General features: G+C 45.0%; 2 protein-coding genes across 2 annotated transcripts; both read right to left on the reverse strand.

Annotated features, from left to right (window-relative positions):
- Positions 1-1869: 1869 nt before the first annotated feature.
- NOD1 (nucleotide binding oligomerization domain containing 1) lies at positions 1870-58851 on the reverse strand. Its single transcript, XM_066585641.1, has 12 exons — positions 58112-58851; positions 31707-31970; positions 29485-29659; positions 24188-25976; positions 22082-22165; positions 19899-19982; positions 19563-19646; positions 12840-12923; positions 11530-11613; positions 6712-6795; positions 4167-4250; positions 1870-3451 (listed from the first exon to the last, which is right to left on the reverse strand). The coding sequence occupies exons 2-12, from the start codon at positions 31881-31883 to the stop codon at positions 3382-3384; spliced, it is 2799 nt and encodes a 932-aa protein (XP_066441738.1). The 5' UTR covers positions 31884-31970; positions 58112-58851; the 3' UTR covers positions 1870-3381.
- A 9929-nt stretch (positions 58852-68780) lies between these two features.
- GGCT (gamma-glutamylcyclotransferase) lies at positions 68781-76173 on the reverse strand. Its single transcript, XM_066584735.1, has 4 exons — positions 75895-76173; positions 71493-71638; positions 69861-69993; positions 68781-69067 (listed from the first exon to the last, which is right to left on the reverse strand). Exons 1-4 carry the CDS (start codon positions 76030-76032, stop codon positions 68921-68923), a joined length of 564 nt encoding a protein of 187 aa, XP_066440832.1. The 5' UTR covers positions 76033-76173; the 3' UTR covers positions 68781-68920.
- Positions 76174-124787: the final 48614 nt, after the last annotated feature.

A 124787-nucleotide genomic window follows, 5' to 3' on the forward strand; every position in this document is an offset into this window, starting at 1 on the left:
AATTCACCTCCTTTTGCATAACCATTATAGGATGAAGCACGGTCTCATTAGAACACACCCTCTATCATTGCATTGGGGGATGGCAATTACCGTAGTAGTATTATTTAAGGCTGGAGCGTTCCACAGCACACCATGCTATGACTAAGAATCCCAACCTTTGGGTATGAAATGTGTAAGCATATGGTCCTTTCAATATGTCCTGAATAAACCACAGTTAAAGAGTTAAAATTAGTTAAATGAGTTAAAATTGCTCCAAAGCCCCTTTGTCCTTCCTGGTTGCTGTTGACCAGGACATGTGACTGCTGCAGCCAATCACTAACCACAGCAGTGGCCTTTTATAGCCACTGATTGGCTGCAGCAGTCACATGTCCTGGTCAGCACCAACCAGGAAGGACAGAGCGATTGTGAAGCAATTTTAAGTTGTGGGAAACCCCTTTAACAAAGGGCTGAACCTATTAATGTTAGCTTCATAAATACAAAAGTAAAGTATTTTCTCTTTCCACTGCTTGAGTGAAGGAACATTACCAGATAATCATAACTGAGGAATTAAAATCTGGGTCATATATAGAGAGCCCGCTGAGTAGACTTCTTTATGCCATCCATGTATAATAATGGTAATAGCGCTCCCTTCGTGCCAATAATAAAAAACTAAAACCCACTTCTACTGTTCCCATGATGAACGGCTGGGTCTCTTCTTTCTGTAGCCCTGTGACCGACACAGGCATTACAATGCAGTGATGTCATTGCACCGCTTGATGATCTCTGCATGACCCATAGATAGGGTAGACTACAAGTCTAAGGCCCGATGTTCACAGGTGGATTTGATTTGCGGAGATCCATAAATCAAGCCGCCCATAGGGTGACATGGGCGCCCGCAAAGCAGCTAGAAGCATGCGAATCACACGTGCGGGAAGAAATCGCAGCATGCTCCATTTTTCTGCGGATCCCGCAGGGACAGCTTCCATTGAAGTCAATAGAAGCCTTCGATCTGCGGCACACCCGCAGCTGACACTGCGGACGTGCCGCGGATCCACCCGAAAGCAGGAGATTCAAAAAAGAAGAAAAGGCATTGGACATGCGCTGGGCGCGTCAGCCGGCAGGCATGCCCAGACACATCCGCCGTGCTGAAGAAAGAAGATCCGGCCGGCACGAGGAGGCCCGCGCTGGATCCGGAGAGGTAAGAAACTGTCTTGTTATGTCCATGGCTGCGGGCACACACGGATACCACTGCGGGATTCAGCAGTGGAATCCTGAGGCCTAAGAGTATGTTCCCACAGGGCGGAAATGCAGCTGAATTTCCGCTGCAAATTCTGCCGCATTTTCGCATCCAAAACAGAAGCAGAACCCGATCAGCGGCGCTGCGCTCACTAGAGGCTGCTGAGTACCGGGTGAAAGGCTGTGCTGATAGTGCGAAGAATTGGGAGGTGATGGGAGCGCCATATATGCCAAAGTGAGTTGTGGATGCACAGCTCATTTCGGGTGAAAATACACGCCAATGGCGACTCTGCATTTTCACCCCGTGGGAATGTAACCTAAAGAAATATAAGAGCGGGGAGCCAACGTCTCTCTATTCCACCACAGTGTTCAAGTGGATCCACGTCCTGCGGATCGGGAGTACGGGCGGCCCCTTCCACTCTGGGCCGGTCGCATTCCCTGCCACCATGCACATCACACCTGTCTATACAACCAATAGGAGGTTTCCTTCCATTCTTTGACCTTCTAGACAAAATCTAAATGCCTAGACATTACCATTTATACATAAAAACATTAACTTCCTAATCCTAGTTTTTGTCCAAAACATATCCTGTGATGTATGTAGTAGGTTTAATGTAATATTCTCTGGAATGAAGGATTTAGTCGTTTTTCATGTTTAAGTATCAAATTTATTGAAAATTTCACAGTATAGAGAATGCAAGATCATCCAGCTTCATGCTCATTGCATAGTGCCATGGTCAGTAGGGTGTACCGGGAGCTCCTGCAGGCTCCTCCGCACCCTTCATGCTCATTGCATAGTGCCATGGTCAGTAGGGTGTACCGGGAGCTCCTGCAGGCTCCTCCGCACCCTTCATGCTCATTGCATAGTGCCATGGTCAGTAGGGTGTACCGGGAGCTCCTGCAGGCTCCTCCGCACCCTTCATGCTCATTGCATAGTGCCATGGTCAGTAGGGTGTACCGGGAGCTCCTGCAGCCTCCTCCGCACCCTTCATGCTCATTGCATAGTGCCATGGTCAGTAGGGTGTACCGGGAGCTCCTGCAGGCTCCTCCGCACCCTTCATGCTCATTGCATAGTGCCATGGTCAGTAGGGTGTACCGGGAGCTCCTGCAGGCTCCTCCGCACCCTTCATGCTCATTGCATAGTGCCATGGTCAGTAGGGTGTACCGGGAGCTCCTGCAGGCTCCTCCGCACCCTTCATGCTCATTGCATAGTGCCATGGTCAGTAGGGTGTACCGGGAGCTCCTGCAGGCTCCTCCGCACCCTTCATGCTCATTGCATAGTGCCATGGTCAGTAGGGTGTACCGGGAGCTCCTGCAGCCTCCTCCGCACCCTTCATGCTCATTGCATAGTGCCATGGTCAGTAGGGTGTACCGGGAGCTCCTGCAGGCTCCTCCGCACCCTTCATGCTCATTGCATAGTGCCATGGTCAGTAGGGTGTACCGGGAGCTCCTGCAGGCTCCTCCGCACCCTTCATGCTCATTGCATAGTGCCATGGTCAGTAGGGTGTACCGGGAGCTCCTGCAGGCTCCTCCGCACCCTTCATGCTCATTGCATAGTGCCATGGTCAGTAGGGTGTACCGGGAGCTCCTGCAGGCTCCTCCGCACCCTTCATGCTCATTGCATAGTGCCATGGTCAGTAGGGTGTACCGGGAGCTCCTGCAGCCTCCTCCGCACCCTTCATGCTCATTGCATAGTGCCATGGTCAGTAGGGTGTACCGGGAGCTCCTGCAGGCTCCTCCGCACCCTTCATGCTCATTGCATAGTGCCATGGTCAGTAGGGTGTACCGGGAGCTCCTGCAGGCTCCTCCGCACCCTTCATGCTCATTGCATAGTGCCATGGTCAGTAGGGTGTACCGGGAGCTCCTGCAGGCTCCTCTGCACCCTTCATGCTCATTGCATAGTGCCATGGTCAGTAGGGTGTACCGGAAGCTCCTGCAGGCTCCTCCGCCCCTTCATGCTCATTGCATAGTGCCATGGTCAGTAGGGTGTACCGGGAGCTCCTGCAGCCTCCTCCGCCCCTTCATGCTCATTGCATAGTGCCAAGGTCAGTAGGGTGTATCGGTAGCTCCTGCAGGCTCCTCCGCACCTTTCATGCTCATTGCATAGTGCCATGGTCAGTAGGGTGTATCGGGAGCTCCTGCAGGCTCCTCCGCTCCCTTCCATCTTCAGGTTTTAATCCTTGAGTTCATCTGAAAAGGTTCCTTCTCGTCGGGGGTGAGAGGGTTGTTATGTAAACTGAAAGAAATGGTATTTTATAAGAAATTCATTGTAGTTAACCCCCCCTCCCCCACGCCCCGAAAGATATTCAACAACAAAGATTGTATATTGCTGCGAAGTCTGCCAACAAAGAAGTGTTTCTTGGGTAAAGATCCAGGCCTTTTTCCAGATCCTGGAGAACCCTTTTAATCTGTTTGCACTAGAGCTGTCCTTGCTCAAATCAGCAAAGACCAGCAGGAGAATTAAAGTGGTGAGTAGAACTTAGTTTGTTACTTTTAACCATTGTTTTCGGTACGGTTTTTCAAGAACTCGGAGAACTGGTTTAAAGGGTTATGCCAAGATCCTAATAGGGCATATGAATGTCATAGAGTGGGAGTCCACCGCTTTGGACTCCCCTCTATGTCCTAGAATGGAGAGCCACTCAATAAAAGTGCTTCTGTCTTGGTGGAGCTTCTTCTCTCCTGATGACCAGTCATGACCGCTATGCTACACTTCCTCTACAACGATGGCTGTAACTTCCTCTGCCAAAACCAGCTGTTTGCCATGGATCCCACTCTCTGCACTCAGCTGATTGTCCCGCATTCTTAAAGTGGTTTTGCATCTTGTCACAACCCCTTTAAATTTGTGCTTGTGTTTGTATCTATTCTACAACAGGAGGACAACTATCACAAAGGTAGAAGAAAACTAATGGTTCAACACTCGTTTAGGACAGTTTTGACTTTTTAATACTTACCAAAGTTCTTCCAAATTAGTATTATGGCCCAGGGCTTCTGCCAGTATGTTGGCTCCATGGTTAGTGATGCGGTTTTTAATTATCCTGCAGTAAATAAAAATGGGGAAGACAATGAGAGAAAGACATTTCTTTGGCTTAAGCCCCATTTACACGCAAAGATGATCGCTCAGAGTTCGTCAGAAACTGACAGTTTTGAGCAATCATTCTGCATTAGCTACTAATGGGCTAATCAGCCCATTAGTAGCTAACGCTCTTTATTTGCATGTATTTAGAGAATAGTGGGCGGTCTGTTCTCTAAATACATCTGCTTTGTTCTGCCACGGGCAGCTGGCTGCATACAATACTATCAGCACTGCCCATGGAGAACACAGTATGCCGTCCCTGTTATCAGGGATGAGGATTTTATGCTGACTTGAGGTCAGCGATGGACGAACAGTGCTCGGTAAGTGCACGATGGGCACGCATTTACGCGCAACAGCTATCACTCAAAAGCCGTAATTTGGACAAATTTTGAGCAATAATCATTGTGTGTAAATGGGGTGCTCTCCCTAAGGAGAAAGGATGGCGTTTCTGACCTCTGTAGACAGCACATTGACACGTACTATTCTCGTCCAAAAATTGGACATGCTACAGTTTTTTTTTTATTATTTGGACTATTAATCCGACTAGTGAAAATCCTATGTGCATGAACTCATTGAAATAAATGGGTGCCACTTCCGTTCAAATTTTAATACCGATTTTTCAGTCCGAAAATTGGACGGAACAAAAGCCCATCCGCAAGTACTGTGAATTGTGCGCTTTCTGTTGCTTTCTTGGTCGCGCTAAAATCCAAATGTACCAAGTCACCTGTCCAAGGTGATAAATATTGTCCAAATATTCTATATAATATTTGTGGTATTTATAGGGGGCCATCATTATAATAAATCATGTGCAGAAAAGAAAACTGAGTGGGAACATGAAGTGTGCGTAATACATACAGAAGGAAGTGCTGGGGAGATCCTGAGGGTTACATTCATACATTGGTTTCAGCTATGATGTAATACGGGCTGCCAACATAAATTGTTCTTATCCAAAAATTCACAGCTGGACAACATTTTTTACGGACACATTGAAAAACTATGTTGAAGAATAAAGAATATAAGTGATGCAGGTTTATAGGTCAGAAACTGATATGATCTCATTACCAGCATTTACTGTGAGCTCTAGAATGATAAGGATTACAGTCATAATAACCTACTCAACTACCACCAGGCTCAAAAAAATCACGGTTGGATCGATTTTTTTTTTTTTTAAAGATGAGCGAGTAGTGCCTTAGCCGAGTATCTCCCCGCTCGTCTCTAAAGATTCAGGGGCTGGCGGGGGGAGAGCGGGGAGGAACGGAGGGGAGATCTCTCTCTCCCTCTCTTCCCCCCGCTCTCCCCTGCTCCCCGCCGCAACTCACCAGTCACCGGCGCCAGCCCCCGAATCTTTAGAGACGGGCTGGGAGATACTCTGCTAAGGCACTACTCGCTCACGTAATGTGCCTTAGCGAGTATACTCGCTCATCTCTAATTTTTTTTCATGGGCAATAGAAAAAAGTGCCTTTTTTTTTTTTACAGACTATCTTGGAGTTTCTGGAAGATTGGTGACCCTGGTTGTAACTACTGTGCAGCAATGTCCAAATTCATCAATGTGTTATAAACTTAAAAAATTATTTCCATAGCAAAATTTTTATCTTGACTTAAAAAAAAAAAGATAATGAAGAATGTATTGTGGGGCCCGGTCCCACTCTACTTTTCTTTTAATGTACTTTTAAAATGGTCTTTGTAACTTTTTTTTGTAAAATTGGCTAAACATGGTCAGATGTAATGGGTTCTCAGTGCCAAATGTGATTTTATTCTATTGAGCAAGCCACTAAATAGGCAAACACTTAAAGGGGTTGTCCAGTTACCTAGACACCATGCCCCCTTTAGTGCCCCATGTGCTAAAATAAGAAAAGGAGCAGTAATTACCTGTTACCTGCCACCAGAATCCAGCACTGCAGCCCCGCTGTGGTCCTGGCATTTGTTGTGACAGATGATGTCACTGGGAGATCACTGCAGCCAATCAGAGGTTGCATAATCACCGTTCGTTCTACTGGCATCAGCACTCATATCCTGAGCGCCATGATGCCGGGAGTTCAGGAACATGATTGGTAGTAGTCACCTGACTTCCTGTGACATCATCTGTCACAACAAACGCCGGGACCACAGCGGGGTTGTAGTGCTGGATCGCTGCGGCAGGGAATAGGTAAGTACTGCTCTTCAAGGAGCATTGAAGCGGGTATGTAACCAGACAATGTAGAAGTGATTTCCAAAACCATCAGAGTATTTTCAAGGGCCATGAAATATGGGGCATTGCGCAAAACATCTCATATCTAAATAGTATGGACCTGGGTAGATGAGGATGGTTCTGGCAGACATGCTATGGAGATGTACGGCTTGTATGTCTATGCATGTGTTGCTTTTAGAAGAATAGGGATGCTAAATAGTGGAAACCTCTCGGTGATTACTATATATGACCTCACCACAGGTTTTGAAGAGTCTGGTTCACTTTCAGCATTTCAGCGAAGCTCTTGGCTGCCTCATCCGTGATGTTGTTTTCAGTCAACCTATAAAAATATCATTGAACGTGTCAACAAAACTCAAAAGACAAAACATATAATTCAACAAAAAAATCTCTATTCAGGTATAAAGTCGTTGCGGAAACTGCTGCCCATTAACCTACATTCATCCGGATGCAGCTGCCCAACCTGGCAACGGTCAGGGGACATTTGGGTGGATTTTATCTTTAATGTCTTATTATAGTACACAATTAAGTGATGCCGTTTCTCTCATATTACGCACTTGTACTCTTATAGGGACCTGTCATCAGGATTTTCATTATTAGACTGCCACCATAATGCTTACAGTCAGGTTTGATGAACCCCAGACATATGCCTGCATAGAAGAATGCTGGTTAGCCCGCAAACTTAAAATTATAATTTGGCGCCATGTATGCAAATTTAAAGTTTTAAGTTACGGGAGCAGAACGTCTTAGCTCTGTCTTATTGGCTAATGCATGTCCCCCCTGCTTTAAGCTTTTCTCCCCCGGCCAATGATATCAGCACAAGTCAATGTGAAATCCCATGATTGACCCTCTGCCTCCATTAGAAATGCACATGCCCACTGGGTCTAGATGTCTACTCCTTGACTTCACTGGTGCATTGCACATGCGTCGGGAGACAGCTTTTTGTGCCCGATGGCACTGCGCTGAGCTCAGCTTCACGGGAACAGATCCCTTTAATAGGTAATCCCACAAGGCTTATTTTATTACATTATAAATGTGCTACCAAGTATAAATCAGAGCCCTTCACAGTAACAAACAAACTAATATTTAACTTTTATTAGAAATATCCTAAAATAAGGACCTGGGCTAAAACAAACAAGACATACAAGGAGACAGAGAACATACTAATCAGAGTGGGTGAAGTAATGAGATTACCCAACTTGGATTTAGATTCAATTGAGACCAGAAAGGTTGCTAATGATGCACAGGATAGCTAGAATCTATCTATGATATTGCGGATAGAAAAAGGTACCCAGTATAAATCTATCAGCACTCAAATTGATGTAACATATGCTATCTTGCATCTAGCAACTGACTACAATTTCTCGATAATGATAGTCACACTCAAGATAGAAAGTAATTATTAGAGTGTATTGAGACTATTCACGACTCAGAAACTCATATCGATTAGGGAGACAATATCATTGCCTCAATAGAGTGGTTTTCAGCTCAAAGATGTCGAAACTCGTTCCACTCGAGAAAGAAAGAAACTTTTACTCGTTGGAGAGATTAGTGCTCAACGCGTTTCCCTACTAACATCAGTAGTAGTTCATCAGGAGCGATTGTGTGAGTTGCGGCAGTAATAGCGCACCGGGAGCGATTTTATGAGTTAATGATTGAAGATTTTCAACATTATCAGAAATGAATTGCCACAATCTTATTTTTGGGCAAAAAATTCTTTTGAAGCCTCAAAAATGCCGCAATATTGTCTATAGGGCAATAAAGTATTTTGAAGCCTCTGTCAATTTATTTGTGTGTGGTGAAGTAGAGGGGATCTCATAACGGTGCAGAACAATCAATGACTGTTTAATATGAACTGCAGCCACGTTAGTAGAGATAAGAATTCAGGTTAGAGATCAAAGTAAGAGAATTAATAGAGTACCAAACTACACCTCTGGGACGAGAGATATTGAACAAGGTCGCATGATAGCGAGTAATCTCTAAACAAAGCCCAGAGGTGCAGTTGGATCAGGTGAGATCAAAGGTAGAGTAAGGCCGCCTGCACACGAGCGGAAATCCCGCCGCGGGATTTCCCGCGGGATTTCCGCCGCTGAAAGTTTGCATAGGAGTGCATTAACATACGCACTCCTATGCAGACGGCCGCGGTTTGGCCGCGCGAAATCTCGCGCGGCAAACAAACCGCGGCATGTCCTAATTTTCTGCGGGGCACGCACTCACCCGGCCGCCGGCTCCGGTCTGCGCATGCGCCGGCTGCGCGGCAGCCGGCACATGAAAGAGCCGGGGCCGCCAGGCGCGGGTGAGTACGCGCTCGTCCCTGCAGGCGCTCGGGTCGGATCGCGCGGCGAGAATTCTCGCTGCCGGATCCGACCCGCTCGTCTGCAGGCGGCCTAACTCTGGAACAGATATAGTTCCCAGGCTCAACGGAATATTTAGATCTCATTCATTCAGTACTTAGCTATAATAAACTATAATAATCTCAGATGATGCTGCTCTGAACAGAATATAATTCCCAGGCTAACCAGAATGCTTAGGTCTCATTCGTTCAGCAATAAGCTATAATCATTGCTGAGGCACTGCATAAGGTCAGGAGCAGAGCGATATCTTAGCTATCTGAAGCTGGAGTGCTAATCATTCATTCAGCAATAAGCTATAATCATTGCTGAGGCACTGCATAAAGTCAGGAGCAGAGCGATATCCTAACTACCTGAGGCTAGAGTGCAAACTCTCACACACAAACATACAGATAAAATAACAAAGTGGTAGAGCCTAGAACTCTGATGCTGAACTCTGATGCTGAGATTATTATAGCTTATTATAGCTAAGTACTGAATGAATGAGATCTAAATATTCCGTTGAGCCTGGGAACTATATCTGTTCCAGAGTTACTCTACCTTTGATCTCACCTGATCCAACTGCACCTCTGGGCTTTGTTTAGAGATTACTCGCTATCATGCGACCTTGTTCAATATCTCTCGTCCCAGAGGTGTAGTTTGGTACTCTATTAATTCTCTTACTTTGATCTCTAACCTGAATTCTTATCTCTACTAACGTGGCTGCAGTTCATATTAAACAGTCATTGATTGTTCTGCACCGTTATGAGATCCCCTCTACTTCACCACACACAAATAAATTGACAGAGGCTTCAAAATACTTTATTGCCCTATAGACAATATTGCGGCATTTTTGAGGCTTCAAAAGAATTTTTTGCCCAAAAATAAGATTGTGGCAATTCATTTCTGATAATGTTGAAAATCTTCAATCATTAACTCATAAAATCGCTCCCGGTGCGCTATTACTGCCGCAACTCACACAATCGCTCCTGATGAACTACTACTGATGTTAGTAGGGAAACGCGTTGAGCACTAATCTCTCCAACGAGTAAAAGTTTCTTTCTTTCTCGAGTGGAACGAGTTTCGACATCTTTGAGCTGAAAACCACTCTATTGAGGCAATGATATTGTCTCCCTAATCGATATGAGTTTCTGAGTCGTGAATAGTCTCAATACACTCTAATAATTACTTTCTATCTTGAGTGTGACTATCATTATCGAGAAATTGTAGTCAGTTGCTAGATGCAAGATAGCATATGTTACATCAATTTGAGTGCTGATAGATTTATACTGGGTACCTTTTTCTATCCGCAATATCATAGATAGATTCTAGCTATCCTGTGCATCATTAGCAACCTTTCTGGTCTCAATTGAATCTAAATCCAAGTTGGGTAATCTCATTACTTCACCCACTCTGATTAGTATGTTCTCTGTCTCCTTGTATGTCTTGTTTGTTTTAGCCCAGGTCCTTATTTTAGGATATTTCTAATAAAAGTTAAATTTTAGTTTGTTTGTTACTGTGAAGGGCTCTAAATTGAATAGTTGGACAAGTGCTGCCTCTGTGATTCTCAAGTATAAATCAGGCTTTAATGTTTGTGGGAAAACATCTTTTAAGGTAGCCAGTGTCCACAGCTAGAAGGAGGCATGCTCAAAGGACTATTACCATCTTACAAAAGGGATGGCATCACTCTGTGATCATTGGGTGCCCAACCTATGGGACCCCGCTGATCCTAAGAATGAAGGTGCTGCAGTACTGATTGAGACATGGACAGAGCTCGCCTTTAAGGTCACCGAGAATGGGAGAATATAAGATATAACACATGTCCTGAGCAGTAATGATTATTCTCAGTTTAGAGAGCTGACAGGTACTGTCTAAGACCAGATGTATGACTCAGTGCGTACCTGTCATTTCGGTTGACTTTTCAGAATAAGCCGTCATATGTTTACCTGAGGAATAACACTATTTTTGGTCATTATATAATATATATGCTGTATTTATCCCTATTTACTTTTCTGTAGGTTCTATCTCTAATTGTCAGTTTTCCCTGAGCACAGCCCCAGAGTGGATAAACCAGATACTATAACATCTCCCGCAGAGAAGAGGAGATTTTGCTCCCCTGTCTCTCTGTACCACACACTTAGAAGCAGCAGCAGCATAGAGGACATTATACAGCAGTACTGAGCAGTGCAGCTGTGATTTCAGCTCTGGGCTGAGCTACAAAACTTATACAGCCAGCAGCAACATATCTGTGTCCCTTTACCTTTCTCTCTGACACTGCTTCCTCCTCCCGCTCCTCCTCTCCATAAACTTCTATGGCTAGCATGAAACCTAATAATAAGCTGATCTGTCTCGAGATGGATTTTTAGCGATATTCCAGAGAGAATGGTCAGTGCAGAGAGGAGTGGAAGTGGAGAAAGAAATAAGCGGAGAAACATTTTTTCTGCAATGGAATATATTACAAACTTTTCTTTTTTTATATTCTTTGTACTTCTGATCTATTCAAAGTTGGTTGGAATGACGGTGCCGCTTTAAATAGTTGGGGGGGGCTAAATATTCGAGCAGCATACTAACTTTTTTTTTTACTGGTTATTTTAGGAATCATAATAGATTCAACTAGTTACAAACTATATAGTGTGATATGAGCCGGGCGTGACTACAGGAGGTCCGGGTGCAGGCAAAGTTATTGTACTGTAACCATGCAAAACTCTGGGTGTCGCTATATTTACCATAATGTTATGATAGATGCGTTGTGCTGTAGAGCATCAGCGATGTATATGCCTCCAACGGAGGTTATCTCATTGCAGGCCAGACTGCGGAGGCAAATACAGGAGGTCAATTATATGACAAAACTACAACAGAAGTTAACATTCTATAGTACGCTTTATAAAGTAATTTACAGAAAGCTTGTCATGTCTTCTGATCAGGGTGCCGGCTGGACGCCTTTACGGCTGCTTGCCTACTGACTCCAGCACCTTTTCTCTTTTTAGTTTTAACCCCCAATTTCCCCACAACATCTGCAATTATAAATGGAGCTCTGAACTAGTATTTTATCCAGCATTGGGGTCAACAGGTTGTAAAGACATGCAGCCCGCCTCGCTAATCAGTGAATGTTGTAATGCATTTCACTGTATCCTGCAAAGGATGGACTCTGCAGTGGAACTCCGCAGCGTGCTCTGATTTTTCCAGTTCTTGTGGATGGCGTTCTAATAGCACCACCTACATCTGCACCACCTTAAATCTGCACTACAAATCTGCAGGAAATTTATTGTGTCTAGCCGTAGCATTAAATCATTCTTCCCACTACAAACATTTGCAGCATATCACTGGGAAATGCCATGTTTGATTTGTAGGTGTCTGACCACTTAGACTAGAGGTACACACTTTTTCTGGTCTGAGGGCCACATTGCCATACTGAACCACTTCCAAGGCCCACAAGGATATTCCCATCTCAGACATTTATGGTATATCTTAAGTATATGCCATAATAAATTGAAGTTCCACTTCTAGGACTCCCACCTATTGGGGGTCACCTTTCCCCCCATTCAGCGCTCTAGAGAGAAGGAAACAATACATATGGCTCTCTCCATTGTGGATGATGGATGTCAAGGTAGCGGCTCAGCATTTCATAAGTCCTACATGCATATACGATGCCTCTAACTGGAGTGCCAATTGGGGCAAGAGACTTTATTCTGCTAATATATAAGGGACTCAAGTAAAGGGAGGTTTGCCGAGACTTACAGAACCTTAAGTTGTATATTAAAAAAAAAACATCAATAATTTCCTAATGTACTCCTGTTATCCGAACAGAAGCCTTGATGAAAAGAACTAATCTGATGATGGAGAAGGTTTGAGTCCTTTCAGTCTGTTAACACAATACAGGCTGCCATCTGAAACAGCTTACATTCTGCATATGGCACAACATCTCTCTTCTTCACTGAAAGAAAGCTGAGGAGAATCTGATTTCCAAAAGTGAGCCTTTAAATACAAATAGGTGATAACAATATTACTAGCTTGTTATATAAACCTTAAAGCAAACCTTAGACATTTCAGGCGGGGATGATTCCGTATGGCGTCCGCAAATGCCTGTGCCCCTTCATCACCAATCCGATTGCCCCACATTCTGCAAATAGATATATTCAATGTTTTCTTGTAAAATAGCAGATTATCAAGGAGTATCAAATAAAAAAAGTACTGCGGAGGACTAACACTAACAATACATATCAGAAATGTGTCTGCAGATCCTGCTAAAGTCCACCGACAAGCTAAAGTTTGTATGGGGACAGTCTCAATATTCCCGATGTCTGTTGTTGGGGGAAGAAGGGTCTTGCATATTGGATTTTAACCTGTCCAATATTTAGTTTCCCCTAAAGATAAATGATGCCAGAGGTGTCTGGCAACCACTTATCACCTATAAACTTGACAAACGCCCAATGAACGTGGCTCTGCTCTACTTCCTGCACTGCCACAGACTCAGCGCAAGAGGCCACACTGTAGTGACATCATCATACCGCCTGCCCCGGGACTGTGGTAGTAAAGGAAGTGATTGCAGCCATTGCCTATGGGTGTCAGCTGTAATAAACAGCTGGCGCCCGCGCTGTTTGAAGAGAGGTCGCCTCACAATCTCTCTTCATACATTCCCCCTGACCATGCAGGATGTAACTGTATGTCCTATAGCAGGAAGGGGTTAAAAAAGTAACTTATTTAGAAATTGATGGCAGCAGCACATGTCACAAAAGTTGGGACAGGGTTAACAAAAGGCTGGAAAAGTAAGTGGTTATAATTAGAGATGAGCGAGCATACTCGTCCGAGCTTGATGCTCGTTCGAGTATTAGGGTGCTCGAGATGCTCGTTACTCGAGACGAGCACCACGCGGTGCTCGTCTCGATTAAACGAGCACTGACCATTGAATTCAATGGAGCCGGCAATACAGCCGGCAGCATTGAAAGCAATGGGCTGCCAGCTAGCGCGGGATGAATTTTCGGGAAGGGCTTAAAAATATAAGCCCTTACCTGAAAATCATCCTAAAATGTGTAAAAAGTAAAAAAAAAATATATACTCACCTTGTCCCGGCAGAACGATGTTAGCCCATTGAATTCAATGGAGCCGGCAATACAGCCGGTTCCATTGAAAGCAATGGGCTGCCGGCGATCGCACAATGAATTTTCGGGAAGGGCTTAAATATATAAGCCCTTCCCTGCAATTCATCCAGAAATGTGTAAAAATAAAAAATATATATATATACTCACCTGGTCCCGGCAGACGGAGTTCAGCTGCGGCAAGCTGGCAGTTTTCCCGAACTGCTCTGAACAGCTGTGAGTATTATTCAGCAGCCGGGGATTTAAAATCCCCGCCTGCTGAATGAGCTGCCTCTAATTGGTCACAGCCTGACCAATCAGAGGCAGATCTCACTCACACCCATTCATGAATTCATGAATAGGTGAGTGAATGCTGCCTCTGATTGGCTCAGCGCAGCTCTCAGCTGAATGACAGCAGTTCAGCACCACAGTGCAGGGGACAGCAGCAGAAGACGCGGCTGTGCCCTGGCAGCTGAAGGGAGGTGAGTATCTATTTTTTTTGTTTTTTAAATCACTTTTAATTCATTTCCAGGGAATGGCTTATATGTAAAGCCCTTCCCTGAAAAAGAATTCAGGTGTGCCAGCGGACCATTGTCTTCAATGGAGTCGCCGGCAGCAGCAGCGGCTCCATTGAAGAGAATGCCTGCATTTTTATTCTTTTTTACACTAAAATCTTTCTTTTTCAGGTGAGGGCTTATATTTTTAAGCCCTTCCTGAAAATTCATCCCGCGCTTGCTGGCAGCCCATTGCTTTCAATGGAGCCAGCTGTATTGCCGGCTCCATTGAATTCAATGGGCTAACATCGTTCTTCTCTGCCACAGCTGTTACAGCTGTGGCAGAGGAGAACAATCGTTATGCTGACAGGGGGGGGGTCTCACTCTTGCCACTATTGTGGCTTAATAGTGAGACCTCGGAGCCCAAAATGCAGCCCTGCATGTTGCTCCTCGCCTGCCCTATCCATTTCTGTGTTTTTTACATGACTTTGGTGATTTGCTAAGATTTTCACAAATGAAAACCTTAGCGGAGCACCAGTCATATACAAAAATGCTCGAGTCGCTCATTGACTTCAATGGGGTTCGTTACTCGAAACGAACTCTCGAGCATCACTGAAAGTTCGACTAGAGTAATGAGCACCCGAGCATTTTGGTGCTCGCTCATCTCTAGTTATAATGAAAAACAGCTGGAGGGTCAATTTTCTACTAAGTCACATGGCTGTGTATAAAAAGAGCATGTTAGAGAGGTAGAGTCTCTCAGAAGCAAAGATGGTCAGAGGTTTACCAATCTGTGAAAAACTGCATCTAAAAATTGTGGAACAATTTCAGAAAAATGTTCTTTTGAATACTTTGAATATCCCACCATCTACAGTACGCAATATCATCAAAAGATTCATAGAAGCTAGAGAAATTCATGTGCACAAGGGACAAGGCTTTACTGCATTAAAAGAAGGTGCGATTCTGTAATGCTAATCACTGCGTGGGCTCAGGAGTGCTTCCAGAAATCATCGTCTGTGAACACAGTTCATCCCGAAACTACAAATGCAAGTTAAAGCTGAATCATGCAAATATGATGGCATATATCAACACAATCCAGAAACACCGGCGTCTTCTCTGGGCCAAGGCTTATTTAAAATGGACTGAAGCAAAATGAAAAACTATTCTGTGGTCAGATGAATCAAAATTTGAAATTCTAGTTGGGAACCACATAAACCATGTCTTGCGGAGCCAAGAGGAGAGGGACCAATCAGTTTGCTATCAGCGCGCAGTTCAAGAGCCTGCATCTCTGCTGGTACAGGGCTGCATTAGTGCATATGGCATGGGCAGCTTCCACATCCTGAAAGGCACTATCAATGCTGGGCAGTATATAGAGGTTTTAGAACAACCTATGGTCCATCCAGACAACGTCTCTTTCAGGGAAGGCCTTACAATATTTCAACAAGACAATGCTAAACCACATATTGCATCCATCAGAACAGTACGGCTTTGCAGAAGAAGAGTCCAAGTACTCAACTGGCCTCCTGCAGTGCAGACCTTTCACCGATAGGAAACATTTGGTGCATTATGAAAGGAAAAATCCAGCAAAGACAACCCAGAACTGTTAAGCAGCTAGGATTACGCATAACAGAAGCAGGTAAATCATGGTGTTGGCCACTTATGGGGCTCTGTTGGGGGCATATCATTAATGCCAGGACCCCTGTTCTTTATGCTGAATATAGTTCTTAATGACATTGGCAAGATGTCTGGGGTTGTTGTCTTGCTGCAGAATAAATTTAGAGCTAATCAGATGTCTCCATGATGGTACTACACGATGGAGGAGTATCTGCCTGTATTTCTCAGCATTGAGGAAAATATTAATTCTTACCAAATCCCCGCCTCATTTGCTGAAATACAGCCCCAAACCTACAAGTAACCTGCATCATGCTTCACTATGGCCTGCAGCCACTCATTATTGTACCGCTCTTAACCATGCTTCACTGCTGCCTGCAGACACTCGTTCTTGTACCGCTCTTCACCATGCTTCACTGCTGCCTGCAGACAATCATTATTGTACTGCTCTCCACCATGCCTTACTGCTGCCTGCAAACAATCATTATTGTACTGCTCTCCACTATGCTTCACTGCTGCCTGCAGATGCTCATTATTGTACTGCTTTCCACTATGCTTCACTGTTGCCTGCAGACACTCATTGTACTGCTCTCAACCATGCTTCACTACTGCCTGCAGACACTCGTTCTTGTACCGCTCTCCACAATGCTTCACTGCTGCCTGCAGACAATCATTATTGTACCAAACTCCACAATGCCTTACTGCTGCCTGCAGACACTCATTATTGTACTGCTCTCACCATGCTTCACTGCTGCCTGCAGACACTCATTATTGTACCACACTCTGCCATGCTTCACTGCTGCCTGCAGACACTCATTATTGTACTACACTCCGCCATGCTTCACTGCTGCCTGCAGACACTCATTATTGTACCACACTCCGCCATGCTTCACTGCTGCCTGCAGACAATCATTATTGCACCGATTTCCACTATGCTTTACTGCTGCCTGCAGACACTCATTATTGTACAACTCTCCACCATGGTTTACTGTTGCCTGCAGACACTCATTATTGTACAGCTCTCCACCATGCTTCACTGCTGCCTGCAGACACTCATTGTACCACTCTCCGCCATGCTTCACTGCTGCCTGCTGATACTCATTATTGTACCACACTCCACCATGCTTCACTGCTGCCTGCAGGCACTCACTATGGTACGCCACTCCACCATGCTTTACTGTTGCCTACAGACACTCATTATTGTACTGTTCTCCACCATGCTTCACTGTTGCCTGCAGACAATCATTATTGCACTGCTCTCGACCATGCTTCACTGCTGCCTGCAGACACTCATTATTGTAGCGCTCCCCACCATGTTTCACTGCTGCCTGCAGACACTCATTATTGTACGCCACTCCACCATGCTATACTGCTGCCCGCAGACACTCATTATTGTAGCGCTCTTCACTATGCTTCACTGCTGCCTGCAGACAATCATTATTACACCACTCTCCAGCATGCTTCACTGCTGCCTGCAGACACTTATTATTGCACCGCTTTCCACCATGCTTCACTGCTGCCTGCAGACACTCATTATTGCACCGCTCTCCACCATGCTTCGCTGTTGCCTGCAGACAATCATTATTGCACCGATTTCCACCATTCTTCACTGCTGCGTGCAGACACTCATTATTGTACAACTCTCCACCATGCTTTACTGCTGCCTGCAGACACTCATTGTTGTTCCGCTCTCCGCCATGCTTCACTGTTGCCTGCAGACAATCATTATTGCACCGCTCTCCACCATGCCTTACTGCTGCCTGCAGACACTCATTGTAGCGCTCCCCACCATGCTTCACTGCTGCCTGCAGACACTCATTACTGTAGTGCTCCCCACCACGCTTCACTGCTGCCTGCAGACACTCATTATTGTAGTGCTCCCCACCATGCTTCACTGCTGCCTGCAGACACTCATTACTGTACCACTCTCCAGTCTTTTGGCAAACAAACAGCTTTCTGTTACAGCCAAATAATTCAAAATTTGACTCATCTGTCCAGAGTTTCTGCTGCCATTTTGTCTGCACTCCACTTACCATGTTTTTATGCAGAATTGAGACGCTTGGCCTTTTTTCTATGTCAAAGGTATGGCTTTTTGGCCACAATTCTTCAAGAGGACCACTTCTGGCCAAACATTTCCAAATTAGATAGATGTACCTGGATCACACTGGTATCTGCAGTTCTCAGCTGGTGGCACTGCTGGACATCCTTTGTTAAATCTTTCATATGCTGCACAAAGGTTTTTCGGCCAACCACTGCATTTACAACCCTCAATCTTGCCCGTTTCTCTGTGCTTCTTCAAGAGAGCTTGAATAGCATATCTTGAAATCCCAGTCTGCTTTAAAATCTTTGGCTGGGAGAGAGCTTACTGATGCAGTATAACTACCTTGTGTGTTGCCATGGGGTATGACCTGTAGCATGAAACTGTCTTCCACAACCTCACGTTTGTAACAGTTTGGCTGTACACCTGACTATAATCCTACAAAATCCTTGGGGTGCCTAGGAGAATTGATGCTGTTTTGTAGACAAAGAGTGGTCACACCCAATATTGGTATGATTTAGATTTTTTTTTTTTCAAAGACTTTGCATTTTGTTAATTAATTAAAATAAACTATTAATAACACTTCTTATATTTTTGAAACCGATGTTGTACTTTGCAGCATTTTCTCCACATCTGCATAAACATTTTGCACAGAGGTAGTTATATATATATATATATATCTGTCCTTTGATGGATCTGTTTCCTGTACAGTGCGGGCCTATGCCTACAGGACCATGCACCATTCTACTTGATTGCCTTTCTTTTTTACCTGGTTAAAAAACAAGACGATTCAACATAGAGAAAAAAGCATGATGTGACAATCTGCATAGAAAGTTGCCACTCTCTAACCCATCCTCCTAAAAATCTTTAGACTACTTTCACACACAGCAAAAAACCCCCGCAGTATTCCTGCACAAAAAAAATCTTCACCAGAATCCGCACTCAAATTCGCACATGATTTTGGTGCATATTTAGCTGCGCTATTTCACTTATTGCATTGAAATGAATGAAATCTGCAGTGAATTTTCTGCAGCAAATAGAAGACTGCAAATTTGAAAATTTTCAACCCGACTCAAATCGGCAGCGGAATTTTTCTGCCTTTAGCGGACACAGTTTGTTAAAACCACACTTACTATCATGTACTATCATGTAGTTCACAATTAGAGATGAGCGAGCATACTCGCTAAGGACAATTGCTCAATTGAGTTGCGGCAGTGATCAGGAAGGAGCGGGGGGGGGGGGGGAGGGGGGAGATCTCCCCTCCATTTCTCCCCGCTCTCCCTCGCCGCTCCCTGCCGGCAGCCGAATCTTTGCTCCCGAGCGGGCAGGTACTCGCTAAGGACAATGCTCGATCGAACAATTGCCCTTGGCGAGTATGCTCACTCATCTCTATTCACAATGTATGAAACCATCCTAACACAAGTAAATGCACTTTATAGGCTCTAAAATGTAAAGATGCACAAAAGGCTCACATTTTTCAAAAATATTGGCTTTATGAAATAAAGTTTCTTTCTTTTTTTTTCAATTTATAGTATTCTATTTACCCCATATCAGAAATGCTGGTGTTCTTTTGTAAAGCTTGTGCAATATGTCTTCCACCCACAGCGGTAATCTGATTGCATCCCAACCTGTATAATATCAAAAAATAAGACTGATGATGATAGAAATTCCCGGACAGAGAGAAAGTTCAAGACCCTCGATGGGGACTAGTTTACAGGACAAGATAAAAAAGTGATATCCAGAAAATGACCACCTTTTTTAATTACATAGAGCTAAATACTTAAAAAAGAATTATTTTATAGAAGTGCCCCATTGAGATTCGTGCTCATGACCATAAAAGTATCAACTAATACATAAGTAGGATTATTCTGCATACTCACATCAACTTCTCTAACAAGGGACATTCTAGAATGATTCGTGCCACATGTCTGGCTCCAAGGTCTGTTATTAGATTTTTGTACAAGCTATGAAATACACAAAAATATTTACTATTTTAGTGCATCTAAATATAACATAAACCACAAATATATATATATATATATATATATATATATATATATATATATATACACACGCACACACATACAAACACATGTGCACACTCAACCATAACATTAAAACCTGCCTAATGTTGAGTATGTCCCCTCATGACACTAAAATAGCTCTAACCCATCAAGGTAAAGACTCATGAAGACCTCTGAAAGTGTCCTGTGATAACAGGTTCCAAAATGTTAAAGAAGCACTACCGTGAAAGTACATTTTTCCATCCCTGTTCCCCTCACACTGGATATCTCTTATGTCTATTGCAGTTACTTCCATGCAGTGCAGCCTCCCTTCTGATGCTTATCAGGCACCATCTTGATGTTGCTTTCACTTTCACTGTGCTCTGTGCTATCAATCCCATAATCCATCAGCACAGCAATATATAAACAGCTACAGACTGCACCATCTTTGTATGCTGGGAGGACACTGTAACCATCATTAACCTCTACATTCACTTAAATAAGCTAAAGACCATAAGGGAATACAGTCGTGGAGGCTGAACTATCATCTTTTCCTTATAACTGATCATTAGCAGTAACGTGATAGGAGTTACTGTTCCCCCCCGAGAACAGCATGTGTGGTACAGTCCATGTAATCTCATCACACATAGTTCTGGGGACTGGGCTCTGAGGAGCCCTTGAGAGAACAGAAAGGCAAGCAGTTCACAGGGGTCACCATGATATTGCATAAACCAACTGAAGGGAATTTTTCGGATAGAAATGAATACCTAAACAAGGTAATACTAGATGATTCCTTTATATACTGGGAGGCTGGTTACTCAATAAATGAACAAAACATTCACAGGAGTGGCTCTTTAACAACAGATCCTTGAAGTTGGGCGGTGGGCCTTCCACGAATGAGAATTATTTTTTCCAACACATCCTATAGATGTTTGAGATCTGGGAAACATGAATATTAAGTCATCACCTTTGCTCCACCAAAACATTCCTGAAGAGTTTTTTCATGTGGCAAGGTACATTATCCTGTTGAAAGATGCCATTGCCATTCGGAAATAACATTACCATAAAGAGGCATACTTAGTCTGCAACCACGTTTAGGTAGGTGATACGTGTCAAAGTAACAGCCACGTGATGCCAGGATCCAAGGTTTCCAAAGACCAAAGGTTTCACAGTAGAGCATTGTTCGGAGCATGACTTTGCCTCTATCGGCTTGCCTTCTTCTTTCAAGACATCCCGATGCAACGTCCGATGCAAGCTCTGATGCTCTGTGTGTTCTAATACCTTTATATGACAGCCAGCGGTAACTTTATAGAAAATTATGCTACGGTAGCTCTTATATGGCCTGTGATCAGACAGGCTAACATTTGCACGCCATGCACATTAATAAGCATTGGGTGCCTCTTTTAATGGGTGTCCTTCTTTGGACCACTTTTAGTGGGTATTAACTACTAATCGGGAACGCCACACAAGACTTGTCATTTTGGAGATGCCCTGACCCATCTAGCCATCACATTATAGTCCCTATCGAACACACTCAGATCCCTAAACTTGTCAATTTTTTCTTTTCCCAAAACATCAAGTTTGAGAACGGACTATTCACTTGTTGCCTAATCCACCCCATGCCTTGACAGATGCCAATGAGATAATGTTATTCACCTCACCAATTAGTGATTTTAATGGCTAATTAGTGTATAATGATACATAACTTGTTAAACCAACATATTTAAAGGGGTTGCCCAAGTTGGTATTTTATGTTACTCCACTCCCGGTATTTGTTTACAGGACGCCACAGGCTGCTGCAGCCAATGACAGAGCTCAATCAATCAAGGCAGCCTGTAAACATGACGTCAGAGTGCAGACCTGGAGTGGTGCCACGGTAGAGGTAAGTATATGCTGTTTAGTTATGTTACTGCATGGAGAATGGGGTTATAACATAAAAAAACAATTGGAACAACCCCTTTAAGTATAAACCTGTAAATTGATACTAAAGCATATACTATTTATTTTTAACCAATCTACTATATGTTACATTACAGGATAGAATTTGAAATGATACTTGCCCAATAGACATGATGACCTTGTGTTTGGTTAACTCGTCAGCCAAAACTCGGACACCTTCATCTGTGATTTGGTTTACACTTAATCTGTAATCCAAGTAATATGGAATAGTTTAAACCTACTTTTAAAAATACAGATATTGTAAAAAAAATAGAAGCAAAAAAAAAATTTAATTTACGCGATATTAAAAGATTTATTCTGAGTCCAGAGGTCGCGCCACCTCCACTTCCAGCCCGATTTCGACAAGTGGTCACATGGTAAAATTCTTCTTTCCTCTATGATTTTCGGTGATGTCTATGCAAGGGACTGGCCGACTTTAGTAAAGCAGCCCAGTTCTCTGTCACGGTCAATGCAGAAACAGAAGAGGTCTAGCTTAGTTATTGAAATGAGCCAGTCAGCGAGCCCCCTGCAGTGACCTCACTAACAAAAGGGAGAGAAAGAATCCTTTCAATGCGGCTAAAGACTATATTCACCTTTGTAACCATTTTTTTTAATGTCTCAATGCATCTAAATTGAGACATGAAGTAACTTTGTAATTGGGACGTTGGCATTGATGGCCTATCTTTGGGATAGACCATCAATATCAAATCTACGGGGGTCCAGCTTCCACCCCTTACATTGATCAGCTTATTGAAGGGGCTACAGCGCTCTGGTGGAGCTTTATTGCTTATAAAGTACAGCTCCATACATTTTAGAGTGGTTGTGACTAGTTTTGCAGCCTGGTCCTCTAGCAATAAGCTACAATTCTACGTGCAGCCGCTGGAAAATGTGCCTGGTAAAGAATAGGGCATTGATTGAAAAGTCCTATAAAAATCTTTAAATTCACAGCATTTTATCATTTTATGTCTACAGTTCCTATGAAGACCTAAGCATCTCCATGGTAACAAACTACAAACAATTCCTGTAGTCTGATCCTGCAGTCAAATTCCCTCCCATCTATCCAGTACTTCGTGCTAACATATATTCAGTAGATGTGTTTGCCAAGGTGTACATAGTCTTTGAGAAAAAGGTATAGCAACCAAACGTATGTCAAAAGAGCAACTGAAGTGAATGAGTAAATGACCTATGGATGCTCATGAGTGCTCTTTCTTATATGCTGAGTAAACGTCACAAATGTGATGTCAACAAAATTGTGTGAATAAACTCTTTTGAGGAAAAATCAAAAGTAGTATTTATTTCCATATATTAATACTTAGTGATTCCTGCATTGAGCAGGGGGTTGGACCAGTTGACCCTGGAGGTCCCTTCCATCTCTACCATTCTATGATTCTCCTTTGACCCTCATGACATTAGAGTGTCTTCATGGCATAATTTCTAATAATGTATGATCCACTTCAAAGATGATACATTGGCTCATCTATAATGGTGCAAGGAGCATAATTAGACAATTGAGCAATGGAAGAACGTTCTTTGGAGTCACAAATCATAGTACTCCATCTTCAAATCAGATGGACGTACCTGGGTGTGGAAGATCCTGGGGAACGCCTTTTGCCAACAGTTAAGTACGATGGTAGTTCTCTTATGGTCTGGGGATGTTTTACATGGCATGGCCTTGGTCCATTGGTTGTAGTGACAAGAGCCATGAATGTGGAGGTGTACCTGCACATTCTAGAATATAATGTGCTGATAACAATATGGCAATACTCTGGGAATGGTCAGCCATACTTCCAACAAGACAACACGCCTCGTCACAAATCCAACACTGTTTTACATTTTTTGAGGATATGGATGTTCCTCGACTGGCCAGTACAGAGTCCCGACCTGAACCCTACTGAACATCTTTGGGACAAACTGGAACATCGGGTCAGGAAATATGAACAGCGTTCATATTCTTTGAGAGAACTCATCCGACGGTTGCCGGATGAATGGAGGGAAATACCAGCTGAAGTGTATCAGATGTTAGTGGAAATTATGCCACGAGGAGTATCTGATGTCATAAGGCCTGAATAAGGTCCAACTAAATATTAGACATATGGAAATAAATACTACTTTTGATTCTTACTCTGGTGTCCAATTTTTTTTAGGAGGATAACTGTATGGACAAACATATAGCGCCTTATTGGAATTCCTACCCCAAATTTTAAACAATAGAAGGTAAGGCTTCCTACCTAACCACAGTGAGCTTTCTGAAGCATGGTATAAGCTCTTTCACTCCATAATCATTTATATTGTTATTGTCCAAATCCAAAGCAATCCGTTTCTGGTAATGATTGAGAAGAAAGTTGATGGCACCACAGTCAGAAGAGGAAGCCCCACAGAAGCTTAACTTAATGTAATCTGCACATATTCCTTTGGCTACAAGTTTTCCCACCTTCTCACATTGAGTCTCACATACGCATCGTGCCATCCAGATAAAGTGAGTCAATGCATGGACACAGTTGAGTCCCATAGAACGATACCGAGGTAAGTTTTTTAAGTGGCGTTTGACACTTCTGAAAAGTTGTTGCTCGAGCGCTTTTCTCTTTACTTTCAATACTGAAGGCGACACTAGATGCCTAAGGAGAACGTGTTTTGGTTTCGAAAGTAGCCCACAGAGAAAGAGATTGATGAACTGTAAATGATCATTATTTGCAAAAGGATCACCCTGCTTGTGCTTTTTGGCACAAACACATGCCATGAGGTTGGGTTGAAGCTCCTCTTGTTGGGAATGTGCACAGTGGTTGAAATACTTCAATAGCTGTGTAGTGCCAGTTCCACCATCGATCACAAGAAATAAGGCAGTAAAGAAAGACTGAAGTGTTACATGAAAGAATTCAAAAGAGCTATTTTCCCCACATCCATTGTAGTTTTTCACAGTCCTGAGGAAACCCAACTTGAGATCTTGCTCTGGGATGTTTTTCGATGTGATAGTATCATGGTCAAAAACAAAGACTGAATTGTCCATTCCACTATAGGCAAGCTTACCTATCAACAGTAAGGTCTCCTTACCCTTCTTGTAAGTTTCAACCTGACTTCTGGTAGTTCCTCTGGCAGATAAGTTCAAGTAAACTTCAATTATGAGTAAAAATATATCTGTAAGTGTTATAGAACTGCTCGAAAACTCATGACTGTCATTCATGGAGTGAAAATGTTCATAAGACTTAAATATTATCCAGCAAAACAAGGGGATGGAACATAAACTGCTAAAATTATAATTGGCATTCAGGTGGTTTAATACACGCATCTGAATACTGGGTTCCTTGAAGAATAAATTAGTATATTCCATCAGGTTATCCGTCCCAAAGCCACGTAGCATGATTCTCTTCCGGACATATTTCCCTGAGACCTGACAACCCGTTCTTGCTGTTAAGACTTTCCTTGATCCCTTCAACAATTTTCCACTCAGTAGATGCATGAACAATGCTGCAGGGTGGGCCGTGTCTGTAGGTAGGGAGACTTCTGGAATATTGTTTAGGTCAAAACTGGAATGCATTTCATCAAAACCATCAAAAGTGAACATGACTGTTTCTGGAAATGTCAAAATATATCGAAACACCTCTTCAGGATCATGGTCCGGATGGCAGTTGTATCGGAAGAGCAAGTCCTTCAGAGAGAGCTCAGCGTTAGCATTAAAAAAGACAAACGCCCGACAGCGAAACCTAAAAAAGAATTTTATATCAGGGTAATATTCTCCTTTCGCCCACATATTTTGAAGTTTTTGGAGCAAAAGTGTCTTTCCCATGCCAGCATCACCATAGATGAACGTATTTTCTCCTTCTTCATTGATTACTCCTGTGTCCTGAAACAAGGAAATTAGATCCTTTATCCGCCCCATAGTTTCGTTTTTGTCATTAATCAGTTCCATAACTCCATTAACATAAGTTTCCTGCAGCATCATCTCCTCCTTCTGAGTGTACGACTTTACAAATTTGGAATCGCAGCATAACTCTTGTTTGAGCTTCTTGCTATATAAAGTAACTGAAATATATAAGAAAAGACATATTACTTATGTTGACATGGACTCTTCTTCGTGTTATCACCCTACCATCAATCAGAGAGCATATTTGCTCTCTTATTGTCAAATATGGGGTCTTCTTTACCCAGAAAAGAAGTTAAAACATTAAAGGGGTTTTCCAGTGAAATACTGTTGATGACTATCATCAAGGATAAGTCATCAATAGTTGATTGGCTGGGGTCCGTTACTCAGAACCTTGACTGGTCAGCTGAGCAGGCGCATGCTGTCAGCGCCGCAAATACACAGAGGTCAGAGATGAAGCAGCAGAAGACTCTGCGTTGACCTCGGTGTAGTGGCCAGTGCTTGTAACTGCAGGCACAGCTCCCATTCATTTCAATGAGATCTGTGTCTGCAGTTACAAGCACTGGCCACTACACAGAGGTCAGTGCGGAGGCTTCCGCTCTGACCTCTGTGTATTTGCGGCGCTGACACCATGCGCCTGCTCAGATGATCGGTCGGGGTCCCTGATGATTTCCATGGAAAATCCATTTAGGATTTGCTTATCTAATCACTCCTCTACACCATTTAACCCTGAAAATGCTGTAGTCATTGCTGACTGTGGCAGATAAATGTTTTTACAGAAAATTTTAAAAAGTTTTTTTTCCCACTTACAAAAGGCTTTAAATATTGAAACAATAAAAAGAAAAAAAATGCACATAATTAACCCCTTAAGGACCAAGGACCAGACACTTTATGGATTTACCCATGTGATGGTTTTACTGTCCTACTTTTTTTTTGCAATTATTTTTGCTGCGTTTTTTTCCATGACATATAGGGATATTTTTTTAGATCATTTTCACTGCTTTTTTTCACGTTTTTCTAATTTTATTGGGGGCAAAAAGCTAAAACATAAAAGATATTTTTGTTTAATTTATAGTTGCTTATTTTTAAAATTAGGATATTTATGCTAAAATAAAGTATGGGAACGGGTTCCTTATGACGTCATATAAGACCTCTGGGGGTCATTCACATTGTATTTCTTTTTTTTAAAATTTCATACCTTTCCACTGTAGCTGGGGCATCCATAGGAGCCCCAGTTACATGAGAAAACAATCCTAAGAAAGTCAGAGTTATCCTATGCATTTACAGTCTTTGAAGGAGTTGCCATTTTGCTGCAAAACTCATGTAGATATGCAAATGATGGGAGTTGTGGTGATTAGATGAACGGTCTTGTTACCGCAGGCCCTAAAAGTGGTTCCCCCCTTGGCCTATAAGAGGCTCTCGGAGGTTCCTTGTGTGTAGTGATCTCTTCTTCAGCTTGTGTAGAGCTTGTTGGCCACTAGACGCCTCTATGACACAGAGAAGAGATTTCACCTTGTTACCTGAGGGGGTGCATTATTGGAATACGAGAAGCTGGATAGTCTTATCAATGAATTGCCTGTCATCTGAGCCATTCTGATCAGCCTGTTAGGGGGTCTTGGGACCAGTGGATGTGTGAGGGCTCCGGATGCCCTCAACAGACCATCAGTAGAGAGGATCATCTGATCATCTGAAAAGCATGAGCAGCTCCATCTCTTTCGTTGTCCACCAGAGAAAGGGGCATGATTGTTGCAGTCCTCTGTGTCTGTCGGAACCATTTCCAGATACTTGGCTGAAGGACATTTGGTTTCACAGCACCCATTACATGTACTGCCTCTGCCACCTACCGTCGCCTCCATTTGCAGTGGTGTCATGAATAATGAAACTGGACTGTTCTGACAAATCCAGGTTTAGTTTGGGCACTGACAACAGCCGTGTTTGTGTCTGGAGACCTTGGGGTGAGTGCCTCAACCCTGCCTTTGCTGTGGAGCAGCACACTGCCTCCTGCTGTTGTGATGGTCTGAGGGGCTTTTGCACACGAAGGACAATGACAGCTCAGCAATATATTCAGAACATCCTGCAGCCACATGTGTTCCTCCTAACGCTCGCCCGCACACACAAGGAGGTCACAGGAAGCCTCCACAATATTGTCACACCTCCATGGTCTGCCCGGTCGCCAGATTTATCATCAATAGAACATGCATGGGACCATCTGAGATGCCAACTTCAACAGCCTTCAAGTTTGCACGATCTATAGGCTCAGTCATGGCAAATGAGAACCAATATGTGGCAGGATACCATACGGAACCTGTATGCCCATATCACATCCAAGCTAGAGGCAGACCAACAGGGTATTAAAGCCTCCATGCCCACCCGTATCACATCTTGTATCCAAGCTAGAGGCAGTACAAGAGGCTACTAGAGCCTCCATGCCCACTCATATCCCATCCTGCATCCAAGCTAGAGGCAGTACAACAGGATACAAAAGCCTCCATGCCTGCTTTTATCACATCTTGTATCCAAGCTAGAGACGGTACAACAGGGTACTAGAGCCTCCATGCCCATCTGTATCACATCTTGTATCCAAGCTAGAGATGGTACAACAGGATACTAGAGCCTCCATGCCCCCCGTATCACATCTTGTATTCAAGCTAGAGATGGTACAACAGGGTACTAGAGCCTCCATGCCCGCCCGTATCCCATCTTGTATCCAAGCTAGTGTCGATACAGCAGGGTACTAGAGCCTCCATGCCCGCCCGTATCCCATCTTGTATCCAAGCTAGTGTCGGTACAACAGGGTACTAGAGCCTCCATGCCCGCCCGTATCCCATCTTGTATCCAAGCTAGTGTTGGTACAACAGGGTACTAGAGCCTCCATGCCCGCCCATATCCCATCTTGTATCCAAGCTAGTGTCGGTACAACAGGGTACTAGAGCCTCCATGCCCGCCCGTATCCCATCTTGTATCCAAGCTAGTGTCGGTACAACAGGGTACTAGAGCCTCTATACCCACCCGTATCACATTTTGTATCCAAGCTAGAGGCAGTATAACAGGGTAATAGAGCCTCTCTACAAGTTTTCAGTTTTACACAATAATTGATCCTAATCACTTTCTTATATCAATGTTACAATCACACAGAGAAATTTTCATTTGATTCCAACAACTCTTTCTATGGGAGGGATTGTTTTTGACAATGTTTCATTCTTACCAAATGGCCATTGTCTTTGGATCTCTAGTTGAGGGGCTATATTTTTTCAGCTCCGTTATCTCCTTTATATACTGTATTTATGATGTCTTGTTGGATATGGCTCTATATTTAGACTTGCTTACTAATAAAGATTGATATCTATTTTTACATATGTTGTGAGTATATGTCATGGTTTCTGTCCACACAGTAAGGCCTCCCACATGCATTGCAGAAAGCGCCGTGATTTATATTTCGGCACTTTGCCACGTTTTACTTTCAGTTTTGGTTGCAGGAATACTGCGGCCAACGCCGGCATTTAGCGTTCCTCATCATTGATTAGAAGAGCTAAACGCTCAAAAATAGGACAGACTCCATCGCGGTGCATTCGAGCTGCTGTGTGAGAGGCTCCATTGAAAACGCTGTAAAAAGCGGTGTGTGTGAGGGAGGCCTAACCCACTGATTTTAGAGGAAGTAGAAGTTCATACCAGGGTCATTGTTCGTAATGTGTAAACTCTTTATTTGTTCTGAGGATTGAAAATCAATTTCTGTTAACCAAGAGTTCAGGTCAAAGTAGGCTTCAGGCACGTTCTGAAGGACATAGATGAAAAACTCAGCCACTTCCTCCCCCTTACTTTGTACCAGATCAAGAATCTGACGAACCTGAAAAATGGAAAAAAATTTTGTCATTTTAGAATATAACATTTCATGTAATTTACAGTATGTGGTTCATGTGTGTAGCACTAGCTCATGGGAAGTCATTGAACCACACACGACCTTAAATGTCTAGACTACAGCTTTTAGTCATCAAAAACACATGGGCAATGCCATTCATGCATCTCCTTGGAGGAATACTGCAACTTGTACTACTTCCGATATTAAAAACAGTACATTTATCGTCTAATGTGCCATTTTAAAGTGGTAAATAAGGGACATGGAATAATACTCTTTATACAAGCTCTTAATACTCTTTATACAAGCTCTGTAACAATGACTGGGAATTAAGAGTCTAACTTTGGCTTGAAGGAATGCTGCCTTCCAATAGGTGGTACTGTGGAGGTATTATTCTATCTCCCTTATTTGCATATTACCCAGAGGAGCATGAATGGCCTTTTGAGTCTCCTCACGCACCATCTAGGTGCTCTCCCTAAGGAGAAAAGATCATGTTAAAGTGGTAACATGTCATCCATAAAGATGACATGTTACATGACCAGGGGTGACAACCGCAGACTGTCGGTATGACATCACTATAAGCAACACATCAAAACCTCAGACTAAGAATTAATGGATGAGGATATATTAAGGTTTAGGCTGCTAACACTGGAAAGGCTGAGAAAGGTGAGTATATTAGAAAGTCTCATATTTTTGCATTTTGGAGCATTAAAAAATATATTTTCCAAAATCAGAACACGTACACAATGTATTCCTCATTGGACATAAATTTTATTTAAATGTATTTTGAAGTATATTATATGAGGGATTTCCCATGACAGAAATCCCACAACAAATCTTAAATTCTTCATTTGGGGAATATAATCAAAAGGTGATGAAGAAGCAACAATCCTCTTTATTTGGGAATGGGAAGATGGAACAATACTTGCAGGAATGCTGCCTTCCAATAGGTGGCGCTGCAGAAGTATTGTTCCATCTCCCTTATTTGCATATTATCCAGAGTAGCATGGATGGCCTTATAAGTCTTCTCACTCACCTTCAAGGTGCTCTCCTTAAGGAGAAATGATGCCGTTCCTGACCCACGTCATAAGCCTCTCATCAGCCAAGCCAGAAACCTACTGTACATTGATGAGGGGCAAACACCCTGAAACAGCTGTATGTGCATGGTTATTCTGGTTTTGGCTCACACTTCCTAATCATAAGGTTTGTTTAAAAAGTCAGACTTTTGCGGCAGTTCTGGGATCGCTTCCTTTCAAGTTTTCTGGTACAGGGTTTGTATGTGTTTCTCCATCTTCTGGCTCTGGTGGGAGTGGTATTAGGTGACACTTGCTTGGTCTCACCTGTGGGTAATTTGTCAAGACTATTTAACCTGGCCTTGTGCTTAACTCAGGACTGTTTAATTTCAGTCTTCCTCTGACTCTAATAGAAGCTAGGTGCTGGATCTCCTGTTTGCCTGAGTCTTCTCAAAGTTAAGTACTGCGGTTATTATTATTTTCATCTTGTTTTCTGTGGTCTTCTCCTATCCCACGTAGGGTCTGCTAGTGGCCCAGGTACATGGTCAGGTTCGCCCTTGTCAGGGCAGGTTAACTGCAATAGGCAGGTCCCTTCCCTGGGTAAGGGTCTTTAGGGACAGTGTTTTCCTTATGGTGGTTTTCTGTATTATTTATCACAGTTTGGGGTGCAGTTGCGTAGTATTTCAGGTTTACGGATCCAGCGCGTCTGGCTTGGACATGGCACTGACCTACAGGAATGCTGCCTTTCACTAGGTGGAGCTGCAGAGGTATTGATCCATCTTCCCATTTGCATATTTCCAAAAGCGCATGAATGGCCTTATAAGTCCCCTTACACATGTTCTTTATTAGGGGAAATACTGATGACCCCAACACCTCTCCACGGATGGTGTCATATTCTAACACATTTAAATGGTAAATTAATGTATGTGTAATTCCCCTTTATGGGTAACTCATGGCAAAACCAGAATATTGATCTCATCTGTTTATACAAACGTGGCCATTTCTATAGGAGTGCTAGGACTTACCTGATCTGCCCTTGTAGGAAACTGCAGAACAATTTCTGAATCTTCAGGGGAAAAATATTTATGATTCGTCAAATTCTCAAGTAAGCACTTGATGTTTCTTATCAGACTGACCAATGTTTCTCGACTTGTTGTAATTATCTGAACATAAGACTGATGTCCGTGTCGCTGTATTTCCATTGTTCTGGTACAACATCCCAATTGTCATCTATTCATATAACTGCACGGATTTTATTGAAGAATTCTGGAGAAACTTTCAGCGATAGACTAAAAAAAAATCAAAAGTATAAATCAGTAAATATATTAACAACCAAAAAACAACAATAAAGAAGTATTCCAGTGAAAGGTGTTTATGTCTAATTGGTGAGGCTTATACTGGAAGGTCCACCAGCGTCCAAGAAATAAAGAAATGTGGAAAAACAAAAGCTGGTGTTTTGGTGCAATTCTCCAATAAAAGTAGTTTCGTTCCTTTGTCAATTTCGACTTTCCAAATTATAATGGATTACTGCACTGGGTAATGATTTGTGCCCTAAAGTTGCCTTCATCACTCTCAGTAATAATATTTTGGTAAAGTCTCCATCAATGGTTCCTTAGATATATAGGCTACCAAATCCTTCAATTGGTCAGCCAAATATGGCAAGCACCCCTTTTGGAGAAACTGGCTGCTCAAACATAATTGTTTAATTAGTGAAAGTTCCTACAATACCATATAAACTGGATTTTAGGATGATTAAAAAGACAGTTTTTTAATGCAGTATTTTTAAGCCAAAGCCAGAAGTAGATTCAAAAGAAATGGGAATATAAAGAAAGGATTTATTCTTCTCTGTCCTGCCAGATCCATTTCTGACTTTGGCACAAAAAACTGCATCAAAAACTGCAGAAGGGTTTAAAAAATGTTTTGTGTGAAACACACTTGTTGGCAAAATAGTGCAGTACAATATTAATGGAAAATGAAAATTGTGCAAGGAGAGAAGGAAAGAGAGAAGGAGAAGGGTGTCAGTGAGTGAGGGTGTTGCTTCAGCACTACAGAGAACATGGAGGAAGCCAAGCAACTTCTCTATGCTCAGCCTGGGGCCATTCGACCCAGGAGACCACGGTACTTCTGCTAAGCGCCAAGAGAAGGACAAACCGCTTCATAGCAAGAAGAAGAGTGATAGCGAGTGAGTGTTGGCCAGTGGAGAGAAAGAGTTTGCTAGGAAAGGAATTTCACAGATAACTTGGACTGTGGACTTTCCAAATGCCCCGAGAATCCTTCCGGTTACACCACTGTGATTTGTTTTTCTGTACAAAGACTGTTTATTTGGCTCTAAGTTTAAGAGTTTTCAGTAGATGAACAGAATCGACCGCTCCTGGTTTTACATCTGAGAGATCCGCCACATAAGACAGAACGGTGGCGTCATGAGTGACAACTGGACTTAAAGTAACCCCCAGTTACAACCCCTGTGATCTCCCTCCGCAGTATGGTCGGGTCCTGAGCTACCCCCAGAGGAGGAGATGGTAGAGCCCCATGACAAGGCCTTCCTCTACTCTGCTGTCTCCTTGGCTGTGGGCCCACTCCTCGGAAGCTGCATAACTATTGGCCCATGTAAAGGTACCTTAAAGAAGTCAAGATTGTCTTTAACTTAAATTTAAGTTAAAATTGTATCCAAAACCAATATTTGTAGATCTGTATAAGGGAAGGAACCATACAGTGCACCCTGCCCTAGCGTTGGCCCTCATGCCTTTTTTCTATCAATTAACAACAGCACAGAGAAAAGACATGCTCCACAGTTTTTCTTGAAAGAAGAACTTGCGGCTTATCACCATGCTTTAGTTACAATGGATACATTGGAAGTCCTGGCGCAAATCACAGCACAGCCACTGAATTGGGGGATTCTAAGGGGTGGCCCTCCGCCCGCTGCCTTGCCCCTTAAGCTATTTGAGCTCCCATCTATGACCCAACTACCGTGCGAATTGCCCAAAGTGGTTACTCGCAGACAGGGTTCCCCTCAGTGCCCACCAAGACCCTGTCTGCATCTCGGCACAGGCCACTTGTCCAGAGAGCCACAGGGGAGAGAGGGATTGATGAAAAGCTCAGAACTATCCAACCAGACTGACCTCCCACTCTGGCATCTCCCCTTTCATGCCGCCCAGCAGCAGCCCTGTCCACGTTTTGCAGATTTGCTTGTGGCCCAACCCTCTGATGGCCTCCTTTGCCTGCTCCCTTAGTCTGCATAAAGTGCCAAAAAATTTGTAGCTGGCTCCCTGGGCCATCTTATCCCCCCCCCCCTCCCTACCTCCATTCCCTTCCTTCCCCCATTCCCTTCCTCCTTTGCCCATGTGCCCACACTAGCCTTCCTTTATGGACCTTTCTGTGCTATCTCTTCCCTTTCTCTGCCCTTCTGTCTCTTTCTGTTCTAAGTCATTTTCATTCCATTCGTGACCTTTTGTAAAAGGTTATTTACAACTTGTTAAACATTAACTTTGTGATTGGAAACTGCAAAGCCTGCACACAAGTAAAGTCTAGACAGCTAGGAGAAAAAGTAAGAAGTCCTACCAAGTACACATGGATAAGGAATACGAAACACAAAAACAGCAATCTCAACACAGATAACCCTTTTATTTTAGGAGCCCCCATTCCAATCAGCTGATCAACACAGGTCCGGCTCTTGAAACCCCGGGGATAATGTAGCCAGCTGCTGCTCACCTATTCCATAGTGGTAATTTAGATTTTAGTGTCTTATCATTCTAGGTCATTGAGGGGAGTTCCAAGCCAGTCCCCCCTCCAAATCCCCCATTTATACGATAAGCTTTTAGGAGATAACTAGATATCTTCTCATGAATGGACATGATCATAGTGACTGAAATTTTTTTTTCAGTTTTGCCTCTGCCTAGTCCAACAGTCATATCTTTTTTCCTTGTTTTTTCTTCCATCTAGCTCTATAAGCCCTGGTTTTCAAAGATACTTTACATATAAATTAAAAATTGGATTTCCATTGTTGTACAGGTTGTTACTGTAATGGACATACCAAATACTGTATGCATATGGTAAATGCTGTTTTGTGATAATTCAATAAAGCTCTTTATGGTTTTTGATGGTATTTTTTTTATTCTGCAACCTCATGAGCAGAGAAACAAATTGATGGTCCTTTCTGGGTCGTGTGAAGAAAAGGCAGGGTCGTGGGAGTCTACATATGTAGGGGCATGGTCATGTGTAAAATAAGTAGAGGGACAATCTATTGAGTTTGGGAAGTACTGTCACCGTGGCAATAAAGTCCTCTAAACAAAGGAACAAGTCACCGAAAGGACCAATAATTATAAAATATAACTTTTATTAAAACTATATTAAAATTGGCGTATCCACGTATCTCTTAAATGTGACCGTAGTTACATACTAATTTAAAAAGGTATTCTAAGGTGATTCATTTATAGTTACTTTGTCTTAAATAGACGATACAGGTTTCTGTGTCTTCACCTCCAACCTAATAACAACTAGATTTTTATTATTTTGCTGTCAAAATCCACTCCACGTATATAAGGTGATCACCCAAGTCAATATCTTATGATTGGAATACTCTATCATAGATATAAAGTACTAGCTTACCCGTCGCGCGTTGCTGCGAAGACAGACATACATACATACATTCGTTTTTATATATCTAGATAACAACCAATCACAGCGCAGCTTTCAAGTTACCTCAGCGGTATAATATATAACAACCAATCAAAGCACAGCAGCTTTCATGTTACCTCAGCAGTATAATATATAGCAACCAATCACAGCAGAGCTTTCATGTTACCTCAGCGGTATAATATATAGCAACCAATCACAGCACAGCTTTCATGTTACCTCAGCGGTATAATATATAGCAACCAATCACAGCACAGCTTTCATGTTACCTCAGCAGTATAAGAAATAGCAACCAATCAGAGCATAGCTTTCATTTTACCTCAGCAGTATAAGAAATTGCAACCAATCACAGCACAGCTTTCATTTTACCTCAGCATTCTCAATATCCAGCAATTGTCTTGCGAAACGTCCGGCGGATGCATCATTTTGTAGTTGAACACGCCTCCTGTTGCTCGTAATGCATTTTGCTTTTGTGCTTGAGATGGAAATCAAACGATCTTTGTCTGGGGGGCATAACGGTCGACGACGCTCGCACGCGCGCCACCTATCGTAGGATAGATGTGCTATGCCAGTAATCTTCCCAGGAGTGTACTCAACAACTTCCCAAAGTTTCATGGCGATTAGATGAATGGTGTAGTAGCGCAAAAAGAACAGACAGACAGACATACATTCCTTTTTATATATATAGATGACATCAGGAAGTAAGAGAATTAGATTCCGTACGTAAAATTTGGACACTAATTATTTTGCGCTTAGAATTGAATAATCGAGTTGGGACCCATTAACTTTTTCTATTTTTGACATAATCAATGCTCGTGCCAAATTTCAAGTTTCTATGACATTGGGAAGTGAGAGAATTAGATTCCGTACGTAAAATTTGGACGCTAATTCTTTGGCGCTTAGAATTGAATAATCGAGTTGGGACCCATTAACTTTTCCTCTTTATGACATAATCAATGCTCATGCCAAATTTCAAGTTTCTATGACATTGGAAGGTGAGAAAATTAGATTCCGTACGTAAAATTTGGACGCTAATTCTTTGGCGCTTAGAATTGAATAATCGAGTTGGGACCCATTAACCTTTCCTATTTATGACATAATCAATGCTAGTGCCAAATTACAAGTTTCTATGACATTGGGAAGCGAGAAAATTAGATTCCGTACGTAAAATTTGGACGCTAATTCTTTGGCGCTTAATATTGAATAATCGAGTCGGGACCCATTAGCTTTTCCTATTTATGACATCATCAATGCTCGTGCCAAATTTCATGTTTCTACAACATCGGGAAGTGAGAGAATTAGTGGCAATGATGGAAATCGAACGATCTACGTGGGGGGGGGCATAACTGTCGACGACGCTCGCACGCGCGCCATTTATCATAGCATAAATGTACTATGCCTATAATCTTCCCAGGAGTGTACTCAACAACTTCCCAAAGTTTCATGGCGATCGGATGAATGGTGTAGTAGCGCATAAAGGACAAACAGACACGCAGACACGCACGCACGCAGACAGACATACATTCAATTTTATATATATAGATAGGGAAAATGAGTTCAAGTGCATAAACCGCCAATTTATTGTATGTACTAGTACTATAAGATCACATTTATAGGGATTATAAATTCAAATGCAACAGTCGCGGAATTATTATGTGCATTAATCCCCTAAAATCACACTTAGTTGTTGTGCGGTCTAATCGGTACCAGCATCACAGACCTAGAGGATTGGAATTATAAGCTCCAATGCAGAGATCAGGAATCTATTATCTGTACTGATACTATAAGATCAAACTTGATTATTGTGTGGTCTAAAAATATTCAGTTCCAACAGTACACATCTAATCACCATGGTAGTTTAGCATAATTGGCAATCATATCGATTATATGGTCATGTTACCAGTTTGCTCCATCATAGTGACTACTGCTACAATGTATTTCGGGAACAAGATAAATAGTTCCCAAGGAATGAAGCAGTGGGTCACTGCTCGCTGTCTAGTTGCACTTAATCAGACTATCATTTGATCATTGCTGGTGTCTAGATAACTTCTATATTTCCCGACTTAAATAGAAGTACAATCCCATATCAGAGTGGGTTCGAGGAGAAAATGCTCAAGTGGACTTGATCAGATACAACTACTAGTTGTGTGTTGTTCTCTGAAAGTTCTCATGATATTCAGCCAAATAGATATGCTGCACCTCTATCTCTATTTGGCATATAATCTTTGTTGATGATTTAACTTTATTGCCAAAAAAACACTAATAGGAGAGACTAGATATAGATTTCTAGTCTTTCCATCCCCATCTACGCGTTTCCACAACCTTAGTGGAATGGTTGTTTCCTCAGGATGGAGAGCGAGAGGTGGTATGAACCAGCCCTAGCGGCTGTCACACATAAAATGAACAGAGATGGTAAGTATTGTGCAATCCAGGGCTTTTATATCCGTAGCTCCGCCCCCTCTGTTAGGGGCTCATCCTGTCTGCTCCAATGAACAACATGCATTAATGTGTGACAGCCGCTAGGGCTGGTTCATACCACCTCTCACTCTCCATCCTGAGGAAACAACCATTCCACTAAGGGCTGTTGCATCTATCTATGATAGAGTATTCCAATCATAAGATATTGACTTGGGTGATCACCTTATATACGTGGAGTGGATATTGACAGCAAAATAATAAAAATCTAGTGGTTATTAGGTTGGAGGTGAAGACACAGAAACCTGTATCGTCTATTTTAGACAAAGTAACTATAAATGAATCACCTTAGAATACCTTTTTAAATTAGTATGTGACTACGGTCACATTTAAGAGATACGTGGATACGCCAATTTTAATATAGTTTTAATAAAAGTTATATTTTATAGCTAGCTGATATACCCGGCTTCGCCCGAGTTAATTTGGTACTGGTGTTTATCTGGTGTTCACACGGAAAATCTTATGAAGTCGTGGTTACTTTAGAGATACCGGAAAAACATATGTTCACCATTTTGCATAATTCTCTGCGTTACCCAGGAAACACCACGTGGAGGTAACCATGTGATGTTTACTTTATATAAAATGACATCAGGAAGTGAGAGAATTAGATTCCGTACATAAAATTTGGACACTAATTCTTTTGCGCATAGAATTAAATAATCGAGTTGGGACCCATTAGCTTTTCCTATTTATGACATAATCAATGCTCGTGCCAAATTTCCCGTTTCTATGACATCGGGAAGTGAAAAAATTCCATTCCGCATGTAAAATTTGGATGCTAATTCTTTGGCGCTAGAATTGAATAATCGAGTTGGGACCTATGAACTTTTCCTATTTATGACATAATCAATGTTCGTGCCAAATTTCCCGTTTCTATGACAACGGAAAGTGAAAAAATTACATTCCGCACGTAAAATTTCGACGCCAATTCTTTTGCGCTAGAATTAAATAATCGAGTTGGGACCCATTATCTTTTCCTATTTATGACATAATCAATGCTCGTGCCAAATTTCGAGTTTCTATAACATCGGGAAGTGAGAAAATTAGATTCCGTACGTAAAATTTGGACGCTAATTCTTTTGCGCATAGAATTGAATAATCGTGTTGGGACCCATTAACTTTTCCCATTTATGACATAATCAATGCTCGGGACAAATTTTAAGTTTCTATGACATTGGAAAGTGACAGATTTAGATTACGTACGTAAAATTTCGACACCAATTCTTTTGCGCTAGAATTGAATAGTCAAGTTGGGACCCAATTACTTTTCTTATTTTGGAGATAATCTATGCGTGTGCCAAATTTTATGTTTCTACGACATCGGGGAAGTTGGAGAACTTTTGGCGAGTCAGTCAGTGAGTCAGTCAGTCAGTGAGTCAGTGAGGGCTTTTGTCTTTATATATATAGATTATTGGTCCTTTCTGTGACTTGAGTTTGGGAAGTATGGAGAAGCCAACACAGTTGTCTTCAGCACAAGCATGAATGGAGGTTGCACAATGTCACTCAACTAGAATGAGTAGCAAGTTGGACACCCAAAGAGCTGATATAGTCTGAAACATCTGTATACATTGGTCACGGTCAAGCTACTGTCCTTGGGCTTCCATGGTCGAAGGGAAGAAAACAGGAAATGGTGGAACATGGTGTGGGCCATTAAAGTTGCAGCATTATCCAGCTTCCACTTGCATGTTCGGGTCAAGATTTCCCTTCCAGAATAGAGAGGATTTTGGTGTCTTATTAGGCCTAATTCAGTAGAGATGTGGAGAAGGCTAATTAACAGCTGAGTATAGTGGTGCTCACTCAACATGTGTCATCACTCAGCAATGCCAGGACACATACCTAAAATGAAGTAGTATGGTTAAGGGGTCTGTTAGAGCAGACCAACCAAATCGTAGTGACGCCTGGGCCTATCCAGTGGTCAATATCATGCCAAAAAAGGAACATGTAGAGAACCTCAAGTGCCAACCACCGGGCCCTCAGTGCCATGAAGCCACTCAGAGTCTGTGCAACAAACCTTCTCCATGATCCCGTCACTTCTGCTACAAGAAGGAAGTTGTCTTGTAATGTGCTAATCCTGTGCTAATCTGCCCTTGAATGGAGCAAAATGTAAGCAGAAGTGTCAGGTCCTACAACAATGGGACCAAATCCAGTATGCTTACCAAATGTGTTTATCCAAACACATTTTGAAGGGGGGAGAGGCTGTGGCATTGTTGTGGCTTTTAGACGGCTTCACTAAAGGGAAGGAGTCATCAGAAATGACCTATTATATAAATCACATTTTTGTGTTGAGCAGATATATTTTTAAGAATTTTTGGTGTCTTTTTTTTAACTTTCGGTCACAATCTGTATTTAAAAAAAAAACAAAACCTAAAATCCTGCATTTTTCACACTGCCTGCAGAGGCTAATACTAGCCTAAAATGGAAAATGTTTCACTATTTGTTTTTAATTAATACAAACAAAATGTTGAAGATATAGTCCCTTTAAATAAATAACCCTGGCAGACTGGTGCCAGAACACCTTACAGTGTGTGGGAGGAGGATCAGGACTTCATGGACCTTCCTCCACCTTTTGTTTATGGACACTCCAGAAAATACTTCATCAACAACTGGGGGGCTCACCAGAGAAGCCCACCTCCTAGTTTGAGAAGCTCTATGTTATGACATACCAAGGCGGGTTAAACCTCCAGGAATGAAAAGTTCTCTGCCAAGTCAAATGTTTGACCATAGCAATCTGCCCTAGTCAATTCTGGTTTTCTGCCAGCGGAAATGTTGCAGAAGCAGTGAGGAATTCTGTACAGACCTGCAGGGCTATTGTTCCTCCCTCTGATAAGCTGAGCTATTCCAGAATACACATCATATATCCTGGCCCACAGCTAATGCCTGAAGTGGTTTCAGAACAGAACTGAATTCATATGAAACATGTATCTTAGGCCGGCTTCACATGGGTGTACTTGCGCAGGTATTTGCACACGCAATACTAAAGGCCCTTTTACACACAAAGATTATCGCTCAAAAGACGGCTGTAAATGTGCCCATCTTTCACGCCGAACGATGATTTTCAGTTCGGCATGAAATTTATCATTGGGCAGAAGAGCTGATAAGATGGACCACACGATATGTTCTGCCCAAGGAGTGCTGATTATATTGTATCAGCTGTCAGCCTCGAGGCAGAACAAAGCAGTGTATTCAGAGAACAGTGGGTGGTCTGTTCCTTGAATACAGCTCCCGGCGGCTCACATGCTACTAATTTGCACTAATTGGCATTAGTACCAAGTAGTAGTTTATGCAAAATGATTTTGAGCCATCATCTTTGTGTGTAAAAGGGCCTCTAGTGAACAGAACACATTCATTTCAATGGGTTTGTTCTCATGAGTATAAAGTCCAGCGTATTTTGGTCATACAAAAAAAACAAACCGTCATGCTCTATTCTCCTGTGCATGTGTGCACCAAAAGTCAATGGGCACGCAATACACAAGCACATGCATGATATGCTGCGTAATTGCACAGGAAAAGAAGACCTCATGAACTCATTAGGCTAATTAGCCATTTCAATGACTGGGAGCATCGGAGTGTATTCTGCCTTGTGCACGTAATGAACAGCGAACTATACACCGAGGAGCACACAAAAAAGCAATGTTCATTCTGAAAATACATAGCGCTCATGCGCGCACAAATACGCATACACTGGTGTGAAGCCGGCCTTAGGATTTCTCTAGAAGACCGTATGTGCAATTGTACACACTTTAGTGCATCACATTTGCGCAGTAAACAAGGTAGCTTTGTGAGTGTATCGGCACATAGTATTGTACTCTCTGCGAATGCAGGGCATGATCACACGTGTGCGCAAAACACCCCCACCCTGATTTACAAGGCCATTTAATCCAATGAGGTCCCGATGTGTTCAGTTTTCCATGGAATTGCGCAGCGTATTATGCTTTTGTGCGTGCATTGAGTGCGCATTTGTGCACTTCCATGGACGCCTTTGCTGCGCGATACGTGGAAAGATAAAGCAGGTCCTAATTTTTCGGCGTGCACGAAATGCGCCAAGAAAATTGTTCCTGAGAACGATCCCATTGACATCAATGGATCTATAATCAGCGCATTGCAAGCGTATATTTTATGCGCACAAATAGGGTCCTCTGAAGAAGGCCTTAGAAGGCGTATTGCCATATAGGTAAATTACCAAAGGAAGTGGGCAAGTGAGTGAGACTGAGCCTTACTTATGGCCCATGGTGTGTTGCAAATGTGCAACTATGTAAGAAGGAGTCCTTTATATCTAAACTAAATCTGGATTCCTTCTCCTAATTGTAGGATATGTGCAACAAGTCCAACAACAACAGTCTTCACCTTAACCAACGCCGGCAGCTACCACTCCTCCACCCAACATCTCCGAGAAGCGAAAGCAGACTCAAAGTTGTGGTGTAACACAAAGTTTCTGCATCCGCCCATTTTCCTAGGTCCTGAAAACCAAGCTGGATTCTTCAATCGCTCTTGTATGACAGCAGCACTGCTGGCTAATTTTTAAAATCCTTTTTACTATATTTTCCAGTTACACTTCAGTCCATTTTAAAGCAGAGTTACTAGTAAATCCTATCCTTCGAGCTGCTATTCTATCCATTCGTTCACAAGTCTTTTCAAACTTTCAGAATCAGTATATGGCTGGCTGAAGATGGCACAGCTGAATCCGACTGTAACCCTGGCCAGCGACCCCGCGTACCTGCTTCCCCTGTTCTGTGGATGACCGCAGACGCTCGTCGTTGGTCATGCACAGTACAGATTTTTTTTTAAAAAATATTTGTCCTGCGCTGTCGCTAGGCAATGACGCCAGTACCCGTAGCCTATCTGCAATGTCAACTGAGGAAGGGCTGCGGGTCGGATGGCTTCCATTGACTTCAATGGCGGCCGTCTGCGTAGAGTTCACAGCAAAATAGAGCATGCTGCGATTTCTCCTCCACTCGCGGAATACATAATTAATTTTCACGAGTGTGAAGGAAAAAGTGCTTTTACATCCCTTTCAATGCATGCTATCTGCTGTGGATCCTCCATGCGGATGCCGTCCCGCGAATTCCAGAGTAGAAATCTGGTTGTGTAAAGCCGGTCTATGGCTTAGGGTGCTTTCACATCTGCGTTGGAATCTCTTACAATAACAGATTAACATATTCCTCAGCGCCCGTGCACTCAGAGGAAGCAGACAAAATGACAATGACTAATAAAAAAAAACAAAAAAGCGGTGACACACGCACAATTTTCACATTTAACTCTTTACATGGAACGATTATCGTTCAGATTTTCGCTCAGTGTAAATGCTGCCGGAGACTGAAGGACAAACAAGAATTACTCCCTAAAACAACGATCTGCCTGTTCACGGTGAATGGAGGCAAGATCTCTGTCCCGCTGCACCTCCATTCACTGACTGATCATTGGTCCTATGTGAAAGCAGAGGAGCGATCATCACTGGGACGTCCAACGTAAAAGGACCCCAAGTCTTCAATTGTGCTGTTTTTTTCAAAATAGTGGGCCCCTATCACATAAAAATAAGATTGCTATCGCTTCACAACGGAGGAGGAACGTTTCCTAAGAATATGTTGCAGAATGTTTCCTTCCTACCTTTGGGAAGACTTGGTCCTCTTCTTGATGAAAAGAGATGTACAGTAGAGTAGATGTCCCCAATGTGGTGTGACGGGGCCTTAAATTCCCAAACATTTTTTTAAAGAGGTTGACCAGGATTAACAAGGGTTTCAATGGGCAGCAGAATCAGCTGTTCTAATATGATATGTGGGGGAATAAAGTTATTGAATAATAATAAATATTTATTAACAAAAAATTAATAGCTAATAAGTAATTAAAAAGTGATGATTAAAAAATTGGAAAAAGGTAGTGCAGTATCAATTTATGGAAAACAGTGGATAGGTAATGGGTATACACTTGGAGACTTACTAGTTCGGGACCGGATTTGGGTATGGTCCTCACTGCTATTTATTGATGCTTTGGAATCCTATGGGGCGGGGTAGAACAATGAAATTAGTGGGAATGGACTGTTGAGATAAAGGGAAACATCTGGTAAGGATAGGGACAGTGGAAAGTGGTTTGGGGATAGGTATGGTGAAAGGTAAAATAGAGGAAGGCGTAGCGGGGGAAAGAGGAAATTATCAAAAGGGAGCGTGCTAGGTGAGACTGAGATGTGGGAATCCAGGACTGGAGAGGGGAAGAAAGAAGAGGCAGACAGATTGGAGCTGCAGTGGGGCAGAAAAGGTTGGAGAAAAGTGTGCAACTGAAATGGCAAAAATAGAGCTCGTGGGGGAACCGGTAGAGGTGCCGAAAGATGGTGGTAGAGGCAGGGAAGGAACAGGAGATAGTAATCAGAAGGTACTTCAGTGTAAGAGGTACTGTGTGGTGCTGAAAAAGCTTGGACTTACCACTCCGGAATGGCTGTAGACGAGGTGGAGAAGTGGAATGGGAAAAGTTGAGCAGTGACTGGGTGATATAGTTGTGGGCAGCCGGGTATGAAAATATAAATGGGCACATGGCACAGAGAGATTAAGACATCGGGGATGCTGGAGGAGGTCTGTGCCGGTGCACATAATTAAATGTCCGGGCACTGTGGATAGTAATAGGGGATAGAATATAATAAGTTAGCACATTGGAAAATGTCACAAGCAGGCAGTGGTGGATAAAGGAACAGTGACAAAATGTAGATGGGTGGCTGCAATGGGAGAAGAAGTGAAAGGGATTGACAGGGTAGACTAGGAAATGTGGGAATCAATAAAAAAGGAATATGAGAGACTGGGTATAATCAAAGGGAAATGTGGGAATAACTTGTTTAACGGAAGTGACTTATTGTGGTGGCGAGTGGGGCATGGGTAGCTAGAATGGGAATATTAGTTAAAATGAATGGCAGGGTGAGTTGGGAAATGTATGAAGTAATGGGAAAATTAAATATGAAGGACTGAATGAAATCTATGGAAAATGTGAAGAATAAAAAAATAGTAAATGTGAAAAAAAAAAGAAAAGTAAATGGTTAAATTGATGCATCACATTAGGGCGAAGAGATGAGTTATTCTGAAGTGTTATGGAGATGTGGGTGAGGCTGGTATGGGATATGAAAGGGGTGGAAGAGAATTTCAGCAGTGCTAAGCCAACACACCGGTCCAATTTTATTGCCTGGCTGATCACAACAAACACTAGTCATCAATCTATCATTATAGCAGACCCTCTTGTGAGACCAGTAATGTTATGATAACGGGGGTCCTGTACCCCGAAACACGTTTTTTTTTGCTGGCTATTTATTTCACAAATAAAGAGAAGTTGGACTTCACAATCTCTCGTAATGTGGACGGCTGCGCTGTGAACAAGGGTCATTTGCTCCTCACCTCCATCAAATTTACATAGATTCTGTGTTTTACTATTTTTGCAGAATAGAAACACTATAAATAAAAAATAATATACGTATTTCTATGTTCTTTTTTTATTTTGGTCGCTACGATTGCAGCAATACCAAATTTGGGGGGGGGGGGGCGATGGGGGTTCATTAATTTTTTTACATAAGGGAGAAAAGGATGGATGTCTTGAGGGCTTTTAAAATATATTTTAATATTTTTCTCATTTTTTATTTTTACCCAGTGGAGGACTTGAAACGTATTTGCTTTGAACATTAATAGAATACACAGCAATGCTGTGAACTTTTAGACCCTGCCCGTGGCGGAACCTATTAATCCACCAAAGATGGCTGACACAAGTTAAAGTGACTGTATCACTTATAAAGGTCCTTTCATACAGAACAGGTAATTGTTTTCTTTGAAATGTCATCAGTTCACAATCACAGATAATCATTTACATTCGCTCACTGAGCAAACTCCATCGCTGGTCTGTAAGGGGATTGTGCAGGAAATGGGAATGATTGAAAAATCGCTTTTCACATGTAACTAGTAATTATTAGGAAATTATAGTACCAGTGTTTCTGGTTGTGCAATGCACCACACAGCTCTGCTCCATGCACGTCACACACACAGCTCTGCTCCATGCACGTCACACACACAGCTCTGCTACATACATTTTTCATCCCATATAACAGGGATCAGAAGCAACACAGCACTAGAGATGAAGAATCTGTGATGACGTCACAGTCATGCTCTGCCCCTGATCACATGACGGTGACTCTCATCCCGAGTGAATGACTTACATGCTCCGCCCCTGATTACATGACGGTGACATCAGGTTCTGCATCCTTGTGCAGATTACGGGCAGAACTACAAACGCCTTGCAGCTTCAGTTGCTATGGAATACTAACAAACACCTAGCTGGACAGCAGTCTTGTGCATACAGGACCTCACTTGGGGTGAAGGACCTTAGATGATGTCACTGTCATGTAGTTGAGGTGGAGCATGTAAGTCACTTACAAACCCACTCACTCACACACAGACGGACAGATCGTCGTTAGTAGTTTGACGACTTGCAAACGACTGAACCATGATTTTTATGCCTGCATAAAATGATTGTTGGCTGCCTTTACACTGAACGATTAGCATTCAGTTTCACATGATCCAATGATTTTTTGAAGGATAAAGCTTTCCGTGTAAAAGGGCCCTAATTCAGCTGCAAAGTAAAGGTTTACTGGAACGTGTTCTTCGTCACTTAACTGTTCTGCACGTGGGGCCCCCCACAAACCCATCTCATCCTTGATATCTTATATATATCTCCACTAAGCATAGCGGGCTTTTACATGGCTTCAATCCACAGCCTCACAATGTAGAAGAACAGAAAGCTGAACTTGGTAGAAACTGAGCTCATGTAACTTCCTATTCTGTGAAAGCCGTACATGTAGAAATGAATGCCAGGAAGAAGCTGTTACCCAACTGAACAATTCAAGGCAATGTCACCAAGTGGTTCATAAACATCAGGGTCTTTTACAAAACTTGCCATTACTGAACAACAAATTAAGAGACATTTAATGCACGCTACACATCTAGAACTTCTATTAACCCTTTCCAATCCAATTTATATCCTGGTTTTCCTAGGGGGCTTACTCTTTTTCTGCTGTTATACAACAGTACTGCATGAGGTGACACGTTGGATAGGCTCCGACAGCAGAGAGGCTGGCAATATACAGTAAGAGAACCCCGACGGAGGTCTTCCAACATCAGAGCTGTATAGCCTTAAATCATAATGTCTATAAGATGTCAGACAGTGGATTGGAAAGGGTTAATGCAGCTCTACATACTGTATACTGCTGTCTTATAGCAAAGTTCATTAAAAAAATAAACAAAAAAAAAATGTCGGGCACAAAAAAAAAAATAGGACACGTTCTCTGTAGAGATGAGCGAACATACTCGGTAAGGGCGATTTCGCAATCGAGCACCGCGATTTTTGGGTACTTCCGTACTCGGGTGCGCTGTGGGTGAGCGGGGGGGTTGCAGAGGGGAGTGGGGGGGAGAGGGAGAGAGGACTCCCCCCTGTTCCCCACTGCTACCCCCTGCTCCGCCGCACCCCCGCCCCCCGGCGACCCCGAGTACTTTTCACCCGAGTAGTGAAGTACTCGAAAATCGCGGTGCTCGATTGCGAAATCGCCCTTACCGAGTACGTTCGCTCATCTCTAGTTCTCTGATTTCCTGCACATTTGCACAGCAAAGGTCCCCATATAGATCTATTGGAGGTGCATAAATACATGCTTAATGCGCACACAAATGCGCATTTGCATGAAGCAAAAACACATCTTCACCTCCTTAGGCTAAATAGACTTTTAAATCAGGGCACAGGAGTGTTGCGTGTCCATATAAACAGGCACTGTGTGCACAAAACAGGTACGATACAATGCGCAGACATGCGTGCAAATCAACCTTGCTTACAGCACATATTTTGCGTTGAAGTGTACGCATTTGCGCATATGCTGATGTGAAGGAACCCTATAAGTGTAGTTTATAGTGGAATGAACGGGTGTCCCAAGTAGGTGGATGCCTAATAATTTTTCTGTACAAGATAGATGTGGACTGAACAGGATATATGTGTAATTTATAGTGGAATGAACACATATCCCAAATACGCAGAAGCCAAGCAGTTTTCCTAGGATACATGTGGAACAAAGGGGATATATATTGATTATAGTGGAATGAATATATATTGAACATATGTAACATAATTATATAAAAAACCTAACTGCGCCATATAATGTCCCAAACTATAATATCTAGATGAGCAATTGCAGTAACCGCCCTGAAAAGGGCAACCCCCTGACCTGCCTGACCTGACCTGCCTCTCCCTATCTTTCTCTAATTAGAAATAGAGGGGAGAAGATAAGGAGGGGGGGTATTAGATACCCAGATCAGGACAAAAGAGACCTGCTCCAAAAATAATAATAATACATCCAAAAAAATATAATAGAAGATACCCCCCAAGATGAAAAAATAGTCACTGATGAAGAATCTAATAAAAATTACTAACTTTGTTAAAGAAATTTAAAAACAAAAAATGGACAGAACAGAACTAGAGATGAGCGAACGTACTTGTTTCGAGTAATTACTCGATCGAGCACCGCGATTTTTGAGTACTTCAGTACTCGGGTGAAAAGATTCGGGGGGCGCCGGGGGGCGGGGGGAGGCGTGGCGGCACGGGGGGTAGCAGCGGGGAACAGGAGGGAGCCCTCTCTCTCTCGCCCTCCCCCCCACTCCCCGCTGCAACCCCCCACTCACCCACGACGCCCCCCGAATCTTTTCGCCCGAGTACGGAAGTGCTCGAAAATCGCGGTACTCGGGCGAAAAAGGGGCGTGGCCGAGTACGCTCGCTCATCTCTAAACAGAACATATATAACGATAGTGATAGCTTTGGGGATGTTAGAAACAAAACCCTTCACTCCACGATCAGATAATCCGTTTCCCAATGCTCCCGCTAACTAATGGATATTCGGTGTCAACCCCTCAGGTTTATATTTAAGCAATGCGTGGGATGATAACCTTCCATTGTTTATCAGGTATGGTCATTGGGTTGGATAGGATTTAGCCTTTTTGATGATAACAAATTCAAGGAGCCCCCCTAGTATAGGGACTCCGGGGGAAATCAAGAGATTCCAGACGGACAAAGAAAAGTATTGTGAGTGTTGTGATTACACAGGACTGCACCTTATAAGTTCGTATGAAGTCCCTCATCCATGTTCTTTAGAGGGGGGTTTTAATATGTTTATGTTGCGTGGTAACTTAGCTGATATCTGATGCTAAAAATAACCACTAATCACAGGAGGGTGCAATCAGAGGAAAGGGTTAAATAAAAGTAAGGGCCACTTAGAAGGACCTGGGATTAGTATTGCCAGGGTAGAAGGAACACTATCCTGAAGGAAACCGCAATAGTGCGCATTGTAGGAAGCACAATTAAGGTTTGTAAGGTTCAGTGGGTAAGGGGTTAATAGTTGCCGTATGTATATGAGTAAGAGGAGGTCAGTGGTATTAAAGAAATGAGCTGGCTCCTCGAGAAACTAGTCAAATGCTTTCCTCCTTAATATTTCCCTTTAAAACTAGATGTTTAGTAGACCAGAAAAACTGAGCGGAAAGGGTTAAATAGTGACTAATGAACCCTTACAATCAGCACATATGTGGCCCAATCCAAAACCCCTACTATGTGTTACTACATACCAAAAGTAAAAGGTAACTGGTCCTGTTGTTGGCCCTCTAATCTTCATCTTATCTATTCCACATTGGTAGTGTTAACCCCTTAGTGACCGGGCTTTTTTGCTTTTTTCCATTTTTGTTTTTTCCTCCTCCCTTTTAAAAAATCGTAGCTCCTTTATTTATCCATCGCCGTCGCTGTATGAGGGCTTGTTGTTTTTTGCGGGACGAGTTGTATTTTTCAATGGCACTATTTATTGTACCATATAATGTACTGAAAAGCTTTTTAAAAATTCTTAGCGGAGAGAAATTGAAAAAAAACCGACATTCCACCATCTTTCGGTGCGTCCTGTTTCTACGACACACAAACTGCAACAAAAACGACCTAATATTTTTATTCTATGGGTCAGTATGATTACTATGATACCAAATTTATATAGTATTGTTTTTCCTGTAGTACTTGTATTTTTTTTTTTAAGATATAAAAATTTTTTCAATTATTTTCTGCGGTCATTTTGTGCGCGCGATAACTTTATTATTTTTCCGTCGACGTAGTTGAGCAAGGGCTCATTTTTTGCGGGATGTCCTGTAGTTTCCGATAGTATCAATTTGGAATACATACGACTTTTTGATCGCTTTTTATTGCGTTTTTTCTGGGAGACAGGGTAACTAAAAAAGTGTATTTCTGGCGTTCTTTATTTTTTTTTTCGGACGACGTTCACCGTGCAGAAAAATAATGTGCTACTTTGATAGATCGGACTTTTACGGACGCGGCGATACCAAATACATATTTTTATTTTATGATTTAGATTTTTTAGTAATTGATATGGCAAAAGGGGGGTGATTTAAACTTTTATAACTTTTTTTTTTTTACAATTTAAAAAACTTTATTGATCTTTTTTCTTACTTTACTTTGAAGTCCCCCTGGGGGACTTTAACATGCGATGCTTTGATCGCTCCTGCAGTATGACGTAATGCTATAGCATTACGTCATACTGCTTTTTTACAGGCAGTCTATCAAGCCACCCTGTGTGGATAGCTTGATAGGCAGTCTGCTAAGGCAGCCCTGGGGCCATTCATTAGGCCCCTGGCTGCCATGACACCTGCACGGATCCCCCGATCTCACCGCGGGGGGGCTGTGTGGGACCCCCAAACAGCGTTCGGGGGATTTAAATGCCGCTGTCAGAATTGACAGCGGCATTTAAAGGGTTAATAGCCGCAATCGGCCGAACGGCCGAGCGCGGCTATTGCCCGCGGGTATCAGCTGTAATAAACAGCTGACGCCCGCGCTGTATGGAGGGAGATAGCGCTGCTACCTCCCTCCATACACGTCCTGCAGCGGCAGGATGTAAAAACACTATGGCCCGGTCGTTAAGGGGTTAAGCTACTATTGCACTTTACATCCTCTCTGATTGACCAGAACTGCTCATGTGATCAGCACTGGCCAATCAGACAACCGTGCACAGTGTGCATTAGGTAGTCAACCAATAGCTGCAGCCATCTTGGATGGATGAAAACAGGTCCAGAAATTGGAGGATTGGGGCGGTGGAGAAGAACAATAGCACGTAATATACTCCTCTACTCTTCCTGTCCAGAATTTTATCCCGAGACCAGAGGGTCGAATTAACATTACAAATCCACTGCTTTAACCCAAGAAACTCCATCTGTAGAATTGCTTACCTTCCTCATGCAGCAACTAGGCCTATGTGATCCCTAGAAACTGTGGGACCAATAAAAACGTCATCCTACGCCTCGTAACATACTTACTTCCTCAACAACTTAACCCATGGCTACAGGAACAAACATCTACATGTTGGTAAAAACTTTTGTGTAAAAACATTAAAAAAAAGTATTGTAGAAGTGATACCTTTATTGGACAACCATGAAAATGATATTTGCAAGCTTATGGAACACAGAAGATCCTTTATTAGGATGATTAATTAGTGAATGACTGCAGTGGGAGATTAAGAGGTCGGGGCTGTTCACATAACTTGCCCCCCCCCCCCCACACACACACACACACACGTGTTCATGCCACCGTTAGAATATTGTTGGTCCCAGGAGCTCCTGTATTGTTCACGGGCCAGTTCATCATTCACATGACATCTGTAGCCAATCACTGCCCTCAGCAGGCTGCAGAACTGTGCAGCGTACTGCGCATCTGTGCGTGCAAAAGGTCAGTGAAGAAAAGAGCACATATGTAACTAATTAGGATAAATAAGGGCATACTCATCTGCTGCATGCCAATCAACATGCCCTGTGTGCACAAAAATACAGTAAAATGCGCAGATACGCATGCAAAAAAGTTGCATACGCCCATCTGAAGGAGCCCTAAAGGGGTGTTTAGAAAGAACAATCATTTTTCAATAACCATTTGGTCTAAACACAACTTAACGACAAACCCAATTAAAAGAGGTATAGGGGCGAAGGACGAGAACATTATCCTTCCATTATATAAGGCACTTGTCAGGCCTCACATGGAATACTGCACACAGTTCTGGTCACCGGTGCTCAGGAAAGATGTTACAGTGGTGGAGGGGGTTCAAAGAAGGGCAACTAAACTAATAAACGGAATGAAGGGACTGGAATACCCAGAGAGGCTATCCAAACTGGGATTATTTACCCAGAAAAAAAGCTAGGGGGCGACCAATAACTATGTATAAATACATGAGGGGACAATACAAGGATCTCTCCCATGATCTATTTACACCCAGGACTGCAACGGTAACAAGAGGGCATCCGCTACGATTAGAGGAAAGCAGGTTTCATCACCAACATAGAAAGGGGATTCTTTACTGTAAGAGCAGTTAGACTGTGGAACTCTCTGCCGGAGGACGTAGTGATGGCAAAATCCATAGAGGAGTTTAAAAGGGGACTTGATGTCTTTCTGGAGAGGAAGGATATTACAGGATATAAATCTTAGGTTAATTGTTAATCCGGGTATACAGGAAGGTAGGAACTATTAGGGGTTGATCCAGGGAACAGTCTGATTGCCATTAGGGAGTCGGGAAGGAATTTTTCCCCCAAAAGGGCTATTTGGCTTCTGCTCTTGGTTTTTTTTTTTGCCTTCCTCTGGATCAACAACACAGGAGGATAGACAGGCTGGACTAGATGGACATTGTCTTCATTCGGCCTTACAAACTATGTTACTATGACTGAATGATGAATGATCATTCACTTTTCATTCATCATCGGCTCATCTAAAAGAACCACAAATTAAGCGGTGTTCTTGCCTGACAGGACATGGGGGCAGATGTAGCAGATAATGTACTGATATTACGCTAAGGTCCGTTTACACGAAGCAATTATCGTTTGAATGAGCGAACGATGTCTGTTTGCACGTTCACTCGGGCAGCCTGTTTATACAGGCGGATACATTGTTGGCTCATTCAAACGAGAAATCGTTTAGTCATTCACATTCACTATATAAGTCACTGAGAACGACTGAATGAGCGCCATATAAACTGAAGGATTAGTGAACGAGCCGACAATGCTTTTTAGTTCTGCATAAAGTGAACAATCTCTCTTTCAATTTTTTAGAGCGTTCTGTGTAAAATGGTCTCAAGCCCTTCTACGGAGTTGTGCCTGATAGTAACTCATGAAGGTGAGCAGCGTATCTGTTCCTTAACCTAAAAACACATTCTGATCTAGGAATCTCTGCACTGTTACGGATAGGTCTAGCTCACCCATCTAAAAAGGCCACAGTGGTTGGACTTGGCACTGGTCGCTCTATTAGGTAGAGTCTTTCAGAGCACGTGGTTTTCAAGCTTGCCCTTCTTATGGAAGTTTGGACTTGGCTGCAAGGAATCTCTTGGCTACATCCATGGAGCCACCACCGACTGACTGGGCAAAGGGAAATACCTAAACCGTGGAAAGCCAGGGGTAAATACTGGATGCTTAGGATAGCCGAACCAAAAGACTAAATCTAGGTCAGGAACGAGCTCAGTCAAATACTAGAGAGGGACTACAGGTCTAAGTATATCAGGCAAGGTCAAGCAGTCCAGTGTCAGACACCAAATATTCAAAGACTGATTAATCCAGAAGGAAGGTCAAAGGTAAGGAGCCGGGAGAGGGATCCAGAAAACAACCAACATAACTCCTACTAAGGCCCCTATCCACGGCCGAGGCGGAATATCACTAGCACTGCCAGGTCTCCGAGATCAGCCTATCTAATAGATAGGCTCACCACGGAGAATCGTGGCAATCGCAGCATGCCGCGATTTAAATCCTGTGAGCGAAAAATCATTATGATTCTCCAGTCATGGACACCGGCGCTGCGCTTTCCATAGTAATCCTATGGAAAGCTTTACAGAGCGTGATCCGTGGGCGATTTATCACAAGTGGATCATCACCCGTGGACAGGCAGCCTTAGAAGAGCTACTTTATTATTTTCTGCCATGGGACTCCATTTTTAACATAAAAATATATCTCAGTCAACCCAAACAAATGAACGTGCCCCATGTACTGTACAGATGGCCACGTATGCGAGTTGCTGATGTTATATCATTAGAGTGCCCAGTTCCTATTTTCAGAGGAGTAGGGTCTGCACACACCATCGCTCTGCAATTTCCATACATCCTATTCTAATTAAAGGGCCACTTTAGTGATTTTTGTCTTCCTACATGATGTAGCTGGCTCCCCAATATATATAAGTTAACTAGTGTTACCTTAGTTGTTCCTTTCTACCTGAAAGTCCTGGCCTCCTTCTCACATGGTCATGTGATCTCAATTCTGATCAACTTAGATTTACTTGGGTTTATTTATGCAGTTTCCAGTCAGTTTCTCAGCCTGTGTCATACTATTACATGGACCCTACTGCAGAAACTGCCTAGAATGGTTCACAGACAATCCTATCACAGTTACTGAACATGATCACACAGCTTCTGTCACACAGTTATAATAGAGCAGATCACAGCTCATCCTCCTGACTGTATACTTATGGTCTGTAGCTTCTATAAGTTAATATAAAATAAAGATGGTAATCGCAGTGTTGCAGAGATGGTACAGGCTGTATCTGTTCATGTAATGCTGTGTTTATGTATCATGGGATTGATGTGAAAGGAACATCAATATGGTGCCTGATAAGCATCAGACGGAGGCATGGAAGTGACTGCAATAAACAGAGGAGACCTCCAGAGTTTGACAAGCAATCAGCTGAGGGGGGGGGGGGGGGGGGGGGCAGAGATGAAAAAAAAGGTTGTTTTTTGTTGCTTGAGTGGCCCTTTAAAGAAGAATGGTGGTGACTGTACGACCATTTTCCCCCCCAGAACAGGTGCTGTTTGGAATCTGTCGGTGTTCTAGTGGTCAAACTCCCACTCATCCCATTTTTCTGGTATTTCTAGTTGATATGCCGTAGAAGTATTTAACAGGGAAACTCTAATAAAAAAAGTACAGATGCAGCAAAGTTTAACATGTCTGTAAACGCGTTATAATAACTTTCAGTTTGTTAACTCTTCCAATTATTTTACAGAGGCTTTTGTTAACAAAACTTTCCCTGACAAGTTAAAATCCCCTACCTCTGTATGCTCAGAAGCACTTCAAGATAGTTGCTTGCAACATCACAATTGAAAAGTTACTTCCTCATTGAAACTGGACCTCTTCATGACCTTTGTATCGTAACAGCATGAGTTTAGGAATATTTAGACTATTTCTTAAGGTACCTTCACTGAAAACAGCGAATTCAGGCGATAATTGTCCTGCAGAAATGCGGCCGTCGACAGACAATGAGCAAGAAATTACTCACTTGTCAGAGTCACTTGGTTTTAAGCAGAATTAAAGATCAAGTGACTGTCGGGTTGGGTAAACAGGCAGTTCAACTATGAATGACTGCCTGTTTACTATGATAGGAGGTGGGCAGCCACAACTACCATATTTCCAGCCTGCTCTAAATCCATTCACAAAATGACTATCGCGCCTGCATAAAGTAATCATCACCTCCTAAGTCTTTGCACTGTCAGCGCATCCCAACGCCCGTCGGCCTCTTGTAAGACTTTGGAGGTGAGGAGGAGCGCCGTATCTTCTGAAATCAACTGCGGATATGCAACTGATTTGGAGTCAAAATCTGTACAGATGCTGCAGATCAGGACTATTTGCTGTGCAAATGGATGTGCAAATGCTGCAGAATTTTGAGCTGCGGTAATTCTACAGCATTTCGGTTCCGTGGGGATGAACCCTCAAGGTTTCCCAACTAAGTACTAACTGACATGCTAAGAAGTTTTAAATATTTGCTTTTTTTCCTGTCTTTCACTCTTCTTGTCTATAACTGCGGTTCTACTATCAATTCTTTCATTGCATCTGTTACATCCACAGGGCACTCCAGCACAACACCTCGGCATGGATGCAAGGAGGCGTCCTAATAAAACCGCAACAATACTCATAGTATATGCTAGGACAGATTACACCACTCCAGGCAAAGAAAGATGGAGAAACCTGTCCCTCACTAATCAGGGCAAGTGGGGAACCCCTGCCTAAAAGTGGGATAAACGCCCTACCAAGAACGACTCCACGGTCTTCATCTAGGACCTGTCCATCCCTGATTAGGTACCTGGAGAGATGCACAAATCACAGGACACACCGCTGTTCGCACCTCATGTCCGGCCACCTGCACAGACACACAGAACACGTCGCAGTTCACACCAGTAAAACAGAACAGAAACCACACTCAGAACTCGCATGCATACAGATATCAAACAAATGCCCCCACACCAAGAGGAAAGAGTCAGACAACGAACTGACACAAAGGGAACCGTGTCAGGCATCACCCACCTGACAACACACAAGGCATCAGACACCCGGAGGTTGCACCTATCAAAATGAAGGGGAGAGGGGGTCTGCATAAGATGCGGATGGGGAATACAGGTGACCAGACAGTCTTCAGGGAAGGTGAGAGAAACACTACAGACTAAGGCTTCTTACCCACGAGTGTATATCAGCCAGCTGCATGGACTCCTATGGGAACCCATGGCAGCGGCCGCAGGTGGGAGGTAGTTTAGCAGCAGGGTTGCTAAACACTCTCCCTCTGCTCTCCTCCCCCCGTGCAGGCTCACCTGTCCTCTCCTCCCTGCTGGCTCTCTGCAATGGGAGGGGTTGGGGCAGGGCGGAGCGAAGCACTGTCCAGTCCCGCCTCCTCCCATTGCCGGCTGTGGACAAGGGGTGGGACATGGGAGGAGCCAAGCTCCCACCCTCTCCCCGCCCCTTGTCCATTGCCATCAATGTAAGAGGCAGGATGGGGCTTAGCTTCACCCCAACCCCTCCCATTGCAGAAAACGAGCGGGGAGGGGAGGATAGGTGAGCCTGCGATGTGGAGAGAGAAAAAAGGGGCAACGGCATGGTAGTCTCGGCGTATATAGGCCGGGACCCATGCCGTCTGAATGGGCACACAAACGCTTGATTTGTGCGCCCGTTCGCCAGTTTTAGTTCTCCCAACAAAGCGTATATCAGCCGGCTGTGAAAATGGCGACTGATATACGCCTGTGGGAAAGAAGCCTCAACAAGTATAACACCAAGCTATGAATGAGAATAAGACAGAATGATTAGAATGACCAGCATCCTACAGCTAGGAGGAGCTGGTATTTATGTGCAGCAGAGCAGAGGGGATTGGCTGGCTGGAGAACTGCACACCGAGCCAGCTCAATTAGCCCACACCAGTGAAGCTGTGCTGCTGGAATTCCATGTAGAACAACAGATTCCAGCAGCACAACCTGACAGCATCACAATCTACACTAGATTATCTTTCCAACAATACAGAATGTTATAGTATAACTACAAAAACTGGAGTTGTGAGCCATCAAACATCAAAAATGCAATTTTTTCAAAGGTTTTCCACAACTTTGGGCACTAGTGTAGCAACTGCAAGCACTGATGTTACGGGTGCTTTCAGACGAGCAGTATATTTTAGCAAGACGCTAAAGGGCGCAACTGAGGCTGCCTTCAGACGAGTGTAAGCGTATTTACATGGCATGAGCGCGGCATATTTGTGAAATGAGCTATGCTTTTTGCACACACATCGGCGTATATTTAGCTATTTTTTGCATGCAAAACATATGTATTTGCCAAAAAAAACCCACTGATGCTCCCAGCCATTAAAATGGCTAATTAGTCTAATAAGTGCAATTACGCAGCGTATTACGCATCTCCTAACGTATTGAACGAGTATTTGTGCATCCTCACTGACTTCTATGGGGACGTTTGTTGCGCCAATGCACAGTAAAATAGAGCATGCTGGAGGGAGGGGGGTGCGACCGAAATGTACAAAAAAACACGCACACGTGAAGGAACTATGGAAATCAATGAGTTCTATTCACTACGTATTGCATGCGCAAATACATCTGTGTGAAGCCTTAATCTGCAGCTGCAGAATTCCACTGCAATACCCGATTGCACTTATTTGAAAGCACCCCAAAAGTGAATTGGTTCTTCTATATATTTTACCGATTCCGTTGCCACTAATAATGACTGCAGATTACAGAGGAGACGTATTCTGTATATGTAGCACTTTACTTATATCTCTTGCATTCTATAAGTATATTATACGTCCGTCTCACATTCACACGTCACACCCGCGGTCACTTCAATAAAAAAATCTATGTGACAAGACTCTTTCTGAAGAGTTTGTAATTCGCTTCCGAAGCCCAAACCCAGAAAGAGCCGCCGTCACACTGCCCGCGATCAGGTGAGACATTTTCCCATGAACTCGTTATTTACCCGCACAAAACAACGAATGTCTCAGAAGCACTTACCGTCGTCACATGACCTCCAATCAGCGCTGAGCGATACTGATGCCACTTCTGATCGCTGACAAAGTTCCCAGACTTATTAAAACAGGAAATCTGAAGTTCCGTCTTCGCCGTAAAGAACCAATTAATGAGAGAAGTGAGAGTAGATGGCACACAGCTCCCCCGACCATCTAGACGAGACTGCTCCCAGAACTGTCACCTGTCACCCAGCCAACATTGTATCCCTGCCCACTCCATCCGTGACGCAACAGAGCAGGCGGTGACAGCCAGCTGCGCATGCCTACTGGGAACTCCTGCTTAGTGTCATGCAGTGCACTGATCAATGCACGACAGCACGCTATTCTGGCGATGGCGTGCGGAATAGCGCCGGGTTACATCTCCCTAGAATCGCTGCAGACGTACTGCAAGTTTTTAAGGCTCTTTTACAACTTTTGACTTGGAGTGAATGTAATTAAAAATGAAAAACTTTCCCTAGGACGCATTGCTCCGTGCAAGACTCACATGAACCTACAGGTGTCACTGCAAAAGGCCCCTGAGAGGTCATCTGTCGGGAAACCCCTCAGTGAGCCCCATGTGCAATATGTCCCCTGTCCCAGTGCAGCTATATGAGTGCTATAGGGCTCATGCAATGTTTACATTGAATAACCCTTAACCCCTTAATCTCCAGCCCTTTTTAACAACCGACTAACTTTTCCAGTTTTTTGCATCACCGCATTCCCAGAGCCATAACTCTTCATTTTTTTGTATTTAGGTTTCTTTCCTCCGGGACAAAGTAGAATTTTTTTAAGGCATCATTTAGTGTATTGTATAGCTTTTATAATAAAAAAACGTTTTTTTTTTGTTTTTTTTTTGGGTGGGGGTGGGGAATATGCAGAATAAATGTGATGACATTATTCTCTGGGTCCACACGATTCCAGTAATAACAGGTGTATTTGCGTGCACAATACACAAAGAACAGAACCTATTGATTTCAATGAGTTCCATCACGTGCGCATATTTTTCCTGCACATTTCGGTTGCAGAAAAAAAACGCAGCACGCTCTATTTCCCTGCACAATTGCGCACCAAAAGTCCCCAAAGAAGTGAATGGTGCAAATGTGCGTACAATACGCAAGAAAAAGAACACGACTTGAACTCATTAGACTACGGCCGGGAGCAGCGGTGCTTTTTTTGGCGTATGCAAATACACATGCCTTGCAAAAAGTCCAGTAAAATACGCAGACGCTTGTGCAAAATACACATACGTTTGTGTGAAGCCAGCCTAAGGCCTGTGGTACACGCACATATTTGCGGACACAATATGCAGTGAATAGAACCCATTGATGTCAGTGGGGTCGTTTACATAAGTGTTTTCCTTTGCGTAAAAAAAATAGGCAGCACGCTTTATTTTCTTGCGCATTTGTGCAGGGTAAGAACAAATTACACTAATTGCCAATTTCAATGAATGGCAGCATGGTTTGGGGTTTTTTTTGCATGCGCACGATTTGCACACGCAAATACGCAATGCTTATTACGCAAATACGAGACATAATTGCGCACTTAAATGCGCCTATGGTGTGAGACACCGGCCTTAATGTCCTCACTGCTTTAATGCTGTTTGAGCGACACGTCCCCTTTCCAGCAGTGAAAGGGTTACCACCTGTAACTTACTGTAGGGGGGGGGGGGGGGGGGGGGGCCACTCACATTGTTTCCCAGAAGGCGCTGCTACATGTGATCGGTCTGCGGTCACGGTGAAATAACAGCGGAGATCTAGCTGGACGGCTGCCAATAGCGGAGGTCTCATCCAAGGGAATTTAAAAAGTTTGCGCTCTACTTGAAAGTTTTCAGGGTATAAGTTTCAGACCCCCCACTGATCTCAAGACCAAGACCCCTCTATGTCCTATAGTGGAGGCGGCCCTCCATCCCGGACAAAGAAAGTTGGCCCCACTGCTTCTGACTACCTGATGCGCACAGTGTATTAGGCCTCCTTCACACGACTGAATGCATTTTTACGTTCGCCCATACGTAGCGTATAATCGCATTACTGAAGATTTGACGCGACCGAGTCCCGATCTTTATCCACATATTTCATGCCATTCATACAGGTTGTTGCTGCGTATATACGAAAAAATACGCAGAACCGATGAAAACCAGCGATCGCTGTAAAATGCTCAGAATGACCAATAATGATTAAACCAAGCCAGCCGCGTTCTTCTCCCAGAGTCGTACGCCGGGTAACTCCCTACCCTCCCTTTTTTTCTTCTCCCATAGAAGTCAATGGGAGTTTGCTGCGTATTCTAGCAAAAGATAAGGCAAGACCTATTTTTTCATGTGGCATATAAAACCGTCACATATGCGCTATTTTTTCCGGCGTGATTATTCTACACGGCAAAAAATCGTTCATCTGAATGAACTCGTTTAAATCCAATGCTCACATTGTCGTGTTTTTTCGGCAATTTTTTTTTTTTTTTTTATGTGGCGAAATGGCTGCGTAAATACAGCCCTTAGTATACGTCATTGGTCTAAGACTATGTGCTGTTGTGATTGGCCAGTACTGCTCACATGCACAGCACTGGCCAATCAAAGAAAGTCTGTGTGAGGGAAGCCTTCTTGCAGTACAACACTCCCTTTGATTTCAATGGGGCTTCTCAGACCAGCGCTCAAGTGCAATATTTCTAAGGCCGCCTGCCGCGGGATTTCCGCCACTGAAAGCCTGCATAGGAGTGCATTACTATACGCACTCCTATGCAGATGGCCGCGGTTTGGCCGCGTGAAATCTCACGCGACAAACAAACTGCGGCATGTCCTATTTCTGTGCGGGGCACAGAAACGTCACTCACCGTCCGCCGGCTCCGGTCTGCGCACATGAAAGAGCCGGGGCCGCCGGGCGCGGGTGAGTACGCACTCCTCCCTGCAGGCGCTCGGGTCGGGTCCTGCGGCGAGAATCCTCGCCGCCGGATCCGACCCGCCCGTCTGCAGGCGGCCTAACTCTGAGATGCTCGAGCGCTGTCTGCTCTATTTTTGTATGTGCTGTTTAACGCACCTAACCACCCATCACAATGATAAGGTGCGTTTAAAAATGCTGCCTTCCAATAGGTGGCGCTGCAGAGGTATCTCCCTTATTTGCATATTACCCAGAAGAGCATGCATGGCCTTGTAAGTCTCCTCACTCACCTTCTAGGTACTCCCCTTAAGCAGAAAAGATAGTGTTCCTGACCCCCCATTACAGGCCTCTCACTAGCCAACCAGAAACCTACTGCACACTGATGAGGGGCAAACATCCCGAAACAGCTGTCTGTGTATGGAGTCTGGCTTGCCTTTCAATTCCCAGACATTGTTACAAGACTTGTATAAAGTTTAACATGGACTTGCAAAATGCTGCTTTTCAATAGGTGGCGCTGCAGAGGCATTGTTCCATCTCCCTTATTTGCAAAAAATGCAGTCAAATGCTGTTAGATGCATTTGCAAACGCCGCGGCTTTGGATGTGGGTTTTGCGAATGCATGTGTGAGAGTGGCCTTTAACTGATAAATAACATTATTTTTTTAATAGCTTTTTAAAGATTTTCTTTATCGATATAGATAATGTCAATAACTAATTAAATTGTAATGAATTAAATTAAGTGCCCCCCATTATCCATCTTGCCCTTTGCCACCCCCTCCCTCTGCCACCACTAGCTATTACCCCCTTTGTCTCAGTGCCACTACTTTTTGCAGCCTCCCATGGCCCCCACCTCAACTCAGCCAGTCAGATTCCACTTGCAACAGCGATGGAGGACTCCTGGAAGCCTCTGAGTCTCAGTCCATGCAAGGCAACATCACCGATAATAGTCAATGAGCATTTTCCTGCTAATTTGTGACCTCACTGACCAATGAGTACTTCTAACATCAGGAAAAGGCAAAGCGCCGATTGGCCAGGCCACAGTAGTGTTCAGCATGGACTGGCTATTAATAATGGCATTGCGCCAGCTGCCATTTGCCAGGTAGCTGCTACCTTACTCATTCTGAGTCTCTGGGAGAGTTGGGATCGGTGGATTTAAGCCCAATTTACATGCAACAATTATCGCTCAAAATTCGCTCAAGCGATGTCTTTTGAGCAATAATCATTGCGTGTAAATGCTACCATCGTTTGCTTTTTGGCCGAACGATGATTTTATGTTGAGTTTAAAATCCATTACTCAGCCAGGCACACCTTTCCCCTAACCCTCTTGTGTTGCAATAGCTCTTCTCCCCTACAGTCCCTCCTACCGCACACATTGACAAGTGCTCTCCTTGGCTATGGAGTAAAGCACTCATTGGCTAATACAGGCTCCTGTCACACAATTGTAGCCTATAAGCCTATGATGGCCCTGTGGCTCCGCGGTAAGGTTGTTTTCTAAATATTCGGTATATTCTGGGGAATATTCTGATTGCCAGATTGGAATCAGGAAGGAATTGTTTTCCCTTAAATGGGGAAGATGGTCTTCTACCTCATTGTTTTGTTTTTTTTTGCCCTCCTCTGGATCAACATTGAGGGGGGAATAACTGGATGAACATATGTCTTTTTTCGGCCTAATATACTATGTTACTATGCTTCACATCTGGGGGGGGGAGGCCCAAATATGGAAAAGTAAGTGGCTTTCTTACTTCCCTTACTCTCTATTAGAGATGAGCGAACATGCTCGTTTAGGACAATTACTCGATTGACCATCGCTTTTTTCGAGTAACTGCCTACTCGGGCGAAAAGATTCGGGGGGCGGCGGGGTGGAGCGGGGGGTAGCAGGGGGGAACAGGGGGGGAGCTCTCTCTTTCCCCCCACTCCCCACCGCAACCCCCCGAATCTTTTTGCCCAATTAGGCAGTTACTCGAAAAAAGCAATGCTCAATCAAGTAATTGCTCTACACGAGCGCATTCGCTCATCTCTACTCTCTATCATCCCGGTTTGCCTCTTTGCTGTGAAGATATTTTGCTGCACTTCCTGACATCTACATGAGCAGTGATCCCCAACATTGGAGACATGTGGTTCAATTTGTTCAGGAAATTAATAATCTCATGGAGAAATCTGTAGCCGAGGACTCTTCTGCCTTTTGCTCTGCTGGTCCTCATTCCTCGACACTTCAAAATTTCCGGGTGTAGTCCAGGCAGGAGGGCCTAGCCCTTCTCTTCCCCTTTCCATATCTTCCCTCTCATTCCCTCCTATTTTTTCCCACTCCCTTCTTTCATTTCTTGTACTTTGTGAATTGTTTGTTTTGTGAGGCCTGCTCTAGGAGTGATTTGGTAATGAGGAGGTGCACAATGTCCCAGCTCTCCGACTGTATCATCTTGTCCTGGACATAATTACCTGATGCGGATATAATATGGGCTCGTCCTACAATAAGTCAATCCTTCAACACAGCTGTACTGGGCAACTCTATTAAAACCATGACTTTTTTTTAGTTGCAGCCCTATACAATGCCCTTTATAGGGTTTGTTCAAGTACTTGTTCTTGTCTGTGTTTACATTTTTACTTATCTAAAACCTAATAAACAGATTAAACAAAAAAAAATCATTTTCTCATTACAGTGCAAGATAAGCCGGTCACTAAGGAGATAAAAGGTCTGGATAGAACTTCAAGTGTTGACTTTTTCTTCACTACAAACAGGAATCTGTATGCATTGTTTATACATTACACTTTGGTGCAAAATTGCAGGAAAATGTACATAAATGTAAAGTGCTTGGTCAACCTTCACAAAATAGGAGAGGTTTTTCCCATCAGAAATGGCTTTATACCCATACTCTAGCTGTATAAATATTATCAGAAACCAGCTTGTGTGTATATGACATAAACAGGCCTGGTGACCCCCTAACACCAATTTAGAGACTATAAAACTTCCACATCCTTATCAGTGGACTAATTAAGTATTTACTCCTCTGCTCAAATTAATCACACCTTGTCTGTGTCTTGTCATATGTGTGTGTATATATGCATGCCTCTTCTGATCTATTCCATTTAAGCCTGAGGAAGAACCCCAAGTAGGTTCAAAAGCTCACTGTAACATCATGTATTTTTGTTAGCCATTAAAAGGTATAATATCTACAAGATTACTTGGGTCTCTCTTACAAGGTTCAGCTATAACATTAAATCCTCTGACACGTAGAGTGAACAACTTTGATCATCTAATGAAAACAGTACCTGTCAAGGAGTGGTATATATTTGGCAGCAAACAGTCAGGCTTAAAGTTGCTGTTCTGGATAGAAGCAGGAAAAAAGAGGCAAATGTAAGGATCTGTGCAAATTTAACATTGGCCAAATAGCATTGGCTAGATGACTCAGTCTGAGCATCCCCAAAATATCAGGTCTTGCAGGTGCCAATGTTCCTGACATGCAATGCTTAGTGCCTACAAAAAGCTGTGCTATCAAGTGCAATCTGTGAACCAGTGACAGAGTCCTGGGCACCCAATGCCCTATCTGGCTTGATCCCAAGAAAAGCTACAGGAACAAAAGTAATTCATAAAGTTAATGTTGGCTATGATAGAAAGTGTCACACACATTGCATCACAGCTTGCTAGGTATGGGGCTGCATGGCCACAATTTAGTCACAGTGCCATGCTGACCTGTGTCTACAGCCAAAGGGGCCTACAATGGGCACATGAGCATCAGAATGAAACCATGGAATAATGGAACATGGTGACCCGTTCTGATGAACCGTGGTTTCTTTCACATCATGAGGTTGGTTGGCTGCATGTGTGTCACTTACCTAGGGAAAAGCTGTCTTGAGGATGCATTATGAGAAGAAAGCAAGCCAGCAGATGTAGCATGATGCTCTAAGCAATGTTCTGCTGAGAAACCTTGGGTCCCAGCCTTTAAGTGGTTACTACAAAGACACATATCACCTACCTGAAAGTTTTTGTAGACCAAGTACACCCTTTCATGGCAACTTTATTCCCCAAGGGCAGGGGCCTCTTTCAATAGGATATCGTGCCCTGTGCCACACCACAAGAGTTGTTCCGCAATGGCCTGAGAAACCTGATATAGTTCAAGGTGTTCACTTAGACTCTAAATTCATCACAGCTGGGAAAACAAGTCCAATCCATGTAGGCCCTTCCTCATAACTTAGAGGCCTTAAAGGGGCTGTCCCACTATAAAAAAAAATTCTACTAAGTCAGTCTGGCCTAAAATAAGAAAAAGACTAGTCACCTTTCTTCAGTCTCCTGGGACACAGCCGAGCAGCCTTGGCACCCGGTATGTACATCAAGTGTAATTCAGGTGACCATTGTAGCCAATCAGAGAATGCAGCGTCACCCTCCCGAATTCCTGGCATCATGGCACCAAGGATGCGAGTACTGATGCAAAGAGTTCGTATGTTGACGTTGCTGCCTCTGATTAGCCGTGGCGATCATATGAATTCTTGCAGATGTACATACCGGACGCCGATGCTGCAGCAGTAGCACACCTGTGTCCCAGGGGGCTGAAGAGGGGTTAGTATAGTCTTCCTTAATTTTAAGTCAAGCCAGCTGTTAGAAAAATTATTTTTATAGTGAGACAATACCTTTAAATCCTCTGTTGCTCATGTCTTATTGACAGATACCATAGGTCCCCTGTAGGACTTGTGAAGGCCATGCCTCAGCAAAAGGACAGGGACCTACACCATATTAGACAGGTGTTTTAGGCCTCTTTCCCATGGGTGACCGTGATATTGCCGTGAGTATCGCATCTGTGTTCTCTGCGATATTGCTGAGTTTTCTCGCAGCGATATCGCGATTTTGTGTTGCTACAAAGTTGCACAACTTTGTAGGGCTCTTTTCCTGCGCTTTTCAGTGAGGCTTGAAATAAGCCCTAGCTGCAGCCAGGGCTTCCTGTTTTGGATGTTCAAAATCCCCGCTGCCAGGAAGCACTGGCGCTGATTGATTAGTTTTCGAGCGACATAGCTCAGATAATCAGAACTTGTTTTTAAGGGCAACCAATAAAATGATTCTATTAGCATTTAGCAATCATTAAGTAACCATATGGCATCTAATCGGCATTTGCATTACTACAATCATCCTGCACATGCCGTATCACCGTTTTCCAGAGCAGGTAACAAGAGTAATACTTACGATAAAAAAAATCCTGGCAGTAACAATTATTTCTAAATGTAAGGCCTAATATCCACGGGCAAATTCAGGCCCGAATCCCGCCGCGGATCCCTCCTTACCCGCAAACATGAGGCCAGAAAATCCTTCTTACTTACCGGTCCGGACGCTGCAGATCTCCCCTGCGTCGCGGCCGGTTCTTCTTTCTTCAGCCTGGAGGATGTACTTGGCCCACAGGCAGCATGCCACGCACATGCGCCGTACTAGAGATGAGCGAGCGTACTCGGAAAAGCACTACTCGCTCGAGTAATTTGCTTTATCCGAGTATCGCTGTGCTCGTCCCTGAAGATTTGGGTGCCGCTGCGGCTGACAGGTGAGTCACAGCGGGGAGCAGGGGAGAGCGGGCGGGAGAGAGGGAGAGAAAGATCTCCCCTCCGTTCCTCCCCGCTCTCCCCTGCAGCTCCCCGCTCCGTGCCGGCACCCGAATCTTCAGGGACGAGCACAGCGATACTCGGATAAAGCCAATTACTCGAGCGAGTAGTGCTTTTCCGAGTACGTTCGCTCATCTCTACGCCGTACACATTTCTTTTTGAATTTCTGCTTTCCCGTGATTCCATGGCAGAGCCGAAATTCAGCTGCGGCTGTGCTGCGGATACAGTCGGCTTCCATAGAAGCCACGCGAGCTGTCCGTGCGGCAGATCCGCAGGGAAATGGAGCATACTGCGACTTCTTTCCGTGTGTGCAACCCGCACACCGGGAAGAAACCCCGTCCGCATGCTTTTAACTGCCCTACGGACGCTAATGCATCTCTAGGGGTAGCAAGACACACGGATCTCTCGTGCGGGGGCCACGCGTGGATTTTATAAATAAAATCCGCACATGGACATTGGACTTAGCGGTTTTGTAGCTTTACACACCGCCTGTGTGTAACCGTTCTGTTAGACTACACTCACACGAGCACAAAACCCACGTGAATATGAACTCCGTTCTTTTGAATGGAGTCATACACATGAGCAATGCTGGGAGGTTAAAAAAACACGCTGTATGTCCCTCGGAATGCAGCGTCCATCGTTTTCAAATGGGACAGTCCAACATATCGCACGCCGTGAGATATGAGGTTACCCACGGAAATTAATGGGAAACACTTCCCAATCCTCCGACGAGCATGAAACGCGCTCCGGCTGAGAAGACTTCACAGAAATGATGTCAGGTGTTTTTGCATGAACGATGCCTCGCATCCACGGATAAAACGCACGTGAAAAGCGCGACATCGGGACGGGTTTCTACGTCTGATATCATGCTTGCCCGTGTGAATGTAGCATTGTAGTACTAATATCACAGTACTGGAGCATTGAGAGAGTCCTGTTAGATGCTTTTGGTCAGTCAGCATAAAGCCTCTTTTAAACAGGCGACCGCGATATTGCTGCGAGAAAAATAGCTGTATTCTGTGCAATATTGTTGCTTTTTATTGCGGTAAAATCGCGATTGTGTGGCGCTACGGAGTTGCGCTCTTTTGCTGGGATTTTCAAGGGCACTTGAAATATAAGCCCTGGCTGCATAAAAAAAAAACACTAATTCATTAATACAGGCGCTGTGTGCTGTGCTGCAAGTCTTTTCTGCAGGTCTCCGGCACTTGTCTGCAGTCTTCAGCCAGCGCTTCTTAGAATGGTAGAGTTGGAAGGAACCTCCAGTCATCCAGTCCAACCCCCTACTCAGTGCAGGATTCACTAAATCATCCCAGACAGATATTTGTCCAGCCTTTGTTTGAATAGTTCCATTAAAGGAGAACTCACCACCTCCCGTGGTAACCTGTTCCACTCATTGATCCCCCTCACTGTCTAATAGAGAATCTGTGTCTCCTCCCTTTCAGTTGTATCCCATTGCTTCTAGTCTTTCCTTGTACAGATGAGAATAGGGCTGATCCCTCTGCAGTGTGACAGCCCTTCAGATATTTGTAGACAGCTATTAAGTCTTCTCTCAGCCTTCTTTTTCGCAAGCTCAACAGTCCCAGATCCTTTAACCGTTCCTCATAGGACGTGATTTGGAGACCGCTCACTATCTTGGTAACTCTTCTCAGGGGGTTCAAAAATCCCACTTCCAGACAGCACCGGCTCTGACTGGTTCTTGACCGCCGCGGCTCAGCCAATCACTCAATGGACCAATCACAGCCATCGCATTTCTTGCGCTGCAACACAAAAGGAAGGCTCCATAGGGAAACATGGTCTACAAAACATGGCAGATCGCGGCAATATTCACCATGCCCCGATTTTTTACTTGCAATGTAGCAGCCTACAAAACATCGCTAATGTGAAGGATCCCATTGGAGAGCACGGGCTTCACATACATGGGATTTGTAGCACTGTCGCATTGCGAGAAAATTGCACGATTTTGTCGCCTGTGTGGAAGCGGCCTTACTGAGAATACTGTTAGTGATGATGAAGAGCCGACGGTCAGGACTCACAACGCTCCTTCATAATATCCCTTTACATTTGGATCTACATGTGCAGAGAAGCCCTGCCATGTACTCAGTACAGCCCTCAGCGGTACGGCCTCTCTGCCTTGTTGCAGTGACACCCACACCATCCACTTACTATTTGTATATTGGAATGTTTTAGGACAGTGCCACTTTAAGAGGAGTAGCTCGTTAAAAGACCAAAACACGCACTTAACAGCAATAGAAATATGAATTTTCTAATTAGATCAATGAAAGATTCCCCATAATGTAAGCTGCCAAATGAAGCACATAAGGAAGATTGTAAATTAAATCAAGTTCAAGGATGGCAGAAATCGCACTTCAACTGGAAATCATCCGTCAGCTTGTACTTTCTGTATTGCATCTTTTAATTTGTCCATTATTGCGATAGGGCCGGAGTAGTTGTTGGTCTCTAGCTCTCCCAACATCTTCTGATAGTCCAGTGGTAAGTCATTCTGCTTCGCTCCCATACACAGAACCTGCAAAGGAAAAAATAAGGGAGACCCATGTTTAAGGTGAAAACCTACAGGAAGTCAATATATTTATCAGGAGACCGTGATATACAGATACTGGAACTCTTAGGGGCTCGCAGAGTGGTAGGGCAGCAGTATGCAGTCCTAAGCTCTCGCTCACGACCTGAAGGTCGCGGGTTCGATCCCCCCGGTTCAGGTAGTTTCAGCCTTCCATCCTTCCGAGGTCAGTAAAAGGAGCACCCAGCTTGGTAAAAGGAAGGGGGAAGGGGTGGTAATATATAAATTGCCTGAAAGCGCAGTGGAATAAGCTGGCGCTATACAAACAACACGACCGTGTTTTCACTGCTTATTATGCATGTGTTGCACAGACACGTGAATGGAGTCAAAGAAAGTCAATGAGCTTTCATTGATTCATGCACAGTTGTGCAAAGCAGTACACTCTATTTCTCTGCGTACCATGCAGCGTGAGCCCTACACATTGGTATAGGCTGCGTATAACATGCTGTCCATACACAATACATTACATATGGGCAGCATTTTCATACACATCCCTGCTCTGAAAAAAAAAAAAAAAGTCACACTGCACACGTCCGTGTGATATACAGGCATACACATCTACAGGTATCCACAGCTACACATTAATACACTAAATATAGGTCATGCTGTAAGGGAAGGCATCTTCTAGTAGATTTCCAATGTAATTCTCCAGAGGAGCAGCGCACGGCCTTATAAGCCTCCTCAAGGAGAAGCTATACTCCTGCTGAGCCACTGTAATAGCAGAACAGAACATGCCTATTACCTGCTTGTATTGGGGAGAGGTCAGTCCATAAACACATCTATTCATTTTATAGCAGCGGCAGACAAGCACTTCACCGGCTGTGTGAACGCTGATCTCTATTGGCTGATAAATCCCACTGGCCACACCTTCTTGTCTAGAAAATATGGAATGAAAATCCGTTATACAGTCTTAGAGGAAGGTAAAATTAAAGTTACATGATAAGTCCACTCTGGCAAGCGCTAATTACATCAGAAGGAGGAGAAAAAGAAAAAAAAAAAGATTCCTGCATTAAGCAGAGTGAGGCGCTGTTCCCATTACGTTAAAGGGGTTGTCCAGAAAGGCCAAGTACTTACATGGAACCGCGGAGAAAAACCTCCACTTCTGGTCTGGTTAGAACACCAGTCATGTGTAATCACCATTCTCTATGTGCCCATCACATCAAGGTTGTTGGCGGTTTGGTTCATTTTAATTAATTAAGGCCCACTCAGCAGGATATCACTGATACTATTGTTCCTGCTGGTATCCCACTCTGAGAACATAGCCAGAGTATGAAGACAGCGCTCCAGCTGTGCTCTGCATACACTGCTCAGAGCGCTCAGCTGTATACCAGCTGAGCGCTCCGAGAAGACTTCAGAAGATAGCGGTCGCACTTGTCATCTGAGTACAGCGTAAGCCTTCATTTGCACACTTATGTAAACTGAACACTTAAAGGGGTTGTCCCGCGGCAGCAAGTGGGTCTATACACTTCTGTATGGCCATAATAATGCACTTTGTAATGTACATTGTGCATTAATTATGAGCCATACAGAAGTTAGAAAAAGTTTTATACTTACCTGCTCCGTTGCTAGCGTCCTCGTCTCCATGGTGCCGACTAATTTTCGGCCTCTAATGGCCAAATTAGCCGCGCTTGCGCAGTCCGGGTCTTCTGCTGTCTTCAATGGGGCCGCTCGTGCAGAATGCTGGCTCCGTGTAGCTCCGCCCCGTCACGTGCCGATTCCAGCCAATCAGGAGGCTGGAATCGGCAATGGACCACACAGAAGCCCTGCGGTCCACAGAGAGAGAGGATCCCGGCGGCCATCTTCAGCAGGTGAGTATGAAGACGCCGGACCGCCGGGATTCGGGTAAGTACTACCCGGTTTGTTTTTTTAACCCCTGCATCGGGGTTGTCTCGTGCCGAACAGGGGGGGGGGGTTAAAAAAAAACAAACCCGTTTCGGCGCGGGACAACCCCTTTAAAACTGTCACTGAAAACTGCCGTTTGAGTGAATTTTGAGCGCTCATCTTGCCGTGTAAATGCACACAACAATGATCGCTTAAAAGATTTCTTTTGAACAACATTTGAGTGATAATCGTTGTCTAAATGGACCTTTACTCTCATGCTAACATGGCAATCAGTCCTGCAAGGGGTCTGCCCGTTTGTGGGCTCCTCCTATGCCCTTCTGCACGTGACAGGAGGACGCCATCATAGTGAACAGCAAGCCATTGACACTCCAACTACAAGAATCTTTTAGAACCTTTAGCATTTTCAACAGTCTAGAATCCTCTCTATATACCAACTATAGGAGGTATATACAGACTATATTTATATAGGCGACTCTTCTGAACGTGATGTGCAAATACCCTTCAACTGTGGGGAAAGAGCACAGATACCTACATGTCCAAGGAATCCAGACAGGAAGTATCCATTCTCCATATGACGCCCCACACGTCATCACCCTCACTTTCCACTACTGTAGCCACTCCTCCGTGCCATCGCGTGTTCTGGTTACCTTTGTGGTTGCCGAATGCGAGCCTGAAGTCCTAAAATAATTTAAAGAAAAACAAAAAAAACTTTTAGTACTGGAAGCAAGTACCGACATCGGTATAGTTCAGTGCTGGGAACAGTTTCTGTATAACTATTACCTATAGCATAGACATTATGACACACGTCAATCGCATCTGTTGTGGATGGATGTCAGCCTCCGAGCCCGCGCCATACTATGACGTTCAAACTGTGCCATACACGTACAGCGCACGTCAGGAAGGGGTTAACAGAGCTGAGGCCTTATTCACATGAGCGTGTTAGCGCAGCTATTTTGCCATCCAAAAACCACGAGCGTCTGAAGTATTGGATAGCAGTGCATTTGTTCAGATGGGCTATTTAACGATCGTCTGGCCGGAGAAGATAGCGCACATGGTGGGCATTCCGGCCGCACATGGTGGGCATTCCGGCGGAACTCTTTTACATGATGCCAGAAACTATAGGACTTGTCATATCCTTTAGAGGACTATGCCGGCCATTTCAATAGAATGAGAGCCGTCAGAAAAGGGAAGGGGAGGGAGTTAAGCAGCGGCTTGTGTTGCTAAAGTCCCTCCCCCTTCCCTTGCTGGCAGCTCCCATAGGCTTCTAATGTCTCTCCCACCAGCCCACGGAATTCCCTGCTGCGGTGTATATAGGGCCGTGTGAGCGGGCAAGAAAATGGGAGATTTAGCCGCAACTCGGTCGTGGATTTCTCCCATTCATGTGATTTTTGGGCCACGATGCAGGCGGACGGAAATCTAAACGCCCGTGTGAAAGAGGCCTCCGGCTGAGTTCACACTGCGTTACAGAGGCGCCGAGCCTTCCCATCCTGGGTGCTATCTGAGTCACCGATAACAGGCTTCAGATGGAAGAATACACTTCCATTTAAAAAAGTGGAGCCAAAGGCGCGCGAGCCGCCCGCCCCGCGTCCCATCAGGCGCGGGGCGAGCCGCCCGCCCCGCGTCCCATCAGGCGCGCGAGCCGCCCGCCGCCCGCCCCGCGTCCCATCAGGCGCGCGAGCCGCCCGCCGCCCGCCCCGCGTCCCATCAGGCGCGCGAGCCGCCCGCCCCGCGTCCCATCAGGCGCGCGAGCCGCCCGCCCCGCGTCCCATCAGGCGCGCGAGCCGCCCGCCCCGCGTCCCATCAGGCGCGCGAGCCGCCCGCCCCGCGTCCCATCAGGTTTACATTCCTTGCCAGCATGTTTGTCGGACAGAATAGGGCAGTCAATTAATAAGTTAATCTGTTGAGCAAAGTGCCGGAAAAGAATGTAACCCGCTCAGACGAGGACAGCGCTTGTGCTACTCTGGGATCCATGTGACCAACAAAAGTATCAGATTGACCATTTTGGCGATTCAGAAGGGTCGGAGCAGTGAAGTGCTGTGAGCCCAGCCTTATACACATATGTACAGCCTTACGTCTTCAGGGGTCATAGACTGACTACACACAGGTTTTTGTGGACGTTTTCTTTTTTTTATTTTAGCCAAAGTCTGAAATAGATTTTTTAAAAACCTGGGAAATATAAAGAAAAGGACGTCTAGTGCCACTGCTGGGCCCGATTCTGGCATTAAAAAAACCGCCATAAAAACACTTGCGCATGCAACACCACTTAGTCCATGTTCACGCGGGTCAGATACGCTGCGGAATATCCACAGGGAAGTTTATAAACCTTCTTGAAATCCACAAGACAAAGTTGCTGTCTGTTGTGGATTTTGTGGCGTTTTCTCAGTTAAGGGCATAAACAGACGAATGCGTTTGCGCACAAGAAAAATCACACCCACAAAATGTGCCGCATAGGACTTATTGATTTCAATGGGTTCGTTCTCACGAGCGAGTGAGAAAAGATAAGACCTGCACTGTCCGTCTGCATATTATGAAGCAAGCTGCCATAGAAGTCTATGGCAGGTTCAAAAAAGCAAGGCGAAGGGCGTGACCAGCGGACAGCGCAGGGAGAAGAAGACAGCCGGCCCTTATTGGGAGGAGATTGGGGATAGATATAATGTTTAGCCTCATGTCTAAGGCACATGCAGATTTCTGCAGCGGAGAGCTGCGTGTCAGTGCAGAAAAGATTTTTAAATGCTCGCCAGCGATCGCGGATGCATTTTTTTCTGTGTGGATGCACTGCGGATCGTCCGCGCAGAGAAAAAAAAAAATTTTAAAACCCAATCCCAAAGCGCCTGCCTTTCCCCTCCTCCCTTCTTGGTCTCCAAGTAACCAGAGAGGTATCCGCTTACAAATCCGCAATTGAATTGCAGATTGCTCGCTTTCAAAGAGATCAATGACGCCCATCCACGGCGAATTAAAGCATGCTGCGATTTCTTTTCCGAACATGGTGTCCCACGCAGATTCAGCAATTTAAATCCACCCGTGGACATTGGGTTTTAGATTTAGGTATATCCACACAAAGACTTTTCCCATGTGAGTTCCGTCTTATTGCTATATGGGCAGAACTGGCACAGGAAAATAACCCAGTGATTTCAATGTGTTCATTTACGAGAGACGATCTTTAGCATCTGTCTGTTGCATTGAGTTTTCCTTCTCATACATTTAGAAAGACGCATACTTGGTTGCATTTAAATTCCTGGCTGGGGGGCATTCCCAGCACTGGTCAGCTGGCCTTTCATGAATGCACAAGCTCAGCTCCCCCTCCCCTCTTTCAGAGGTTAAACACACATGGGTGCATGTGCTAATACGCTCGCCGCTACATAGTAGCACATGAACTGCATTGTGTTTTTCCAGACTATTCATACTCCCCACTAGTTGGTAGAAAAAAGGGGAAAGATAGGGAAAATTTCTCTTTCACAGTGGATTGAAAAACCGCTGCATGTTCTCTTTTTAGACAATTCTTCATAATGAATCACCTGTTATTTTCTACAGGATCTTTAACCCTTTCCTGCCATAGCACGTACATTTAAGTCCTGCAGCGTCAGGGTATGTATGAAGGGAGATCACGGGGTGATCTCCCTCCATAAGTCGTGGCTGCTGGCTCACTTACAGCAACAGCTCTGATAAGCCCCTCAGGTGATCTGAGTCGTTAACCCTTTAAATGATGAGATCGCAGTGAGCCGTGCGAGTGTTATGGCAGCCAGGGGCCTTCTGAAAGGGCCCGGGGCTGTCTTAGTAGAATGCCTATCAAGCCATCCCCGAGAGGTGACTTGATAGACAGCCTGTCCGATCGCAGTATGATGCAATGCTATGGCATTACATCATACTGCAGGAGTGATCAAAGCATCACAAGCTGTTGTCACCTCTGGGGACTAAAAACAAAAAAGTAAAAAGAGCAATAAAGTTTTACTAGTTATTAAAAAAAAAAAAAAAACACTTGCCATATTTATAAAATAATCTAAATCATAAAATATGTACTTGGTATCGCTGTGTCTGTAAAAGTCCGATCTATCAAAGTAACGTATTATTTACCCCGCATGGTGAACGTCATCAGGAAAAAAAATAATAAAATAAAGAACGCCAGAAATACCTTCTTTCTTGGAGACAGGGTGACCAAGAAAAAGCAATAAAAAGCAATCAAAAACTCGTGTAGGTTTCAAAATGGTACCAACGCAAACTACACGCAGAAAATGGCGGCAGAAGGCAAATTTTAAGAAAGTAAAAAGGTCTTTGGAAAAAAAAAACAAAAAAAAACACAGGTAGTACAGAAAAAAAACAAAAACAAAAAAAAAACTTTAGTCTCGTAGTAATCGCACTGACCCATAGAATAAAGTTACCAGCTCATTTTTCTTGCAGTTTGTGCGCCGTAGACACAAGACGCACCGAAAGATGGCGGGATTGCTGTTTTTTTCACTTTACTCCATTTCTTAAAAGTTTTTCAGTACATTAAATAGTACCATTCAAAAATACAACTCATTCTACAAAAGACAAGCGATGGCCCTCGCCCTCATACAGCGACGGATCAATAAAAGGAGTTACGATTTTCTTAAAAAAAAATTTAAAAAAAGGGCCACGTCCCTAGGGGGTTAAAATATAATAAAACCAAAACGCAGGTGCGATGCGTGTAAATATCCTAAGTACATAGATGCAAAGCAGCTTTTAGCAAAAGCGCATCGTTTTACAAGCGCAGTCGGTTGGATATCGCGCCCGCCCGTGTGAATGCACCGCTACACAGAGCGGCACACTGATGCACCTGCGCGTGATCCCATCCCACGTGAAAGGTCCCCAAGGCGCCCCGGGAAGCCATATACTGCTAGACGGGCTCAGATCTACCCGGATACCCCTGAGTGCCCAGCACTGTGCCATCCCAGGTGGGCACCGAGCTCCCCGCACACCTGCAGCACGGCCACGGCATGGAAGGAGGCGGACGGGTTGTCCAGTAGAAGCCGCTCTTTCAGCAGGTTGCTCCCGTAGGCAAAGTAGTAAAAGCTGCCGAGTCCCGGCTGCAGCCCCGCCGCGCTCTTCTCCTGCATGTCCCCGGCGTGAGTGAGGCTGTCCCGGCTGTCAGCCCTACATGACCGCGGTCACCACTATATCCCGCCGCGCTGACTCATGGGAGGTGCGGCCCCCGGCCGGCTGGGGGGAGGCGGCGCCGTAGCTAGAGTGACCGGGAGCAGCCGAGAACCCGCCTCACCTGCCGGGCGTAACGTGCGGACCGTCCTCGGCTCACCTGCCGGGCGGCATATTAACAATTTCTGTAACAGCTCAGCCCTAACAACCAATCAGGTTTCTGGAATTGTGAGTCGGAACCAATCAGGTTGCTGGAATTGCTGAATACGGCTGAGCTGTTACAGAAATTAATATGCTGCTGTAGAGATTCACGGGGCGCGATGGCGTGGACGGTGTGTGACCTATCAACGGCACACGGGTCTGTAGAGATTCACGGAGGTGCGATGGCGTGGACGGTGTGTGACCTATCAATGGCACGCGGGTCTGTAGAGATTCACGGGGCGCGATGGCGTGGACGGTGTGTGACCTATCAATGGCACGCCGGTCTGTAGAGATTCATGGGGACGCGATGGCATGGACGGTGTGTGACCTATCAATGGCACGCGGGTCTGTAGAGAGTCATGGGGACGCGATGGCATGGACGGTGTGTGACCTATCAATGGCACGCGGGTCTGTAGAGATTCACGGGGCGCGATGGCATGGACGGTGTGTGACCTATCAACGGCACGCGGGTCTGTAGAGATTCACGGGGCGCGATGGCATGGACGGTGTGTGACCTATCAATGGCACGCCGGTCTGTAGAGATTCACGGGGCGCGATGGCGTGGATGGTGTGTGACCTATCAATGGCACGCGGGTCTGTAGAGATTCACGGGGACGCGATGGCATGGACGGTGTGACCTATCAATGGCACGCGGGTCTGTAGAGATTCATGGGGACGCGATGGCGTGGACGGTGTGTGACCTATCAATGGCACGCGGGTCTGTAGAGATTCACGGGGCGCGATGGCATGGACGGTGTGTGACCTATCAATGGCACGCCGGTCTGTAGAGATTCACGGGGCGCGATGGCGTGGACGGTGTGTGACCTATCAATGGCACGCCGGTCTGTAGAGATTCACGGGGCGCGATGGCGTGGACGGTGTGTGACCTATCAACGGCACGCGGGTCTGTAGAGATTCATGGGGACGCGATGGCGTGGACGGTGTGTGACCTATCAATGGCACGCCGGTCTGTAGAGATTCATGGGGACGCGATGGCGTGGACGGTGTGTGACCTATCAATGGCACGCCGGTCTGTAGAGATTCACGGGGCGCGATGGCGTGGACGGTGTGTGACCTATCAATGGCACGCCGGTCTGTAGAGATTCATGGGGACGCGATGGCGTGGACGGTGTGTGACCTATCAATGGCACGTGGGTCTATAGAGATTCACGGGGACGCGATGGCGTGGATGGTGTGTGACCTATCAATGGCACGCGGGTCTGTAGAGATTCACGGGGACGGAATGGCATGGACGGTGTGTGACCTATCAATGGCACGCCGGTCTGTAGAGATTCACGGGGACGCGATGGCTTGGACGGGTGTGACCTATCAACGGCACACGGGTCTGTAGAGATTCACGGAGGTGCGATGGCGTGGACGGTGTGTGACCTATCAATGGCACGCGGGTCTGTAGAGATTCACGGGGACGGAATGGCATGGACGGTGTGTGACCTATCAATGGCACGCGGGTCTGTAGAGATTCACGGGGACGCGATGGCTTGGACGGGTGTGACCTATCAACGGCACACGGGTCTGTAGAGATTCACGGAGGTGCGATGGCGTGGACGGTGTGTGACCTATCAATGGCACGCGGGTCTGTAGAGATTCACGGGGCGCGATGGCGTGGACGGTGTGTGACCTATCAAGGGCACGCGGGTCTGTAGAGAGTCATGGGGACGCGATGGCATGGACGGTGTGTGACCTATCAATAGCACGCGGGTCTGTAGAGATTCACGGGGCGCGATGGCGTGGATGATGTGTGACCTATCAATGGCACGCCGGTCTGTAGAGATTCATGGGGACGCGATGACATGGACGGTGTGTGACCTATCAATGGCACGCCGGTCTGTAGAGATTTATGGGGACGCGATGGCGTGGACGGTGTGTGACCTATCAACGGCACGCGGGTCCGTAGAGATTCACGGGGGCGCGATGGCATGGACGGTATGTGACCTATCAATAGCACGCCGGTCTGTAGAGATTCATGGGGACGCGATGGCGTGGACGGTATGTGACCTATCAATGGCACGCGGGTCTGTAGAGATTCATGGGGACGCGATGGCGTGGACGGTGTGTGACCTATCAATGGCATGCGGGTCTGTAGAGATTCACGGGGACTATTTACACATGCTTGGGAAAGAACTCATGACGCACGCTATTCCGGTCCGATTTAGGCGCTGTTTACGCCACGCTTTAGCTTCCCCCAGGGATCCTGTGTCCGTTTAAGGCCCAGGTCACATGACCGTATTTGAATTGCGTACGTGTTTTAGTCTCGCTAGCGGCGGTGATAATCACGAACGCATGGCAGGACTAAATGAAAGCACGGATTCCACTGGTTTCGTTTTCACATCGGGATTCTCGCAGTTAATTGTACGAGCGAGAAAAGATCGGACTAGCACTATATTAAAGGGGTTGTCCCACGCCGAAACGGGTTTGTTTTTTTTTTGCATAGGCCCCCCGTTCAGCGCAGGACAAACCCAAGGGATGTGTTCAAATTTTTAAAAAAATGTTACTTACCCGAATCCCCTCTCTGCAAATTCTTCCTTCTTTTCCACCAAGATGGCTGCCGGGATCTTCACCCACGATGCACCGTGGGTCTTCTCCCATGGTGCACTGTGGGCTCTGTGCGGTCCATTGCCGATTCCAGCCTCCTGATTGGCTGAAATCGGCACACGTGATGGGGCGGAGCTACACGATGACGCGTAGAAGGGGGCGGAGCCAGAACACCGCTCGTGCCCGGACCGACCAGAAGGGAGAAGACCCTTCTGCGCAAGCGCGTCTAATCGGGCGATTAGACGCTGAAATTAGACGGCACCATGGAGACGGGGACGCCAGCGCAGGGAAGGTAAGTGAATAACTTCTGTATGGCTCATGTTTCATGCACGATGTATATTACAAAGTGCATGTATATGGCCATACAGAAGTGTATAACTTAACTTGTCATCGCGGGACAACCCCTTTAACTGCGTGCGGGAAAGGTAAGCAGGTCCTATCCTCACGCTGGTTTTTTAAAACTCCTGCACTATTGCGCGGAGTTTGAACGTCCGGCAGGGAAACAAAAAAAAACCTTGTTAATGCGCCACTAAGCTCTGTACCGGCGATCGTAGTTGTGCATACGGCCGTCTGAGACCGCCGTCACGCTGTTTCGCTCAGATTTGCTTGCATGCATTGCGTATTACACAGGTCAAAGATTAAAAACTGGAAGGCGATCTCATTTTGATACAAAACAGAACTTTGATATTTCATTGACCTGCAGTTTTTCTTCTTTTTTGAAACAGTATAGGAGGTAAGAGAAGCACAAGTGTACAAGTAGGACAACGGGGCGGTGCTTGGAGGATCTGTAGGAATGCACCGAGTCATGTCATTTGCATGCCTTAATGCAGTTGTGTGACATGATTGCAGCTAAGTAGTAATTGACCCAATTTCTTTGATGGGAAGCATTTATTACTATTGATTTACTTCCAGAAAAGAACCTCATTTGACAGAGAAGGAAAACAATGTCGCACGACGGCGTCACAACTGAATTCCAGATACACACATTGTAAATAAAAACCAATCCCAGCCCTAGAGTCGAATGAAACATTCTCTGTGGGATTGTAACGTTAATATGTGATTACATATCAGAGCAAAAGGGAATTTATAGCAGAAAACTGACCCCTTGTAGGGAAGCTCTCGTATCATGTTGTACCGCCTCTAGCTTGGATACAAGATGTGATACGGGCAGGCATGGAGGCTCTAGTACCCTGTTGTACCGCCTCTAGCTTGGATACAAGATGTGATATGGGCAGGCATGGAGGCTCTAGTACCCTGTTGTACCGCCTCTAGCTTGGATACAAGATGTGATACGGGCAGGCATGGAGGCTCTAGTACCCTGTTGTACCGCCTCTAGCTTGGATACAAGATGTGATACGGGCAGGCATGGAGGCTCTAGTACCCTGTTGTACCGCCTCTAGCTTGGATACAAGATGTGATACGGGCAGGCATGGAGGCTCTAGTACCCTGTTGTACCGCCTCTAGCTTGGATACAAGATGTGATACAGGCGGGCATAAGGGCTCTAGTACCCTGTTGTACCGCCTCTATCTTAGGTATGAGATGTAATACGGGGGGGAATGGAAGCTCTAGTACCCTGTTGTACCGCCTCTAGCTTGGATACAAGATGTGATACGGGCAGGCATGGAGGCTCTAGTACCCTGTTGTACCGCCTCTAGCTTGGATACAAGATGTGATACAGGCGGGCATAAGGGCTCTAGTACCCTGTTGTACCGCCTCTATCTTAGGTATGAGATGTAATACGGGGGGGAATGGAAGCTCCAGTACCCTGTTGTACCGCCTCTAGCTTGGATACAAGCTGTGATACGGGTAGGCATGTAGGCTCTAGTACCCTGTTGTACCGCCTCTATCTTGGATACAAGATGTGATGCGGACAGGCATGGAGGCTCTACTACCCTGTTGTTCCACCTCTAGCTTGTATACATGATGTGATGTAGGCGGGTATGGAGGCTCTAGCACCCTGTTGGGCCACCTCTAGCTTGGATATAAGATGTGATGCAGACTGGACATGGAGGCTCTAGTACCCTGTTGTACTGCATACTACTAGATGCAAGATGTGATACAGGTGGACATGGAGGCTCCAGTACCTTGATGCATCACCTCTAACTTGGATACAAGATGTGATACAGATGAGCATGGAGGCTCTAGTACCCTGTTGGACCACCTTTAGCTTGGATATAAGATGTGATTCTGACGGGCATGGAGGGTCTAGTACCCTGTTGTACCATCTCTGGCCTCGATACAAGATGTGATACAGGCGGGCATAGTGGCTATAGTACCCTGCTGTACCACCTCTAGATTGGATACAAGATGTGATACAGGAGTATGCATAGGAATGCACCAAGTCATGTCATTTGCATGCCTTAAAGGGGTTGTCCCGCGCCGAAACGTTTTTTTTTTTTTTTCAACCCCCCCCCGGTCGGCGCGAGACAACCCCGATGCAGGGAGGTAAAGAAAGCTTACCGGAGCGCTTACCTTAATCCCCGTGCTCCGGTGACTTCAATACTTACCGCTGAAGATGGCCGCCGGGATCCTCTGTCTCCGTGGACCGCAGCTCTTCTGTGCGGTCCATTGCCGATTCCAGCCTCCTGATTGGCTGGAATCGGCACGTGACGGGGCGGAGCTACACGGAGCCTGCATTCTGCACAAGCGGCTCCATAGAAGACTGCAGAAGACCCGGACTGCGCAAGCGCGGCTAATTTGGCCATCGGAGGGCGAAAATTAGTCGGCACCATGGAGACGTGGACGCCAGCAACGGAGCAGGTAAGTATAAAACTTTTTATAACTTCTGTATGGCTCATAATTAATGCACAATGTATATTACAAAGTGCATTATTAAGGCCATACAGAAGTGTATAGACCCACTTGCTGCTGCGGGACAACCCCTTTAATGCAATAATGTGACATGATTATGCAAAGTCGTAAATAACTTTAATGAGACCCAATGACTTTGATGGGAACCATTTATACAATCCAATCACTTCCGAAAAGAACCTCTTTTGACAGAGAAGAAAAAAAATGTTGCACAACGATGTCGCAACTGAATTCCAAATACACTCACTGTAAATAGAAGAAAAACAATCCTTCCCTTAGAAGTTTTCGGAATGGAATGAAGCTTTTTCTCTGTGTGATTGTAATGTTGATATAAGTAAGTGATTATATATCAGAGCAAAAGGATCATTGTGGTAAATTTACCCCATGTAGGGAGGCTCTAGTACCCTGTTGTACCGCCTCTAGCTTGGATACAAGATGTGATACGGGCCGGCATGGAGGCTCTAGTACCCTGTTGGGCCACCTTGTAGGGAGGCTCTAGTATCCTGTTGGATACAAGATTTGATACAGGTGGGCATGGAGGCTCTAGTACCCTGTTGTACCACTTCTAGCTTGGATACAAGATGTAATACAGGTGGGCATGGAGGCTCTAGTACCCTGTCATACTGCCTCTAGCTTCGATACAGGATGTGATACGGATGGCATGGAGGCTCTGGTACCCTGCTGTACCACCTCTAGCTTGGATACAAGATGTAATATGTGCGGGCATGGAGGCTCTAGTACTCTGTTGTACAACCTCTAGCTTGGATACAAGATGTGATACGGGAAAGCATTGATGCTCTAATACCCTGTTGTATCAAATTTGGGCATGGAGACTGTATTACTCTGTTGGGCCATCTCTAGCTTGGATACAGGATGTGATAAGTGCGAGTATGGAGGCTCTAGTACCCTGTTGCATCATCTTCAACTTGGATGCAAGATGTGATACAGGCAAGCATGGAGGCTCTAGTACTCTGTTGTACCATCTCTGGCCTGGATACTAGATATGATACAGACTGGCATAGTAGCTCTAGTACCATGCTGTACCATCTGTGACCTGGATACTAGATATGATACGGGTGGGCATAGTAGCTCTAGTACTCTGCTGGATCGCTTCTAGTTTGCATACAAGATGTGATACGGGCGGCACGGAGTCTCTAGTATTCTGCGGTACTGCCTCTAGCTTGGATACAAGATGTTATATGGGTGGGCTTGAAGGCTCTAGAACCCTGTTGTACTGCCTCTAGCTTGGATACAAGATGTGATACAGATGGGCATGGAGGCTCTAGTACCCTGTTGTACCACCTCTAGCTTGGAAACAAGATGTGATATGGGTGGGAATGGAGGCTCTAGTACCCTGTTGGGCTGCCTCTAACTTGGATACAAGATGTGATACGAGCGAACATAAAGGCTCTAATACCCTGTTGTACCACCTCTACTTTGGATTACAATATGGCATCAGTAATTGGTTGTTAGCCTGCAGGGTGCACTATATGTACCATGTGGCCTGACACCCTGTATTTACTTGTTTGTTTTTTTTTCAACTCGTTTTATTGAAAACTCTGTATTTTATACAATAAATGAATAAAGAACTTTGGTTACAACATAGGCTCTTTGTGATCATGTTATCAAGACTTTAGTGCGTTACATTAACATATACACTTATTGAGTACATTATAAGAGTGCAGTTTCTTGTAGTGCCAGTGGAGGGCAGGGATCTTTGCTAGTTTTACAGGGTGTTTCTGGGTGTATATGTCCTTAGTAGGTTTTGGAATCGGTCCTGTTTTGACACTGTGCTCATCGATCCACACCATCTTTCCCACATCTTGTCAAATTTTTCGGGGCATTTTCTATTTTTATAGACTATTTTTTCATATGGCAGAATGGCATTAATAATATTCTGCCATTTTGAGAGTGTCGGGGGGCGTCTATCCATCCAGCGTAGGGCTATTGCTTTGCGGGCGTAGAATAATACTTTGGTGAGGAATATCCTGTCATGGTACTGCCATTGTTCTTCGTCTAGAATACCTAGTAGGCATACTGCTGGGTCCTGCAGCACTGGTATCCCTAGCATTTGTGTTAAAAACTCTGTGATCTCTCCCCAGTATGCGTGGATGTCCGTGCAGTTCCATATTAAATGATTAAAGTTTGCATTAGGTGCTCTGCACCGATGACATTGGTTGGTGGGTGACCTATTCATTTTATGAAGTCTGGTCGGTGTTAAGTAGCACTGGTGTAGGATGTATAATTGTGTTAGTTTGTTGTTTGCGGCTGGTGATACCTTAGTATATGTGGACATCCCGGATTCCCAGTCCTCATTGGTAAGGGTGGGAATAAGTTCTCTCCATCTCTCTACTACAGTCATTGGGGTATCGGGGATCTTGGATTGGAGTAGGTGGGTGTATAATACCGATATCAGGCCTTTAGGTCCTTGGGTGCGTAATATGCCTATTAGTGGGTATTGAGAAAGTGTTTGCCTAGGTTCTGGAAATTGCGCTGTCAACGCGTGCCGAAGTTGTAAGTATCTGAAAAAGCCCGCTCTTGGGATTTGGTATAGTTGCTGTAATTGCAGTATTTGGCCAATGTATACGTGTTCTAGTGTGGTGATTCCTAAGTTTATCCAGAATTGCTTGTCCGGTAAGTTCATCAGATGCGGTAGTGTTCTGTTGTCCCATAAGGGGGTCTCCAGAGGGGTGCCATCCTGACCAGTTAGTGACTTGCATGTCTGCCATACATTGACTGCAAGTCTGTGAATGGGTAGCATTTGTTTAGTCAGTAGTCCTGGTTTTTCCAGCAGGATCCAGAGTGATGTCTCCATGAGGAAAAACATCAGGTGGTGCTCGGAGTTAGGGAGAGGCGCGCCCGATAACCAATGGCGGAGATATCTGATCTGTCCCGCCAAGTAATAAAGTTTAAAATCTGGTAGCGCCATTCCCGCCATCTCCTTAGGGCGCTGTAGTGTGTCTAAATGGAGCTTGGCTCTAGAGTTCCCCCATATGAATGATGTTATTAAGGAATTAGTTTTTTTGAAGAATTTCTGCGGAATAGTTATTTCTGCGTGTTCTAGGCAGTATAAATATTTGGGGAGTATTATCATTTTTATAAGGTTTATCCTGCCCGCTACAGATAGTGGCAGGGAGCTCCAGCTTTTTAGTTTTTGCTGTAAAGTTGTCAGTAGAGGAGTAATGTTTAGCTCAAGGCTCTGGGTATGATCTCTGGTAATATGTATTCCAAGATATTTAAACCCGGGGGTGATTTGCAATTTACAAAATACATCTCCCATCTGCCATCTCTCTGGTCTTAGAGGCATAAAAGCGTTTTTTTGCCAGTTGATACATAGGCCTGAGAGATTTCCAAACTTGTCTATTAGAGAAATGGCTAACGGTAAGGTACTTTTGGGGTCTGACATGTATAGTATTATGTCATCTGCGTATAGTCCTATTCTGTCTTCTCTGGGTCCTATCTGGATGCCTTTATATGAGGTGTGCTGCCGGATCCTCAGGGCTAGGGGTTCAATTGCAATTGCAAACAGGAGAGGGGAAAGTGGGCACCCTTGTCGGGTCCCCTTGTGAAGTGGGAAGGAGGTGGAGGTCAAACCATTCACCACTACCCTAGCGGTCGGTGCTTTATATAGAATAGAGATCCATTTTATGAATGTGTCTCCGAACCCAAATCTCCATAAAACTTCTATCAAATATAGCCACTCGACTGAGTCAAATGCCTTAGCTGCATCTAGTGAGGCCAGGGTCCAGTCCGATCTCCACCTCCATCCCACCTGTGTGATTACCTGCGTCCTTCTGATATTGTCCGATGAAGACTTTCCAGGAATCAAGCCAGATTGGTCGGGGTGTATGATTTCCTTTATGATTTGGTTTAAATGGGAGGCCAGTATTTTAGTAAGGATTTTGTAGTCTGTATTTAATAAGGAAATAGGCCTATACGAGCCGCATTCCTCTGGGGTTTTGTCTGGTTTTAAGATAAGGACTATGTTGGCTTCTAGCATTGATTCTGGGAGATGACTTTTATCAAATATGTGTTTATATAGGGAGAACAAGTGTGGTATTATTTCTTTTTTATAGTGCTGGTAGATTTTTATCGGTAGCCCATCTGGGCCCGGTGTTTTATTCTTTGCCATTTCATTTATTGCTTCTTCAATCTCTTCCTTTGTAATGGGAGAGTCTAATAGGGACTTATAGTGGTCTTGCAGTTCTGGGAATATTATGTCGGCTAAATAGGACTCCAGCTCTGCAGGTGAGTAGTCGGCTCACGATTGATATAGGTCGTCGTAGAATTGTGGGTACCTATCTAGGATCTCTTTTGGGTCTGTAAGCATTATTCCCTCAGTTGAGTTAATTCTCAGTACGGACGGTGGGGCAGTCTCCTGTCTCGCCATATAGGCTAGTAATTTGCTGGACTGATTTCCTAGTTCAAAAAAGGATTGTTGGGTAAAGAAAAGGTTCCTCTGGGCTTTCTCTTTTAGATATAGTAAGTAGTCTCTACCTATCTGGAGCCATCTGTCTCTCTTTGTGTCCGTAGGGTCAGCAACAAATTCTCTTTCTAGTTGTTGACATTGCTCTGCCAGAAGTTCTCCTTCTCGTGCAGTGGCTCTTTTAACAAAGGAGATTGAGGATCTGAAACAGCCTCTGAGATAGGGCTTAAATGTGTGTGTCTCATGTGCCTCATAGTATATTTGGATCTGATCCGGTATGCGATCATTGGGACCAAATAGCGAGAGCCAGAATGGGTGTATCTTTAGTCTCTTAGCTGTGGCCGGGCCTGGGTTTTTGAGGGCCATACGAATTGGTGAGTGATCTGAGATCCCTCGGGGGAGGAATTCTATGGAGTCGATTTTAGGGAATAGTGAAGGAGATCCGAATATGTAATCTATTCGACTAAGTGCGTGGTTGTGGGCTGCGTGGCAGGTATATTCCTTTTGTTGTGGGTGATATATGCGCCATAGATCCAGCCATCCCGTCACCGAGATAATAGAAGCCAGGCGGGTTACTCGCAGCTCCCTCCCTCCGAGCACCACCCCCGAATCTGTCCATAACGGGATCCATCATCATGTTCATGTCTCCCATGCAGACGACTGTTGCGTCTGATGAGAATGATGCAAACTGGATGCCATCTGCTAAAATGGCTGTTGTCGCTGGCGGTGGATTATAACAGCACAGAAGGACATATGGGTCATTGTTGATTTTAGATCTCACAAAGATGTATCTGCCTTCTGGGTCTCTTTTGAGCTGTTTCACCTCCCATCTGAGCGTCCTTCCTATCAACAGGGACACCCCTCTGGAGTAGGATGTGTGGCACGAATGAGCAGACCACTGAACCCATGGTTTCTTCAATACATTTGTTGTTTCAGGTGTAAGGTGGGTCTCCTGCAGGCATAGTACATGTGGTCGCCAGGAGCATATTAGAGAATTTATTGCTGTTCGCTTCCTGGCTGATCCCATGTCCCTGACGTTCCAGGACAAAAAAACTATCTCCGCCATAGGCTAAGAGAAGCTAATTGGGTCCGGATATATTTTCTTATGTCATTCTGCCTGTCAGGAGTCCCTCCCTGACACTCGATTACATTTTTACTACTCAATATGTAACAGTACTTCAATACATTTTTAAAATCATCATGGAGCACTTGATGTATATAATTCGTGAACATTACGGTAGTCTACTACCAACTTAAAACTTAAACAACTTATTGTTAAACAGATCTTTAAATATCTTCTCTGTTGAGATAATATTTGTGGTGAACTGATGTTAGGGGGAACCTACATAGCATAGCTTAAATCTGGGCTATACTTGAGGTATTGTTGTATTGTTGGATCAATTATAGAGACCGGCATTAGCCTGGTGGGCATTAACTGGGTGAGTCCCCTTGGGGGGGATATTGGGGGAAAGAGGGGAGGAGTTACCCTTCTTCAAGTATTTCTAAGTTACATTTCTCTGTATGAATGTTGGGTAGCGAAGGGGGGGGGCCTGGTAGGGTCCAAAAAAAAAGGGGAGGGGAAAGGTCCAATGGTACCAGTGGAGAGGAGGGTTCGCCGCCTTCTCCCAGAGAGAGTAAGCCGCGTGTCCACAACGGCTAGCAAAAGTCTCAGTTCTGTGTCTTAGGCTCAGGTATGTTTGGGGCATATCTGGAGCATAGTCTCTGGTGTACTATTGGTGACTTTTAGGAAAATGTTCACGTTTACATGGGGGTCGCTACACCTAGAGAAAAATGGTTATGTATACATTACGGCCCTTCTGGTCGTCATCTGGTAGCCAGCCGATTTTCTGCTTCCGATGGTGAAGAGAAGAATCGGGTGCGATCTCCATCTATCACTCGCAGTCGTGCCGGATACACCATGGAGTGTGGAAGTTGCAGGTCTCTTAGTTGCTTCTTGATTCAGAAGAATGATGCTCGCTGTTTTTGGAGGTCTGCTGAGGCATCCGGGAAAATGGATATGGTAGCGTTGTCATATCGCAGGGGTCCTCCTTTTTTGGCAGCTTGTAGGATTATGTCCCTGTCACGGGAGTTGAGCAATTTTGCTAGCAGGGGTCTGGGTGGAGCTCCTGGTGTTGGCGGCTTCATGGGCACTCGATGGGCTCGCTCAATTACAAAGACTTGTGATAGTCCTGCATTAGAGAGAAGTTCACGGAGCCATCGTTCCATGAATTCTTCAGGTCTTTGTCCCTCAGCTCATTCTGGTAGACCCACTATGCGCAAATTATTCCGTCGTGAACGGTTTTCAAGGTCATCCGCTTTTTGTCTCCAATACTCAGCTTTCTGTGTGAGATCTCGTATTGTTGCTGTCATTGGGGTGACAGTGTCGTCTAGTGTGGAGATTCTGTTTTCTGTACTTGTGACACGTTCTCTTAGGTTTTAAAGATCTTGCCTTAGTAGGCTTACATCCATTTTTACTTCGTCAATTTTGCTGGTGAGGGTAGTCGTGGATGTTTGTATTGCAGATAGAAGCTGTTCAGATAGTTGTTGTAGAGTTTGGACAGTGCCCTCGGTTGGGTCTGGGCTACTACTCTTTGTCGCTGACAATCCCACGATAGCGGGTATAGTGGGTTCAGGGCTGGAATCTTTTCGGGTTTCCCCTCTAGCGAAGGCTTTAAGTTTGTCTACGGACGAGCTCTGCCTAGTGGGGCCCATGATGCGGTTGTTGGGCTTTTCGCTGTGGAATAGGGTTCTGCGATGTGTTGAGTTCCCTACAGGGAGCCTGCAAGTGTCTCTATTCTGTTATGTATTTTCTTTGTGCTCTATGGTGTGTTTTCTAGAGATTTTCGTCTCAGAGGCCTCTATACTTTTGCTTCAGTATGCAGCCTTCACACCAGCTTGCATGCAGCTCTGGGGTTTTCCTTTCTCCCCCTCCACCAAGACTGTCCTGCAGTTTCCCTGGGGGCCTTTTGTTGGCTATGGCGGGAAGGGATCCTCTGCTTTTGGTCCCCGGGCTGTACAGAGTTTAATCCCCTTATTTCTCTCCCCACGTACTTATCTGACTGCTTATTTCTCTTGGGGGGGAGGTGTCCTTTGTATCCTCCCTGTTTGCCTGTTCTCCGCGTGGCTGGCCGGCGGTGTCTGCAAAATGGCGGCGGCAGCAGTCGCGGCGTCGCGGGCCTGACGGCGGCGCTGTCTCTGCTGTAAGTGTCGCGGGAGCTCTGACGGCGGCTCGGCCTCCTCTCCCTCTGGGTCGGCGGCGTTGTACTGGGTCTGAGAGGTCGTCTGCCGGCCGGCGTCACTCACAAGATGGCCGTAGCAGCTGCGGCTCCGCGGGTCTGCCGCCTTCAACACAGGCGTTGCGGGAGTACCGCCGGAGGTTTGGTCCCCTCTCTCCCTGCTTTGTCAGGTGCTGCGCCGGGTCTAGGGTCTCTGCAGTATGGCGGCGGCAGTCGCAGTTCTCTGTTCCCGCCGCTGGTGTTACCTCCACTGTAATTGTCCGGGAGCACTGTCAGTGGCTCGGTCTTCTCTCCCCTTCCTCCGGTGGTGTTATGTTGGGTCTGGGGGCCCTCAGGATGACTGTAGGATGTTAAGTTTGCCGGTGAACGCAGGAGCTCTCTTTACATGCGGCCGGTCAGCTCGGCTGCTTGGCCATGCCCCCAGAAAAGCCCTGTATTTACTTGTTTGTGTAGGAATAAGCACTAAGCAGCTGCCCCCCTCAGTGTAAGGAAGGTGTGTGAGTGGCTGTTTCATCAGTGTCCTCCGCATGTGTTGCTTGCTCCTCTGTTTGACTGTCTGAATTTTGAGGGATAAGTGATGTAGAGATGAAGAAGGACACCATTTATTATTGTGAAACGTGCCCCACACAAAGGGAACATTAGGAAGACTGGCAGGGTGAGAGAGAAGTTAATGTTTCCAAATACAGCTGGCAAATCTACAAGAAAATCGCAAGGAACTGACGAACCATGACATGACGGAGGCAAATTGATATGAAAGATCATCATAGTTATCTCCCCCCCCCCTCCCCCCCAACCTATATTTTCCCCAGTCAACTATGCTCCCCCAATAAAGGAGATAGTGCAATCTTAATATTGACCAAAGGGATCTAATCTAACCTCTACTCAGGAAATTGAGTACAAATGTTTGTATAATAGGGATAAAACAGTCTCAGAAAAAAATCTAAATTTTGTTGGACTTTATTAAGGTCCGTTTACACAGGGCGACTGTCGGGCAAACGATGCCCAACACTTGTCCCTGTATTTCCTCGCTCCTGAGCTCCTGCATGGGAACTAGGAGAGCTGTCTCGCTATGGAAAGCTTCAGAATCATGCCCGTGGACAGGAGCCCTAAGGCCCCGTACACACGGGCAACAAAGTTGCGCGATTTTGTAGCATTGGTACAATGCTCCACATCGCATGCCTGAGAAGTCTGTGCTTTCCTATGGGTTACTTCACACATGTGCTATTTTGTAGCATGTGACATCCCGACACAAAATCCTCGGGGGTCCGGTGATATGCCTGCGACTCGTGAGGGTTTATAGCCCATGTTTCCCTATGGAGCCTTCCTCTCTGTTGCATCACATCGCACGAAAACGCGATTTTCGTGCGGTGCAATGCAATTTTAACAGTAGGAAATACTACTGTGAAAGCCTAATCACATACATCACCTCTGCCGTGCTCTCCGATGCCGCAGCAACTTCTCCTCGCGTCCTGGCACCGTTTGTCTTCATCATCTTCTGGCCAGGGATTGAAAAATCCCCGCCTTCTGGAAGCGCTGGGTGTGATTGGCTGATGCTTAGCCAATCACAGCCAGCGCTCGATGAATGGATGTGATTGGTTCATTGAGCGCTAGCTGTGATTGGCTAAGCGTCAGCCAATCACACCCAGCGCTTCCAGGAGGCAGGGATTTTTCAATCCCGGGCAAAAAGAGATGAGAAACAGCGTCAAGGACCGAGAGGAAGCTGCAGCAGTGTCGGACAGCACTTCTAAGGTGATGTATGTGTTTTTTATTTTTTCCTGCAGCTGGGGCTTAGTTTAGGCTTTGACAGTAGGATTTCCCACTGTCAAAGTTGCATCGCACCGCACGAAAATCGCGTTTTCGTGTGATGCAACAGAGAGGAAGGCTCCATAGGGAAACATGAGCTACAAAACCTCGCGAGTCGCGGGCATATCGCTGGACCTGCGAGGTTTTTGTGTCAGGCTGTCGCATGCTACAAAACATTACACATGGGAATTGACTCATACGAAAGCAATTTTGTCGCCCGTGAGAACGAGGCTTTAAACTTATATACTTTGTGAAGTACTGAAAGATAATATAACACTTAAAAATTATTGCAATGTAAAGTAGGCCTATGGTAAATATTAATTATTAACTATTTGTGCTGTTTGACTACCTGTCTTACAAGGAGAAATACTCAGTTTGAAAATTGTAAATTTTTCCAAATTTTCAGTAAAATTGGATTTTTTTTCTTAATAAACGCAAAATTTATTGATGAAAACTCATGAAAAAACAATCTCGGAATTGTGTTGATATGTGAACACATTCAAAAGTTATTACCACATAAAGTGTCAGATTAGAGAAATAAGGCCAAAATAGGCCATGTCCTTAAGGGGTTAAAAATTGCAAAAACACCCCCTAAGGACAGAGCCTATCTCTGCCATCATAGGAAACTGAGACCAATTGCATTTTGTGCCGTAAACAAAAGCGGTGCCAACCCCCAGACTCCATCCAGGATGCCTTTCTTAGAATTCTAAATGTACAGTCTAACAAGACCCCTGAATGGAGAAAAACATGTGAGCAGAGAACTATGGGCAGGAGTAACCCTAGAAGTCAACAGATCCATGAAAATCTGACGGCACATAAACTGAGTCTCTATGCTGCCTGAGGTTGTGCAGACCCACTCGTACAAATAGTATGCATGAAAAAAGCAATTCTGCCATACTGAATACTGTATTTTTTATATAATTATTTTATTTACCCATTGGCCTCATCTCCACTGCTGAATCCCGCAGCGGTATCCGTGCGTGCCCGCGGACATGGAGAGGAAAATACAGTTTCTTACCTCTCCAGATCCAGGTCTCCTCTGAGCCAGCAGGATCTTCTTTCTCCAGTACGGCAGATGCGTCCAGTCATGCCAGCCGAGTGTTTTTTTTTTCTAATCCCCTGCTTTTCTGCGGATCCGCGCTATAGCCACAGTGACAGTGATGGCAATGGAAGCCATCCAGGAAAATGGAGCATGCTGCAGTTTCTTCCCACGCATGCGAACCGCAGGCCGGGAAAATAAAAAATCACATCTGCATGCTTTTACTTGCCGTTCGGATGCTAATGCATCCCTATGGGCGGCAGCAGGTGCGGATCTCCCGCACATGAGATACGGCTTTTGGATGGAAGAAGAAGCGCCGCATGCAGTGTTTTTTTCTTCCGGTATTTGGAGCTGGACCTGTGATGGAACCTCTGACTGGAGCTACCAACGCAGATGTTAAACTGCCTAAGTCAGCCAGTGTTACCTTGGTTAGTTATTCCTTTCTATCTGAAACTTCTTGAAGTCCTCCTTAGTTGAAATGTGATTGTTCTCAGTAATAGAAACCAAGTAATCTTGTAGATATGATACCTTTTAATGGCTAACAAAAATACATGATGATGTAGCAAGCTTTCGGACCTCTCAGGGTCCTTCCTCTGGCATAATGGAAAAATCTAAAGACGTATGTACTATAACACATGATCACATGGGAGAGCAGGAACATGGTGAACTTAATTTGCACTAGATAAATACCAGAGACAGAGGGTAAAAGGGCACAGACATGTTGGGATCAATAACATTTAGATAAATAGCAGGGAGGGGTGACCATAACAGTAAATAGTCCAGTGACAAGAAATGTGAAATCTCTCCTTTAGACCTGCACACAAGGAAGATAGAGCAATACCTCTGCAGCGCCACCTATTGCATGGCAGCATTCCTTCATACCAATGTAAGAGTTTTTACAATGTTTTTAACTCTACTGGGTAACACGGTACGAAACCTCTTTTTTTTTCTTTTAGTTACTTCTTAGGTGGTCATCTTAGGTGGAGGGATTCATAGACTCCCCTATCACAGTTGCTGATGGTATTATTGTATCTTGACGCCACCGGAAGCTAGGGGTTTGACTGGGCTTCCATGGAGGAATGCCTCTGTCACACCCACAGTTCTCGGTTGGTGGAAAGATTGAAGGTCCTAGGATGGATTTTTGCCACTCGTCTGACTCTCCTCCCCGGGCTCCGTGTAAATTGGTCATCCCTGGTGTTTTCCTCCTTCTGTGCGGCTGCTGGCAGTGTAAGTTGCGTGTGGCACTCACTCACTGTCCCCCTGCGCTGTGTGCTCTCAGGTGTCCTTCACTGTGCGGCTGGCGGCAGTGACTCAGTGTCCCCTAGTGCACTCTCGTTCCTGCTCTCCTCCTGCTGCAGTCTGCGGTCGCTGGCTGTTAATGTGTGTGTGTGCGTCCCCACCCCCACCCCTCCCACCCCCGCTGTGGGCGCCTTGCTGGCGAGGGCTCTGTTTGGCGTTGGTAGAAGCCACTAGAAGGCGCTCTACTGTCCCTGGTGTCGGCTGTGAGTGTGTATCCCCCCGCACTGTGGCCTTCCTGCTGCTGAGCATGCTTTGGCGTTGGGGGGGAAGACGCTTAACGGCGCTCTGCTGTCCCTGCTGGTGAGCCCCCTCTGCGGTGAAAGACACTGCAGGGGGGGGTGTCTTCTGTGCTGGTGGCGGGGAAGCGATTTCCACGGGTGGGCCAAAGGAATGCAAGACAGAGGGGGTTGGGGGGAGGCGCTTCCAGCTGTGGGCTGAAGAAACGAAGGTGCGACAGCAGCGGAACACCGTACAGGCTCCAGGGCACAAATTGAGGGGCTAGAAGGGCGGAACAGTTTACAGCCTCAAGGGGACATTAGACCGGAGGGTGAGGGTTAGGGATGTTTTTGTGTTAGGCTAAGATTATTTGTTCTCATAATTTACACCTAACAGGTACACTAATCCCTAAACGTCCAGCCAAGGCAAAAAGCACTACACAGTGTTCTGCTAGGACCTTTGAGAAGTCACCAATCAGGAGCTAGAGGTGTGACAGGGGCATTCCTTCATACCTGGCCTGTCAAACCCCTAGTTCCTGGTGGCATCATGATACAATAATATCGTTGATGATGATCACACAGCTCCTATCGCAGTTATAATAGAGGAGATCACAGCTCATCCTCCTGGCTGTATACGTATGGTCTGTATCTAGGTCGTACCTTAACCCCAATTTTTCAACCTTTCTGATAGGAGTGTGCGACGACACTTGGAGTTGGCTGCACCTGCTATATCTGAAAAATAAAGAGGACCCTCCATTTTTTATTTAAAATCTTTAACCCATAACTCTCCGCAACGGACATAGTCCTCACATCTCTTTTGGTCTTCACTTGGGTTGATCCACCTTCTTTTTCTATCCTATCCACATTCACTGCAGAAAGAGTGACAGCTCTCTCCCTATACACAAAAAGGGGAAGAGCTGTAAGTCTTCATGCAGCAGGCGGGGAGAGGTCGGCTCCATGACTTGAAGCTCAGCTTCAAAATGAGTTTATTCTGAAACACCCGGCAACTAGCATCTCTGTCCCAGATTCATGCTGCCCGTGGTTCGGAGCAGCATGAACCTGATAATAGAATCCCTTTAGGATGAGTTAATTCTGCATTCTACATTCTCACCTATAGATGGCATCACACAACCTGTGTAGCTACTACTTTAGCTAAAATATGTGAGTTCCTAGAAATAAAAATGGGAAATTATCAGCTTTGATCATGGTAAGCATTATAGATATGGAATTCGGAAGTGCAGTAATATGTTATGCAGCGTGAAACATGAACGGTATGGAAAATAATAAAGAAAAGAAACAATGCTGGAAAAGTTTTTTGTAAATTTGCTGAATCTGAAGAAATTTATATGCACTTTCAAATAGTATAGTAATGGGGGGCGTGGCCTGGCAGCGCGGGAAGATGGCCGCTTAACTCCTGAGCTCCGCTCCGGTCCTAGCCTGCTAGCAACTTTCAAAGCTCCTAACGGGTCCTCTCCTCTCTCCCGCGGTGTCGGAGATCTCTAAGACAGCTGTTATGCCTCGCCGCAGGGACTCCCGCGCTCAGCCTAAGCTCCTCGATGACTTTTTCACTGCCACGGCATCCCGGAGCGCTCCGGCAGACACCGCTCCACTTCCTTCCGAGCCCGACATACGGAACGAGGAGGGAACGTCTCAGCTTCAACCTGATGACAGCTCCCCGCCGAGACAGCTCCAGCAGGGACGGGTGAGTGCTAATACATCGCCCTCACTACAGACACATTCAGGAGGAAAGAGACACTTTTCCCACTCACAGCAACCATCTAAAATGGCGCCGACATCCTCCCCGCACATGTCACAGTCCTCCTCCTCATCTGATAGCCCACAAAAACAAAAGCCTAGGACTGACATTGCTGCTCCCTCAGTATCTCCAATTCCATCCCTGAGAGAGTTTGTGTCATCCATGCCATCTACAGCACAACCAGCATCTGAATCCTTCATAAAGGACATGGTGGTAGCATTAAGTGATTCCATTCAAGTCAGCTTCCAATCACTAAATTCCGCTATTAAAAATTCAATAGACGAGATGGGCGACCGTGTCTCTCATACGGAGAATAAATTGGGCGAATTTTCTCAGTCACACAACGCCTTAATTGACGCACATTACGAGTTAGTGGAGGAGGTTGAGCAGCTCAAAACAAAAATGGCGGATATTGAAGACAGGAATAGGCGCAATAATATCAAATTCCGCGGAATTCCTGAATCCGTCTCCTCCACTGATATCCCAAAATACCTGAAACAACTGATGTTATCGCTGCTCCCTGAAGCCAGTAACCTAGACCTAACTATCGACAGAGCCCACAGGCTGCCTAAGCCTAGATTTATTGCTGACTCCGTCCCAAGAGACATTATAGCACGCATCCATTTTTACCACATAAAGGATGCCGTTATGTCTGCAGCGCGCAACCTATCCCACCTTCCATCTCCGTATGAAAAGATTCGTCTATTTACGGATCTCTCACAAACCACCATGTTGAACAGAAAAAAATTCTCCACTGTCACCGATGCCCTACGACAAGCTAGGATTCCATACAGATGGGGGTTTCCTGTCAAACTTCTGATTCGCAGAGATGACACCACTCACACCTTTCAAAAACCAGAAGACGCAATCCACTTTCTTAAATCCTGGAAGATCGATATACCTTCCTCGTCCACTCATCAGCCTTCCTCCAAAAGAGCGCAAATTCCAGCTCAAGGCCAAGTCCACAATATTGGCTGAGGAAGAGACCCACCCAGCTCTGTACTCAGGCGGACCCGGACAGTTCTCCGCCAGACGAACTTTTCCGCTCCCCACTACCGCTATTCAGGCCCGCCAGCCTGCAATAGCCTTATGCGTATTTCTTCACTGTACGCTGCACTCTGAGTGTAATGCTTGTTTTTTATTCTCTCTCTGCCCACAACAATTTTCCACAAGTGGAAATATCGTCTTATATAAGATGATATGGGCATTCTCTATTCTGCTCTGTTCTCTATGCTTGTTACATGTTTTTTCTTTTACTATTTTTTACTTTTGGTCTACTGCTCAAATTGTACTAATAATCCGGCTCAAAAGCTTCTTGAGTTTCAATAATGTCAATTAAGATTGTATCAATCAATGCAAATGGGTTAAATTCACCATTTAAAAGATCTCTGCTTTGGAGGGAGGCTCTATCTTCTGGGGCCGATGTTGTTTGTGTACAGGAGACCCACTTCGCGGCTTCCGCCTCTCCAAAACTCTCCCACAAAAAATTCCCAAAAATTTTTTCAGCCTGCTCCCCTAGAAAACAAGCAGGAGTTTTAATCGCCTTTAAAGATTCATTACAACTAGAAGTCAATTCACAGGTTATAGATCCCAAAGGCAGATATATCATTATATCTGGCTCATTAAACAACAAACCCTTCACGATAGTAAATTTATATGCTCCAAACCAAGCCCAAATTCGTTTTTTAAATAAAACAATAAAAAAGGCTGGAGCGTGCGAAGTGGGTCACCTATTTATATGTGGAGATTTTAATGCTGTCCCGGATAGTTCCCTAGACTCCACAAGGGGCTCTCTGAGATCGACAACTTCCCTGCTCCCTTGGCTACATACAGAATCCCTATTCGACACGTTTAGATGTTTAAACGCCTCATCTAAAGAGTACTCCTTCTACTCAGCCAGACACAAATCTTCTTCAAGAATCGACCTGATCTTGGTGAACAGATCCACTCTTCCTCTGGTTGAAAAAGCCCAGATCGGTCCGGCCACTTGGTCTGATCATTCTCCTGTCTCGATCAATGTCTCTCTTGAAGTACAAAAAGAAAGACCCAAACCTTGGCGGAATAATGTTTTCCTACTAAAATCCCCAAAATATCACTCCAACATAAAATTGGCGTTGGAAGAATATTTTCTCCACAATACCACTCCGGATGTTTCACCCTTGACCATCTGGAACGCCCATAAGGCCTTTATCAGGGGGGTGCTCATTAAGATCGGTGCCCAACACAAAAGGGAAAAATCCCGACAATTAGACGCGATCTTAGCTCAACTCTCTTCTATAGAAAGCCAAATAAATAAAAATCCATCAGACTCACTACACAAACAATTATTCGCTACTAGACAAAACCTTAGATCCATCCTAATGGACAACTATGAAAGAGAAATGACAGCTTCTCGGACATCTCTATACGCCTCCAAAAACAAACCCACTCGTATGTTGGCTAACCTGGTCAAAAAAAAAGTATCTAAATCCAAAATACCATTTATTATAGACCCCCACAGTCCCTCAACAAAACTCTTTCACCCCACACAAATCACAGAAGCATTTCGCCAATATTACTCCAATCTCTACAATCTAAAAGATGACAAAGATACACCCCAACCAACTATCCAGTCTATCGAAAACTTTCTGAAAGAAACAAATCTCCCAACACTCACGCCATCCCAACTCACATCCCTTAACACCAAAATACTCCCGTCAGAAATAATAAATACTATTAAAACCCTTAAATCCCACAAAGCCCCAGGCCCGGACGGCTTTTCTAATGATTATTATAAACTCTTTTCCATTTCCCTGGTTCCACACATATCTCAGGCCTTCAACCAAGGCATAGAACAAAGCTCTTTTCCCAAAGAGATGTTGGAAGCGACTGTCATAACAATTCCAAAACCAGGCAAGGCCCCCACATCACCTGCCAACTTTAGGCCTATCTCCCTTTTGAACTGCGACATAAAACTTTTTGCTAAGGTGCTGGCGGATAGACTACTCAAAATCTTGCCTGATATCGTTCATTCCGACCAGGTGGGCTTTACAAAAGGGAGACAGGCCTTGGATGGGACCAGAAGGATTCTAAACCTTATACATAAATCGGAATCTACAAAAATCCCTTCAATCCTGGTTGCCCTTGACGCCGAAAAGGCATTTGATAGGCTACATTGGGGGTATGCCTTCTCCACATTAAGCAAGTTTGGCTTTTCAGGATATATTCTCAAAGCTATCAAAGCCCTTTATTCCTTCCCATCAGCAAAAATCTTGGTAGATGGTCTCTTATCTAATCCCTTTAATATCTCTAATGGAACACGCCAAGGTTGCCCCTTATCACCCCTAATATTTACTTTGGTAATGGAGCCCTTGGCGGAACATATAAGAACTCACCCAGACATTCAGGGTATCACCGCAGGTCTCCGTCAGCATAAAATCAGCCTCTTTGCGGACGATATCTTACTCACACTCACAAACCCAACCCTTTCCCTGAGAACAGTCCAAAATACTCTGTCCACATTCTCCTCTATATCCTACTACAAATTAAACATAACCAAATCCCAAATCCTGGGCTTGAACGTTAGCAAGGATCTCAAACTGGACATAGAAAGGGAATTCCCATTTCAGTGGCAATCTAAAAGCATCCCATATCTAGGCATAAAATTGTGCTTCCCAACAACGGACTTAATTTCAGTCAACTATCCACCTCTTCTCGCAAATCTCCAAAAAGAGCTGGACTCCTACCGATCTCGCCCGTTATCCTGGCTAGGACGTATAAACATATACAAAATGCTCATCTTGCCCAAAATACTACACTACTTTAGGACTCTTCCAGTATTAGTTCCCAGACAAACCATAGTAAGTTTTCAAAATCAGTTATCCAAATTCATTTGGCTTGATAAAAAACCGAGAATTGCTCTCTCCATCCTTTCCCTCAACAGATACCAGGGAGGTCTCGGTTTACCCAATTTAGATTCCTACCGAACGGCCACAACACTAAGCCAAACATTAGCGTGGACTCGCCAATCACAACAAGCTAGCTGGGTCTCAATAGAAACAGAAAACAACCTCCAAAGACCACTGAACTGCTTGCTGATAGCTTTTTTGGCCGCATGGTCACTCCCAAAACTCTTGCCATGCCTCGCAATTCCGAATTTGTCACCCCCCATGCTTACTTCAATAGAAGCCTGGAAGAACCTTTTCCATAACGCAGATAAAAACAATACCAGAAGCCTAAAGAACATTCCTATTAGAATCCTAGAGTATTTTGTCCCTAATCTCCAGCTACACGCCTGGGTTAAAAGAGGAATCCATTTCATATCAGACTTTCTCTCCCCGCAAGGCCCTGTACCTTTTCAAATACTACAAACCAATTTCTCGCTGACCAACTCAGACTACCTCAAATACTCGCAAGTGTGTTCCATTCTACATAATCTCAAAATACGGGAGCTTAAAGTACCTGAGATAATATATAAGATACTCTGTTCCAGCTCTCCAAAAACGCATACGCGCCTCTTTTATGACAACTTAACTGGTGCTTTGAGGCCAGCGGGTAAGAGCCATCTGTTAAACTGGGAGAAAGACCTCTGCCAAAAAATCCCTACTAATACATGGCTTAAAGCCTTTAAATGGTCAGGACAAGCCTCTCACAGCGCTAACCTAATTGAAACTCACCAGAAGCTGATAACACGTTGGTACTTTACTCCATCTATCCTGGCCAGGAGAGGCCTATCCAACAACAACCTTTGTTGGAGGAAGTGCGACCAACAAGGATCCCTGATCCATATCTTTTGGGCCTGCCCCCACATTCTCCCCTTTTGGAAATCCACTTACGACCTTATACTCAAAGTGACAGGCCTGAAGGTTCCCTTCACTCCAAAAACTGCACTCCTTCTCCTAGACCCAGGGCCAATCCCTCCCAATAGCAAGAAACTAATAGGTCATATCCTCCTGTGCGCAAAGCTTTTAATAGCCAGGAAATGGAGATCAGCCATTTCGCCAAGTGAGAACGAGTTAACTCAATTAATCTCCGAACATAGCTTATACGAATACGTCTTAGCCCTCCGCAATGATAGCTTACCCAAATTCGAGAATTCTTGGAACCCATGGCTTATTCTATTTCCATTCCAGAAGTAAAATCTAACCAATGTAGACCTGGTTTAATGTTGTTACCGTTATACCATCCCCCTCTACCCTCTTTCCGCAACTCCCCTCATCGCCTCACCCTCACATCCCCCCCCATCCCTCCCAACCCTCCCCCCCCTTTTCCCTCCCCCTTTTCTCCAAAAATATTATAGGTTCATGATTAAGAAACCAACAAGGAGAATCTAAAGCAGATCATTCTCCAACGAACTTTCCTCATCTTCAAGAGACTCTCAACTTCGTATGTTACTATTTTTTACAAATCTTGTTACAAATGTCTTTTCTCATAGATGTATCTTTTCATTGTTTGTGAACAATAATAATAATAATAAAAATTTATTGATGAAAAAAAAAAAAAAAAAAAAAAAAAAAAAATAGTATAGTAATAATCTATATTTATATAACACCAACGTATTCCGCAGCGCTTTAACCCCTTAACGACCAGCCCATAGTGTTTTTACGTCCTCCCGAAGTGGGCTCTATTCTCTGAGGACGTAAAAACATGCTTCCTGCAGAGAATAGTGCCCCTCGGGCTGTGGACGTGACAGCTCCATGCTGTCGGTGTCCGCAGGTAGCTGACAGCATGGAGCTGTCATCCCGGGCTGTTCGGAGCCCCCCCCCCGGCATTGCGATCGGCGCTATGCAATGTATAGCGCCGATCGCAAAAAAAGTAAATAAAAGTACATAAAAGTTAAAGATTCAGCTGCTCTGATGGATCGGATCCATCGGAGCAGCTGAAATTACTCACCCAGGTCCTGCACGCTGCTCCCCGCTCTCCTGCCGCTCCGGGGCCCGAAGCCGGTCTTCTGCGCATGCGCGCCAGGCGGCATTACGTCAGCCGCATGCGCAGAAGGCCCGGCGGCGCGGGAGATTTAAAATCTCCTGGCTCCCGGCTCCTGTAGGTAGCCGGGAGGCAGGAGATGTCAGCGGGGACTGCGGTGAGCGGTCCCCGGTACCGCGATCGCCGTTATCCAATGGTTAGCGGCGATCGCGAAAAAGTTAAAAAAAAGTTTTAAAAAAGTCAGTTTCACCTCCCCTCATGGATCGGATCCATGAGGGGAGGTGAAAATACTCACCCCCAGTCCTCAGCGGTGTCCCGATGTCCCGGGACCCGAATCCCCGTCTGCGCATGCGCGCCCGATGATTGACATCGGGCGCGTGCACAGACGGGCTCGAGCCCCGGGAAATTTAAAATCCCTCTGCTTCTGGCTGCCATGTGTAGCTAGGAGCAGAGAGATTATACCGGGGACATGATCACTGTCATCCAATGGATGACAGTGATCATGTAAAGTGGAAAAAAAAGTGTAAAAAAGTAAAAAAAAAAAAAAGTAAAAAAAAGTTTTTAAACGTTTAAAAAGCGTATGTTTCATCTCCCCTCATGGATCATATCCGTGAGGGAGGATGAAAGTACGTACCTAAGGCCCCCAGATTTATCCGCGGACCTTACCACAGCTTCTGCACACGCGCCCGTCGCCAAAATGGCGGGCGCATGCGCAAAAGCTGTGGATTGCCAGGATAATTTAAATTCTCCCTGCTCCTGGCTACAAAACGTAGCCAAGAGCATGGAGATTTAATGGGGGTCCGCGGTGAGCGGTTCCTGGTCACGTGTTCGCCATTATCCAATAATGGCGATCACGTAAAAGTAAAAAAAAAAATTTGAAGTTTCATCTCCCCTCACTGATGCGATCGGTGAGAGGAGATGAATCTTTTTACCGGAGGCCTGCGTATTTGAACCCCGACGCGATCTTCCTCCGTGGACCTTCCAGGATTCTGCACATGCGATTGCCGGCAAAAAGCCGGACACATGCGCAGGAGTCAGGGAGCCCAGGAAACTTAAAATCTCCTTGCTCCTAGCGACCAACGGTCGCCGAGAGCCTGGAGCAGTGACGGGTGGCCTCGTTGAGCGGTCCCCGGTCACGTGATAAAAAGGTAGCGATCTACCATAGGCCGGTCTCACATGACCGGATAGGAATGACGGATTCCGCATGCTTCTGATCCGCGGTAATACGCAGATCAATCGCATTGGATTACACAATTCCGCTCACATTAGCGGGTCAGAATTGCGTAATCCACTCGCAGAAAAGAGAACGCAGCAGGTTCTATTTTACTGCGGAATCGGCAACATAGAGCCCATTGTGCTCCATGGTCGCGGATATACCCGCTGCCCATACGCAACTACCTTGTATACGGGCTGCGGGTACCCGTGTCATCGCTAAGCGACGGTGCGGGAAATACAAACAAAGGTGTACTGTGCATGACCGCCTGTGTGAGTAGGCAGTTATGCGCAGTACATTACGCAGCCGTACGCAGGGTCACAGCCGGGCTCACAGATGGGATCCGCTGTGGGCCTCCGCAAGCGGATTCCGCCTGCACCCGCGTGAACCCGGCGTTATTCAGACAGCTACCTGTGATACGTATTTTACAAGAAGCCCCGGGAACGCTCGCTTTCCTGCAGTTCCAGGAGCACCTTGTTGAGCGCCTTCTGTGTGAGACCGCCGCACCTCATCAAGCTTACGGAGACTCACGGAACGCCACTTTTTACACCCCATACCCGCCACTGAGGTCATGAAATACCCCCAAAAAGCATGAGAGGGGGGGGGGGATACCCGGTTTTATTGCCCCATGGGCCCATTCCAACCAGCCTCCGTAATTACCCCTGTCTTCGGAAATACTACACAGTTCACATTTTTACTTTTATCTAAGATTTGCGAACGCCAAAAAGGGCGTGGAGGGGGAGGGGGGGAATTTTTAGGGAGTCAATCTTTATTCTGTACAAATAAGCAATGGGGCCTGGAATGTATTCAGTTGTGCCCTAAAATCCAACGGGTGTTCCGTCCTTTATAGGCCTTGCCATGCGTCCTGTAAGTAGATTAGGGCCACAATGGGTATGTTTCTGAACTCGGGACCAACGGGGGTATCCATTTTGGGGTGAACGTCTTCATTCCTATGTACACTGTACAAAAAAACTGTTTTTAAATTGAAAAAATTGCCAAAAAAATTGAAAATCGTAACTTTTTCCTTCTGCTTTGCTTAGATTCATTCAAATACTGTGGGGTCAAAATACGCAGTACACCCCTAGATGAATTCGTTAAGGGGTCTAGTTTTCAAAATGGGGTCATTTGAGGGGGTTCTTTATAGTTTTGGCCGCTCAATGGCTCGATAAGTGGGCAATGGGGCCTGAAATTTATTCAGTGGTACCCTGAAATCCAACGGGTATTCCTTTCATTGTAGGCCTAGCCATGGGTCCTGTAAGTCTATTAGGGCCACAATGGGTATGTTTCTGAACACGGGACAAACAGGGGTATCCATTTTGGGGTGAAAGCCTTCATTTATATGTGTGCTGTACAAAAAAAACTGTTTTTAAATTGACACAATAGCCCAAAAAATGAAAATCCTATTTTTTTCCTTTTGCTTTGCTTGAATTTATTCAAAAACTGTGGGGTCAAAATATGCAGTACATCCCTAGATAAATTCGTTAAGGGGTCTAGTTTTCAAAATGGGGTCATTTGTGGGGGTTCTATATGGTTTTGGGCGCTCAAGAACTCTACAAGTGGGCAATGGGGCCTAAAAGGACTTCAAGCAAAATCTATGTTCTGAAAGCCACCGATTACTCCTTTTATTTTGGGCCCCGTTGTGCATGCGGACATAAGATTAGGGCCACAATGGGTATATTTCTGAAAACAGCACAAACAGGGGTATCCATTTTGGGGTGTAAGTCTTCCTTCATATGTGTGCTGTACAAAAAAAGCTGTTTTTAAAATGACAAAATTGCCAAAAAAACAAAAATCCAAATTTTTTCCTTTTGCTTTGCTTGAATTTATTCAAAAACTGTGGGGTCAAAATGCGCAGTACACCCCTAGATAAATTCGTTAAGGAGTCTAGTTTTCAAAATGGGGTCATTTGTGGGGGTTCTCTATGGTTTTGGGCGCTCAAGAACTCTACAAGTGGGCAATGGGGCCTAAAAGGACTTCAAGCAAAATTTGTGTTCCGAAAGCCACCGGTCGCTCCTTTCATTTTGGGCTCCGTTGTGTATCCAGACATAAGATTAGGGCCACAATGGGTATGTCTCTGAACACGGGACAAACAGGGGTATCCATTTTTGGGTGCAAGTCTTCCTTCATATGTGTGCTGTACAAAAAAAGCTGTTTTTAAAATGACAGAATTGCCGAAAAAACGAAAATCACAATTTTTTCCTTTTGCTTGATTTGAATTCATTCAAAAACTGTGGGGTCAAAATATGCAGTACACCCCTAGATAAATTCCTTAAGGGGTCTAGTTTTCAAAATGGGGTCATTTGTGGGGGTTTTCTATGGTTTTGGGCGCTCAAGAACTCTACATGTGTGCTATGGGGCCTAAAAGGACTTCAAGCAAAATTTCTGTTTTGAAAGACACTGACTACTCCTTTCATTTTGGGCCCCGTTGTGGACTCAGATATAACAATAGGGCCACAATGGGTATATTTCTGAACACGGGAGAAATAGGGGTATCCATTTTGGGGTGTAAATCCTGATTTTCATGTAAACTATAGGAAAAAAATATGTCTTTAAAATGACAGATTTGCAAAAATATGAAATTTTACTTTTTCTCCTCTAAATTGAATTAATTCCTGAAAAAAAACTGTGGGGTCAAAATACTCATGACACCCCTCAGTGAATACATTAAGGGGTGTAGTTTTTAAAATGAGGTCATTTGGGGGGGTATCTATTATTCTGACACTCATGAGCCTTTCCAATCTCGGCTTGGTATAGGAAAACAAAGTGTTCCTCAAAATGCTAAAAAGTAATGTTAAATTTGTACGTCTCCTAAATAGTTAAAAAAAAACGAAAGTTTTTCCAATGTGCGCCCAAAATAAAGTAAACGGGTGGAAATATAAATCTTAGCAAAAATTTCTATATTATGTTTGCACATATTTAAGATATTGCAGTTGGAAATGTGAAAAAATGACGATTTTTTCAAAATTTTCCCAATTTTGGCGCTTTTAATAAATAAACACAATTTCTATCGGTCTATTTTTTCCGCCTAAATGAAGCACAACATGTGGCGAAAAAACAATGTCAGAATCGCTTGGATATGCAAAACCTTTCTGGTGTTTTTCCATGTTAAAGTGACACATGTCAGATTTGCAAAATTTGGCCTGGTCATTAAGGCGCAAACAGGCTTGGTCACTAAGGGGTTAAACATGTTCTGCAGAAATAAAAAGCAATTTCTAATGTATAAATCAAAGCTTCACATCGCCGCATCAGTGATCAAGTAGAAAAAAGTTATAGCTGCTGAAAAGCAGACAGGCAAAAAAAATTAACAGGTTATTTAAGGGGATTTCTAGGACTTTTTGGAGTTTTTTTCCCTTGATGACCTGTCCTCAAGACAAGTCAACATCAATGATTGGTGTGGGTCCGCCACTTGGGCCCCCCGCCAATTGTCACTATGAACAGCACAGGAAGCAGATCATGCTAACCATCGTGCAGTGGCCCAGGTTGGTATTGCAGGCGTATCTCCCAATGAATTCAAGCCTTTTACCTGTCGAAAGTCGCACTAGTCCCTACTGCCTCGAGGTCTCACGTATTTGACTACTATCTCAAAAAGGAACAATCGCACCACAAACTCCTGAGATTAGGATGCACATTAAAAAATCTTACTTTTATTTCAATTTACAATAAAAGGTTCCATATATAATCGGGTGGATGTATAATTTTTCAAAATATTAGCAGAAGTGTAGTGACGTTTTGGGCAACAGCTTAGTTTATCAAGCGATTGAAGGATAAAACTGCAAACCTCATTGATACCGTAATAGGATAGATAAGGGGGCATAAATGCAAGCCCCCAGCGATCTGTAGCCTAGGAGAGAACAGGAACCCTCTATTTTAATGTGTGAGTCAAAGTGATAAATATGGCGCATCTTCAGACGGCCTGGCCAAAGTTTTCACTCCTAATATTAGATGGGATTAGTAACTTTGCCACATTTTGTCTGGTCCTGACATTCTTTTGAAGATACTGCAATGTGTTATTTGTATGCTTGTGTCGCCAACCATAATAATGTTTTTTTATGTTCTGTTCATATCTATTCTGTGTACTTGCTTGCTGTCACATCTGTCCAGTCCTGCAGTGAAAACTGACCGATAAATTGTGGAACAGGAGATAGGGATAGGCTGAACGACATGTAGAAGACACGGGGTTACTGGGTTGCTAGACATGCGTGACCATACATACAACAGGTGGAGGTAGAAACAGAGGTGAGGCTGAAGACCTTTCCCTGATCTGCCTTAAGCGGACCTACTAATTAAACGGGGAACCCACCCTGAAAGGGATGACCCCACTTCTAGAACCTCACTTGATTTCCTATTCATTCCTAAGTGTAAAATAAAAAAGGACAGAGCGAAACAAAAAGATAAAATAACATGACATGGTGAGAGTTCAAGAGCAATAATAATTGGAACAGTCATAGAGGAAAGGACCAAAAGAGACACTTAGGAGCACAAAGGCAAACGCCTCTAAATATTTACCATGACCACTATACAAATGTATTATTGGCATCTTCTGCAAAGAGGAGCCGGAATAAATACCCTAATTGAGCCCCTGATAGGCTGACTGAGAAAACAGACAGCTCAGCTAGCCTATCAGTTCAGCAGCGGAAAGGAGCCGTTTCTCCCTTGGCTTCCAGTGCTGAGTACCACTGTGCTTGCCCCAATAAGTGCATACAGTGGACCCGCGCCTGCTCCCTTTCAGCCGCAGCGGCGCCCTGATACTTGCATTAGATTAACCCTTTCCAATCCAATTTGCATCCTGGTTTTCCCAGGGGGCTTACTCTTTTTCTGCCATTTTACAACAGCGCTATATGCTGGCTAAAGCCAGTACTGCATGAGGTGACACGTTGGATAGGCTCCGACAGCAGAGAGGCTGGCAATATACAGGAAGAGAACCCCAACTGATGTCTTCCAACATCTGAACTGTACAGCCTTAAATCATAATGTCTTCAGAGGTCAGACAGTGGATTGGAAAGGATTAAAAAAAGACTAAGTTCAATCTTGTATTCTTACAAAATCTAGTTGATCCAAAAAAAGTCAAACTAACTCCCCTAAACATCAGAGAATATTTTGCCAGAGTAGAAATTGGAAAATGTTTTTCCTGAATCTCTACAGTCAAACAGACAAATCTCTGCATCAGCATTCTACTTGTCAATAATTGTAACCATGTACATTGTGTTTCTCAAGGGAAATAAGTAAACCCTTCCTTATAGGGGTTGTTCTACTTCCAGCTGGAAGCAGACAGCTCCACGCATTGCACAATGGCCCGGGTTGGTACTATTGTCTGAGTCCCATTCACTTCAATAAGGCTTAGCCTGCAGTACCAACCCGGGCCACTGCACAAAGTACGGAGCTGTCTGCTTCCTGCAATAAAACAGCTAGAAAAGGGGCAACCCCTTTAATATTTCCACACTTTTTGCTAATACTCTTTGCTGTGGGAACATGTTCCATACTGTTACTATTTAAATTCTGCTATGGGTTGACTCGCCTCAAAGGTAGTCAGTTTATCTTGATTGCCTCTGATCACTCAAGTTTTGAGATTCTGGGATAGAATATGTACGCTCTGATCCTCTAACCCAGTTCTAATCGCTATGATTAGTAGCAGGAACAATTGACTGGAAAGCTACAAGTATTTCTGTATGTAAAAAAGAGGTAACAAAATATGCTACCTAGCAAACACAGGAGGGACATATAAACTCCATGTAGATGTTGTCCTTGGTTGGATTTGAAGCCAGGACCCTCATGTAAATAAGCTACGCACAATAAGTATACAGTCAGGAGGCTGAACTATCATCTCCTTCATTATAAGGCTGCATTCAGACGTTCGTATATCGACTCGGTTTTCACGCCGAGCCAATATACGTTGTCCTCGTGTGCAGGGGGGGGGGGGGGGGATGGAAGAGCCAGGAGCAGGAACTGAGCTCCCGCCCCCTCTCTGCCTCCTCTCCTCCCCTTTGCACTATTTGCAATGGGGAGAGGCGGGCCAGGGGCGGGGGGCTAATTCTCAAAACTTGGTGCTCTCCTTAAGGAGTGATTATACCCTTCCTGATTCATATCATAGCCAAGCCAGGATCCTACTGCACTCTGTTGAGGGCCAAAAACCTTGAAATAGTTGTCTGTATATGGTTTCTGGCTTGGGTTAAATGCAGCATAATTTAGGGCTCCTGTCCACGGGGGGTGATAGTGCATTGCATGATCCGCGGCAACAATCCGGCCGCAGGTAACACAGTGTTGCTATGGAAAGCGCAGCCCCAACGTCCACGAGCGGAGAATCATAGCGACTCTCCACTCGCGGTAGTCAAATCGCAGCATGCCGCGATTCTCCTTGGTGAGTCTATCTGTCAGATAGGCACAGTGCAGAGACTTGACAACTCTCCCCCGCGGAGGAATATTTGCTAGCGATATTCCGTCAAGGCCGTGGACAGGGGGCCTTAAGAAGAACATAAACACAAGTAAATCTCAGTTGGCCAGAATGAGATCACATGACCCACAAGAGGAGGACTCCAAGAAGTTTCAGATAGAAAGGAGGAACTAACCAAGTTAATGCTAACTTGTATATACTGGGGGGCTGGTTACATAATGAATGGAAAAGAACAATCACTGGAGTGGCTCTTTAAATATAAAGTCTTGAATTGATGAAGAATGTGTATCACGATTGTCCTCCTACATGGCGTTTTAGGTTGGGATGTGATGAAATCTAGAATCCTCCTGCCACACATGTAGATTAGTATGGCACCTACTGTTCTAATCTCCTCTTTGATAGAATATCGCCCACTCACCACTCGGATAGCTGAGGCCGCAGTCAGCTGGCAGTGTTCTTATTCATCTCACAAAATAAGCCCTTCAGGCTACAGGAATTACACATTCAGCTCTTCACATGCACCCTCATTAGCATATTAAAGCCGGCTGCTGATAGGATTCTAATTTTAAGTAACATGCCAAGTGATGCTGAATAGTCTTCATCCTGGTAGCACGGACTCGTATATCCTGAAAGATGGATTTTTTTTAATAGTACTTCACTTTAATATTGCTAATTCTTATTCTATTTATTGCATTGATTTGCATGTAGTACAGCGGAGGATGCACTGCTAAAGGCTGCATTCACACGGTCATTCCGGTCTCCCATCTCTCATTATTTCCCGAAAATAGAATGGATTCCAGCACAGGGAGAAAGGGAAAAAAAATCCCTCTTAGCTGTAATCTATGGGGGTGGGGGTGGGGGGGGGGTCTTTGGATCCACACATTGTCCAACTGAATGGCCCTGGGATGTATACAGAAATAGCACATGGAAATGACCTTTTATCTATAATTTGTAGCTTTTATAACATCTGATGTGAAAACTGAATTCTTCTGCTTCAATAGACATGCAATTATATATCCATCAAGTGATTGGTAATGTTTGTGTATTTTACTGTATTGGAGGCTGTTAGAAAACATAGAGCTCAATAGGTACAAATGAAGAATAAATCTGGACACGTACATACCAGTAATAGACCAACTAAGTGTTCTATACATTCTGTTATTTTAAGGGGTTCTATCATTAAAAAATTTAATACTTACCTATTCCTTCCCCATCGCATCTTCTCCCCACCGATCTTCTCCTGGCTCCTGCGGTCCCCCGGGTCACCTCACTGCAAGCTGGACGATTGTTTGTCTTTCGGTGATGGAGCGACCATTCTCGGCAGTCTTCTTCATTCAGGTCAATGTACGCTATGTCACTAGTGACGTAGCCTTCACTGCCTAGCAGAGAATGCTGATCTATTGCCGAGACTGCGCATGAGTGCTGTCTCGCAACAATAGTATATGAACACTCACGGCGAGACAGCATTCATGTGCAGTCTCGGCAATAGATCAGCATTCCATGCTAGGGGGTGGTGATGTAACCTCCACTGACCTGCTGGAAGAAGACTACTGAGAATGGACGCTTCAAAACAAGAGGAAGAGGATCCAGCTGGCTTGTGGTGATGTGACCCCAGGGGGACTGCAGGAGCCAGGAGAAGATGTGGTAAGAAGACTGACGGGGGAGGAATAGGTAAGTATAGAATTTTCTTTTTCTAATGAGAGAGCACCTTTAATGAAGACTTATTTTAATAAGAAATGCTGGATATATATATATATATATATATATATATATACATACACACACACAATGGGCATGGGACAGAGAAGCTGCATCACGTTTATATGCCTATATAACACATGGTCTGTTAATAGGGACAGATATTCTACAGCGGACATATTACTGCCATGTGAAAGCTTGCATACCAGCAGAGAACTTAAATGGGGCTCTAATGAAAAGAGCAGAGAAAGAAACTGCATCCCTTTTATATGCTTATGGCCGCCTGCAGACGAGCGGGTCGGATCCGGCAGCGAGAAATCTCGCCGCGCGATCCGACCCCAGAGCCTGCAGGGACGAGCGCGTACTCACCCGCGCCTGGCGGCCCCGGCTCTTTGATGTGCCGGCTGCCGCGCAGCCGGCGCATGCGCAGACCGGAGCCGGCGGCCAGGTGAGTGCGTGCCCCGCAGAAAATTAGAACATGCCGCGGTTTGTTTGCCGCGCGAAATTTCGCGCGGCCAAACCGCGGCCGTCTGCATAGGAGTGCGTATTGTAATGCACTCCTATGCAGACTTTCAGCGGCGGAAATCCCGCGGGAAATCCCGCGGCGGGATTTCCGCTCGTCTGCAGGCGGCCTATACAAAACATGGTCTGTACAATGGGAGAGGGTATATTTATGCTGCTGTCATCATATATAACAGCAAAGAAGACAGACAAATTATGCTTTTTTTCTAATGACAAAACCCCTTTACATGGGTTGTTCAGGATTAGAAAGCCATGACTGCTCTGGTTCCAAAAATGGTGCCACTCCTGTCTATGGGTAGTATCTGGTATTGCAGTTCTATTGCAATGAATAGGATTGAGCTGAAATATCACACACAACTAATGGCCAAGAGTGGCCAGGCCCAGACCGGGCAGATTCTCAGGTGGGCTGCGCTGCTGATGCAATCAGTGGGCCGGCCACCGCCAGTTACTACTACTGCACTTCATGGGCAATGAAAGCAAAGCAGCCAGCCTGCCACTGAACCACACCCCATTATAACACCATGCCATCATACCATAACCCAGTACCTGACCTTGCGCTCTGCAAGGCTACAGCCAGTATCAGGAGGATGCTGGGCAGCCTTCAAGTCTGAGTGTCCTAAGCTGTGTGCAAGGCTCTGCCTCTGGAAGACTCATTATCAGCGCCACTGCCTGGGTTAGGCCTTAGCACTACCATAACTTCAGCACCAGCACTCCTAGGCAGTCTTTGAAGCAGAGCCAGGAGCAGCACTTCAGAGTCCAGGGAGGCAGACTTCATGCCCTGACTGCGGCACAGAGAGCCCTGCTGTGCTATATGAGTCTGGGATGTTAGGGGAAGGGAAGTTGTCTTTGATCCCTGTAGTTTTGGGGTACATTCACACATAGTAAAATATGGTGCAAATCCACAACCTATTTCACCATTTCAATAGAATTGTGCAGATTTTGGCCTTACAACTGCAGCACTGCAAGGCAGCAGTGCTAACAACTGAGCCACCACGCTTGTTCTTTCATTGCCAGAGAAATAAAAGTGGAATAAATTCAAAGAGAACATTAAAACCAATACAGACATTACCTTTGGAACCTACAATTCCAGCTCTGCAAGGCAGCAGTGCCAAAGACTGAGCTACCATGCTTGAGAAGAATAAACACATTGAGAACATACAACCTCCATACAGATGTTATCCATAGTTAGACATGAACCTAGAACCCCAGTGTTACAAGGCCCCGAGAGCTAGCCACTGAGCCATCACATTTCCTCAAAATCACACTCCTTTTACTGGAGGATTAGAAGATCTTCTTATTCTCCTTCACATCCTTCTTCTTTCTACTCTACAGGAGGAGGAAATAAAAGAAAGAGGAAGAAGAATAAAGAAAAAGCATGGTGGCTTAGTTATTACCACTGTTGCCTTGCTGTCCTGAGGTCCTAGATTCAAATGTACGCAAAGACAACATCTGCGTGCACCTTCTATATTCTCTTTGCGTTTCTTCTTCTTTTCATCTTCCAGAGAAGAAAGAAGGAACTACAAACATGGTGGCTCATTCCTTAGCACTGTTGCCTTACAGTGCTGAAGTTGACCATGGCTGATGTCTGTATTGGGTTTTTATGTTCTCTTTGTGTTTATCCATCTTGCTCTTCTCTTTCTCTAGCAGTGAAAGAGCAAGTATCATGGCTCAGTTGTTAGCAGTGCTGCCTCGCAGTGCTGCAGTTGTAGGTTCAAAGGTGATAGCTGTATGGAGTTTTTTCAAAGTTGATGTTGCCCTTGATGAGATTTGAACCTAGGACCCCAGCACTGCAAGGCAATAAAGCTAACTACAGAGGCTCCACTGCACAGAAAATAACATCCAAGATGGAACAGCAAAATAGAAATGAAAACCCCAGTGCGAACGAGCCCTCGATGCTTATTCTGGGTGACAACATCTCAGGTTTGCGCAATCAAATTAACAGATTATCCTAATTTGTCTTGGTGGTGGCTATCAGTCATGCAGCTCCCCAATGGAAATCCACTTCCCCTTCCCTCCAACTGCTGCTACTACTACATTTCTACTACTCTTCCTTGGTTAGGAAAAGTATATAAATTGTCAAAATAGCCCATTTCCGTTTCCTGATTCTGATATTTTTTGATTGGTTCAGATATTTCAGTAGAATTTTATTTGAGTTCTCTTCATTTATATATGTCTAGAATGCTTTGCTAATCAATTTCATAGCATATCTCTATAGTGTTCTGTGCTCCATTTTTCTGTAGCAGCGCTCCAAATTCTTGACTTCCCCCCATCCAATGATTAAAATAATAAAATGCTGTCTGCAACAACCACTAGGGGGAGTTTAGGAACTTAATTATTTCAGCACTGAATAGGATTCAAACTCCACCTACTGGTGACTGTGGGCATTACAGGAGCTTTTGGCAGTAAAGACCATAGAAATATGGTGCTTTACCACCAACATCTTTGCACTTTGATAATCTGAACTCAAAGCGTCCTCTGCTTACTAAAACGACCCAACAGTTCATCATTTGTATGTAAAAGACTTCAAGTGGCTCATGTTTCTCTTCTTTAAAAGTTTAAAAACTTTGCAGTCTTGTTTAACTCCTGCCTAGAATATCTTATTCAGCATTTAGATGCATTAGGTAAGTGAAAGTTACAGGACTAATTTATTACCTGCTACGGAATTCTGAGAAACCTAAATTGTAGACAGCAACATTTTGCTTAAAAGGGTTTTTCCAAGAATAATTGCCCTTTTACACTGTTTGATAAAATCATTCAGATTGTTGCTGGATCGCGGTAATCTAAACAATAATTGCTCAGTGTAAATGCTGCCAGCGACTGGACGATGAGCGATAATTGTTCGTCGTTTGTTTTTTGCAGGCATAAAAATCTAATGATTATCGGTCCGTGTAAACAGGTCGTCATTCACCTATGAACAACTGCTTGGTTACTGTAAAAGGAGCCGGGTGGTTGGAGCGATCTATGGTCCATTACTCCTTCTCCTCCTCTCACTGAGCGATCATCACTTTTGTGCGAAGGCACAGGAGCCATTCTCGCTGGGACAGCTGTTGGACGCTGGATCATGGGAATCTAAACGATAATCATCCCGTGTAAAATGACCTTAAGGCTTCCTTCACACGGGCGACAATTCACACGATTTTGTCATGTTGCTACAAATCGCATGTATGTGAAGCCCATGCTTTCCTATGGGTTCCTTCACACATGCGATTTTTTTTTTGTAGCATGCAACAACCAGACACAAAAAACTTGCAGGTCCAGCGATATGCTCGCGAGGTTTTGTAGCCCATGTTTCCCTATGGAGCCTTCCTCTGTTGCGTCGCATCACACGAAAACGCAGTTTTCGTGCGATGCAACTTTGACAGTGGCAAATGCTACTGGCAAAGCTATAATCTAAGCCCTAACTGCAGAAAAAAGAAAATACACATACATCACCTTAGACACGATGTCAGCCTGGGGCGGCTTCTCCCTGGGTCCTGGCACTGATCTTCTCTTCTGGCCGGAGATTCAAAAATCCCCACCTCCTGGAAGTGCTGGCTGTGATTGGCTAAGCGCCAGCCAATCACACCAAGTGCTTCCAGGAGCCAGGGATTTTTCAATCCCCAGCCAGAAGAGAAGATGATCAGTGCCAGGACCCGGGGAGAAGCTGCTGCGTCGCCCCAGACAGCGCAGGAGAGGTGATGTATAGGTTTTTTTTTTCTTGAGCTACAGCTTATTTTCGGGGTAGTGCTTATATTTCAAGCTCACCCCCAAAAATCCTTGCATGTGATGCTACAAAGTCACGCGACTTTGTAGTGACACATGTGACTTTGTAGCTCTACATAATTTCTGTATTGCTTCGAGAAGACGCAGTGATATTGCACGGACCAGCAATGTGATATCTCTGCGATTTTCTTGCGGCAATGCTGTGTTGCCGTTGTGAAGGAGGCCTAAAGATAATCTGTTCCCAGGATAGGTCATCCATATCAGATTAGTGGGGGAATGCTATATGCGACCCCCAACAATCAGCTGTTTAAAGTGGCTGTGGCATTTGGATGAACCACTGCCTCTTCAAACAGCTGATGGTGGATATGCTCAGGATATGTCATCAATATCTTTGGCCCAAGAGAAAATGCATTTAAGGCTGGTTTCGTATGAAAGCATGCGCAATTGCGAGTGCCCTGGCGCAATATTTTTGTGTTATGAGCAAGGCTTTTTTGCGCACGTATTGGCGTATTATTTTACTGTATTTTGTTTGCCCACAAGGCAAGACTCAAAGACGTGCCAACTGAAATGGCTAATTTGTCTAATGTGTTCCTTTTTTCTGTGAAATTACACAGTGTTTCACGCATGTTCTTGCATATTGCGCGCACATTTGTGCACTCATCACTGACTTTTATAGGGACTTTTGGTGTGCAAATACAAAGAAAAATAGAACATGTTCCCGCTACCTTCCGCCACCCGCCGCGCACCCCCGAGCACGCTCGGAGGAGAAGGCAGTTACTCGAGATGAGCGAGGCTCGCTCAAGTAACTCACCTTCCCGAGTATACACTTTTCATGGAATTCTGCATTCAGTACAGGAGCGAGGTTAGAAATATTTACCTCTTATGCATTCTGCAGTACAAAGGAACACCTTGTAGCAACATGTGGATGTCTGATTACACATGTGTAAGGGTGGCTGTCAGCAGGTTCCTTGCTGTGTTTGATATAACTCTCCATACAAAGGAGAAAAACATGGGGTTTCTACAAAACATCACGATCCGCCAAGTTGGCAAAGTCTGTTAACGGCAGAGCATGCTTGCACAGGATCAAGCACATTAAGGAAGAGGATGGCTTGCGGTGCCTGACCGTGACCCCGGGTGAGCGGGGAGAGCAGCGGTGGCGCACCATGACAGGCAAATGTCTAGATAGAATCACTCCAGCGGGAATCAAGTCAACAATGCATGAAGCCTTCTTTTACACCGAGAGGATGAAGTGACTGAATTTATTAATCAGCTAGTTAAAAAGAATGTGTCAACTTTTTGGGGTTTTTTTGGAGAAAACATTGGAGAATTCAATGCCTAAGGCCCTTTTACACTAAACAATTATCATTCAGATTCTCACTGGATTGCAGGAACCTGAGCATAATCGTTCAGCGTAAATTCCTGCATGGTCCGAATGACGAACAATAATTTATTCATCATTCGGATCGCACAGGCATAAAAATCAAACGACGATCGGCATGTGTAATGGAGGCGGGTGGGCCGGAACGATCCCTGGCCAGCTCTGCCTACCTTCACTAAGCGTTGATTACTCCTTTGTAAAAGCACAGGAGAGATTATCGCTGGAGCTGCTGTGCCTGACAGTCGTCCCATGTAAAAGGGGCCCTAAGGCCAGTTTCACACAAATGTATTATAGGAGCATTCACGGACCCATAATATACATGAGTGCTCCAGCTCATATAACTGTATCCATGATACGCTCATGTGAAATTGACCTTAGGATGGTTTCACGTGCAGCATTTATGCTGCAAACCCTTACTTTACTGGTTTTCCCTTTCAAAAAAACCCTGAAAAAGGATTCAGTAATATTAAGCTTATTCATGAGGTTCTAAGCAGTTCTGCATGTAGTACATCTTTAGTCAAAGGGGAACAGAAAGGCAGCTACAGTACATCCAGGAAAGAACGCCATAGGTAGCTATAAGCGATTAGTGGAATAATCAGTTTTTGTCGGTATTGGGCCAATTTCATAAAAATCATCATGAATTAGGATGGCCGATTCCGGCTCCTATTAAAGTCAATGGGAGTAAAAATTGGGTTTACTAATTTGCCCTCCAGAAGGTCCCCAATGCAGCCAAAGCCCCTCTCCAATTTGCATAGGAATACAGTCACACATCTGGGGGACACTGTGCTCCTCTCAAAAATTGGTCAAAATAGTGTACAGTGGTGTAGAGGGTCAATCGTAGCACAGAGGTAGTCCAAAAGAAAATGTATCACCAGCAGCACTTAAGGGTAGGACACAAGTATGATGCAGCCGCCACCGGGACGTGGACCAAGTCCCAGAAGTCCAACAATGCAAAATAATGGTGGCAACATCAATAGGTGCAAGAAACTCCAAGAAAGTTTTATTCTCCCATATCAAAATCGATAATACAGCGACGTTTGGACCAGCGGTTTGGTCTTTATCAAGCTCACAAATACATTCAACTACATGCCTTAAACAAAAAAGCTACTAAAACTCATGTGCCAATCACCATGCAGCAAGCCCATGGACAAATAATCAGTACAGGTGTTAATAATAATCACACTAATCATTACAATTGTGAGGGATTAGCGTTTAGGATCGGTAGCAACCTGGGCATAAGCAGTCAGAGACAGTGACACATAGGATAAAGGCTTTAGTCCAGGCTTTGCCTGGGTTTATTTCCAAGCAAACAAAAGCAAAATACAGGCCTTAACATCAGGCAAACATAATGTAAATCCTGCTCGTCTGAGCACTTACTATACATGTAGCGTCCCTGTCTACACACTGGTAACCAAATAGCTCCTGCACACAGCCAGCCCGAACTCTCAGACCTGCAGAGGTCTCAGCTCTCCTCCTGGCCCTGTAGGCCCAGGCTTTATAAGGCCTGGTACCAGCCCCACCTGGTACGTGGGAGTGACCATCCCACCCTTCGCTTTGGTCACTCCAGGAAAAGCCGGCCCGGATTATGCGGCTTGGAGCCACCTACTTGCTACAATGTGTCAGTAACTTAATGTTACTGACACCATACTGCTGGTTTCCTCCACCGAGCCCAGGCTGCTCGGTGGCACGTTTCTGCCCAAGCGCTCCCCAAGGCAGCATAGGAGAGCATCCTAGGCGACACATACCTGCCCTCCAGCACCTTGCCTGTCACCGTCTCACATACCCTCCCCCTCTGTTCGAGCCTGTGGGGTCGGACACCTTTTGCCGCCATGCAATGCGTCCTTGATAAGGCATCGGCATTGCCCTGTAGCCTTCCGGCCCTGTGTTCTACCGAAAAACTGAAGTTTTGTAGTGTCAGGAACCACCTGGTGACTCTGGCGTTTCTTTCTTTTGCCTGTGACATCCGGGTTAAGGGGGAGTGGTCTGTGATCAGCCTGAAGTGCCGACCTAGCAGGTAGTATTTTAGGGATTCCAGGGCCCACTTGATGGCTAGGCACTCCCGCTCAACGATACTATAATTTTTTTCCGGTGGCGTGAGCTTCCTGCTCAGATAAATTACAGGATGTTCCTCTCCCTCTACTTCTTGGGAAAGAACTGCTCCCAGTCCCACATCGGACGCATCTGTTTGGACAACAAATTCCCTTTTAAAATTGGGTGTGACTAACACTGGACGTCTACAGAGGGCCCGTTTTAATTCTTGGAACGCCTTTTCTGCGTCAGGGTTCCACTTGACCATGACTGACTTACTGTTCTTGGTCAAGTCTGTTAGGGGTGCTGCTATGCTAGCAAAGTTCTGCACGAACCGCCTATAGTACCCTACAATGCCTAAAAAAGCCCTCACCTGCTTTTTAGTAGTGGGTTGTGGCCAGTCCTGAACGGCTTCAATTTTATTGATCTGGGGTTTTATAATACCCCTGCCTATTACATACCCAAGGTATCGTGCTTCTTCGAGGCCTATGGCGCACTTCTTTGGGTTTGCTGTGAGCCCTGCTTTTCTAAGGGAGTTCAGTACTGCCTGTACCTTGGGTAGATGGCTGTCCCAGTCTTCGCTAAAGATGATGATATCATCTAAATATGCTGACGCATATTGACGATGGGGTTTGAGTATGATATCCATCAATCTTTGGAAGGTTGCTGGGGCTCCATGGAAACCGAAGGGTAGGCAGATGTACTGAAACAACCCTTCTGGTGTGGCAAACGCAGTCTTTTCTTTCGCGCTCTCTGTAAGGGGAACCTGCCAGTAGCCTTTAGTAAGGTCGAGAGTGGAAAAGTACCTGGCATGACCCAGTCTCTCAATTAACTCGTCCACTCTCGGCATTGGGTATGCGTCAAATTTTGACACGTCATTTAGCTTACGGAAGTCGTTACAGAAGCGCAGAGAGCCATCAGGTTTTGGTATCAGCACGATAGGGCTGGACCATTCGCTTTTCGACTCCTCAATTACTCCGAGGTCTAGCATTTTCTTGACCTCCTCTGAGATGGCTCGTCTGCGGGCTTCTGGAACCCTGTACGGTTTCAACTGAACCTTTACCCCTGGCTCAGTTATAATGTCGTGTTTTATGACACCAGTACGCCCTGGTATATCAGAGAACACATCTGAATTATGTTGTATAAATTCCCTCGACTCTTGTTGTTGGGATTTGGACAGGGAACCTGATACACACACTTCTGGGACCCCACCATGGGGGGTGCTCACTGCAGTCAGGGCTTCTCTGTCCTTCCATGGCTTAATTAGGTTTACATGGTACAACTGTTCTGGCTTCCGCCTACCTGGCTGGTACACCTTGTAGTTTACCTCTCCGACTTTCTCGATTATTTCATAGGGCCCTTGCCATTTTGCTAGGAATTTACTTTCTAGGGTGGGCACCAACACTAGTACCCGATCCCCAGGGTTGAAGGTTCTCACCTTGGCGGACCTGTTATATACCCGACTTTGGGCTTCTTGAGCCTGCTGTAAGTGTTCTCTAACAATGGGCATGACCGCCGCAATTCGATCTTGCATGAGGGATATGTGTTCAATAACACTCCTGTAGGGGGTGGACTCGTGCTCCCAGGTCTCCTTAGCTACATCAAGGAGCCTTCGGGGATGTCTACTATACACTAATTCAAAGGGAGAGAACCCAGTGGAGGATTGTGGGACTTCACGGATTGAGAACATTAAATATGGCAGCAGACAGTCCCAGTCCTTCCCATCCTTATTGACTACCTTTTTTAGCATGCTTTTTAGGGTCTTATTAAATCTCTCAACCAGACCATCCGTCTGTGAGTGGTACACCGACGTCCGTAAGTGCTTAATATTCAGCAGCTTACACAATTCCTTCATGACCTTTGACATAAAGGGGGTTCCTTGGTCCGTCAGGATCTCTTTTGGTATGCCCGTGCGGGAGAACATGTGAAGTAGTTCCTTTGCAATACCCTTGGATGACGTATTGCATAAAGGAACGGCTTCGGGGTAACGGGTGGCATAGTCTACAACCACTAATATATGTTGGTGACCCCGGGCAGACTTTACCAAGGGCCCAACTAGGTCCATAGCGATCCGCTCAAACGGCACCTCTATGATGGGCAAGGGCACTAAGGGGCTCCGGTAATGGGGCATAGGAGCTGTTATCTGACACTCCGGGCACGACTCACAGTAACGTTTTACATCACCATGTACCCCCGGCCAGAAAAAACGCTGAAGGATGCGTTCCTTAGTCTTTTCGCTCCCGAGATGACCTCCCAGCACATGCTTGTGCGCCAGGTCTAAGACCATCCTACGATAGGCCTGAGGTACCACCAGCTGTTCCACAACCTCCCCACGGACCTTGTCAACCTGATACAACAATTCTTGGTTGACTGCAAGGTGTGGAAACACAGTATCAGCCCCTGGGAATTGAGGCTCCCCATTTATCACTTTAACATTTTCCCTAGCTTTTACTAAGGTGGGGTCTCGGAGCTGCTCAGTTCCGAAATTGGCACGTGAGACCTCTAAGTCAGACATAGCAACTACTTCATCCTGTACCTCCGTCTCACCCGCCAATACTGTTAAGGGAAAGTTATCCCCATTCTCTTGGGTCACCCCTACAGCTGGAACCGTACCCTCAGGGTCAAACGGTTCTGGACACACATCATACACATTTGCATTATCATGAGCCTTATTTGCAGACGACCCTCGGTGTCGCCACAAGTCCCAAAATAGGGGAAAGTCTCTCCCGAGGATCACGGTGTGCATTAGGGATTTTACGACGCCCACCTCATGGGTGGCAAGTCCACACGGAGTATCAAGTCGTACAAGGGCAATAGGATACTCCTTGGTGTCCCCATGCACACAAACAACCCCCATGCGACGGCTGGTGAAGGTTGTGGGATCGACCAGGCTGGAGTGCACCAGCGTAACCAAGCTCCCTGAGTCCAGTAGAGCTGTCACCGCAAAGTCATTCACCTTTAGGTGACATAATGGTCGATCAGTCTCTGACGCAGTCTCTGCAGAACACACTGGCCGTGCGAACATCGACCTCTGCCGGGCAGAGTCACAGTCCATTGGTTCCACGGTAAGTGGACAGTTGGCAGCAAGATGCCCGGGCTCATGACAGCGCCAACATCGTATGGAGGCCCGGTCTCCTTGGGGTTCTACCCGGGACCCGAATGTCCATTTGGGGCTCCTCCTCTGCCCCAAACGATCCCCCTCTGAGCCGCCTCCCCTTGGGACACTTTTGACACCCCTTACATATGGAACAGTCTTACCAGGGGCTCCAGCCGACTTGCTGTTCCCGGGGTTGGAACGTCCAGGAGGCACGGCTTGCAGTAAGTCTTCCGTGGCTTTATACCTCTCGACGAGGCTCACGAGTTGGCCCACATCCTGGGGACCCCCTTGTCCCACCCAGCGCTGAATTGCGGGGGGCAACGAGCGGATGAACTTGTCCAGAACCACTTTTTGTACGATCTCCGCCGGGGACGCCTCCTCCGGCTGCAGCCACTTTCTCACCAGGTGGAGCAGGTCGTACATCTGGGAGCGAGCTGGTAGGTCGTCTGCGAAAGTCCAGGCGTGTACTCGTCGGGCCCGCACATGGGGGTCCACACCCAAGCGTGCCAGGATCTCACCTTTGAGCTTGATACAGTCCTTGGCATCCTGCTCACCGAGGTCAAAGTAGGCCTTTTGGGGTTCTCCTGTCAGGAAAGGCGCTACTACCTCCGCCCACTGAGGCGCTGGTAATTTCTCCCTCTCGGCCACTCTCTCAAAGACCGCGAGATAGGCCTCGATGTCATCGGTGGCCGTCATCTTTTGTAGGGCCGCCTGTACCGCGGTACGGGTGGTGGGAAGCGAACCAGATGACCTCTGCACACTTTGCGCCAGGAGAGCATTAGTCTTGGCCTGAGCTCTCATGACCTCCTCATGGATCTTTTGCTGGGTCGCCGCCACTTGTTGCTGCTGGGCCAACGCTTGCTGTTGCTGCACGTTCATTTGTACCAGCTGCTTTATCAGTTCCTCCATCTTGGCAGTATCTGATGGCTGTGCCGTTGCAGCTTTCACCCAGGACATGGGGGTTACAGCACTCTCCAGTCAATCTCTCTTGGGCGGTTGCCCTTAGCAACGGTTCTCCAGCTGCTGCAGCAAAATGTCCATTAATTGGTGTATGTCTCTTTAAGACCGCTGGCCGCATCCAAACACCATATGTGAGGGATTAGCGTTTAGGATCGGTAGCAACCTGGGCATAAGCAGTCAGAGACAGTGACACATAGGATAAAGTCTTTAGTCCAGGCTTTGCCTGGGTTTATTTCCAAGCAAACAAAAGCAAAATACAGGCCTTAACATCAGGCAAACATAACGTAAATCCTGCTCGTCTGAGCACTTACTATACATGTAGCGTCCCTGTCTACACACTGGTAACCAAATAGCTCCTGCACACAGCCAGCCCGGACTCTCAGACCTGCAGAGGTCTCAGCTCTCCTCCTGGCCCTGTAGGCCCAGGCTTTATAAGGCCTGGTACCAGCCCCACCTGGTATGTAGGAGTGACCATCCCACCCTTCACTTTGGTCACTCCAGGAAAAGCCGGCCCGGATTGTGCGGCTTGGAGCCACCTACTTGCTACAATGTGTCAGTAACTTAATGTTACTGACACCATACTGCCGGTTTCCTCCACCGAGCCCAGGCTGCTCGGTGGCACGTATCTGCCCAAGCGCTCCCCAAGGCAGCATAGGAGAGCATCCTAGGCGACACATACCTGCCCTCCAGCACCTTGCCGGTCACCGTCTCACCCAATGTATAACACATGACAAAATAACAACATACATAAGGACTTATTCCACTCCTCCGTTAGTCCATCTATCCGGGCCACATTAGCGTCTCCATGAGACACTGCGCATGCGTCAGGGGTACGTAATGCGCAATGTCCTGGAACGCATAAGAAAATTCTCATGATCTGCACTAGTGCGCACGTGTAGTGTCGTAGTGCGTCATCACGTAGGAACACTCAGCGTAATATCCTAAAAACGCACGTTCCCAAAGAGAAGTTGTGCGGTCCACAGTAGTGCGCACGCGCAGCATCGTCATGCGTCATCATGCAAGGGCATACAATCTCATATGGAAATTAATGTTGTCCGCAATGACACGCAGCCGTCATACCAACACGTCATCATGACTCAACCTCTACAATTCTTCATTGACCAATGAACCTATATAGATTTATAGAAAATATAAAAGAGAAAAAGTCATTTAAACGTATGCACTTCTTACAAGATCTATCTAAAGAGAGATAGACACCACCGCTATACAGCAGTGCTATATTATGTTCGATGGGGTGTACTACCGGCAGCAGCAGGGCACCGCGATGGGTTCAGACATGGTGCCGACATACGCCATAATGCTGCATGGTGATTGGCACATGAGTTTTAGTAGCTTTTCTATTTAAGGCATGTAGTTGAATGTATTTATGAGCTTGATAAAGACCAAACCGCTGGTCGAAACGTTGCTGTATTATTGTTTTTGATATGAGAGAATAAAACTTTCTTGGAGTTTCTTGCACCTATTCATGCTGCCATCATTATATTGCATCGTAGCACAGAGGTGTCACTGAAAACAAAAGAAGGTTCACGTCTGATCCCTAGATCAAAGAATGTGCCAAGGAAGACAGCAGATTGCTTGTTCTAAAAGCATTGCCTTAAATTTTACAAGGACAAATTCTGCCAGGTGAACAGAACACTCAAGCACGGGCCTGCTCCAAGAAACAGCCCATACATAATTACAGCATGGGAAATACAAAAAAAACAGGCGTAGTGCGTAGGACAGCATGCGTGAGATACCCTACCATACGCGGCAGTACACTGGGTCACCGCCAGCTCCTACGCGGTAAAATACTGCTAGAACTATGCAGTGTTTTGCGCTTATGGCCATGTGCAAATAATTCGAAGTGACTGAACTGGTAATTCTGAACGACATCTGAGGCCACAGAGAACTGCAATATTGTTGCACGCCAAAATGTAATTTATCTGTCTGCTTTGCTGCTATATGCATTGACAGCAGCAGAAATATCCCAATGTACAGACCACATTACGTATAGGCATATAAATGTGATGAAGCTTCTTTCTTGGCTCCCTCCAATAGAAACCCCTTTAATTTCTCTGCTGGTATAGAAGCTTTCATATGCAGCAGCAATATATCCTCTGTAGAATATCTGTCCCTAACAGACCAGCTTCTCTGTCGTATCTTTAACTGTAAAATGGCTGCTGGTGACATTTGCCGGGTGGAGGACGAATTTGGTGACATCAGCAAGGTGCCCTGCCTGCTGATTGGCTGGACACTGACCTTTGCAGCAGGCATTATGGGAAATTCAATATTTTGGTGATTTTGGTCAAAAATTGGTTTGGACTTACCTGATTCTATTTAGTTAAAATCGGGGCAATTTTATCTCCTGGCTGATCAAGACAAGCAACATTATCCATAGGATGAGCCCATGTCCGAAACACAAGCTGTGTGGCCTAACCTGGGGCAAATGTCTCTTTATTTCTCTACATTTGAAATATAAGCCCTTCTC

This window comes from Eleutherodactylus coqui, chromosome 12, assembly GCF_035609145.1.
Source record: "Eleutherodactylus coqui strain aEleCoq1 chromosome 12, aEleCoq1.hap1, whole genome shotgun sequence".
NCBI classification, from domain to species: Eukaryota; Metazoa; Chordata; class Amphibia; order Anura; family Eleutherodactylidae; genus Eleutherodactylus; species Eleutherodactylus coqui.

What these genes read in the sequence shown, in the direction of transcription:
- NOD1 (XM_066585641.1), bottom strand. Translation starts at nt 31,883, where the DNA reads ATGGAAATACAGCGACACGGACATCAGTCTTATGTTCAGATAATTACA. An exon ending in TTCCTACAAGGGCAGATCAG is followed by an intron (nt 29,660 to 31,706) that starts GTAAGTCCTAGC and finishes TCCATTTTTCAG; the next exon opens with GTTCGTCAGATTCTTGATCT. An exon ending in CATTACGAACAATGACCCTG is followed by an intron (nt 25,977 to 29,484) that starts GTATGAACTTCT and finishes TATATATTTCAG; the next exon opens with TTACTTTATATAGCAAGAAG.
- GGCT (XM_066584735.1), bottom strand. Translation starts at nt 76,032, where the DNA reads ATGCAGGAGAAGAGCGCGGCGGGGCTGCAGCCGGGACTCGGCAGCTTT. An exon ending in ATGCCGTGGCCGTGCTGCAG is followed by an intron (nt 71,639 to 75,894) that starts GTGTGCGGGGAG and finishes AAATTATTTTAG; the next exon opens with GACTTCAGGCTCGCATTCGG. An exon ending in CCTCTCCCCAATACAAGCAG is followed by an intron (nt 69,068 to 69,860) that starts GTAATAGGCATG and finishes TTTCCTTTGCAG; the next exon opens with GTTCTGTGTATGGGAGCGAA.